Consider the following 135,558-nt stretch of genomic DNA (forward strand, 5'->3'; position numbering starts at 1 on the left):
GAAGGGAGAGCTGGTAACAACAGACACGGAGAAGGTTGAGGTACTCAACAACTTCTTTGCCTCAGTCTTCACTGATAGTCTGGCTTCCCAAGTTGCTGTGGTTTAACCCGGCTGGCAGCTAAGCAACACACAGACATTTGCTCACCCTCTCCCCTCCCTCTCTGGGATGGGGGAGAGAATTAGAAAGAAATTAAAGCCTGTGGGTTGAGATAAAGACAGTTTATTAGGACAGAAAAGAAAGGAAAATAATAATAATAATGATAATAGTACTACTACTAATAATGTGTAAAAACAAGTGATGCACAGTGCAACTGCTCACCACCTGCTGACCAATGCTCAGCCTATCCCCGAACAGCCGGTCCCCCCACCCTGGCAAGCCCCCTGTGCTGGGTCTGTCTGGGATGGAGTTAACTTTCCCTACAGCAGCTCACACAGTGCTGTGCTCTGCGCTCATAGCTAGAACAGCACTGGTATCACTCGTGTTGTGTCTATTGCTGCATTGGACTGGCACCACATCAGGACTCCCTCCAAGCCCCCAAGAGCCAGCAGGCTGGGGGTGGGCAAGTGATGGGGAGGGGACATAACCAGGGCAGCTGACCTAAACTGACCAAAGGGATATTCCATACCACATTGTTGCAGGAAGCACGGCCGAAAGCACGACAGACACCAGTAGAGTCAGATCATGCTCCATTTTATTGCCCAAATAGCCTAACTTTTATAGTGAACTTAACAGGGGCGGATCGTGTCTCACACAAGATTATTGGTCAAAAGCACTCAGAAAAACAACTACAAGAAAACAACCCCACCTGCAAGAAAACAACCCCCCTGTGATCAGCAGTCACGCAGACCTTATCCTTGAAGCCAGCTGCAGGTAACAATATTTTTCTAAATTCCTCAATTGGACAATGTGGGAACACTGTCATGGGAACTTCTCATAGTTGCCCTGGTAGCTTGGTTTGCTCAGATGCAGCAAGCCATGGGATTTTTGCTGTTTCAAAAAATCCCTCAACACCACATGATGTCACACTCAGCAAAAAAAAGGGAGGCTCTCGTGGGGGAAGGGGGGCTGTGCTCCCAAACAACGAACAACCATTACGCATTTTGAGGCCCTGCTTCCCAGGACGTGGCCGAACATCGCTCATTGATGGGAAGTAGAGAATAACTTTTTTTATTTTTTTTCCCTCTGTGCTTCTGCACAGCATTTTTTGTCTGTTTGCTTTGTTTGTTTTGTTTGTTTGTTTTCCCTCTCCCTTTTCCCTTTAATTAAATCATCCTTATCGTAAACTTCAAGCTCTTTGTGTCGTATTTTCTCCCCCTTCCTCTTTGAGGAGGGGGGAGTGAGAAGTGGCCGTGGTGAAACTCAGCTGCCCACTCAAGAAAAACCACCACACCCCCCCATATTAATTGTTCAGCATGACATCAGATGGTATGGAATACCCCTTTGGCCAGTTTGGGTCAGCTGTCCTGGGCCTGTTCCCTCCCAGCTCTTGCTGCACCCCCAGCCTGCCCACTGGCAGGACAGCATGAGAAGCTGAAAAGTCCTTGGCTTGGTATAAGCACTGCTCTGCAACAATCAAAACATCTGTGTGTTATCAACATTATTTTCATCCTAAATCCCAAACACAGCATCATACCAGCTACTAGGAGGAAAATTAACTAGCCGAAACCAGGACACAAGTCTTTCACTTCCCTGAACCTGTAGATGAGGGCTGGGGGAGTAAAGTCCCATCCACTGTAAGCGAAGAACAGTTTAGAAACCACCTGATGAAACTAAGTACAAGTCAATGGGGCCCTGATGACATGCATCTGAGGGTCCTGAAGTAGTTGGCTGACGTAGTTGCCAAGCTTCTCTCCATTATATTTGAGAAGTCCTGGCAGTCAGGCGAAGTCCCTGGCGACTGGAAAAAGAGAAACATCATTGACATTTTTAAAAAGGGTAGAAAGAAGGACCTGGGGAAGTACAGACCAGTGAGCCTCACCTCTGTGCCTGGCAAGATCATGGAAAAGATCCTCTTGGAAGTAATAACAAGGCACATGCAAGACAAGGAGGTGATCCAAGACAGCCGCCATGGCTTCACCAAGGGCAAATCATGCCTGACAAATTTGATAGCAGAGGAATGCAAAAAAATGCATCCCTTTAGGATCCCTTCCAACCCAAGCCATTCTATGATTCTATGTCTCTCCCCATTGTGTTGGGTCTGTCTGAGCTGGAGTCACCATTTCCCTGTGCAGCCCACACAGTGCTGTGCTCTGCACTTGTAGCTGGAACAGCACTGATATCACTCCAGTGTTGTGTTTATTGCTGCATAGTGCTGGCACAGCATCAGGACTCCTTCCAAGCCCCCAAGAGCCAGCAGGCTGGGGGTGGGCGAGTGATGGGGAGGGGACATTGCCAGGGCAGCTGACCTAAACCAATCAAAGGGATATTCCATAACACCTGATGTCACACTCAGCAATAAAAAGGGGGGCTCTCGTGGAGGAGGGGGCTGTTCCTCCTGAACAACCACTACGCGTTTTGAGGCCCTGCTTCCCAGGACGTGGCCGAATATCTCTCATTGATGGGAAGTAGAGAATATTTTTTTTTCCCTCTCTCTGTGCTTCCGCGTGGATTTATTGTTTCTTTTGTTTCTTTTTCTCCCCATTCCCTTTCCCTTTAATTAAACCTTTCTCATCTCAAACCTCGACTTCTCTGTGTTGTATTTTCTCCCCCTTCCTCTTTGAGGAGAGGGGGAGTGAGAGAGCGGTTGTGGTGGAGCTCGGCTGCCCACCTGAGTAAAACTACCACAGTCCTTTTTGGCACCCGATGTGGGGCTCAAGGGTTGAGATAACAATAGCATTGGTTGAAGTATTGACAACTAACATACTGGTAGTCATAATGTTCGGTTTTCTGGTAATATTTTTCTGTGTGGCTATGTTGTATGTAGTCCACTCTCTGTTTTCTTTTTTCCTTTACATCTGATCGGAGGAAGTGGTGAAGTCTGTGCTTGTTTTTTTTTTATCATGTTGTGCTGTAACATACTGGCCTTCAGTTTTGTTTGGTATTCAGTCCTGGCATTGTTATCTTCCTGGTCTCATGGAGATTATCTTTTTGAAAATATTAAGAATTACAGCGCCTTCTTTTTTGCCCCTAGCAGTCAATCAGTGAATAATATCGGGGGTGGTGCCTTCTACTTTTCTCCCTGTGGGCTAATTACAGCAGCCTTTCAGTATCTTGGATACCCTTGGTCAGATATTATCCTCCTATTACTAGGTCTAGTGTTTGTCTTCTTCCCCAAGGTAAAGCAATTTATTAAGAATATTATCCAAGGACCTGTCCCCAGACAAAGTAGTTGTGGGTGGCAAGGTGTGTGGGGGGATTTGGGCAGGTACCTATCACGGTTTTCTCCTCCGATGGTCCTTAATTTCACCCCTGAACAAGTGCAAAATCCAAGAAAACTGGTAGAATGTTTGAAAGACGTATGCCCTGACCCTGGCAATACCAGAGAACTCCACCAGCTTGCTGCACTCTGCTGGGGTCTGGCTTACGCCTATCAAATGTCAATTAACATTGCCCAGCACCCTCAAGGGGATAGGGAGTTTCCTGAATTTGATGATGAGACAGCACACACTGTGACCACCCCAGAGGACCGACCATCTATGGTATCAGTCGCCCCTATAGTAAAGACAAAACAGTGGAAACGGAGATCAGGTCATTTAGTAAGGGAAGAAGCTCCTCCTAAGGATGAGGGAGAAGAGGAAAAGGCAGGCAGCTCTAAAGCAGCGTCATCACGGCAACATCACGGAGAAGATACTGAAATCATAGATGAATCAGAAACTACTCGGTCTCTATTCTTGAGTGAGCTGCGAGAAATACGAATGGATTTCAGTCGTCATCCAGGTGAGCACATCCTCACCTGGCTGCTTCGATGCTGGGATACTGGGGCCAATACCCAACAGCTAGAAGGCAATGAAGCCAAGCAGCTGGGATCCCTCTCTAGAGAAAGGCTCATTGATAGAGTAATTGGGAGAGAGGCACAAGTTCTCAGCCTCTGGAGGCAAATCCTAACAGCTGTGAAAGAAAGGTATCCCCACAAAGAAGATATTGTATACCAAGTAAGCAAATGGACCACTATGGATAAGGGCCTCCAGCAGCTGCGGGAATTAGCTGTGCTGGAGATGCTTTATAGTGATTTAAACAATGTCCAGACACCTAAAGACCCTGATGAAGTCCAATGCACAACGTCCATGTGGTGGAAGTTTGTACAGGCTGCACCCTCATCACATAAGGAAACTCCTGCTCCCAAACTGATCTCTGATGCGGAACATACCGCTTTGAAATCAGAGAATGAGGTATTGAAGTCATCGTTGGCCTTTGAAAGGGACACAGGAAAAGCATTAGGAGTCAGAGTGGATAAACCTGTGAGTGAAAATAATTATCTTAAACAATTGCTGGAGAGGGTTAGTCATCTGATAAATAAAATACAGCCTTGTGCTCTGGTTAAGCAGATTCGTAGATTGTTGCATAATGCAGACCCTGAAAGCTGGGATGGTGATATCTGGTTTGACAGTTGTCGTGGTTCCGCTCGAGTGGGCAGCCGAGCTCCACCACAGCTGCTCTCTCACTCCCCCTCCTCAAAAAGGAATGGGGAGAAAATACGATGAAAAGGGCTCCAAGGTTGAGATAAGGACAAGAAGATCACACAGTAATTATTGTAACGGGCAAAACAGACTCGGCATAGGGAGATAATGAGATTTATTGCTTATTACTAACAAGCTAGAGAAGTGAGAAACAAAGGAAAGAAACCAAAAGCACCTTCCCCCCCCCCCGATCCACTCTCTTCCACCTCTTCCCCCCGAGCAGTGCAGGGGAACGGGGGAATGGGGGTTATGGTCAGTCTACAGCGCTTCTTCTCTGCCACTCCTTCTCGATCACTCTCGTCCCCTGTGCTGTGGGGTCCCACCCACGGGATGCAGTCCTTGATGAACTGATCTGGCGTGGGCATCCCACAGGCAGCAGCTCTTCCAGAACTGCTCCAGATATGGGTCCGTACCACGGGGTCTATCCCTCAGGAGAAAACTGCTCCAACCCGGATCCCCCACGGGCAGCAGCTCCTGCCAGGTCACCTGCTCCTGCGTGGTCTCCTCTCCATGGGCTACAGGTCTGGCCCGGAATATGCTCTGGCAGGGGTCTTCCACAGGCGGCAGCCTCCGTCGGTGCAGGGCCACCTGCTCCACCGTGGTCTCCTCCACGGGCTGCAGCGTGGAACCTTGCTCCACCGTGGTACTCCATGAGCTGCAGGGGGATATCCTGCTTCACCATGGTCCTCACCACAGGCCGCAGGGGACTTCTGCTTCGGCGCCTGGAGCACCTCTCCCCCTCCTTCTTCACTGACCTTGGCGTCTGCAAGGCTGTTCCTTACTCCTCTCACCCTCCCAGGTGCTGTGTGGAGCAGTGTTTTTTTTTCCTGTCTTAAATATGCTCTCACAGAGGCACAAAACAACATCACTTATTGGCTCGGCTCTGGTCAGCAGTGGGGCCCTTACCAAACATGGGGCAGCTTCTAGATCCTTCTCACAGAAACCACCCCTATGGCCCCCTGCTACCAAAACCTTGCCACGTAAACCCACTACACCCATGGACATGAATCTTGGTATATTTTTACTATATTTCACTCAGTGCTCATAACATGCTCCTGGGCCAATTTCAAGACCCATTCCAGCATCAAAATTGAAATTGAACAGCTATTTGTACCAACTCAGCCTCCCATTGAGCTAACTCCTCACATGTTCCACACAGGTCCTTACATAATTAAAAATATGGGATAACAAGCTCTAGTTGGTCTCTAAAAAGGGTAGAGATAGCTTTCCCAGGAGAGCCATCACATCAGTTGTTGGCAGCACAGACAGAGCCTCCATCTCATGGTCTGACACCAGTTGCTGGCACTCACTGCCAGCCATCACTGCCTAGGGGTGTAGGACACATTATGGGATGCAGAGGAAGAGCAGTTTGGGATCACAAAGGATGTATGGGATGTTTAGAGGAGGAAACAAAGGTGGGAAAAAGGTGTGTGTGTGTGTGCAACAGTCTTTATCAAGAACTGGAGTGGGTTTGCAGCCTCAGGGACTTGTATGTCCAGATGCCAGCAACTGGGCAGATTGGAATCCAGCAGTCAACTACTGGGCAGACTGAATATCTGAGCCCAGCTGCTGGAGGGATCCACCATGTAAATATGTATATATATACATATTCTCACTGGTGGACCTCCATCCTATCCAGCCAGAGAGGGGAGCAGGATGAGGCTGTTGGTGCTATGTTCATATGAGCGCTCTGAGTGTCTGTGATCTGTGTAGCTGGCTATGTATATATGTGGTGTATATGTGTGCTCTGTGTGCATGTGCCTGTGCCTGCTGGGAATAAATTTTTAGCCTTGTTATTGGTTGGATCTAGGGACATGGAGCAGCAGCAGCCTCACATATCTTTGGCTGTCAGATCTGGCAAAATATATTTTCCTCTAACAAAATCAGTGACACCTTAGGCACAAGAAATACTCTTACCCAGATCCTAGAAGCATGCTGAGATGCCATAAACCCATAATACACTTTCAGAAGGTAGAAGAAAAAGAGAGCTTATTCCCATAGGTGCAGCCTCTGGTATGGCAGAAGAGAGTATGGGATCACAGCAGCTCTGACTCCAGTTAAACTCTTGTGAAATCATACCTTTGAAGAAGATTCCCAAGACAGTTTGGTCTCAAGGAAGGCCAGGCTGGCAGTTTCTAAAATACTATAAAAGCATTCCTTAAACTGAAAAGGTCACTTGTGCAAGAGATCGTTGAGGTGAGCAGTGAAAGTGGTTTCATGAACTCTACTGCGAGTAGAAGGAGAGAAAGCTGAGAAACTCTACCAATAAATAATCTAGGTGAGGGAAACTGAAGAAACTAACAATATTAGTAAGTAGTAGAAAATAACATAAAATGTAGACTTCTCCCAAACTTTATAATTTGTTATTTAACTTCATGTCCTGCTGAAGCAGGACTTTATTCTGCTTTTTAGTGGACGCAGTCTAGCATTTTTGCTACAGAGAGAAAGCAGAGATATCTCACAGCTCTAAGTAAATCATGAAACTTTATAAACAAGCTATCCTCATTACAAAAGAGGTAGGTTTAATCATGTTAATTTACTTGTGGAAACTACTACTGTTGAAGTCCTGAGAAGAAAAAAAAAAAAAAAAAAAAGACAATTTATAGCAAACTATCCAGTAGTAAGAGATTATAGTGGTGATGTGTAATGCCTTCCTGACAAAGGGGTGTTTGTAGTAGGTGCAAGCACATGTATTATAACTTTATTACTCTAAAATAGCATAATGTGTTCCAGAGCCTTCTAGAAACCATACAACAGCTCTCCATAGATGTCTGATCAAATGATGTTATAATCTTGATAGTACTGCTGGTAAATTTCCCTAGTGCACACTCCAACTATTAATTTATGCTAATGCTGTCATATTTTCACAGCTATTGTTATTTTTGATAGCTAAAATAATCTTAATTATAAAGTTTAAAATTATATAAGCTTAATTAACAAATATACTTAATTTATGTACAGACATGCATTCTTACTGTATAGACAATCCTCTCTATATTATTATATACTCTATATCCTTCTTAATGAAGCAATTGCCCTAAAAACTCATGAGAGGAATACCAAGGAACTGAAAATATTTAAGATGTTTGCAGATTTGGGGCCTTATCTGACAGCTAAGCACCATGCAGCTGCTCACTCTCCACACCCCACCTCTCTGGCCCAGAAGGACAGGGGAGAGAATAGGAAAAGCAAAAGCAAGAAAACTCTAGATCAATATAAAGACAGTTTAATAAGCAAAGGAAAGAAAAAAATGAAAGAAAAAAATCACAAAACAAGCGATGCAAAGGCAATCACTCATCAACTCTCACAAGTAAACCAATGCCCAGCCAGTCTCTGAGCAATGGCTACCTCCCTGCAAAAAAAAAAACACAACTCCCTTCAGTTTTTATTGCTGAGCATGATGTCATATGGCATGGAATATCCCTTTGGTCAATTTGAGTCAGCTGTCCAGGTTGTGTCCCCTCCCAGCTTCATGTCCACCCCCAGCCTACTTGCTGCAGGGGCAAAAAGTGGGAAAAATAATAGGCCTTAATGCTGTGCAAGCACTGTTCAGCAATACCCAAAACACTGGTGTGTTATCAACAGTTTCAGTCACAAATCCAAAACACAGGACCATGTGGGCTGTTATAAAGAAAATTAGCTCCATCCCAGCCAGACCCACTACACCTTGGTAAAGTGTTTCAGTGTTAAATACCTTATTTTTTTTTCATTTCAATTTAAGGCAGTTACTTACATTCTGACATTCCTGAGTTTAAACTCCATTGATTTTGTGGCATCTTTCTCTAACACAATGAAGTATACTCCCTTAAGCTGACTTAGGCAAACTTAAGTGCTTCAGTAAGGAACATAGTCTAATACAGCTTTTTTTTTGCAGACTTTGAAGCTGTTTTCTTGTCTGAACACCTTATGCATTTTTTTTTTAACTCTAGGGGAGGAATAAAAGTTTATTCTGTCTTTAATCCCTGAGATTTTGAGGTATTTTCCTATAGTGTTTGAGAGAGGGACTAGTGGAAGTGCTTCATCTAGTCTCTGCTGCTTCAGTCTGGTTCCAAAATGGAAATGGAGTTTCAATGCGCAAGTCGATCCCAACACTTACTTGGTGGGTGTCCTGGTTTTGGCTGGGCTAGAGTTAATTTTCTTCCTAGTAGCTGGTATGATGCTGTGTTTTGGATTTAGAATGAAAATAATGTTGCTAACACACTGAAGTTTTAGTTGTTGCTGAGCAGTGCTTACGCTAAGTCAGGGACTTTCCAGCTTCTCATACTGCCCTGACAACAAGGAGGCTAGAGATACACCAGAAGCTCTGAGAATCAGGACAGCTGATCCATACTGACCAAAGGAATATTCCATACCATACGACATCATGCTGAACAATAAGAGCGGGGGAGAATTGGCCAGGGGAGCTGCTGTTGCTCAGGGATTGGCTAGGCATCAGTCGGCTAGTGGTGAACAATTGTGTTGCGCATCACTTGGCCTCTCCTCTCCTCCCCTCCTCTCCTTTATCTCAACCCACAAGCTCTCACACTTCTACCTTTTTCAATTTTCTCTCCCATCTCGCTGTGTGTGTGTGAGCAAACGGCTGTGTGATGCTTAGCTGCCTGCCAGGTTAAACCACAACAGTGGGCCAAAGGAGCAGTTCCAGGAAACCCGTGCAGATCTGCTGAGGGGATGCCTTGGCTGCCCAGTGTTGCTCACCCTGGGGGGGGGGTGGCAGCCATAAAATAATCCCTAGGCCCAAGGTCTCTAGCTGACCAACTGTGGCTCAGATGCTGGCTCCTGGCCAACACAGCTCTTCAAGCATGAACTGATTTGACAGCTACTGTAGCCACCTTGCTCTGATATATCCACACAAGGACTCTTCTTTCAAACTTTTCCTTCCTTCACGAGCAAACTGTTTTCATGCTAATCTCAATTTATTTTACTCTTGCAGGGTGCTGAAGAAATTTCCAAGTATGGTACTACATCCTCGTCAGACATGACCCCACAATCCTCCCTAGCATAACAGTGCATAATTGCATATGTGTGAATCTAAAGAGGAGAAAGCAGGTGAATTGCTTCCTCTTTCCAACACATTTGGCTGTGGAGCTGTAATGCTCAGAGTGTAGTTTTTTACCCAGCAGCCACTACTTTCTTTTGACACTCTGGAAACATGTAAACTGTAGCGATAACACATTATTATTATTTTTAATGAACATGACCCACCTAAACAAACAGCTTGGTCATTAATCATTTCAACTAAAGTACAATATCAAAAGGAGTGCACTGCCTTCAGCTGGGGGATGCCTTCCTCATGGAGGCATGTGTTCTCTGTGCAGCTGCATGCCAAGCCTTCCTAAATATACCCTAATGCCACTTTTAACTGTGTAGGAAGACTAAGAAATGCATGTGTTTGTTAGGGGTCTCTGATTTTACACAGGAAAAACCTTAAACAAATAACCCCACCCACACTACACTAAACGGTAACATGTTGACTTGTGGAAAATGGACTCCACAATCAGTAAGATTGTAAATTAGGTATGTTTATTCAGCGCTGGACAGCACAGGGGTAGTCCCGCCAAAGTCATGCGCACCTGATGCGGCAACTTGCCTTGGTTATATGCAGTAAAGAGTTATATATGCATGAAGTTTCCCAATACACCTATACATATGCATAACATGTCCCCGCTTCATATAAAAATTAGTTCCAAAGAGTCATTTCCATAAATTCCTCCCATCTGCGCTTGCACAGTGTATTCTGGTGGTGGTTATCAGGGGTCGTAAAGTTCTTTTACTATTTCTAGGTTCAATATAATGTTTCTCTATCTATCACTCTTTCAAAATATCTGTTAGACTCCAGTTTTCATCTGAGTTGGTTCTTTTTCCACTCGCTGTAGGAGTTTCCTGTACTCTTAAAATACCATAAGGTACATTGGATCACTACGCAAAGAACCATGAACAAAACCACGACCGCGATTATTGTGATAAACAACTGTTTCAGCCAGGTTAGGTCTGGCAACCAGGAAGTTAATTTTTCTACCAAGTCTGTAAATCCCCAGGATGTATCATCCTGAGCTACTGCGTGCAAAATTGTATTCTTTTCCCAAATCTTCTCCAGGTCAGTCTCAATCTGTTTTTGTTAACATATACACAGTAAGTTTGGTTTATGACTGTACACAATCCTCCCTCCTTGGCTAAAAGCATTTCTAATCCCATCCTATTCTGAAGCGCTACTTTATGTAGGGAGGAAATTTCTTCCTATAATGCCAACAAAGCATCGGCCTTTTTCACTCTGGTGTGATGGATCCAGGCATTCTGCTCCTTGATTCTGATTGCTGTGAAAGAAGTAAGGAGTACCTGGAATGGTCCTTCCCACTGTGGTTTCAAGATCTTCTCTGCAAGAGACTTTACGTAAACATAATCTGCAGGTTGTATATTGTGCACTGGTCCATCTAACCCTCTACCTGGAGTCCCACTCACATGCTTTCCAATTTCATTAAGCTGTTTACCTAAGACCACCATATAGGAGGTCATAATTTCATCCCCAGCTTGCATGGATATTCCTCTTTGTAAGATTTCAAAGGGGCTTAACCCTTCCTTTGCCCTTGGTCTAGCTCGTATACGCAAAAGGGCTAAAGGAAGAGACTGAGGCCAGGCCCAATTTGCTTCCTGTCCCAATTTCACAATTTGTTCTTTGATTAAGTGGTTCATTTTTACTACTTGGCCACTTGACTGAGGGCGATATGTGGTATGAAGTAATTTGTTGTACCACTTTTGCCCCTGTCAGAGGATATAGTTGCTGGAACTCCAAAACGAGGTATTATTTCTTGTATCTTAATTACCTCCCAAGCCTTGGCTGTTCTAGTTGGGAATGCTTCTGTCCATCCTGAAAAGGTGTCAGTTAATACCAATAAATACTGATACTCCCCTTTTCTTGGGAGTTCAAAAAAAAATTAATTTGCCACTGTTTGGAGCTTGATTACTTTTATACCTGCCTAACAATGGTATACAAATTAGGCCCTATCCATTTTCTATTTAAAAACTCTTATACTACTTCAGCTCCCCAGCATGCTTTATTATGTTGTCCAATCACCATTCAATTTAATATGGTATCACAATTCTCCCATCATTTATTTACATTAAACCTGTAGGTAACATTTTCCGTTTACATCTTAGAATATTCTACTTCATTTTCTAAAGCTTTTGTTAATGCCTGGTTTTCTGTTCCTGGTACTAGTGCCAAAATTTGACTCTCGGATGCCTGTTCTGCCACCCCTTTGTCTCCTGCATCAGCCAATCTATTTCTCTTTTCAATATCAGTATTTTCTGCTTGATGTAGGCAGGTATACCGCTCAGAGTAATTTCAGTATCTCTTCTGCATGTTTAATTGAGGAAGATAAAAGTCCTCTCTCCTTCCATGTGTATTGCCCCATGTGTATGCACCACACCAAAGGCATATTTCAAATCTGTCCAAATGTTTGCCAGCTCAAAAAAATTATCAAGGCGATGATTTCCACCTTTTGGTCTGATGTTTGTTACCGCATATCCTGTGAGGTGAAGTCCCTGGTGGACGAAGCTGCTGCCATCTATATACCAATCCTCCACATCTTCTAGGGGTGTATCCTTTAAGTCTGGTCAGCTGGAGTATACCGTGTCTGTGGTCTTGATGCAATCATGATTAGGTGATCTGGAAACTGTTACTAAGGAAAGAGGCTGGGTTCACAGTATTAGTGCCGAAAAATTTTAGTAAACTAATAGTCCATTCTACACATTCCTTTTCTTCAATAGTAGCTATCATTTCTGTATTGCAACAGTGTCCCCTTTTCCCGAAGGGGTCTTTCGAGCTTCAAGATCACAGTTCCTGAATATGGTGGGGCTATTCTTGAACCTCTGTGGTAACACAGTCCAAGTCAGCTGAGTTTTCCGTCCTCTATTAGGATTTTCCCATTCAAAGGCAAAGAGTTTCTGGCTTTCAGTTGCCACGGGCAGGCAGAAAAAGGCATCCTTTAAATCTAATACCATGAACCAAATTTGACTGTTTTTCTTATTTTGTAATTCCAATCATTTTTCCCAATTTAAATTTCAAGCACTGAAAAACAAAAACAAACAAACAAAAAAAAAACAACCAACCAACCAAAAAAAAAAGCCTTTTCCTGTTGGCCAGTTGCTCCTATTACATTTACAGACTAACACAGAGAAAGAAGTTCCTGTAACCAACAAAAAAAATCAAGCCTCACTTCTTCATTCCCTAGCTTTATTTCAACTAGTGGACCTGCTAGGGTAGATGTCCCAGGTCCCCGTCATTCCTGACTGTTGCATGTTTATCCTGCAGCCTAAGACAATTTCTTTCTGATATCAGGAACCGATTGCCCTAGAAAGAGGCTAGCCAATCACCTCTGTTTGTTTTCTGAAGCCAGGTCAAATTTGTTGTCTGTTTCTTTGTTTAGTTTTGGTTTTCTTCATTGTATTTCAAAGTTGGTCCAAAAATTCAACAATTACATAGGGATTTCTTTTGGACCTTGCTGGAACAGATTCTCAATTCCCAATTTAACCAGATTTTGGTATTTACATAATTTCCGGGGTGATTAGGGTCTCAGTGAGGGGGTGTCTGTCAGGGAAATGCAATCGTTGACAGTTCCCTGAGCGGTCCCATTGGCAATCTGAGCTCACACATGAACTCAGGTTGTTTTAAGAGCTGCTTTTTTGTTTCCATGACAACTCTCTCGGACCCATCATGGTCCCTCTGCCCCAAAGGCTCACACCCCTGATTTTGAGATCACAGCCTCCTGTTGAGGCAGAACTATTAACATTTCTACATCCTCTTTCCCTGCTCATTCAACTTCAAACAGTTCTGTTAAATACTACATGCCACACAACTTTTAACACCTTCAACAACCCTTTCAACCCTTCCTTTATCTTTCTCCAGCCTGTACTTTTCTCATGCCAACAGCAAATGCTCAGTCAGGGGCCAACTTAATTCCACTCCTTTTCCCTCTAAGATGCTGAAACAACATATCAGTATACAACATTTCATCCTATTTTCCTTCTCTCCTCAAAACCAACATTAATTGCAAGATAGTGTTATAGTCGATTGATCCATAAAGTGGCCATTTAGCTTATGTATTGGCCACCATTGATTGCAATACTTAGTGGAAGTCGTCTTGCTTTCTGTGCGCCCCAGTTCTAACAATATCCTTCCAGTGTGCCAATAGTGTGCCAGTGTGCCCAAGGAGGCTTTCTTTAAAACGTCTTTGTTTTGGATATTACCCATTTCCTTGATTTCCCATTCCCCTTTATTTATTTATATTAGTTACTGTCCCTTGTTTCAATTTCCATGCAAACCTTTTTACTACTTACTATCTTTTTCTAATCTTCTTCCCAAATGTCCCAATTCTCTGGGATTAAACTCTTCTTCCCACATACAAACTTTACTATTTCAAATCATTAACGAGCCCCGTTTCAATCATAAATCCACAGGACTTTGGGAAAACACCTGAAGCACTCAGCCTTCAGTCTTCTAGACAAACAATACCACCTTTTCCACAAAAATTTACATTTCAACAGGACCGAATTTCAAGCCAAATGCCAATTTTTCTCATGCACTTTGTTAGTAAGCCCACACAAAACAAGGAATCACTCCTGTGTATCTGTCAATATGGGGGTTTAAAAGGTATTGACGCCTAAATAAATTCACTCTCCCCCTTCTTACCAAATTCCCAGGGCTCAAGCCCGAACCACCAAAGAAATGACTCTCTCCATTCTGCCGCTTTGATAATCAGTCAGCCCCCTTCCCCGATACTTGGGAAACTGACCAAACACCACAGCAAATATACCAAAACTTCTAAACTGTTACTAAGATAATGCTCCCACCTTTTTTCTTGTCACACTCAAAACATTTAAGAACAAAATAGGATTACAAGATGCACTGCCAGGCCCGTATATTGGGCACCACCAATCAACACTTGGATAAAACAGCACTTCTTTTCGGACTGTCATGCGCTTCATTCATCTCCAGCCATTCCCCTCACGGAGAATATGGAACCACGGATCGGAACTCCGCACTCACTTTGCAGCAATGCTGCATCTCACTCACACAGCACAATCACGCAATCACACAGAGAGACCCCTTGCGCTTCTCGTTCATACCACAAGAATATATCACTTAAAACAATAACCAAACTTGTTTGTATCATTTCTGTCTGTGTTCCTCGTGGAGTAATTCACTTCACAACAATACTTTGTCTCAAACACATACACAAATGCTTTCAACATGAGATACCCAGACATCCACAAATAAGACATACAATTATTAACACTCCAGTTTGTATCCCTCCAGCAGCTGAAAATATTACCCAGGTAACCTTGTCACAATTGTGAGAGGCCTGCTTACCCTTCTCCTGCTTCTTATACAGTCATTAGCAGGCCCATCCTGGCTCCCAAAACTGGGATGCAGCGGTAACCTTGGATTTGCTTGATCTACTGCCAAGATCGCTAGCGGCCGCTCTGTTGGTCAGCAAATCCCCCTGATTCTATTGGTCAGCAAATACCCTTTGACCACTCGTATCGGTCACCAAATCTCTCCTTGACCACACTATCGGTCAGACTGTAGGTTACCCTCCTCCCATATGGGGACTACGCTGCACGCCAGATGTCTATGCACGATTTACCATCTGCCCCGTCACGCGTACGACTTCCTGTACTGTAAAACATACCGTTTGTCCGCAGCTTCAGGAGGTCCTTGTCTGCTCCCGCGGTGAGCGGCTGAGAGCGGAGGCTCCTCCGAGGAAAATACTCAGGGTGCCCCTAGGTGCATCCGCTCTGCAGTCAAACCCGCAGCTGAGCAGAGCGTCTCCTGGCTGGCTCACCAAACTGACTTGCGGAAAACAGACTCCACAATCAGTTAGATTGTAAAGTAGGTATGTTTATTCAGCGCTGGGCAGCACAGGGGTAGTCCCGCCAAAGTTGTGCGCACCTGACACAGCAACTTTCCATGGTTATATGCAGCAAAGAGTTACATATGCATGAAGTTTCACACTACGCCTATACATATTCATAACCCATCCCCGCTTCATATTAAAATTAGTTCCAAAGAGTCATTTCCATAAACTCCTTCCATCTGCGCTTGCGCAGTGTATTCTAGTGGTGGTCGTCGGGGGTCGTGGGGATGAAGACTGATGACTCTTCCTCGTCACCGCTAGTTGACCAGGAGCGGTACTGGTACCGACACTGGCCTCAGCGCTTGTTTGCTGCGGCAGGCAGATACCTGCTGCCCTCGGCTCAGCCAGTATCCGGTGCGGCAAGGAGGCCGCTTGCGCCCTTCCTGCCGCCATAACACGATGGTGCTATCCCCTCCCAGCCATTGCTCCTCCTCCTTGCTCTGTCCCAAGGCGCAGGACTGACATCACACCCAGGATTTCCATCTGACTGAGGGGAAGAGGAGGAGGTTGAGCGGAGCGGCAGCGTGATGGCGATGGTCGGGAGGACTTAAGAAGCGGCGGCACAGCACAGCCCCTACCGTGTTTTCCCAGGCTCCTCCCTGCTTGGAGGGGGGGGGAGCGAGGGGTGGCTCTATTGTTCGAACCGGTGGGGGCTGCGGGCGAGCCCACTGTGCAGGGCTGTGAGGAGCCGGCGGTCCAGGCCCTGCGGCGGTCACCGGAGCAGTCTTCGGCTAAAGGTTACAGCACAAACCTCTTCGTGGAGCGTAGCTCTGTCTTGCGCTAGGGAGGCTGGCACGAACACACACGCAGGTAGGTAGAGGTCTGTCATGGTTCCTTTCCCTCTCTCATCTGGAGTTGTGCGGTAGCTTTCGAAGATGGATGGGGAGGTGGCTGGTACTGAGGACAGGGGGCTGGATACCTACTGCGGATCTGGGCTCCTGGGCCTGCTCGCTGTTATCCGACGGGGGAGGGAGCTGTGAGAGCCGAGGCAGCTAATTGGGGTTGAGGCTTTTTCACTGGTTCCTGTGGGGGGAGCCTGTGACGAACCGGCTGGGAGTGCGGCCTTCGCTCTTCTCTGCCCATGGGGGGCGCTGGGGGAAGTGAGCATGGAGGACTGCGGCGGCCTTGGTGACTCTACTAGGAGCAGCGCTTGCGCGGGGTGCACCACCAGCGGAGTGCTGTCTCCGGGGGCTGGAAGCGAACCCACGAGGGGTAGGGATGCAGCTCTGGCCTCGGCTTCTCTCGGGAATGCTTTGGGAGCGGTCGGTAACGGGAGGCTGCGAGAGCGTGGTCGGGGAGGATCGCTGCGGAGAAGGGAGCTGGCGACAAGGAAAGACTTTCGTGACGCTAAAAGGGTATCGCCAGGGATTCCGAGAGTACCAGATACGGAGGCAGGCAGCAAGGTGTTTGCCCCCTGGGCGCGGGAGGACAAGCAGTGGGGAGCTAGGCCCCGTTGGACGCCAGCTGCTGGTTCTCGAGAAACCACTAAGCTGCTCGGCTCACTGCCGTTGGGGCCCTGGCCTCGCTTTGCGGCCGCTTTGGGGTTACAAGGCTTTTTCCTGTCACTTTTTCTTTCATCATTGCCTTTGTTTGATGGCTGGAGTGGCCTTTCTGTCCGAAATAGTGCCTGAGCACAGGTTTTTTTCCACCCCAGAACGAGATAGCCCTCGCCCCTATCGTAGGCTGTGGGTAGGGTCGTACTTAAAAGGGAGCAGTTCGAAGCAGGCAACTTGCAGATGAGCCACTAATTGCTTTCATGCCACTAAATCAGTGAGAGGCACAGCTCTTCAGCTGATTATCAGTGAGTTCATACTTGCACTACATTTAAAGTGAGTCTAAACTTTTTGTAGGTGTATCTGACGCTAGTGAACTGATTGAAGATGTTTGTGTATGTGAAATGACAGTCATTCCACCTGTGGGATCTTGTTTGCTTGGTGTAGTTGAGCTGTGTGTGTTTTTTTTTTGTTTTGTTTTGTTTTTGTTTCTTTTTTGTTTTTAATAGGGACGGTCCTTATTTTCCAGCCTCTGCCCTCAACTGGATGTAAGCATTATGTCTGTGTCTGGAAATTTTTTGTGCATGAAATAATTTCACTTTTCAGATCTTAGCAGAGCATTAATATCTGTAGTTTATATTTTTGCATTTGGGGAGGCTGTCTTCCTTTAAAACTTAGATCTGGTTGTTCTTAAGATAGTACTATAGCAAAAATCATGCCACCTGGTATAATGCGGATACATGGTAAGCCACTCTTCTCAACCCAAAATACTTAAAAGAATAGTATTTTCAAAGCTGGTCTGTGGGCAGACCAGCAACTATTCTGCAGCTAGTGGTTTTGCAGAACTTGTAGTACAATCAATTAAAAGTTGCATAAAAGAACATATAATGGCTGGGACCTGATAGTTTTTTGCCCAACTGCAAAAAAGGTCTTTCCTTCTGTGCATTTCATGTATTTCATTTAGTTATTTAATTTTTTCAGTGTAGTATAACAAAATATATTTTTTCAGTTAAAATGTGAGATATACCCTTCTAGCATTGGTGTGATGGGACAGGTAATTTTCAGTATCTTTCAGTTGTAGCCATCAAATATTTCAAATTGTGTTTAAAATTATGCATGTTGTTTTATTACTTTAGGTAATTTTGGGAAAAAAACTTGAATGCATGCAAAGAACGGTTGAATAAACACATCACCTGGAAAACACAGAGTACCAGGAAGTGGATTCTTGACATCCACCTTGTAACCTGAGTGACTTCTATTTATCTTTTAAACTTCTTAATATTTACAATGAATGGGCACAGTGATGAAGAACGTGTAAGAAACAGTAGTGGAGAGTCAAGGTAAGCACTTTGTCGTTTCAGTCCCTGGTTGTGTATTCTCTTATATTTTGTTTAATAGAACTGCTTTACCTTTTAATTTTGTGCCAAAACTTCCTAGTGAGCAAACAGGCCATGTTTAGGAGGACTGGCTATGCTTTTTTATGTCTGCTTAATCTGCTTGTTAGTTTCATATAGTTTTGTTTAATAACTAATAATCATGGATATACCTTACAGAATAGAACTTAACTAGTATTAGAACTGTATCAGTGTTACTCTTTTTTTTTCCTCAAAAGTTGCCGTAAGTGTTAAAAGCTGAAACAGATTGGATTGAAATGTTAAAATAAGACTCCATGTCTATGAAGTGCAGGGCATGCATGCATAGTATATGCTGTATAAGCCCTGAACTGGACTATCTCTAAAGCTGGAACAATGAGTTGTTAATTCTAGCTTTTGATATGTGCTACTTTATGAGGCTTCCTTCTTTGTTGAGCTGTGAAAGCAGTATAATGGAAAGTGTTAAATTCATGTTTGGTTTCCAAAATGGAAGTACAACTTTCCCAACTGTTTTCCTAATTTAAAAAAAAATAAATAAACAAAAATAAATCTATTCACTATGTAGCATAGTGAGTAATGGGGTGGGAAGATGGGGAAGAGAGAAATGTTTAGCTGATATTAGGTGCAAATCTCTAGGAAATTTATGAACAGTAAAATTAAAGAAACTTTTGACAACTCTTGTGTATTCTTTTGATGTCATTATTCTTGTTATACCTAGGAATATTCTAGAAAGATAATAAACTTTGGATCTTGTGAATAATTTGTAAACTCTAATTTATTTTAAATAAAGATCTCTGCTTCCAGTAAAGATGGTACTTGTCTAATTAGCAAACAAATTTATTTCTACTAAGTGGCAAAACATTCCCAGTTACATAAAACAAATAAACAAAACAAGCTTTGTCAGTTGAATAGAGGAATATGAACAAAATAGAAGTGTGAATAAAGCTAATCTTCTGAACTTTTTAGAGAATTATAAATAAGACCTTCAACAAACGTTAATTTTTTGGGGACAACTCTGACCTTGTATTTATGAAAGGCTTTACTACTTGAAAAAAGCCACCTAGCTAAAAAAATAATGTAGGAAAATTACTTCATATCAAGCTATGACCACTTTGATATAAAAATACCGGTATATCAAAGTTATTTAAAAGCTGTAGCAATTCTCATAAGACTAAACTAAATAAATATCATTAAAGCTTCCTGAACAATTTTATTAAAAGTAAATATCAGCAAATTACTTGGAACTTGATAGTTGCTGGTGAAGTGAGACTTTGTTCTGCGTTTTAAATGTGCTGTTGAGCTATTTTAAAACTTTTTTTTTAAAAAAAAAAAAATAAAACTTTTTTTCCCTAGTTTTTTATTAATCATTAACCCTGTAGCCTACTGAATTCACTGGCAGATGTCAGAAAGCATATTTGCATGTTTACCATTTGCAATCAGGAAACTCTGTACATGAAGAGTGAAATTTCCTGTTTTAAAGAATTGAGCCAATTTATGTTATTAAAATAACTATTATAAAAGGAGTTTACATTGTTTTAAAGAAACTCTTATAATGAATTGCAGAAATTGTGGAAAGCTTGTAGTATTCTCAGCAATAGGAGGGCTAGAGAAGGGGCTAATTGGAAACCTTAGATTATATATAAACGGCCAGCACTGTGGTAAGGAACTGTAGCTGTCTTCTATTCCCTGTGACTGGCAGTGAAAAGGCATTTCTGAAGCATGTGGGAAAGGAAAGGGCAATTTGCCATGCTCCTATGCTCCTTTCCACTCTTGAATCTCTTCATCTGTTTGGTAGATGACCAGAAATCTTTCCATTGCTGCAGATGCTGAGCCTGAAGTTTTGTTTTGCTACAAGTAGAAGTGAATCTCTTGTATTTTCACAGTTGAATAATTGTTGTACTGTTTGGACTTTCCTTGGCCATGTTAGCAACCTCTGAAGCTATAAGTATGTGCTAGTACCAGGCATGGCAAAGATTGTGAACTGACAAACACTAAACTAATCTTGCTGCTTGATGTTAGAATTTGTGTAATAATTACAGTGGAATCTACTCTTCGGCTTTTTCTTTATTATAAATCACTGTTTTGGATTGTTTTTAGTAGTTCTAGGTGAAATATCACAGATAATGTTCATCTGGATAGCAAGTAAATATAAGCAGAAAACTTAATAGCAATACTCCGAGAAACTTTTAAAGTTAAGCAAAGTGTTTTTGTGTATGTTCTTGAAAGCATTCTGTTGCAAACTTGAATAGGAGTAAATACATATTAGTTACCTAGTAATAAGAACAGGGAATGCAGAAGTGAAACGTTGAATAGCAATCTGACTTCCCATCTCTTTGATTCTCCTATGTTTCCTGTAGAACAAGACATGGAGCGCTTGAGCAGACCTACTCTGTAGGTAAAAAGGAGTATACTCAGTATACCCCATTTGGAAAGTAGCTGGCTGGGGTGCATTGTACTTCCTTTTTTTTAGTAAGCAGAAAGTGGTTTCTTGCACCAAATATCCTTATCATTGTTTACATTCTTGAAAGCTGATGTTACGACAGTGCAGTAATTTCTGTGGATTTAATTTGCTTTGTTGATTTAATAGTCTGTGGACCACAAAAGACAGTTAAGTAAAACCAGCTCTTTGTCAGCAGGCTTGAATTTGCTGTATAAACTCATACCTTCCACAGAAGATTAAAAGGATAAATTGAAAGCTACTACTCTAGGATCCTGCTTTCAAGAAAACATGAGCATACTTACAGAAGTATTCTTATCTATTGGTTTCTTTTTGGTAGATGTCTGATAGGAAATAATAATAAAAATTAAAAACTGTGCATGTATAGAGAATTGTATTGTGTTTATGTGGCAAGGTGTTGGTAGCAGGGTGCTGCTGGGGTGGTCTCTGAGAAGAGACTGGGGCTGTCCCTGTGTTGGACAAAGCCAGTCCCAGCTGGCTTGGCAATGGAACCATTTTTCTTGTTTTCTCACTATCCTACTTAAATTTTAATTGGCAGTAAACTACATTAATTTTCACTGAGTTGAGACTGTTTTGCTCATGACAGTGATTGGTAAGTGATCTCTGTGTCTGTATCTTGACCCACAAGCTCTTCCATCTTATTTTCTCACCCTGCCCTGTTGAGGAGGGGGGAGTAAGAGAGTGGCTGGGTGGAGGTCTGGCAGACAGCCAAGCTTAACACACCACCACAAGAGTATATACCTTAAAGTATGGATATATCTGTATATTTTAATGCAGAAGACTCCTGAGATCAGAAAAAATACCTGAAAGGTGAAGGAAACTGTACATAGAACTTAATGTGAAGGGCTAGTGGATGAAGCAAGCTCTTTGCTTTTGTTAGTAATAGTCTTCTCTTTGATTAGCAAGTTGTGATTTTTACCAAGAAAATTTGTCATGGAATTGAGCATTATCAGATATGTTGGTCTAAGTTTAAAAAAAAAAAAAAAAAAAAAAAAAAAAAAACACGCTTCTCTTCATCTTACAGTTCAGACAGAATATTCATCAAAAAAAAAACAAAGCACACAAGTATTTCTGTCTAGAACCTTTTTCTGTTAAAAGAATAAATTCTAAATTGATGATACAGCTTTCATTGTGTATGTAGACTCTAGTTTGGCTTTGGGATTCCTGCTGATTTTTTTCAGTTCCCAAATGTTGGGATGCATCACTGAGCTTAGAAGAGGTGATCCTTGAATATTAACCAGCTTTCTTGGGGCCCCTCTTCCCCCCCAGGGCATTATTACATGGGACTCTACTGTAATAAATGGCTCAGTCTTCAAAATAGGACTATAATCAAAGTTTACAATTTATTAAAGGAATAGAGGTAAGCAAACAGCGCTGGGTGCGCCGGGAGTCTCTGCTCCACCAAGACGCACACCAGTTATATCAAGCAGCTGTTTTTTATGCTCCTAGGCTAATACATATTCATTACTACTTCTAAAAAAAACAACAGGGTTATTATAATTAGTTTCTGGAATCCGAACCCTCCTACTGGAGCATGCGTATCAGTCTCCGGTGGTCCCTCTGGGGGTCTCTCATGCTGAAGGCTCATAGTCTTCCTCCCTCTTGTCCTTCTCCTTTGTCCAACTTGGCTCTATGTCAGAGACTTGTGCAGCGTCCCCTGCAAGCTTTGTCTTTTAGTTGTTCTTCAGCTCTCCCTGTCTCCTTAATCTCCTGGCCAGATATCAGAGACTTGCATAGTGTCCCGTGCAATAGTCATAATAGTTAGCAGTTATTCTGAAACCCCCCCAGATATCAGAGACTTAAAGGAAAAGCCTACAAATACATTTCCCTTCAAGCTCTCTATTGACACGACTTGCTAAAACATTCCTTTGCAAGATACAAGAACTATATACATTAGCCACTCTGTTTCTCTTGGACTTGTGCTTATACAAGGGTATGTAAGACAGAAGGTCACATTCATCATACCATGCGGCCCTAGCATTGTTCCATACTGACACGAATCAGATGAACATATTTCACACTACCAAGCGGATCCCTGAAGAGGCCAAAGTCTGCTCTCCCAAAGTCCAGGGTAGCGAGCTGTGCACCCTCCTCTCTGCCCTAAGGGTCTTGAACTCCACCATTTCATGGTCACTGCAGCCAAGGCTGCCCTTGAGTTTCACATTCTCCACCAGCATCTCCTTGTTGGTGAGAGTGAGGTCCAGCATAGCACCTCTCCTTGTTGGCTCCTCTATCCCTTGGAGAAGAAAGTTATCGGTGCATTCCAGGAACCTCCTGGATTGCCTATGCCCTGCTGTGCTGTCCCTCTCAACAGTTATCAGGGTGATTGAAGGGTTAGCATCAAAATCACTGAGGTTTAGTCTGAATTAAATCTGTGATGGTTTTACCCAAATGGGCATCTGAACTCCACCACAACTGCTCTCTTCTACTTCTCAAAGGGAAAGGGGGAGAAAATATGATGAAAAGGGCTCAAGGGTTGAGATAAAGGCAGGGAGATCACTCAATTATTGTCACAGGCAAAACAGACTCAGCATAGGGAGATTAAGGTAATTTATTACCTATTACTAACAAGCTAGAACAGTGAGGAAACTAAAAGCAACTTCCCCCAAACAGCCATCTTCTATGTCCTCCCCCCAAGCAATACAGGGGAATAGGAAATGGGGGTTGTGGTCAGTTTGTAACACTTTGTCTCCATTGCTCCTTCATGGTCAATCTCTTCCCCTGCTCCAGTGTGGGGTCCCTTACCTGCAGGTGGCAGCTTCCACCAGATCACCTGCTCCTGCATGGGCTCCTTTCCATGGTCTGGTCTGGAGTCTGCTCCGGAGGGTGTTCTCCATAGGCCACAGCCTCCTTCAGGTCAGATCTATCTGCTCCCCTGTGGGCTCCCTCCATGGGCTGCAGTGTGGAGATCTTCTCTGCCATGGTGCCCGTGGGCTGCAGGGAGACAACCTGCTCCACCATGGTCCTCTGCACAGGCCGCAGGGGAACTTCAGCTCTGGTGCCTGGAGCACCTCCTCCCCCTCCTTCACTGGCCTTGCTGTCTGTAAGGCTGTTTCTCACTCCTCATTTTCCCAGCTGCTGTGTTGCATCTTCCCCCCCCCCCCCCCCCCTTCTTAAATTTGCTTTCACAGAGACACAAACAGCATTGCTTACTGGATCGGCTCTGGCTAGCAGCAGGTCCCTTTTGGAGCCATCTGAAACTGGCCCTTATGTAACATTGGGCAGCTTCTGGACTCTTCTTACAGAGGCCACCCCTGCAGCCCCATGCTACGAAAATCTTGCTGTATAAACCCAATACATTATTCATGTGGTAGAGTCTTATAGGTAATTCCCTGACAGGGTTTAGAGACTTATATGCTTTTTTAATAACTAAAGCTTGCTAAATGTGTCTGTGTTAGGGAAAAAGTGTCTTTTTGTTTTTTACTTCTTAGTAGTGTGCCAGTTGTTTTGTGTTTGCAGTAAAATGGGGGGAGACTGGGTGGAGTATTCATGAAAGAAAACCAGAATCCATTAGCTAAAATATTGTAGCTAAAAGGTTGGTTATATTTGAGTCCTGAGGCAAGGTGAATCTGGGCCATTCTTAGGTTATACTGAGAAGTAATGACTCCTTGTTAAATTTCTACTAGGTCGGCACTAGTCAAGTGAACTAAAGGGAAAAAAAAAAAAAAAAGGCCAAGTAAAGATACATCCCAGTGAAGTTGCATCCACAAATGCCAAGTGCCAGAAAAGGATGGGTGGATAGTGAATTGACGTGGTATATCAAATTGCTAGTAGCTGTGTTGAAAAGAATTTGAAATTGAAAACTTACTACAGTAGTTCTTCAGTAAGATGTAATTTTCAAAACCCTAGTTTTTATTTTGGATACTGCTTAAGATACATGACTAGAATCCTGCAGACAAACTTCTTTTTCTGTTTTTTGGGGGGATTTTTTTTTTATTCTCCTCTTTAGATAACACTTCTTTTTTTGTTCCAAGCAAGTCTTGGCATATTTTTGAGACATCTTTTGGTTTTAGAAAATTAGATAGGTCTGTGTTTTTTATCATTGCTGCTTTCTTACAAGTATTATTTGAAAAACAAATAAAACATTACTTTATTTCAGAAGTTGATGATGCAAATTGGTATTCTGACTGATGCCAATCTGAAACCGTTCCTTATGAGAGGTTAATAAGAACAAAACAAAAAAAAAATCTTTTTCTTTCGTTTGTTCATTCTAATGCGTAAGTAGTTACCTTTTAAAGATAATTAAGAAATGAATCTTAGGCTGAAAATTTCCATTCAACTTCTGTTTGAATAGGTAAGTAGTTTTGATAGACAGTAATTGGTTGTTGTTTGTGGTGCTGTTACAAAGTTTTCTTTTAATGGCTGCAGAATTCAAATAGCTTGATAAGGGAATAAATTTTCAATTTTATAGGTGTGTGTGTGTATGGATGGAGGGGTGTGTGTATATATCTATGTGTTTTCCCCTAGGCTTAAGAAAAAATAATCTCTGCGAGACAGCAGAGAGTGTGACTAAACTGAGTACCTTGTTCTTAAGACTTTTCATGACACCTATGTTCCTGTAAAATCATTTGAAATTGCAATATACTAGTAATTAGTTCTTTTTTAAAAAAAAAATCTTATAAAGTTGAATGTCATAGCTTGAAATGCTGACAAATCAGCTTTACACTTTGTGAAAGAAGATTGTTATTAGGAATTAAGAAAAAGATAATTTCTTTGAAGGTAAAACAAGGACACAGTCTGCACTTGGAAATATGAGACAGCTAGTGGTTTGCCTTGGCATAAACTTCTATTCTAGTTCTTAGACTGCAGTGATCTCAGTGGTAGAAAGAAAAATGTATATGTTCTCTATGATGTTTGGAAAAGGGTGGGTTTGTTTGTTTTATGCTGAAAACTGAGTACCCTGTAGCATTTCCTGTAGAGTGTGTTTTGCCTTGCATTCCTAATCAATGTTATTGTTGGTCCATTAAATTTCTTAGAGGAAAGTCCTTTGATAAAGAGATTATTGCGGATATTGGGGTTTTAAGTACTGCATGTCATGCAGTGCTGCTTGTACAGTCTCAGCAATCCATAGTGTATCTTCAATGTAAAATGTGCTCATATATTGCTCTACTTCCTATGTCCTCTGTGAATACAAACTTTTGATTTTGGGATTATAATACTGTCTTTGTAGGGGTTATGCCTCCAAGCCTAAATTCTACTGAAGCTTAAGGTAGAAACAGACTCTGCAGTAAGAACACATGACATTAAATGTGTGCTGGTAGTCCTCAGAGCCATCCATAGCTGGTTATCCTTTAGCCAGTGAATAAGCAAGTTTTTCTAAGCTTCAGTAAAAATGAAGTCACAGCTATTATTAATCTTGTCTATTTTTTGTGTGCTGTAGTTACATAAAGACTTCTGGGAATGTGGTACACATGAGAGTGCACAGGCAGGAAGTTTAGTGTAGTTGGATGCATCTGCATTGCTTTGGGTGACTAGAGTTCAAGTAAGCTCTATGCAGTATGTACTAGTCTTCTGTGCTTGAACTCCAATAGGTACTTTTTATCAGTAAATTTGAAACTTTTTAAATCATGTATTGTTCTCCTTAGTACTGCTACAGAGGGGAAAGGTAGTAGTAGGCCACTGATAGTAAAAGTCAATAATTTGTAAAAGGGTAGAAAGGAGGACCCAGGGAACTACAAACTGGTGAACCTCACCTCTGTGCCTGGCAAGATCATGGAACAGGCCCTCCTGGAAGCAATGTCAAGGCACATGCAAGACAAAGGGGTGATCCAAGACAGCCAGCATGGCTTCACAAAGGATAAATTGTGCCTGACCAACCTGGTGGTCTTCTATGATGCATCAGTTGACAAGGGAAAACCGACTGATGTCATCTACTTGGACTTCTGCAAGCCCTTTGACATGGTCCCACATGACATCGTGATCTCCAAATTGGAGAGAGATGGACTTGATGGGTGGACCATTCAGCGGATAAGGACTTGGCTTGACTTGTCTTGGCTCTCTGTCCAGGTGGAGGCCAGTGATGAGTGGTGTACTTCAGAGGTCTGTCCTGGGATGGTATTGTTTAATCTTTATCAGTAACATAGACAATGGGATTGAGTGCACCCTCAGCAAGTTTGCAGATGACACCAAGCTGAGTGGTGCAGTTGATATCAAAGAAGGAAGGGATACCATTCAAAGGGACCTGGTCAAGCTTGAGAAGTGGCCCCACATTAACTAAATGAGGTTCAACAAGTCCAAGTGCAAGGTGCTGCACCTGGCTCAGGGCAATCCCAGACAGGAGTACAGACTGGCTGGAGAACTCATTGAGAGCAGCCCTGCAGAGAAGGACTTGGGAGTTCTATTGGATGAAAAGCTTGACATGAGCCAGCTGTGTACATTGGCAGCTCAGAAGGCCAACTGCATCCTGGGCTGCATCAACAGCGGTCGAGAGAGGTGATTGTCCCCCTCTACTCTGTCCTGGTAAGGCCCCACTTGGAGTACTGCATCCAGGTCTGGGGCCCCCAGCACAAGAAGGATGTGGACCTGTTAGAGCAGGTCCAGAAGAGGGTCACGAAGATGATCAAGGGGCTGAAGCACCTCTCCTATGAAGAAAGACTGGGAGTTGAGGCTGTTCAGCCTGGAGAAAAGAAGGCTCAGGGGTGACCTCATTACGACCTTTCAGTACTTAAAGGGGACTTACAAAAAAGAAACACAGATGGAGAGTGACTCTTTGCTCAATCAGATAATGACAGGACAAGGGGGAATGGTTTTAAACTAAAAGAGGGGAGATTTAGATTAGAGGTTAGGAGGAAATTCTTTACTCAGAGGGTGGTGAGGCACTGGAACAGGTTGCCCAGAGAGGTTGTGGATGCCTGTCCATGGAGTTGTTCAAGACCAGGTTAGATGAGCCCCTGAGCAACCTGATCTAGCAGGTGGCATCGCTGCCTATGGCAGGGGTGTTGGAACTAGATGATCTTTAAGGTCCCTTTCAACCCTAGCCATTCTATGATCCAATGTTTTTATGAATAATTGGCTTTTGAACTGGTGTCAGTGACAGGGGTTTGGTTCTTTGAACATGGAACCCCTTTTGAAGATCATCAGCTGCTTGGGATACATGGGATCTGCCTCGCTAAGAGGGGCAAAAACTGAGGCATCCTATTTCCCAGTAGGATGGCTGACCTCATGAGGACTTTAAACTAGTAATGATGGGGGAGGGAGAGGGTTTACCAGCAGCCCTGTGAGGGAGCAATGGACAGGGTTACTGAACAGAGGGCATGGGGTGATGTGACGGAGGGATCACAAAATGGGGCTTAAGCAGAGTCACCTCCAGCATTTGTAGGTTAGCACAAAAATGACTACAAGGTGCTGTTATATAAAAATCTCCCCAAACCTCCAAACCTTTCTAGGAACCAGATATGCTGCAGTTCCCCTCTTAAGTGCCTGTATACTAATGCATGTGGTAAGGGAAATAACCATGATGAGCTAGAAGTCTGTGTGCAGTTGCAGGGCTATGATCTTGTTGAGATCAGGGAGACATGGTAGGATGGTTCTCACGACTGAAGTGTTGCAAAGAAAGGATACACTCTCTTTAGGAAGGACAGGCTGGGGAGAATGAGGAGAGGGAGTTGCCCTCTATGTGAGAGAGTAGCTGGAGCGCATGGAGCTCTGTCTCAGGATGGATGAGTAGTAAATTGAGAGTTTATGGTTTAGGATTAAAGGGAGGAATGGGTTAGGTAACATTATAGTGGGGATCTACTATAGGACACCTGACCAGGAACACTAAGCAGATGAGGCCCTCTACAGACAGATAGGAGCAACCTCACCTTCACAAGTGCCGGTCCTTGTGGGGGGACTTCAAACATTCTGACATCTGTTGGAGGGACAACACAGCAGGGCATGAGCAATCAAAGAAGTTCATGGAATGGATTGATGATAACTTCCTTCTACAAATGATAGAGGGGCAGATGAGGAGAGTTGCTCTGCTGGACCTTGATCTCACCAACAGTTCTTTCCAGGGTTAAATGTCACCATATGACTTGCTTTTTGAGGCCCAAGATAGTGTTCTGGGCGGTGGTGTGGGGCATTGAATATGTTTCCAGCCATCCAGTGGTTGCTTTCACCGTTGTATGTGGTGCTTGCCATTGTGGGTTTGAGGGAGTGATGTAATCAGTCTGCCAGGCCTCTCCATATTTATATTTCAGCCATCATCCTCCATACCACAGAGGCTTTAACCGCTTGGCTTACTTGACTGCAGCATGTTTCACAGTCATGAATAACCTGTGCTATAGTGTCCATGGTCAGGTCCACCCCTCGATCATGAGCCCATTTGCATGTAGCATTTCTTCCTTGATGGCCTGAGGTGTCTTGGGCCCATCGAGCTATAAATAATTCACCCTTATGTCGCCAGTCCAGGTCCACCTGAGCCACTTCAATCTTAGCAGCTGTCCTGGTTTCAGTTAGAACAGAATTAATTTTCTTCCTAGTAGCTGGTGGAATGCTGTGTTTTGGCTTAGGATGAGAAGAGTGCTGATAACACCCCGATGTTTTAATTGTTGCAGAGCAGTGCTTATACCAAGCCAAGGACATCTCAGCCTTTTGCTCTGTCCTGCCAACAGGCAGGCTGGGGGTGCAGTAAGAGCTGGGAGGGGACAGACCCAGGACAGGTGACCCAAACTAGCCAAAGGGGTATTCCATACCATCTGACGTCATGCTAAACAATATATAGGGGTGGCTAGCCGGGGGGAGGGGGCCGGACTGCTCGGGGGGACCAGAGCCCATCTATATTTGTGGAGTGACAGGCGGATCTCAGCAGTTGACTGTATTGGAGGCTGAAGTGAGTCTGACTGGGAATGAGTGGGAAAAGCACCGCATTGTGACTGGCCCGGATGCTCCATGTATCCTTGGCATAGACTATCTTAGAAGAGGGTATTGCAAGGACCCAAAAGGGTTCCGGTGGGCTTTTGGTATAGCTGCCTTAGAGACAGAAGGCATTAAACAATTATCTACCTTGCCTGGTCTCTCAGAGGACCCCTCTGTTGTGGGGTTGCTGAGGGTCGAAGAACAGCAAGTGCCAATCGCTACCACAACTGTGCACCGGCGGCAATATCGCACCAACCGAGACTCCCTGATTCCCATCCATAAGCTAATTCGTCAATTGGAGAGCCAAGGAGTGATCAGCAAGACTCATTCACCTTTCAATAGTCCCATATGGCCAGTGCGAAAGTCTAATGGCGAGTGGAGACTAACAGTGGACTATCGTGGCCTGAATGAAGTGACGCCACCACTGAGTGCTGCAGTGCCGGACATGCTGGAACTTCAGTACGAACTTGAATCGAAGGCAGCCAAGTGGTACGCCACAATTGATATCGCTAATGCATTTTTCTCCATCCCTCTAGCAGCAGAGTGCAGGCCACAATTTGCCTTCACTTGGAGGGGAGTCCAATATACTTGGAATCGGCTGCCCCAGGGGTGGAAACACAGCCCTACCATTTGCCATGGGCTGATCCAGTCTGCACTAGAGCAGGGGGAAGCTCCTGAACACCTGCAGTACATCGATGACATTATTGTGTGGGGTGACACAGCAGAGGAAGTTTTTGAGAAAGGGAAGAAAATAGTCCAAATCCTTCTGAAAGCCGGTTTTGCCATAAAACAAAATAAAGTCAAAGGACCTGCACGAGAGATCCAGTTTTTAGGAATAAAATGGCAAGATGGACGTCATCAAATCCCAATGGATGTGATCAACAAAATAACAGCTATGTCTCCACCAACTAACAAAAAAGAAACACAGACTTTCCTAGGTGTTGTGGGGTTTTGGAGAATGCACATCCCAAATTACAGTCTGATTGTAAACCCGCTCTACAAGATTATAAACCCGCACATCCCAAATTACAGTCTGATTGTAAACCCAATCTACCAGATTGTAAACCCGCTCTACCGGACTGCTCGGGGTTAGGCTGGGCATCGGTCAGCGGGTGGTGAGCAATTGCATTGTGCATCACTTGTTTGTACATATTATTATTACTTTCCTATTATCACCATTGTAACATTATTATTATTATTGTTATTATTATTTTGTTATTATTATTTTCCCGTCTTATTAAACTGTCTTTATCTCAACTCACGGGCTTCACTTTCCATTTCTCTCCTCCGTCCCAGAGAGGGAGGGGGGAGGGTGAGCGAACAGCTGCGTGGTATTTAGCTGCCAGCCGGGTTAAACCACGACAGCAGCCTGATCCACCTGCTGGTTGTTTTGATGTTCTTCAGTGGCCTGACTCTTGGGCATGTGAGCATCTACATGGTGTACTTTTACAGGTAGTTTCTCTGCTCAGACAGCAATATCTTTTCACTGTGTGGCTACCCAGATGGGTTAGTCAATGTGCTGCCAGTTGTTTTACTTCCATTGCTGTAACCACCCCCACAGGGCATTTGCCGTCATCCATAAATCAGTATAGAGATAGAGAACTGGCTGCTTTTCTCGTTCAGCAATATCTAAAGCTAGCTGGATGGCCTTCACTTCTGCAAATTGGCTTGATTCACCTTCTTCTTTAGCAGTTTCTGCAACTTGTCGTGTAGGACGAGTTGCAGCCTTCCACCTCCGATGCTTTCCCACAATATGACAGGACCCATCAGTGAACAGGGCATATTGCTTCTTGTTTTCTGGTAGCTTTTTATACAGTGGGGCTTCTTCAGCACATCACCTCTTCCCCTGGTGACATTTTGAAAACTTTGCCTTCTGGCCAGTCCACAGTCACTTCCAAGATTCCTGGGAATCTGGGGTTTCCTATTTGAGCCTGTTGTGTAATCAGTGTGATGCACTTTCCACACATGAGGGAACTGATGTTATGTTGGGTGAGGACCCTCCCTTTGAACATCCAGCCCAGCACTGGCAGTTGGGGTTCCAAGAGGAGCTGTGCTTCAGTACCAACCACTTCTGAAGCAGCTGGAACTCTTTTATATGCTGCCAATATCTCTTCTTTGGTTGGAGTATAGCGGGTCTCGGATCCTCTATATCCCCGACTCTGTAACCCTAGGGGTTGACCTTGAGTCTCGTCATGCTCTTTCTGCCAGACAATCCAGGTGGAGTCATCCTCCCCAGCTGCAGTGTAGAGTACTTTTTTTTTTCTTTTTTTTTTTTTCTTTACACCTTGTTCTGCACAGACTGGCCCAAGGGCAGCTGCATGAACTGTCTCCCATTTAATTTGTTCAAAGGCTTCTCATTGCTCAGGGCCTCATTTGAAATTGTTCTTCTGGGTCATTTGATAGAGAGGGCTTATAATCAGACTGTAGTTTATTATATGCATTTTTTTCCTAAGAAAAATGGATCTCCTGTGCAGGTCTCTTGACTTTAATCTGTTTGAAGGCAAAACCAGATTCCAGAAGGATTTGGAGTATTCTCTTCCCTTTCTCGAAAACTTCCTCTGCTGTGTCACCCCAAACGATGTCATCGATGTACTGCAGGTGTTCAGGAGCTTCCCCCTGTTCCAACGCAGACTGGATCAGTCCATGACAAATGGTAGGGCTGTGTTTCCACCCCTGGGGCAGCCGATTCCAAGTATATTGGACTCCCCTCCAAGTGAAAGCAAATTGTGGCCTGCACTCTGCTGCTAAAGGGATGGAGAAAAATGCATTAGCGATATCAATTGTGGCGTACCACTTGGCTGCCTTCGATTCAAGTTCGTACTGAAGTTCCAGCATGTCCGGCACTGCAGCACTCAGTGGTGGCGTCACTTCATTCAGGCCACGATAATCCACTGTTAGTCTCCACTCGCCATTAGACTTTCGCACTGGCCATATGGGACTATTGAAAGGTGAATGAGTCTTGCTGATCACTCCTTGGCTCTCCAGTTGATGAACGAGCTTATGGATGGGAATCAGGGAGTCTTGGTTTGTATGATATTGCTGCTGCTGCACCGTTGTGGTAGCAATTGGCATCTGCTGTTCTTTGACCCTCAGCAATCCTACAACAGAAGGGTCCTCTGAGAGACTGGGTAAGGTAGATAGCTGTTTAATCTTCTTTGTCTCCAAGGCAGCTATACCAAAAGCCCACCGGAACCCTTTTGGGTCCTTGAAGTACCTTCTCCTGAGGTTGGTGTATGTTAAGAATGCACAGAGCCTCCAGACCAGTCACAGTGCTTTTGCCACTCATTCCCAGTTATTCTCACTTCATCCTGCAGTACAGTTAGCTGTTGGGATCTCCCTGTGACTCCAGAAATACAAATAGGTTCTGCCCCTTTATAGCTTGGCATTAGGATGCACAGTGAGTTGGTGTCCACTAGAACCTTCAACTCCTGTGTGTTTTATGTGCCAGACCACCAAATCCACACAGTCTGGTAAACCTGGTTGTCATTTTCCTCCACCTGGCTGGAGGCAGCCTCCTCTATTCTTGTAATAGTATTCATTACTCACTTCATGGAAATGTCAATCAGATGTCTTTTTCAATAAAATCAGAAATAAGATCAACCCCTCTGCTCCCACTAGAAACTGGAGCAGCCATTTTCCTGGAAGAACCCAATTTTTTGATTGATTGTTTTATTTTGTGCCTCTGGGGTTGAGGTAGATTTCCCATCCCACTGCATCAGTGCAGCTGATATCCCACCAGCTGCACTGGTGATATCCCCTTCCCACTTTTTTCCCACCCCCAGCCTGTTGGCTTTGGGGGCTTTGGAGAGAGTCTTGATGCTGTGACAGCAATGCTCAGCAGAAGACAGAACTTTGGTGTGATACCAGGGCTGTTCTAGCTACAAGTGCAGAGCACAACACTATATGGGCTGTTGCAGGGAAAGTTAACTCCATCACAGCCAGACCCAGTACCGTCTCCCTTCTTAGAGATCTTCAAAAGCCACCTGGACATGGTCCTGAGCAACCTGCTCTAGGTGTCCCTGCCTGAGCAGGAGGCTTGGACCAGATGATCTCCAGAGGTCCCTTTCAACCTCAGCCTTCTGTGATTCTTTGTGAATATTGATATTGTGTTTCATAATTTGTTTTAGCAATGCCTTGTTTTGAAGAAAAAAAAAAAAAGAAAACCCAGCAATATTAGCCATTAGTTTACGGTAGTCATCCTGCATTCTTCCTTTGTAGATGATATAATTAGGGTAGTCCTAAAAGAACTGTAATGAACCTTATTATTTGATTTTTTCATCTTGCTGAGGTGATCAGCTCCGGGGCAGACGCGTTCTGCAGCGGAGCGGGGGATCGAGACAGGCAGGACTTTTTTTTTTTTTTTTTTTTTTTTTTTTTTTCCAGCATCGAGGCCACTCGAAGCAGTTGAGAGAGCTGCCAGGACCCAACAGCTCTCGCGAGGGAGGCTGACGATGCGTAGGCGGAGTCAGTAGCGCCCCCTCCTTCAAAAGCAGCCCCTAGGGAGTGCGAGTGACCAGGAGCACGGCGACCAAGACTGGCAAGCAGGGTGTGGTGTGTCAGAAGGGCGTGGCGCAGCAGTTCCTGCAGGCAGGGCGAGCAGGGAGGGCCCCTCGCCACTCTCTTGCAGCGGTCTCTCCCTTCGGTACTGATACTGGTAGCCTGCTTGCAAGAAACCTGGCCATGGTATCAACCAGGCAGAAAACCATGGCCTCCGCATCTCTTGTGGCCTCTCCAGCTGCAGTCACCAATGTGGCTACTCTGAGGGAGGGCTCGGGGAAACACACTGCCATCCAGGTCTTGGGCTGCAGGGTGTGCCCGAGTCTTCTGTCTGTATCCGACAGCAGCAGTGAGGGTTATGCCTGTGGGAGGTGTGCCCAGGTTGAAGAGCTGCTCAAACAGGTAGCAGACCTTCGGGAGGAGGTGAACAGGTTCAGGAGCATCAGGGAGTCAGAGAGGGAAATTGACTGGTGGAGGTGTACTCTACCCTCTCTGAGACAGACTCAGGAGCCTGCCGCAGCACAGGTGCCTCCTGCTACGCAGAAGACAAAAGTCCCCTCATCCCACCAGGCAGTAAGAGGGGACCTAGGCCACGGGGGGGGAATGGAGGCAGGTTCCTGTTCGGGGTGGTAGGCGAATCCTGTCCCTGCCCACCTCACCTTCCCATCTACCCTTATGTAACAGGTACGAGGCTCTAGAACACCATAGTTAGAACAATGAAGTAAACGAAAGCCAGTTCCATTTGGAGAGGGTGCCTAAGGCAAGGCAACCTACCCCCTGCATTGCTACATCGTCTGTCAAGAAAGAGAAAAGGGTTATTGTCATGGGGGACTCCCTTTTGAAAGGGACAGAGGGCCCGATATGCCAACCGGACCCAACCGACAGGGAAGTCTGTTGTCTCTCACCCGAGCCCCGGGGAGACTTAGCTAAGAAAGTCAAGCAACTGGTACGGCCCACCGACTACTACCTGCTACTGGTCTTTCAGGCTGGTAATGACGAGGTAGCAAGGAGAAGTCCGAGAGCGATCAAAAGGGACTTTAGGGCTTTGGGGCGACTACTTAAAGGATCAGGGGCACAGGTTGTGTTTGCCTCTGTCCTTCTGATAGGGGGGATCAATGCTGACAAGCGGGCTCACCACATTAACACATGGCTTCGGGACTGGTGCAACCGACAGAACTTCAGGTTTTTCTATTATGGGAAAGTCTACGTGACACCAGGCCTGCTGTCACCAGATGGGATGCGCCTCTCTCAGAGGGGGGAAAGGATTTTGTCTCAGGAGTTGGCAGGGCTGATAGATAGGGCTTTAAACTAGAGTTGAAGGGGAAGGGGATAAAACCAGGCATGCTGGTGATGAGCTAAGGGATGGTGCACTAGAATCAGAGGGACTGTGTGCCAGAGAGGTCCTTTGGTCTGCTCCACAAGGTGCTGTGTGTAGGGAAGCGCATTTGAAGTGCTTCTACACAAACGCACGCAGTATGAGGAATAAAATGGACGAGCTAGAAGTCTTGGCCCAGTCCCACAGCTACAACATCATCGGCATAAGCGAAACCTGGTGGGATGAGTCCTGTGGCTGGTGTGCTGCAATAGATGGTTACAGGCTCTTCAGGAGGGACAGACAGGGTAGGTGAGGTGGTGGGGTGGCGATGTATGTGAAGCATGGGCTGGACTGCGTGGAACTTCAAGTTGGGGATGGCAAAGTTGAGAGCTTCTGGGTAAGGATTAAGGGACGAACAAATAAAGGGGATGTCGTAGTGGGAGTCTATTACAGACCACCTGGCCAGGACGACAACGCTGATGAATTATTCTTTGAGGAACTAAGAGATGCCTCAAGATCAACTCCCCTTGTCCTTATGTCCTTATGGGGGATTTCAACTTGCCAGATATCAACTAGGATCACCACATGGCTGACACGAGCAAGTCCAGGAGGTTCATAAAGCACCTAGATGATAACTTCTTAGTGCAGGTGCTAAGGGAGTCAACTAGGAAAGGTGCCCTCCTTGATCTGTTGCTGCAAAACAGAGAGGGTCTTGTGGGAGATGTGGCAATTGGTGGCCGTCTCGGTCACAGTGACCATGAAGTGGTTGAGTTTAGAATTTATGGTGACAGAAGGAAAGCTGCCACCAAAACTTCAACCCTGGATGTGGGGAGAGCAGACTTCAGGCTGCTCAGGGAACTAGTCAGCAAGGTCCCCTGGGAAGCTGCTTTTGAAGGCATTGGCGTCCATCAGTCTTTAAGCTGGTCAGTCTTTAAGCACTGCCTCCTAAAAGCACAAGATCAGGTGATTCCAAAGTATTGGAAGGCAGGCAGGTGGGGCAGAAGGCTGGCCTAGCTGACCAAGGATCTTCTAATGGAGCTTAGATGGAAAAAGGAAGTGTATGGCTGCTGGAAGGAGGGTCAGGCGATGAGGAAGGAATACAGGAATGCTGTTCGTGTTTGTAGGGAGAAAATTCGTGGGGCCAAAGCCCAACTAGCGTTGAAGCTGGCCATGTCTGTGAGAGACAATAAAAAATGTTTTTTTTTAGATATGTGAACAGAAAAAGGAGGACCGAAGAAAACGTAGGTCTGCTACTTGATGGGGAAGGTCTCCTCACAGACAATGAGACTGGCAAAGCAGAGACATTTAATGCCTTCTTCACCTCTGCCTTCAATGCTGATGATGGGCTTCGGGACCCTGGGTGCCCTGAGCGGGAGGACCATGATGGTGGGAATGACAAACTCCCAACCGACCCTGAACGTGTGCAGGATTTGCTGCTCCGCCTGGATCCATACAAGTCCATGGGTCCGGATGGGATCCATCCCAGGGTGCTCAAAGAGCTGGCTAATGTCATCGGGTGACCTCTCAATTATTTTTCAATGGTCTTGGGAATCTGGAGAGGTCCCAGTAGACTGGAAGCTGGCAAATGCTTTTTGCCAATTTTCAAGAAGGGTAAGAAAGAAGACCCTAGCAATTACAGGCCTGTCAGTCTCACGTCAGTGCCTGGTAAAATTATGGAGAAGATGATTCTTGAAGTTATTGAGGCGCACCTGGGGGACAATGCAGTCATTGGTCCCAGCCAACATGGGTTCATGAGGGGTAGGTCCTGCCTAACAAATTTGATTTCCTTTTATGATAAGGTTACCCATCTAGTCGATCAAGGGAAACCAGCCAATGTGATCTTTTTGGACTTGAGCAAGGCTTTTGACACGGTTTCCCATAGGATCCTACTGGACAAAATGTCCAGCATACAACTTAACAAAAACATCATACGATGGGTGAGCAATTGGCTGACGGGCAGGGCTCAAAGGGTTGTGGTAAATGGGGCCACATCTGGCTGGCGGATGGTCACTAGTGGGGTCCCTCAAGGCTCCATTTTGGGGCCAGTCCTCTTCAATGTTTTTATAAATGATTTGGATGTAGGACTAGAAGGTGTTTTGAGCAAATTTGTCGACGACACCAAACTTGGAGGAGTTGTGGACTCTGATGAGGGTAGAAAGGCCTTGCAGAGAGACCTGGACAGATTGGAGAGCTGGGCGATCACCAACTGCATGAAGTTTAACAAAAGCATGTGTTGGGTCCTGCACCTGAGATGGGGCAACCCTGGCTTTACGTACAGACTGGGCGACGAGATGCTGGAGAGCAGCCCTGCAGAGAGGGATCTAGGGGTTGTGGTTGACAGGAAGTTGAATGTGAGCTAGCAGTGTGCCCTGGCAGCCAGGAGGGCCAACCATATCCTGGGATGCATCAAGCACGGCATTGCTAGTCAGTCGAGGGAGGTGACTGTCCCGCTCTACTCTGCGCTGGTGTGGCCTCACCTCGAATACCATGTGCAGTTCTGGGCACCACAGTAAAAAAAAGGACATAAAACTGTTGGAGAGTGTCCAGAGGAGGACGATGAAGATGGTGAAAGGCGTAGAGGGGAAGACATATGAGGAGCGGCTGAGGACACTGGGCCTGTTCAGCCTGGAGAAGAGGAGGCTGAGGGGGGACCTCATCGCAGTCCACAACTAACTCGCTGTGGTGGTTTTACTCAGGTTGGCAGCCGAGCTCCACCACAACCGCTCTCTCACTCCCCCTCTCCTCAAAGAGGAAGGGGGAGAAAATACAACACAGAGAAGTCGAGGTTTGAGATGAGAAAGGTTTAATTAAAGGGAAAGGGAATGGGGAGGAAAAAAAAGAAACAAAAGAAACAGTAAGTCCGCGCGGAAGCACAGAGAGAGGGAAAAAATATTATTCTCTACTTCCCATCAACGAGCGATGTTCGGCCACGTCCTGGGAAGCAGAGCCTCAAAATGCGTAGTGGTTGTTCAGGAGGAACAACCCTCTCCCCCACGAGAGCCCCCCTTTTTATTGCTGAGTGTGACATCAGGTGTTATGGAATATCCCTTTGATTGGTTTAGGTCAGCTGCCCTGGCGATGTCCCCTCCCCATCACTTGCCTACCCCCAGCCTGCTGGCTCTTGGGGGCTTGGAAGGAGTCCTGATGCTGTGCCAGCACTATGCAGCAATAGACACAACACTGGAGTGATATCAGTGCTGTTCCAGCTACAAGTGGAGAGCACAGCACTGTGTGGGCTGCACAGGGAAATGGTGACTCCAGCTCAGACAGACCCAGCACAACCTCCACCCCTTATTCCATAATATTTGTGTCACAATCAGGTACAGTTTAATATATAGATGTTCTCATCACCATTGTTTTCTGTCCATTGAAGCATTTATATGTCTGTACTTCCTTTCATTCCATAGGTCTTTTCCCAAAATGTTCATAAAAACTGTTGATGGTTTCAGCTTCATCTGTCAAAGTGGTCACTCAGGGCAGGCGAAGTTGGTTTTCTTGATACCAGCACCAGCTTAGCTCACATCACTGTTGCACTTGCCCGGTTCCTTGCGAAGTTGACCTGTCGTTGGTTCTGCAGTGTCCTCCTACAACACATAACTTGGATGACAGATTAATTTTCTCCCAGTGTTAAATCTCCTCGAGGCACACACTTTCTGCATTACCCACCATCTTTCTGCATTACCCACCAGGTATACCCTGGTCCTTGGGCAAAGACAATCCCACGAGTGGGTTTGCCTTTTCCCATGGCAGGAGCAACCCACACTGCCTTCCCCATCCACTTTCCCACATGCACTACAGGGACTTTAGCTTCTCCCACAGTGTGTAGGGGTTTTGTTTCAGCAGGACCAGGATGGCTGTCAGACCCCCTGTTGTTAACTAGCCAAGTGGCCTCTGGTAGATTTATATCCCAATGTTTCCACGTCCCAGCACCCAATGCTCGCAGCATAGTTTTTAACAGTCCATTGTACCTCTCAACCTTCCCAGAGGCTTGTGGGTGATAAGGGATGTGATACACCCACTCAGTGGCATGTCTCTTGGCCCAGGAAGTGACCAAATTGTTTCGGAAGTGACTCCCATTGTCGGACTCAATTCTCTCTGGTGTACCATGTCGCCATAGCACTTGTCTTTCCAGGCCCAAGATAGTGTTTCGGGCCGTGGCATGATTCACTGGATATGTTTCCAGCCACCCAGTAGTTGCTTCTACCATGGTGAGTATGTAATGTTTACCTTGGCAGGTTTGTGGGAGTGGTCCGATGTAGTCAATCTGCCAGGCCTCACCATATCGAAATCCAAGCCATCTCCCCCTGTTCCAGGGAGTCTTTACCCTCATGGCTCGTTTGATTACAGCACAGGTCTCACACTCATGGGTGACCTGTGTGATGGCCTCAATGGTCAGGTCCACCCCTCGATCACGAGCCCATCTGTATGTGGCATCCCTCCCCAGATGTCCTGATGTTTCATTGGCCATCGAGCTACAAACAGCTCACCCTTACGTCCCCAGTCCAGGTCCACCTGAGCTACTTCAATTTTCAAAGCTCGATCTTCTTCTTTGTTGTTCTGATGTTCTTCGGTGGCATGATTCTTAGGCATATGGGCATCTACATGACATACCTTTACAGCTAGGTTTTCTACCCGGGCAGCAATATATTGCCACAGGGTAGCAGCCCAGATAGGTTTACCTCTGCGCTGCCAGTTGTTCTGTTTCCATTGTCGCAGCCACTCCCACAGAACATTTGCTACCATTCATGAGTCAGTGTAGTGATAGAGAACTGGCCACTTTTCTCTTTCAGCAATTTCTAGGGCCAGTTGTATGGCTTTCACTTCTGCATACTGACTCGACTTGCCTTCCCCTTCCATGGCCTCCACAACTTGTCGTGTGGGACTCCACACAGCAGCTTTCCACTTCCGATGGCTCCCTACCACACGGCAGGATCCGTCAGTGAACAACACATACTGCTTTCTGTCTTCTGGCAACTCATTGTATGGTGGTGCCTCTTCAGCATGAGTTACCTCTTCTGTCAGTGCTCTGAAATCCCTGCCCTCCGGCCAGTCCATAATCTCCTCCAGGATTCCTGGGCGATTAGGTTTCCCCATTCGAGCCCGCTGTGTAATTAACGCTACCCACTTACTCCACGTAGCATTGGTTGCATGGTGTGTAGTGGGGCTTTTCCCTTTGAACATCCAATGTAACACAGGTAGCCGTGGGGCCAAGAGGAGTTGTGCTTCTGTACCCACAACTTCTGAAGCGGCTCGAATCCCCTCATATGCTGTTAATATTTCCTTTTCAGTTGGGGTGTAATTGGCTTCTGATCCTCGATAGCCCCGGCTCCAGAACCCCAGAGGTTGGCCTGGAGTTTCTTCTGGGGTCTTCTGCCAGAGGCTCCAGGTGAGCCCATGCTCCCCAGCTGCAGTATAAAGTATGTTTTGCACAGCTGGTCTGGTACGAACAGGCCCAAGGGCTACTGCACGAGCTATTTCTTGTTTTAGTTGTTCAAAGGCCTGTTGTTGCTCGGGGCCCCACTCGAAAGAGTTCCGACAGACCCAACACACTCGCAAGGGGGAGTGGAGAGGCAGCTGGCCTATTCTCTGTAAACACCAGTGATAGGACCTGCGGGAATGGTGTTAAGCTGAAGCAGGGGAAGTTTAGGCTGGACATCAGGGAGAGGTTCTTCACCAAGAGGGTGGTTGCACACTGGAACAGGCTCCCCAGGGACGTAGTCACTGCACCAAGCCTGTCTGAATTTAAAAAGTGACTGGACTGTGCACTTAGTCACATGGTCTAAACTTTTGGGCAGACCTGTGTGGTGCCAGGAGTTGGACTTGATGATCCTTATGGGTCCCTTCCAACTTGGGATATTCTATGATTTTATGATCTTGTTTCTTGTAATTTCCTTTCTTTGTGTCCTCATCCTTCTTTCTTCTAGTTACCAATTTGTTTTTGTAGTTTTGTATTTATTAATAATTGAGTTAAATACTGAGTTTGAAAATTTTGCTCTTTTCAGATGTTACTATTAGTTGATATGCAGTCTGGTAATATTACCCTGCTCATGTTTGAATCAGGTCAATTTATTTTGAGAAGCAGGGATCATGAGATAGCAGGATCAACATAATAAGCACTAAGCCCAGTGGGGGATCCATTTCCAGGCAGCCATTGTTAAGAGGCAATGTTGGCAAGATATAGAGTCTATGTATTTTGTCTGAACACTGAATATTGTATGAACTACATTTGTTGGTGGATTGGTATTACTTACTGGAGAGCATAGACGATAGCTAGTTGATCTATTCAGAAAGGAAAAGATTTCAGTTTAGCTTTTTAGATTCAACTACTGAACAACTATTTACACTATCTATTTAGACTTTTTTCCTACTATTTCACAATCCTTTTTTTGTACTTGCCACTTAATTCCTGTCTTGAAAAACATTAAATCGTTAAAATTTCCCATCAACTGTGTATCGTATTGACATGAATTTTGCTTATTTATCTAGATACATTAGAAAGTTTTTTTTTTCTTTTTTTTTTTTTTTTTTCCCTTTGGTCTTTACCAGTTCTCTCCTGTATCTAGTTTGTTTTTCAGAATATTGGCAACTTGTTTGGCCCAATATGGTTTATTTCAGTTGCAGTTCCCTACCCCCACCCCTCTACCTTTGTTTTGTTTGTCTTTGGCCCTATATTTACTTGAACCTATGGGTAGTGTTATATTAGTGCATGTGAAATATTTTACCTTTCTGTGGAAAGCTAACCTAATCATCACCATACTTGTGGCTCAGTGTTTGTGCCTTTATTAGATTTGGTAATCCATGTTATTGCCATGAGCATGGCAACTTTGGACGAGCCTTGTCCTCCTGCATGAAGGTATTTGATTCCCTTCCTTTTCTGCAAGGGTATGTAGGTTTTAAGAGTTTTTGGTGGCATTTTCTCACAAGGACTTATTTGGCAGGTATTTACTTGTGTCTCGCTGTTTCTCCTTGCTGAATTTTCTTCATTTGTAGTTAGTGCTGTCTTCTGCAGTCTACGTGACATTTACCCATCTAAGTTACTAAGTTACCCATCATTAAAGGTAAGGTAACAGTTGTGTACAAGAATACTATTATATTAAAAAGTTTATGGTAAATCATGATGGATGCTGCCCTTAATTTCTGGTAAATAGTTTGAACGGTTATATTCTACAGTGAGTACCTTGCTTTATTTTGCAAAACCAAGTTAATCTGTTAGTGTTACAGCATCCTGCCTGAAGCAGGCCCTTGATGACAGGAATGGGAAGTTTGGAGGAAGCAATTTTGTTATTTCCCAGTTTTCTCCTCAGTAAGTATGAGTAAACCCAGCAGTTGTATTTCTCCATATCCCGTACTTCCAAATAAGGAAGCTTCACCATGGTTTGTTTCTTTCTCTTTTTTTCAAAGTCAGCAGATGCAGATTATTTATTGAGGTACTGTCTACAGGAATCAGTTTGTGAATTTATTTTTCCTCAATAAATTCAGTTTAATTTGTGTTAGCAACAACAGGGAGAGTAGTGGTTTTGTTTTGTGACTTTAAATGTCAGTCAAGTGTGTTCTAGTGCAGAAGATGATCAGTTCCCATTGTCTGCCAGCCAGATGAAATGTGCTAACAGTGATAGTCTTAGACTTTGATATCAGCTTTAGGGTTTTTATTGTTTGGGATTTTTTGTTATCTTTATTGTTTGTTTGTTTGTTTCCTTTTTAAATACTTGCATCTGAACTATACATAATTTGAAATTATTTTGCTGTGTGGTGGAGTGATTCCAATGTTTTCTCTCGTATATTTGATATAGGGTAGTATTTAACCTAATGAGGAATTTGATTAAAGTTTCAACTCAGTTCCTTTGTGAAATTATTTTAGAAAACCAAATGTTTCTGGTTTTGAATAGTCATGAAATAAATGTTTAACTTAACGTATTTTAAAAGAAAAATATTTAAAATCTAATATAAAATGAATGTACAGGTGGAATAATCCAGTGACTCAATATGCTAAGTGTCTTGGCACAAATCATTCAGAATTTGTCTGTGTGGGGAATTTTACTGCTGTTTTTTTAACAGAATAAGATGGTCTGTGTGGATTTATATTATGTGTGACAATACATTTCTTGTTTTCCAGTTACTTTTATAAATACATTGATGTTTAAAATGTTTAGTAGTATTTTGTATATAGTTGGTCCAAATCACATGAAATGTGGGTTTCTAGTACTTCCTCAAAGATTTTTTTTTCCCTACTTTTTCATGAAAAAAGTCAAACTAGGGAAACAAAACTGAGATTATATTTTCCTTAAAGGAATGTGTGCTCAAAAAAAAATATGGAAGGGATGACAGAGGTGACGATTGCTGATCTAAAAAGATTTTTAAAACAATCGTGTATGTGTGTGTATGTATATGTGTGCATGTGTGTATATATATGTATACAAATATATGCAAAAACATGTGAGGTTTGATAAAGCTAAGTAAGGGTTTGGGTGGGTGAGAAATACCCTTGCTTGACTCCTCTGAGTTCATTTTCTGTTTCCTGCTTTTTTTTGTTTGCTGAAAAGTATCTAATTAAACTTTGAATTTTCACTCCTGCCTTACTCCAGTACATTCATTTGTATGCTATCCACGTGCGGGGGCTAATTTAACAATTGATTTATAGGTGAAGCTAAAGTCTTTTTAATGTGACTTTTTAAATCCTGTTTTCTTAGCCATTGTATAATATCCTGCTATCTTCTGATTGCAGCCAGTCAGATGATGATTCTGGGTCAACATCGGCTTCTGGATCTGGTTCAAGCTCTGGAAGCAGTAGTGATGGAAGTAGCAGTCAGTCAGGTAGCAGTGATTCTGAGTCTGGTTCAGAGTCCAGCAGTCAGTCAGAATCAGAATCTGACACATCTGGAGAGAAGAAACAGGTTCAAGCTAAACCACCAAAAATTGATGGATCTGAGGTAAAATAAGACATGAACCCTTTCTGGGGAAAAAGCACTGTACAGAGTAGCTTCAAGAGCAGCCTTTATTTAAACGAATAAACAAAGCATTTTTAATTAGAATTTTAACAGAATTGGGTTAGTGAATATGCATGCTTAGCTCTCATAATCACTGAGCTCTTAAATTCTCATGTTTGTTCATATTTAGTTAGCTATTTTTGTCATGCAGAAGCACCTATTAACTTATTGTATATTTTTCAAGACAAAGTGACATTATTTCTAAAATTTTATTTAAGTTGTTTCTCTAGTGCTTAGTTTCTTCATATCAATAAGTCATTGTTCAACAATTTCAGGCTTACATACGTTTTGTTTTCTGTATGGGGAAAAGTTTGCTAAAATTAGAAATAAACTGTTATTTAGAAATCTCTTAAATCCAGTGGTTGAAAATTACCCAAACTCTCCTCTGTTTCTCTGTGACATATGAACTTAATTTGAATGATAGACCATATCTATGAAAACTAATAAAATATTCACTACTGTAAGACTCAAAGACTGTTAAGGATTCTCTTTTATTTTTTTGTTCATGTACTTCAGTATTCCCATATGAAGCTAACATATATCAACTAAGCAGCCTGAAAAGACTTATCTGGATCAGTTTAAAAGTTTACTTTACAAACATTTTATCTTAATTATAGAGGCCTGCACAGCTACTGTTATATTTACTGTTAAAAGTGTGCCAGCAATTTTCATGTAACATTATTTTCTGCAGAAGTCTCGCTACTTTAAAATGCTATCCAATATTATTAATACATGCAGTATTTTTATAGGGAGTATTTTTTTTTTAATTAATAACACTGAGATACTTCTTTAAGGGACTGGGGTATCTCTCCTGTGAGGAAGGGCTGAGAGAGCTGAGACTGTTTAGCCTGGAGAAAAGGCGGCTCAGGGAGAATATTATCAATACCCAAAGGGAGGATGCAAAGAGGACAGAGCCAGGCTGTTTTCAGTGGTGCTCAGTAACAGGACAAGAAGCAATGAGCACAAATGGAAACACAGGAGGATCTGTCTCAACATCACAAAACACTTTTTTTTTTCTTTTTTTACTGTGTGGGTGATGGAGCAGTGGAACAGGTTGCCCAGAGAGGCTGTGGAGTCTCCCTCCTTGGAGATCTTCAAAAGCTGCCTGGACATGGTCCTGGGCAACCTGCTCTAGGTGTCCCTGCTTGAGCAGGGGGCTTGGACCAGATGACCTCCAGAGGGTCCCTTTCAACCTCAACTATTCTGTGACTTTAACAGCGATGCTGCTCATGTTAAGAAAAGTAAATATGTGGTAAACTGTAAAGTTTCAACATGTTTAAGTGACTTTTGTATCTGAATTCCAATTCAGTTTTGGAAGTCCAGTCCAAAATATACTTGCTGTGCAGGGATCAATAATGATCAAGAAACAACAGCAAATGATAGCCTCATCAGGCAGTGGTTCAGAAGAGGTGAATAACATATAAATTCGTCTATTGAAGTCTAAACATCCATGTCTCATTGCCCCATGTGTTAGAATGAAATTACGTAGAGCCAAGTTCTCTTGTGTGTGTGTATAAAAAGTCTGTATTTAGTCTATAAAAGTAATGTTCAAATAAGTGACATGCAAAGATTTTTTTTCCTGTTTCCTTATATGCATGTTTTCGGGTAAATTGTGCCAAAATTAGAGCAGTCTAGATTAGTATTTTTAGCTAGATATACTGTGATGTATGGACAAAACTTTCAAGTCACGTAGTACTAAATTTCATTGTATTTCTGCATTCTAAGTTCAATAAAGACAGCTAAAATACTAAAAGACTTTCTCATCATTGTTTCTATATAAAGATAGTTCCTGCAGTTTTCAAAAAAAAAATTAAAATCCCACAAGTCTGTATAGAGTAGTAAACTAGATTTTTACAACTTCTGTAACAGTCATAAAATAATGATTGTATTTTAAGACCCATACCTTAATTTTAGCAATTTTTAAAACCTAAAGCATAGGCTAAACAGATACTGACTTTGTGTAGTATGAACATATTTCAAGGACATTAGTGACTGTGAGTTAGAATTACATATAAAGCAGATTTTCATATTTCCTTTATTATTTAAAAAAAAAAAAAAGTAAGCATTGAATCATAGATCCACAGAATGGATTGGGTTGGAAGGGACCTTAAAAATTGTCTAGTCCAACACCCATGCCACGAGCAAGGACACCTTCTTCCACTAGATCACGCTGCCCAGAGCTCCATCCAACCTGACCTCGAGGACTTCCAGGGATGGGGGCATCCACAATTTCTCTGGGCAACCTGTTCCAGTGCCTCACCACCCTCACAGTGAAGAATTTCTTCCTTATATCTAATATATCTTTCCATTATCTCTTATATCTCTTTCAGTTTAATACCATTACTACATGTGCCATCACTACATGCCCTTGTAAAGTATTTCTCCATCTTTCTTATAACCTCCCTTTAATTATTGAAAGGCTGCAATAAGGTCTCCCCAGAGCCTTTTCTTCATGCTGAATAACCACAACTCCCTCAGCCTGTCTTCATAGGAGAGGTGTTCTAGCTGTCTGATCATTTTTGTGGCCCTCCTCTGGACTTACTCTAACAGGTCCACCTCTTTCTTGTACTGCAGACCCCAGAACTGGATGCAGTACTCCAGGTGAGGTCTCACAAAAGCAGAGTAGAGGGGGAGAATTGCTTCCCTCAACCTGCTAACCACGCTTCTTTTGATGCGGCCCAGGATAGGATTGGCTTTCTGGGCTGCAAATACACGCTGCTGCCTTACATCCCATTTTTCAACCACCAACACCCCTAAGCCCTTCTCTGCAGGGCTGCTCTCAATCCATTTATAGCCCAAGCTTTGTTGATGTTTGGAATTACCCTGACCCAGGTGCAGCGCCTTGCATTTGGCCTTGTTGACCTTCATGAGGTTCATGTGGGCCTGCTTCTCAAGCCTGTCAAGGTCCCTCGGGATGGCATCCCTTCTTTCTATGATATGAATACCACCACTCAACTTGGTGTTATCTGCAAACTTGCTGAGGTTGCAGTCAGTTCCACTGTAGTTAGTGGGATCGATCATTTAAGATAAGAAGAGATTGGACTGTGCACTTAGTCACATGGTCTGAACTTTTGGGTAGACCTGTGCGATGTCAAGAGTTGGACTTGATGATCCTTAAGGGTCCCTTCCAACTCAGGATATTCTATGATTCTATGATTCTATGATTTGATTCCACTTTGGTCACAAGTCTTATTACTGTTTAATGTTGTGTGTTTTTTTTTGTTGTTGTTTGTTTTGGTCAAGTTTAGCTGCTCATCATTAAAACTAATCAAAGGAGTTAATCATATAGAGTTAAAATGTTAATTTATAGCTGTTGAGCTGTTGCTAAGTACTCTTCCTGAAAATTCTTTTTCATTGTAAAAACGATGTAAACTTATTCCCCATTAGATTGGTTTTAGGATTTTTTAAGATAATTTTAAAGACAATTTTAAGTTTTTTTTGGTTTAGGAGTAGAAAGAGAAGAAACGTACCTAGTATTCGGAAAAATTTCCTAGTCATGTTTAAAGGTGAGAGAACTCTAAAAGGGCAGGAAATTTTATTGAGGCTTTTGATAGAATTTAAAACTTGATTTATTAACTTCCAGCAGTTTAAACATTGACTATATGTACACACTGATTATTTGTTAAGACTTTTTTGTGGTATCTTCTTGAGTTCTAGTATATTCATAGATGGAGAAATACAGAATCAATAGTAATCCCAATCTTACTCAATATCAGTGAGTATACTGGGGGGTGTGTGTGAAGAAGATAAGACATGAATATGATTTCAGTTTGAAAGTAGGAGCTGAATTATCTTTTTAATAGTAAAAACACTTCATTCTTTTTGTGATAATGAATCATATATGTTTTTTTACTTCATCTGCAGGATTTATCAAGCAGTGAAGATTCTGCAGGTGACTCATCCAGTGAAACCAAAAAGAAAAGACATAGAGAGTAAGTTATTTTTCATAAATATCATCATTTTTTGTTATGGCAACATATGCTTGTAATTATCCAGACTTCACTTCTCTGCACTTGAAATAAATAATCTTGTGCTTCTTGATTTTGAGTGATGTTTTAGAATATTTTAAAATAAATACTCTCAAAGGAACATATATATATCATTATTCATTTCTGAGCAAAAGAGACTGCATTACCTAAAGTTTTGTTGAAGAATATTCACCAGCAATTTTTATTTTTAAAACAGTCATATTTGTGGCATATTTTTGAGCTGAAGCCTTTTAAAAGTTCCAAAAATTATTATAGGTTTGACAGTAATTAGCTTTATTGACTACCCAAGACACTTTAATTGAAATTGAGATGGTTTTAAGCTGTAAATCAAACAGTTTATGACAAAGATCATACCTTCTCATTGCCACAATGAGAGGAGAATAAACATAATGACCTTGGAAGGGTGGGTGTATCTGTTAATGAACAGTATATAGAAATTGAATCATTCTCTCTTCTTCTCCAGTTAATGAATCATCTCAATATTCAGGGTTGTCAATATGAATTCTTCAAGAAATGATAGTTAAAAAAATAAAAATAAAAAAAAGCTTGCTATGCAAGATGGTACTTCTATAGTGATGAATTAGTTTTTATAGTCCACTGTTATTTAAGAATGTGATTACACAAATTAATTCTGAAAATTAATTCTGTTCTAACTGAAACCAGGACAACACCTAAAAACATACTTTGTTATAGGAAATATATATTAAGTTTAGAAACTAGTAACCAAATAATCTCATATGTCCAGTGCTTCAATTTTCATTTCAGACTGTTTTGAACAAGTATGTTTGCAGCTGTTTTATGACATGCAGATCAGATTTATCTATTTAACTTAGTACAGGATCAAACCATAGAGTATGGTGTTTTATATATTGTCCATATCATAGAATCATTAAGGTTGGAAAAGACCTCCAAGATCATCTGGTCCCAACCATCCCCTTACCACCAATATCACCCGCTAAACCATGTCTCTAAGCACCACATCCAACCTTTCCTTAAACACCCCCAGGGATGGTGACTCCACCACCTCCCTGGGCAACCCATTCTAATACCTAACTATTCTTCCTGATAGGAAAGGGCAACCCATTCTAATACCTAACTATTCTTCCTGATAGGAAATGTCCACCTCCCCTGGCACAACTTGAGGCCATTCCCTCTAGTCCAATTGCTGGTTATCTGGGAGAAGAGGCTGACCCCCAGCTCCCCACAACTTCCTTTCAGGTAGTTGTAGAGAGCAATAAGGTCTCCCCTGAGCCTCCTCTTCTCCAGACTAAACAACCCCAGTTCCCTCAGCCACTCCTCTTAGGACTTGTGTTCCAGGACCTTTTGTTTTTGTTTTGAGGCCTCAGAAGGGCAGAATAGAGGGGGAAAATCACCTCCCTCAACCTTCTGGCCGCCCCTCTGCTGATGCAGCCCAGGATGTAGTTGGCCTTCAGGGCTGCAAGCGTGCGCTGCTGGCTCATGTCAAGATTTTGTCCACCAGAACCCCCAAGTCCTTCTCTGTAGGGCTGCTCTCAATGAGTTCTTCTCATTGTTTCATGTCAGCAGCCTTTCCCTCATCCACTAGGCTGGTCACCCACTCATAGAAGGAGATGAGGTTGGTCAAGCAGGACTTGCTTTTCACGATCCCATGCTGACTGGGCCTGATTCCCCCATTGTCCCGCAGATGCTGTGTGATTGCACTCAAGATGACCTGCTCCATCACCTTTCCTGGCACCGAGGTCAGGCTGACAGGCCTGTAGTTCCCTGGGTCCTCCTTATGGACCTTTCTTATAGATGGGTGTCACAATAGTAAGTCTCCAGTCATCTGGGACCTCTCCAGATGACCATGACTCCTGATAGATGATGGAGCGCGGCCCAGCAATCACATCCACCAGCTCCCTCAGCACCCTTAGGTGGATCCCATCTGGCCCCATGGACTTGTGACAGTCCAGGTGGAGCAGCAGGACTCTAACTGTTTCCACCTGGGTTGTGGGAGGTTTCTTCTGCTCCCTGTCCCAGACTTCCAGGTCAGGAGGCTGAGTACCCTGGGGATAAGTGTTCAGACTAGTAAAGACAGATGTAAAGAACCTCAGCCTTTTCCTTATCATTTGTAGTCATGTTTTCCCCTGCATCCAGTAAAATATGGAGATTCTCCAAAAAATACAGATTGTGGAGTTGCATGAGGTTGGGGGGGGGTTGTTTGTTTTGGTTCTTGTTTTTTTTTGTTTTGCTTTGGAGGGATGTTGTTTGCATGTTTCTTAATTTACTGCTTACGGAAAAAATATTTCATGGAGATGGATGTTTTCATAGCATTTCCAAGATACACATATGTATCGACCACAATAAAACTGTAATTTCTAGGACCAGTGCATATTCAAGTGAAAGAAGGGTTGAAGTACTGAATCTTAGGTTTTGTAATCGTAAATTTAATGAAGAAGCCTTTGAGTAATATTCTACTTCTTGAAGGACATGAGCATATGTGGTGGTTTTACCCCGCTGGGCAGCTGAACTCCCCCACAACCGTTCTCTCCCTCTTCTCAAAGGGAAAGTATGATGGAAATGGCTCAAGGGTTGAGATAAGGACAGGGAGGTTGCTTGCCAATTATTGTTACGGGCAAAACAGACTCATCATAGGGAGATTAATATAATTTATTGTCTATCACTAGCAGACTAGAACACTGAGAAACTAAAAGCAAAATGAAAACACCTTTCCACCTCCCCATCCACCTTGTTCTATGTCCTCCCCCTGAGCCGCACAGGGGAACAGGGAATGGGGGTTGCAGTCAGTCCATAATGCTTCATCTCTGCCTCACTTTCACAGTCGCTCTCTTCCTGTGTCTCCAACATGGGGTCCCTTCCATGGGATGCAGTACTTCCCGAACTAATCCTATTTGGGCTTCCCACAGGCAGCAGCTCTTCAAGAACTGCTACAGTATGGGTCCATACCATGGGGTCCATCTCTCAGGAGCAAACTGCTCCAACCTGGGTCCCCCATGGGCGGTAGCTCTGGCCTGGACTCTGCTCCTGCATAGGCTTTCCATGGGCTGCAGCCTCCTTCAGGCCAGATACACCTGCTCCAATGTGGGCTCCTCCACAGGCTGCAGAGTGGAAATCTGTTCCACCATGGTACACCATGGGCTGCAGAGGGACAGCCTGCTCCACCATGGTCGTCACCACAGGCTGCAGGGGAACCTCTGCTCTGGCGCCTGGAGCACCTCCTCCCCCTTCTTCTTCACTGACCTTGGTGTCTGCAGGGTTGTTTCTTACACCTCTCTCCCAGCTGCTGTTGCACAGCAGGGGTTTTGTTTGTTTGTTTTCCCTTTTAAAATTATGCTCTCACAGAAGCACAACCAATGTTGCTCATTGGCTCAGCTCTGGCCAGCAGCAGGTCCCTTTTTCAGGTGGCTGAAATTGTCTCTTACCTAACATGGGGCAGCTTCTGGATTCTTCTCACAGAGGCCACCCCTGCAGCCCCCCTGCTACCAAACCCTTGCCACGTAAACCCCATACAGCATCTTGGTCAAAGACCCCTTAACGTGATAATAGATGGTAGCATAAAGATTTAGCAACCTTTCAAGAATGCATGCCAGGCTCTCCCTTCCCCAAGCTATTAATATTACATTTGCCTTTGTAAACTTGGAGTCATAGAACAGCCCGAGTTGGAAGGGACCCGCAAGGATCATCGAGTCCAACTCCTGGCTCCACACAAGACTACCCAGAAATCAAACCACACGTCTGACAGTGTTGTCCAAATGCTTCTTGACCTCTAGCAGGCTTGGTGCCATGACTACTTCTTTGGGGCACCCATTCCAGTGCCCAGCCACCCTCTCAGTGAAGAACCATTTCCTAATATCCAACCTGAATGTCCCTGATGCAGCTTTATGCTCCCAGTGTTCACCAGAGAGAACAGATTAGTGCCTCCCTCTGCTCTGCCTTGTGAGGAGGCTGTAGACTGTGATGAGGTCACCCCTCAGTCTCCTCTTCCCTAGGCTGAACAAACCAAGTGACCTCAGCTGCTCCTCATACGTCCTGTCCTCTAGAGCCTTCACCATCTTTGTAGCCCCTCTTTGGACACTCTCTAATAGTTTCATATCTTTCTTTTATTGTGGTGCCCAAAACTGCACATGGTACTCAAGGTAAGGCCATATCAGTACAGAGTAGAACGGGACAAACACTTCCTCCAAATGGCTAGCTCTGCCATGCTTGATGCACCCCAGGATATGATTGGCCCTTTTGGTTGCCAGGGCACACTGCTGACTCATATTCAACTTGCTATCAACCAGAACCTCTGGATCTCTTTCTGTGGGGCTGCTCTCCTGCCTCTCATCCTGCAATTTGTGCATATATCAAGGGTTGCCCTGTCCCAGGTGCAAGTTGAATTGTCCCAGGTTGCTCTTGTTGAATTTCATACGAAATTTCTCAGCCCTCTAATTTGTCAAGATCTCTATACAAGGCCTCTCTACCCTCAAGGGAGTCAACAGCCTCTCCTGATTTAGTATTGATTCAATGATCGAAGCCGTAATTCCTTTAAGTGATATATTCTTTATTGCAGCGCTGGATGCACGGGGGATCTCTCCGCCTATCGTGCATACCTAAAGCGGAAAGCAGTCTTGAATTTATACAATCAACCTATCAATATTCTACAAGCACCTATACATATGCATTACCTATCCCCGCCTTCCCTCGCTTCTTATGCTAATTAGCCTTTTGGCACCTTGCGCCTGCGTAGAGCCTTCCAAGAATTGTGGGCAGGGGTCTTTGGGACGTGGGCAGGGGTCTTTGGGAGGAAGACCCCGAGTCCTCCTCACAGTGTACTTTTCACCTTTGGTCAGGAATCTGCTGAATTGGCAGGTTTCTTAATTGCGAGAGCTGGTTGTTGCCAATTCTTCCGTTTGTTGTATCTTTATAATGAATTCCAATGTCCAGTTTTGAGATTTATAGTCCTTACGTTTGTTTCTCTGTCCGTCTGCCGCTTCCTTATCATGAGTTTCAGTGTCTTGTTTCGAGATATACAGTCCATGTCTGGGGATTGTCCTTGCCTCCCCAATGCCTCCCCAATACCTCCTTAATCAATCCCCCCTTTTCTTTTCCCATGCAAATTCTTTTGCATCAGATACTTTCATTATTTACAGTAACACAACAAAGCAGGCATCTAAACAACATGCACACAAATATTCCTAATACTACTAATGCGATTAGAGCAATGAACACTTGTTTCAACCATTGAAAATTGGGCAACCAGGAGGTTAACTTATTCCATATTTCACTAAAACTCCACGAAAGATCATCTTTACTGATATCATGTAGGACCCTTGTCTGCTTCCATATTTCTTCCAGGTCGGTAGAGATCCTTCCACTCTGATCTACATACACACAACAACTTGTGTTTATTACTGTACAGACTCCCCCTTGAGCGGCCAGTGACAAGTCTAGGGCCATCCGATTTTGTAATACTACCTGTGATAAACTAGATATCTCTTCTTGTTGAGCCTTTATAGCATCCAGAGTTTTGTTTTCTAACTTCTCTATAATTGCAGAAATATTAACTATTGCCTTTTCCAATTCACTCACTCCTAACCATGGGATAAACCATCAAACAAAACTATGAAAAGCGGTGTGTCTCTCTACCAATGTATTGTTAATTTTTCATCTGATTCTCCGGATATGATTTCTCAAGTAACCTCGAGGCACTACATCATGTACTGTCATATTGGGGACTACCGCTCCAAGAGTGCAAGTTCCCTTCCAATTCTCAGGCAAGACCTTACGGGCTGTATCATTGCATAGCCAATACCACCCTTTTCCTTCTGGAACCGTCCAGCTGGTTGAATTTGCCCAGCCGCTAGTCGTACTAATATCAATTGTTCAATTACAAGATGTCTGATTTCCCACATAAGTAGTATCCGTATTTATACAATGCTGTTTTCCTATACCCTTAGGCGGGTTACACCTTTGTACACATACATAATAGGATTCTAACGGCATGAAGCTACTCACTTCTAGTTCCAAAACTTCTTAATATTTTCGACCCCAAGATGTGTTTTCCCACAAATTAGTCCAAGATAAATTTGCAGGCAAGGGAATCCCGATTAACGATACACCCTTATTCCCATGCTGTGGCAGATGGGTGCATACCCAACAGTTCGTCTTATTAGTTACTTGAGAAATTGTTTGTATTAAGGTCAGGTGTAAGTTCTCATCCCAAGTTGCCCACCCCGAATCCGAGAACCGCACCCCTGCAATCATTAGGATCTGGAAAACCGTAATTTTGTTGGTCCAATTGGAGTGGTGGTCTATATCCTCGCCGGGACCTTCTTCACCCTTGAATTGTGGATCCAAGCTGCTTGCTTCTTAATCTTAATGGCGGTATGTGTTGTCAGTAATATTTGGTATGGTTCCGTCCACTTTCCTTCCATTTTTCCTGTAGGGGTTGTCCTGAAAAAGTCTTTATATATATATAATCCCCGAGCTTAAAGGGGTGGATTGGTTGATCCAACCCTCTAGCCCTGGTCCCTAAAACAAATTTATGTACTTTATTTAATTGTTTCTGAAGTTCAGTTATATAAGCATATAAATATTCTGATCCTAACTGCATTAGGTCCTCTCCACTAAATAGAAATTGCTACGGCCTTCCATATAAGATTTTGAAGGGACTCAAATTCCCTTTTATTCTAGGTTTGACTCTAATTCCAAGTAATGCTAAAGGGAGGGATTGAGTCCATGACAAATTAGCTTCTTATCCAATTTTAGCTATTTATTGTTCAATTAAATGGTTCATTTTTCTACCTGTCCACTTGCCTGTGGTCTATAAGGAGTATGCAGTTGCCAATCTATCTTTAGAATCTTACTTATCTGTTCTACCACTTGTGCACAAAATGTGAAAACTCTATCAGAAGACATTGCTACTAGAATCCCAAAGCATCTGAAAACGTGTCAGTCAGAACCAGTAAATAATGATACCCCCCTTTTCTAGGGAGTTCTGAAAAATCAATTTGCCACTGTTGCCCCGAATAATTTCCTTTACCGATTATTCCAAATTTTATTCTATTCTTGGTATTGGGGTTATTGTGTAAGCAACTGCTACATTGTTGAGTTACTTGTTTTATCATATCGTCCCACTAATGTCTGACTCAGGCTCTTATGCAGTGTGCCAGCTCCCCAATGCGTTTTATTGTGTTCTGTAAGAACTATGGGCCATGTCAAACTAGAGGGTATTACTATGTGGTTATCTTTTAAATATACTCATCCATCTGGTTTCATTTTACCTTTCAAATCTTCAATTAATTTTAAGTCTTCTTTTGTATAATTTGGATATAGTTTGGATTTTACCGTCTGGTATCAAAGACAATGCCTTCACCTCAGTTATTTCAGCTGCCTGCTTAGCCTCTGCCAATCGATTTCCAATTTCAAAATCGGTGTTCCCCTTTTGGTGTCCCTGACAATGCATGATAGCTACCTTTTCTGGTTGTTTTACAGCCTCTAACAATTTTAAAATTTCTTCAGCATACTTTGTGTTTTCACTGAGCGGTCAGCAATCCATGTTCTTTCCAAATTGCTCCATGAGCATGTACCACGCCGAATGTATATTTAGAATCTGTCCAAATATTTACCCTTTTTCCTGCTGCCAGTTCCAATGCTCTCGTGAGAGCAACTATCTCCGCCTTTTGAGCTGATGTTCCAGGGGGTAAAGGCTTAGACTCGATTACCTGCTGAGTAGTTGTTATAGCATATCCAGCTTTACGTTGTCTTTGCATAACAAAACTGCTCCCATCCGTGAACCAAGTTTCTTCCGCATCTTCCATGGGCTCCTCCTTAAGGTCTGGTCGGCTGGAATACACAGTCTCTATAGTTTCTAAACAATCGTGAATCACAGGTTGTGCCGGAGCATCACTAAGAAAAGAGGCTAGATTCACAATATTAGTTATCACAATTTCCACGTTGTCCTGTTCTACCAATATTGCTTGATATTTCAAAATCATCAATTCTTGTTTAAGTTGTTTAAAGACTTTTTGTGCTTCTCCAGTCCAGACTAACTTTGACTGGTTAATCTTTATCAATTCACATAGAGGCTTTACCAATAGTCCATAATTATAAATCCAAAGGCGACACCAACCTGTCATTCCTAAAAAGGTTTGTAGCTCCTTTACCATTTGAGGTTCTGGAGTCTGGCAAATGACTTCCTTATGTTCAGTTCCTAGTTCTCGTTGTCCTTCCGAAATTTCAAATCCCAGATAGGTCACACTTTGTTGAGCCAGCTGGACTTTCTGTCAAGAGACTTGATATCCATTTAAACCCAGAAAATTAAGACGACTTATAGTCCATTGAATACAACTCCCTTTAGTCTCAGTAGCTATTAAGAGATCATGTACATATTGTAACAAAGCACCTTCAGTGTCCGGAGGCATCCATGTTTCGAGTTTCCTTGCTAATTGGTTTCCAAAAATAGTGGGGCTATTCTTGAATCCTTGAGGTAGTAATGTCTACGTAAGCTGCGTCTTTCTGCCTGAATCGGGATTTTCCCATTCAAAGGCGAATAGGTTTTGGCTTTCTGTGGCTAAGCCTAGGCAGAAGAAGGCGTCTTTTAAATCCAGTACGGTAAACCAGACTTGACTATTCTTTAATTTAGTCAGCAAAGTATAAGGGTTTGCCACTACTGGATGTATATCCTCAGTGATTTTATTTATGGCCCTCAAATCCTGAACTAGCCTATAGCTTTTTAAACTGCCTTTTTAATTGGCAATATGGGTGCATTGTATTCTGATTCGCATTCAATCAATAATCCATACTGTAAAAATTTATTAATTATCTCTTTAATTCCTTTCCTATCTTCTATCCTCAAAGGATATTACTTAACCTTAACGGGTTTCTGTCCTGGCTTTAATTTAATAATTATTAAGGTCACATTTTTAGCTCTTTCAGGGGTTTCAGTAGCCTAAACTCCTGGACATACTTGATCTGTGATCTCTAAAGGTATTTCACTTTTAGGGTCAGTTTGTATTAGTGCCAAGCTTAACACATTTGTTAGTTGTTCTTCTCCTATACTTAATTCCATTTTCCCTTTTTCAAAGACAATTCCTGCTCCTACTTGCTCTAATAAATCTCTACCTAAGAGTGCCCATGAGGAGCTAGGCATATATAAAAATCTGTGTATGCCCCATTGTTTCCCTAACTTGTACTTCAAAGGTTCACAAAAATAAGCCTTTTCGGTTACACCTTGTCCTGGTTTCAGTTAGAACAGAGTTAATTTTCTTCCTAGTAGCTGGTAGAATGCTATGTTTTGGCTTAGGATGAGAAGAGTGCTGATAACACCCCGATGTTTTAATAGTTGCAGAGCAGTGCTTATACCAAGCCAAGGACATCTCAGCCTTCTGCCCTGTCCTGCCAACAGGCAGGCTGGGGGTGCAGCAAGAGCTGGGAGGGGACAGACCCAGGACAGGTGACCCAAACTAGCCAAAGGGGTATTCCATACCATCTGACGTCAGGCTAAACAATATATAGGGGTGGCTAGCCGGGGGGAGGGGGCCGGACTGCTCGGGGTTAGGCTGGGCATCGGTCAGCGGGTGGTGAGCAATTGCATTGTGCATCACTTGTTTGTACACATTATTAGTAGTGGTACTATTATCATCATTGTATTATTATTATTGTTATTATTATTATTATTTTGTCTTATTAAACTGTCTTTATCTCAACTCACGGGCTTCACTTTCCATTTCTCTCCCCCGTCCCAGAGAGGGAGGGGGAGGGTGAGCGAACAGCTGCGTGGTGTTTAGCTGCCGGCCGGGTTAAACCACAACACACCTTTTACCCTAACAAAATAATTCTGTGAAGGCATTAATGCTTGATTTAGAACTGAATACGTTGCCCCATATCAATAAGAAATTTCACTTCCATTCCTCTTCTAGCTTCATTATAACCAGCGGAGGATCCACTAGGGTAGATTCCCCAGGTCCCCATTATTCCTGTTGAAATCAGGGGTCTATTACCCTAGGAAAAGGCTAGTCAATTTGTCCTCCGAAGCCAGGTCCAAACCGTTTTGTTTTATTTATTTATTTATTTATTTTCATTACATTTCAGAGTTGGTCTAAAAATTCCATAGGGGTTTCTTTTAGACCTTGTTGGAAGCATATTCTCAATTCCCAATTCATCCAGGTTTTAGTATTTACTTAACCGTTCATAATTTTCAGGATGATTAGGGTCTTAGCGGGGGTCGGTCAGGGGAATGCAATTGTCCACAGTTCCCTGAACGGTCCCATCGGCAATCTGAGCTCGCACATGAACTCAGGTTGTTTTAAGAGTTAACTGCTTTTCTGTTTCTGTGACAACTCTCTCGGACCCATCATGGTCCCTTTGCCCTAAAGGGCTAACACCCGTGATTTTAAGATCTCTGCCTCGGGCAGAGGCAGAACTATTAACATTCCTACATCCTCTTTCCCTGCTCATTCAACTTCAAACACCTTTAACACTTTCAACAACCCTTTTAACACTTCCTTTATCTTTCTCCAGCCTGTACTTCTCTAATGCCATCATCAAAGGCTCAGTCAGGGGCCAACTTAATTCCGTACCTTTTCCCACCAAGATGCTGAAACATCAGTATACAACATTTCATCCTGTTCTGCTTCTCAAAAAACAACATTAACTGTAGCAAAATATTATAGTTTAAAGTTCCATTTAGGGGCCACTTTTCTCCACATTCCAGCTTATAAAGTGGCCACCACTGATTACGATATTTTATCAATGTTTTCCTGTTCACACTTCCACCGGCAGATCCTCCAATATCCTTCCCAGTGACTTAAAACACATCCTAACACACTTTTCTTTAAAATTTCACTGCTTGTTTGCCCCCCCATTTTCCAGTTTACACTTTCAGAATACACATGTTACTTACAAAAGCGTATCACAAAACGTATCACTCACAAAAATACGGGCACGCAATATCTTTCAGTAGCGATGTCACAAAACTACTATTACCAGCAATATTGCCAAAATCACAATAACAATAGTCAGAGTCAAATTCCACATGCGATAAGTCAGAAAACCGAACTGTGTAACACCGTAACGATATCTTTCTTATAACAATGCCACGAACCTACTATTACCACCAGGAAAATAGCCAAAATCGCAGTAACAATAACCAGAGTTAAATACCATACTCCATGAGTCAGAAAACCGAAATAGACAACACAATTCCAGATGGACCTTAAAGCGAGCTCTTTCCTTAAGGTCCCCAAATATACTTATGGTGCTTACCACAAAGTATATACCAAACACTGCCTCGCAGAAGATCACCTTCTGACTTACAGACAGTTCCAGATACAGATGGACCCCAAGGTCCCCAGATATACTTGTGGTACTAACCACAAAGTATATACCAAATACTGTCCCGCAGAAGTCACCTTCCGACTTACTGGACAGTCCCAGATGACCTGTCTACCAGAAAACCAAACCAGAATAAAGAATATACTCACTTACAATGATGGGGTCCTTGTCTGCCTCCGCAGTGATCCGGTGAGTCGAGGAGTCCCTCCGGGAAATCCCGGGGGTACCCTAGGGAGTCCTGTCCCCAGCGGGTCCTGCGGTCCGGCAGAGAGGTCGTCCCATCTGGGGTGCCAGATTGATTCAAAGATCGAAGCCGTAATTCCTTTAAGTGGTATATTCTTTATTGCAGCGCTGGATGCACGGGGGATCTCTCCACCTATCGTGCATACCTAAAGCGGAAAGCAGTCTTGAATTTATACAATCAATCTATCAATATTCTACAAGCACCTATACATATGCATTACCTATCCCCGCCTTCCCTCGCTTCTTATGCTAATTAGCCTTTTGGCACCTTGCGCCTGCGTAGAGCCTTCCAAGAATTGTGGGCAGGGGTCTTTGGGACGTGGGCAGGGGTCTTTGGGAGGAAGACCCCGAGTCCTTCTCACAATGTACTTTTCACCTTTGGTCAGGAATCTGCTGAATTGGCAGGTTTCTTAATTGCGAGAGCTGGTTGTTGCCAATTCTTCCATTTGTTGTATCTTTATAATGAATTCCAATGTCCAGTTTTGAGATTTATAGTCCTTACGTTTGTTTCTCTGTCCGTCTGCCGCTTCCTTATCATGAGTTTCAGTGTCTTGTTTCGAGATATACAGTCCATGTCTGGGGATTGTCCTTGCCTCCCCAATGCCTCCCCAATACCTCCTTAATCAGTATCATCCGCAAATTTATTTAGTATACATTTGAGTCCTGCGTCCAGGTCATTTATGAAAACATTGAAGAGAACTGTCCCTAAAATGGAGTCCTGTGGAACCCCACTAGTGACTGGCCACCAGCCTGATATAATCCCATTTACTATAAACCTTTGAGCCTGACCCGTCAGCCAATTGTTCACCCATCGTAATATGTATTTATCTAGCTGTATGTTGGACATTTTGTCCAGAAGGATACTGTGAGAAACAGTATTGAAAGTTTTTCTGAAATCCAAAAAGATTACATCTAATGGCTTCCTTTGGTCAACTAGATGGGTAACCTGTCATAAAAGGAAATTAAGTTAGTTAAGCAGGACTTTTCCCTCATAAACCCGTGTTGGCTATGACGAATGACTGCATTGTCTTTTAGGCATTTCAGGAAACTGAGGTAAGATACTGTTGATCAGCGGGTGCTTCTTTCTTGTTGCAAATGGATCATCTCAGCTAAGCAGCGGCACAGAGATACTGCCACTGGAAGTCACAAGTGGCTTACTCATATCTTGTATGGGTGTGAAGTATTGATCTGGGAGCTCAGTGAAGGCTTTTGGGAGCCAGTGCCTTTCAGATTGCCTTGGTTCAAGTCTTTCTGTGTTTCTCACATCTGATTCTGCATTATTTTTGGTTCCTGTGTCAAAGTTGCTGATTTCTCACATGAGGCACAGTGAACATAGTTATCAGAGAATTTTGGACTCTACAAAATATAATTTTAAGGGAGTTTATGATTTGAGCATAGGTAAGTTCCAGTAAACATATATCTTTTCAGCTAAAGTCTTGTTAAGTACTTTTTTTTTATGTCAAGTTAATTCATTTCTTAAAGCTGTAATTTATACAGAAATCCAGATTTTATTTTATTTTTTTAATTTACATCTTGATAATAGAAAACAATTCCCTTTGAAACCATTATGCATTTTTACCCATCTGTTGTCCATTCATGATAATTTTCTGTTCTTTCTGCTGAAATAATGATTATAACATTTTTATTTCTATGGAGAATGTTGAAATTAAAGCAGCAAACCCGTGGTGAATACCTGATTATAAAAGAAAACAAAACTAATGCGAGTTACTGTTTTGTCTTTCAATATGTACAGTGAAGACTGGCAAATGTCTGGGTCAGGGTCAGTATCGGGAACTGGTTCTGATTCTGAATCAGAGGAAGATAGAGAGAAAAGCAGTTGTGAAGAGAGTGAATCTGACTATGAGCCAAAAAACAAGGTCAAAAGCCAGAAACCTCCAAGGAGGTAAGAAGTCTCACATTTTGGATACTCTAGTACTATTTCAAATTAGAAATTGAGTATTGTACTACTGTATAGGCAAATGAAAACATTAATACATATTACAGAAACTGAAGACTAAGCTACAAAAGATGTTATCATACCAGTGTTTTGTGTTGAATGCCTCTGTACTGTATCTGAAAGTGGTGTAACTGAGCAGTCATGAAATATATGTATTAAGAAACAAATACAGAAGGCTTGTGGTTGTACATGTTGAAACCCCACTGTTCTATTTTACTGTTTTCAAGAATTAAGCCAAAAAATGGTAAAAAGAATGCAGGACAGAAAAAGAGGCAGCTTGATTCATCAGATGATGATGATGACGATTATGACAAGAGAGGATCTCGTCGCCAGGCAACAGTCAATGTTAGTTACAAAGAAGCTGAAGAAGCTAAGACAGATTCTGATGACTTGCTGGAAGTTTGTGGAGAAGATGTCCTGCAGCCTGAAGAAGATGAATTTGAAACTATAGAGAAGTTTATGGATAGTCGAATTGGCCGAAAAGGAGGTATTTTTTTTAAATCAGTGTTCTTAAGATCACAGAATGTTAGGGATTGGAAGGGACCTTGAAAGATCATCTAGTCCAATCCCCCTGCCAGAGCAGGAACACCTAAATCATGTCACACAGGAACACGTCTAGGCAGGTTTTGAGTGTCTTCAGAGAAGGAGACTCCACAACCCCCCTGGGCAGCCTGTTCCAGTGTTCTGTCACCCTCACTGTAAAAAAGTTTTGTCTCATATTTAAGCGGAACCTCTTATGTTCCAGCTTGCACCCATTGCCCCTTGTCCTGTCATTAGATGTCACTGAGAAGAGCCTGGCTCCGTCCTCCTGACACTCACCCTTTACATATTTATAAACATTAATAAGGTCACCCCTCAGTCTCCTCCAAGCTAGAGAGACGCAGCTACCTCAGCCTTTCCTCATAAGGGAGATGCTCCACTCCATTAATCATCCTTGTGGCTCTGAGATGGACTCTCTCAAGCAGTTCCCTGTCCTTCTTGAACTGAGGGGCCCAGAACTGGATGCAATATTCCAGATGCGGTCTCACCAGGGCAGAGTAGAAGGGGGGGGAGAACCTCTCTCGAACTACTAACCACACCCCTTCTGATACACCCCAGGATGCCATTGGCCTTCTTGGCCACAAGGGCACAGTGCTGGCTCATGGTCATCCCGCTGTCCACCAGGACCCCCAGGTCCCTTTCCCCTTCACTGCTGTCCAGCAGGGCAGTCCCCAACTTATACTGGTGTCTGGAGTTGTTCTTGCCCAGATGCAGGACTCTACACCTGCCCTTGTTATATTTCATTAAATTTTTCCCCGCCCAATTCTCCAGCCTGTCGAGGTCCCACTGGGTGGCAGCACAGCCTTCCAGCATGTTATCCACTCCTCCCAGTTTAGTGTCGTCAGTGAACTCGCTGATGGTGCACTCCATTCCCTCATCCAAGTCATTGATGAATGTATTGAACACCGGTCCCAGTACTGACCCTTGAGGGACTCCACTAGATACAGGCCTCCAACTCGACTCCATCCCATTGACCACAACCCTCTGGCTTCTTCTCTTCAGCCAGTTTACAGTCCACCTCACTACCCGATCGTCCAGACCACACTTCCTCAGTTTAGCTGCAAGGATGCTGTGGGAGACGGTGTCAAAGGCTTTACTGAAATCAAGATAGACCATGTGCACTGCCTTTCCATCATCTATCCACCTGGTTATATCCTCATAAAAGGCTATCAGGTTGGTCAAGCACAACTTCCCTTTGGTGAAGCTATGTTGACTGCCCCTAATGATCCTTTTATCCTTGATATGAATAGAGACAATGCCAAGGATAAGTTGTTCCATCACCTTACTAGGGATGGAGGTGAGGCTGACCGGTCTATAGTTACTCAGGTCCTTCTTCTTGCCCTTTTTGAAGACCAGAGTGACATTTGCTTTCCTCCAATCCTCAGGCACCTCTCCCGTTCCCCACGACTTACCAAAGATGATGGAGAGTGGCCTAGCAATGACTTCCGCCAGCTCCCTCAGCACCTGCGGGCACATCCCATTAGGACCCATGGACTTATGGATGTCCAGATTTCTTAATCAGTACTTAACCCAGCCCTCATCAACCAAGGCAAACTCCTTTATTCTGACTTCCTCTGGGGACTCAGGGGTACGGGGCTCCTCAGGACAGCCTCTGGCATTAAAGACAGAGGCAAAGAAGGCATTCAGTAACTCTGCTTTCTCTTTATCTTTTGTCACCAGGGCACCCACCTAATTCATCAGTGGGCCTACATTGCCTCTACTGTTAGTTTTATCTACAGTGTATTTGAAGAAGCCTTTTCTGTTGTCCCTGACCCCTCTTGCAAGGTTTAATTCTAAAGAGGCCTTAGCTTTCCTAGTTGCTTCCCTATATCCTCTGACAACAGCCTTATATTCCTCCCAAGTGGCCAGCCCCTCCTTCCATGATCTGTAGACTCTCCTCTTCCACTTGAGTTTGCCCAGCAATTCCCTGTTTAACCATGCAGGTCTCCTGGCTCTTTTTCCTGACTTCCTACCTGTTGGGATGCTCTGTTCTTGAGCTCAGAAGAAGCAGTCATTGAAAGCTAACCAGCTATCTTGGGCTCCTTTTCCTTCAAGTACCTTGTCCCATGGGATTTCCCCTAGCAAATGCTTGAAAAGGCCAAAGTTGACCCTACTGAAGTTGTGATTCTGCTCGGTATTCTGTTCCTGCCACACGAGATCCTAAACTCCACCATCTCATGGTCACTGCAACCAAGGCTGCCTTCACCGTTTCAACCAGCCCCTCTTTGTTAGTGAGGACAAGATCCAGCAGCGCTCCTCTCCTAGTTGGCACATCCACCATTTGCATCAGGAAGTTATCATCAATACACTGAAGGAACCTCCTGGATTGCGGATGGCTGGCTGAGTAGGCCTTCCAGCAAATGTCAGGGTAGTTGAAATCCCCCACAATAACCAGGGCCTGTTATCGCAAGGCTGCTATCAGCTGCCTGTAGAAGGCCTCATCAACTTCCTCATCTTGATCTGGTGGCCTGTAATAGACACCCACAACAGTATCCCCCATGCCAGCCTGCCCCTTAATTCTCACCCACAGACTCTCAACTTGCTCCTCATCTGCCCCAAACAGTACTCAATACAATGTAGTTGCTCTCTCACGTAAAGAGCAACTCCGCCACCTTGCCTTGCTGGCCTGTCTTTTCTGAGAAGGACATACCCATCCGTGACCACATTCCAGTCACTTGAGCTGTCCCACCATGTCTCTGTAATTGCCATGAGATCATAGTCTCCTGACTGAACATGGATTTCTAATTCCTCCTACTTATTCCCCATGCCACGTGCATTGGTGTAGAGGCACTTCGGGGAGCGAGCTGAGCACGCCGATTTCACCCTAGGGGAGTGGGAGGCCTCCCGGTCTTCCTCACTGCTAGAGTGCTGCCCCACCATTGCAAGCCCAGGTACAACCCCATCCCCTTATGGATTTAGTTTAAAGCTTTCCAAATGAGCCCTGCTAATTCCTGTCCCAGAACCCTTTTGCCCCCTGTGAGATAAACCTTTCCCACGTATTACTGTCAGGCCTGGTGTCTTATAAAACCAGCCATTATCAAAGAACCCAAAGCCCTGCCTATAGCACCAGTCATACAGCAAATCATTTATGGACCAGATCCTTCTATTCCGTCTCATGTCATCACCCCAGATCAGAAGGAGGAAATGACTTGTTCCCCAGACTCTTTCACCAACTGTCCCAAGGCCTTGAAATCTTTCTTCATTCCCGTCAGACTACGGGATGCATCTTCCTCTCCACCTATCTGGAAGATCAGCAGTGGGTAGTAGTCTGTGGAGCGCAGCAGGTTGGGGAGTATCCTGGTGATATCCCTGATCCAGGCTCCAGGAAGATGGTGGAGTACATTGTGTAATATAAATGTCAGTTGTTCTCAGCTGTAGGTCACCTGTGATTGTAAACAATAAGTTTAAAAATACCAGGGAGTCATCTTGTTTTTCATACTCATATGTGTATGTTTCTTTTGTAAACTTTATAAAATAAAGCATAGAAGAACTTGCATAACTAATGAAAAAATAAAAAAAAATACGTGGAAGATAGCTCCATATTACGCAACTGCATACCATGCTGTTAAACTACTATTTGTACAGTTTATTGATTACATGATAGGTATAAACTGTTTATAGTGAGGCAGAGAAAGTGGACTGGATAGGGCATCTAACCAGTAGGCTGAACCCTAAAGGATGGTATTGGGAAGGCTGAAGCACTGAGATGGTGATTTCAGGTATTCCTGTATAATTAGTCTCAATACAATACAATGGATGGTGGAATGGCTACAAAGTGCATCTAAAATTTCAGTAATGTGCTTGGATATGAATTTCTAAAATTTTATGAATTATGATAGGGGTCTCATTTTCATTAGCTGATAGGATGCAGTATCCTACTTAAGTGTTTTTTTAGTCTGAAAATTAGGGTTCAAATCATAGAAAATTTGGCCCCCCCCTCACACTTCAAAACTGCCTTTCTTCATGGGTTATACCTAATTTCTAGAGTTTCTGATATGCTATAGAGCTTGCACTCTCTTCCCTCTCACCTTCCTTCTCCCATACTGTCCTAAATGCCATTGTATCTTTACTCCAGCCACTTACTCAAATGCAAAGTATCACTGCTGTGTTAAAAGCCTTTTGAATAAGGCTTCTTGTATTCTGTATGCTTAGATGTTACTGTTTGTGCTGTTCTTTGTTATTGTCACTCTCTTGCTAGATCTAGACCCTTAATCTGGTTGGGTCCAGATGAAGGGTCTAGATCTTCCTTTCTTGGCTCTTCTCACAGAAATGAGCTTGTTTACAGATGAAGCATACTAGCAGCAGTAATACAGACTTAATGTAATTAAAACTTACTCCACATAAAATTCCAAATGCAGGGGGAAAAATGTTGTAAAAAGAGGTTAGGAAGACATAACACAAGATCAGTACATTCCAATAAGCAAGAAATCAGGCAAAAATGCTGGGAGGCAAGAATGAAAGATCAAGGAGCTCCTGGCCAAACTAAAACACAAAAAGGAATCATACAGAGAGTGGAAGCAAGGATGGGTAACCTGGGAAGAATGCAGAAACATTGTCTGAGCATCCAGGGATGAGGTTACGAATGCCAAAGCCAAGATGGAATTGAATCTGTCCATAGATGTCAAGGACAATAAGAAGGGCTTCTATAAGTACATTAGTGACAAAAGGAAGGCTAGGGAAAATGTGGGCCCATTGCTGAACAAGATGGGGAACCTGGTTACACGGGACAGGGAAAAGGCTGAGGTACTGAATGCCTTCTTTGCCTTGGTCTTTACCATCAAGGCTGGCCCTCAGGAATCCCAGGTCCCAGAGACCTGGGGAAAAGGCTGGAGGAAGGAAGATGGATCCATGGTGGGAGATGATCAGGTCAAGGAATACTTAAGCAAACTGGACATTCATAAGTCCATGGGCCCTGATGGGGCCACAAGTACTGAGGGAGCTGGCAGATGTCCTTGCAAGGCCACTCTTGATAATCTTTGCTTGATCATGGTGACTGGGAGAAGTGCCTGAAGACTAAAGGAAAGCAAATGTCACTCATCTTCAAAAAGGGCAAGAAGGAGGACCCTGGGAACTACAGGCCAGTCAGCCCCACCTTGATGCCTGGGAAGGTAATGGAGCAGCTAATCCTGGAAACCATTTCCAGGTATATGAAGGACAAGAAAATCATCAGGAGGAGCCAGCATGGATTCACCAAGAGGAAGTCATGCTTGACCAACCTGATAAGTTTCTATAATGATATGACCAGCCTGATGGATGAGGGGAGAGCAGTGGATATAGTCCACCTGGACTTAGTAAGGCCTTTGACACTGTCTCCCATAAGATCCCCATAGACAAGCTGTTAAAGTGGCCATTGCTGGATGGACAAACAGCGAGGTGGTTTGAAAACTGTCTGAATGGCTGGGCCCAGAGGGTGGTGGTCGGCGGCACAAAGTCTAGTTGGAGGCCAGTAGTAACTAGGGGTGTACTGCAGGGGTCAATACTGGACTCAGTCCTGTTCAACATTTTCATTAATGATCTGGATGATGGAGCAGAGTGTACCCTCAGCAAGTTTGCAGATGACACAAAATAGAGGGGCACGGTGGATACACCAGAGGGTCTTGCTGCCATCCAGAGGGACCTGGACAGACTGGAGAAATGGGCAGAGAGGAACCTCATGCAGTTCAACAAGGGGAAGTACAAAGTCCTGCACATGGAAAGGAACAACCCCAGGCACCGGTACATGCTGGGGGCCACCCAGCTGTAAAGCAACCTTGCAGAAAAGTCTATGGGGGTCCTGGGGGTCACCAAGTCGAGCATGAGCCAGCAATGTGTCCTTGCAGCAAAGAAGGCTAATGATATCCTGGGATGCATTCATTAGGCAAAGTACTGCCAGCAGGTGGAGGGAGGTGATCCTTCCCCTCTACTCGGATTTGGTGAGGCCACACCTGGAGTTTTGTGTCCAGCTCTGGGCTCCCCAGTACAAGAGAGACCTGGATCTACTGGAGAGAGTCCAACAAAGGGGCCACAAAAATGATTAAGGGACTGAAACATCTCTCCTATGAGGAGAGGCTGAGAGAGCTGGGACTGTTTAGCCTGGAGAAGAGAAGGCCCAGGGGTATCTCATCAATGTCTATAAATGCCTGAAGGTAGGATGCGAAGAGGATGGAGCCAGGCTCTTTTCAGTGGTGCCCAGTGACAGGACGAGAGGCAATGGGCACAAATGGAAACACAAGAGGATCCATCTCAACATCAGGAAGCACTTTTTTCTTTTTCTTTTTTACTGTGTGGGTGATGGAGCAGTGGAACAGGTTGCCCAGAGCCTGTGGTCCTGGGCCTGTGGTCCTAGGCCTGTGGTCCTGGGCAACCTGCTCTAGGTGTCCCTGCTTGAGCAGGGGGCTTGGATCAGATGACCTCCAGAGGGCCCCTTCCAACCTCAACCATTCTGTGATTCTGTTAATTGTTTTCATAGCTTCCATAGTAATAATTGAATAGTAGGTTTTTCAAGTTGCAAGTCTGATCAAGCCTAATGTTAAATATCTATTATATGCTCAGAGAGGAGAAGAATCTAGTAAAGATGGCATCAAGCAGTCCTTGTGGAGCGTTCCCTGGGGTTCACAAAAAAAACTAGGGGCGACAAGAAAATTCTAATAAGAAAAGATGAGGTACTATAGGTTCGATGCAAAGTGTTTTGGTTTCTGTTTTGACTCTTTGGAGTATTTTTACATGTATTAACTTAGTTTCATCATAATATTAAAATAAGAGGAGTGACATAAGTATTGTAGCTGAAATTAGTCAAGGTACATGCTTAGGTAGAAACATCAGGTTGTTTTCTGCAGTACATTTTTTACTGTTTAATTTATGGCAGTGCATTCTTAATCAAGCCTAATGGTGTGGTGTCTTATTCAGCCACTGGTGCTGCAACCACTATCTATGCAGTCGAGGCAGATGGTGACCCAAATGCTGGTTTTGAAAAGTCAAAGGAGCCAGGAGAAGTTCAGTATCTTATTAAATGGAAAGGTTGGTCACACATACATAATACTTGGGAAACTGAGGAAACCCTGAAGCAACAAAATGTTAAAGGAATGAAGAAACTGGACAACTATAAGAAAAAGTATCAGGAAACAAAACGATGGTGAGTGTTTTTATAACTACTTCCATGTAACATATTTTGTAACAGTATAGATGTTTTATTGTGTTTATGTATGTTCCATTGCCTCTTTATGAAGGCATATCAAGTGCCTTTACAACAGGAAGACAAAATCTAAGTTGAAGCTTCCTTAATACTTATGATCCTGTAACATTCTGAGCATTCCAAATTTGGTTGAGAAAGTGAGTATACTCACACCTTCTGTAAAATCAGGCCTTTTAAGGAAGCAGCTTTTGCACCTAGACTTTAATGCACGTTATAAACGAAGTTTTAACAAGGTGAGTGGTGAGTTTTCTGGTTTTGTTTTAAATCTTACCTTTTACTAGTTTTGTCATTGATTGTACTTTGATCAGAGTTCTTTGGGAATTCCTGCAGAGATTATTAAAAATAAAAAGAAAAAAACCTGAAATTCCTAAAGCACTCAAAACATTACAGCATTTACTTTTTTGGCTCAAACTTCCTTTAAAGCCTCAGAACCAAGAACTGAAGAAATCCTTATGTTTTAGTGCTACCTTTTTGTGTTCAATTTTATTAGTGTGTTTAATATAATCTGTGAATGCTGGTGGGATTTTTAGCATCTCATACTCATAAAATGGATTCTTATTAGCGTGATTATTAGTGCTGTTTTACGAAAATATCATGTGAAGTATACTACTTGCTGTTGAGAATAGACATTGTAAATTATCTGCATAACTAGTACAAGCTGTAGCTGATAGAAATGTCTCTTAATTTAGCTTTCTCAGGCCAGATGCAACACTTTTATAGCAGGAATTTCATTCAGAGTTGTAGTTCCTTCAAAGAAGCTTTCTAAGCAGCATTCCCATGATGTTTACATTCAGAGCTTTAGAATTGCTACATTTTCTTAGTTTTATAACTACATAATGTAATAAGTGCTTTAAATAAATTTCCATTTCAGGCTGAAAAATGCTTCTCCAGAAGATGTGGAATATTATAACTGCCAGCAGGAACTTACAGATGATCTACATAAACAATATCAAGTAGTGGAAAGGATAATTGGTACGTGACAAACTTGCAAACAGAAAATGTTGTTGAGAATATTCTGTGTTCGTTACTTTCACATTGCCTTTATAGTTAAGAAATTTAGGTTATAAATATCCCTAACAACTTAAGGCAAAACAAAATCTGATAAAGAGAAAACTCATTGTACTGTCTTTGCTGTGAAACTAGTTCATGTTGTCTTATCACTTAAAATGAGTGCTTTCTTAAAAAACAAAAGGAAAATATTGATCTGGTATCTCTGATACGTTTCTGCAGCTCATTCAAATCAGAAATCAGCAGCTGGTTATCCAGATTACTATTGCAAATGGCAGGGTCTGCCTTACTCAGAATGTAGCTGGGAAGATGGTGCTCTCATTGCCAAAAAATTTCAGGCATGTATTGATGAGTATTTTAGCAGAAATCAGTCCAAGACCACTCCATTTAAGGACTGCAAGGTGAGTGTGTAATTGCAATGGATTTATACAGTTGTGATAATTTTAAAAAAGAAAAAAAAGTTGAAGTATTTTATGCATCCTGAGATCAGATGCTAATTATAAAATATTTTTGAAGGTTGTTCAGAATAGTAATGATAGTTATATTTATATATGAAGTAAGTATCATTACTGAGAATAGTTTTTTGTAGATATTTGTTCCCTGCTTCTTTTATTACCGTTCAAAGATGGAATTTGGTATTCTTAGTTTTTTAAAAGTATCCTTTGTGAAAGAGTTAATGTCACTTCTGTTGTGGAATGTAGTTCAGCCATTCAACTTGCTCCTCCAACTTGCAAGTGAGTTGATGTTGTATGGCCTAGTTGTCTGTGATGAATAAACAGTAGAATTGGCAACTCAACAACATTTCTACCACTAATTTGTTTCTATAGGAAAGCATTTTGATAACTTCAGTCAGTAGCAGGACTGATGCTCAATTTGCTTTTGACAGATTCTTAAACAGAGGCCAAGGTTTGTTGCACTAAAGAAGCAGCCATCTTATATTGGAGGACATGAGAGTTTAGAGTTAAGAGATTATCAGTTAAATGGACTGAATTGGCTTGCTCACTCATGGTGCAAGTAAGTATAGTCTTAAATGAGTTTTGCTGTTTTTAAATTGTAAGCATTTATAAAACTTTTTTTTTTTTTTTTTTAGAGGGAATAGTTGTATTCTTGCAGATGAAATGGGTCTGGGAAAAACAATACAAACAATTTCTTTTCTGAACTACCTGTTCCATGAACATCAACTGTATGGGCCTTTTTTGCTGGTCGTGCCACTTTCTACCTTGACGTCTTGGCAAAGAGAGATTCAAACTTGGGCTCCTCAGATGAATGCTGTGGTTTACTTAGGAGATATAACTAGCAGAAATATGGTGAGTATTTCTTTGTATCATTGAAAAAACTTAGTGGTAAAAAGCAAGACTCATTTCATGTTCCTGTCTTATGCTAATCTCCGATATAAATATCTGGGCCTGATATATAAATATCAATAAATAATATATTTATTTAATAAATATTTCAAATACTTATTTGAAATATTTTGTGTTTAAAATGCAAATTAAAAGCTTAAATTTTGTTCTGATATAAATGTATGTGAAAGATTCCCTTCCTGCTTAATAATAAAAATGATTAAAAATGCAACCTTGCATTTGAAAATAAATTGTCTTTTGTCATGCAATTATTTAGGTCCATAAAATAAATATAAATATTTAAGTATAACAGCCACAATTTTAATTCCTTTTCTGAAATGAGGAACGTAAGTAACTGTTAAATTAAAAAAAAAAAAAGTTTTGTGGAAATTTTGTCATTTTTTCAGAAGTTTAAATTAATAGCTTGAGTATTGTGTTCCTGTTTTGTGATCAGATTATTGTATGTCACTTAACATTTATATTGCTGTAGTTCTTAAAGTCATACTGACCAATAAGACTGTTTTTCTTCTAGTTTACAATTTACTTGATTCTTTTTATAGATTAGAACTCATGAATGGATGCATCCACAGACCAAACGATTAAAATTTAATATACTTCTAACAACTTATGAAATTTTGCTGAAGGATAAGGTAATCACACTTATTTCTTCAGGGTGATTAAATGAGTTTTACATTTGACAAATGTTTTTGAGTTGCACATATTTTGGTTCTGGATGTGGAGTATGACAACGTTGCTTTTAGAAATATGGCAGTGAAGTGTTCTTTTTTTTAAAAAACACATTTATATTTTCTGTATGTGTGGTATGGCTTTCTCCCCCCCCCTCCCCTTTTTTTTTCTCCATATCAGTTTGCTTGGGCTTCTCATTACTGTAGTAATTTCTTCACTTCTCAAAATGCTCTACTTTTTTGTAGACTATCATCCAGGAACTGAAAAAAAACAACAAACCAACTCATAGCCCCAAACACCTGTGATTCACAACTCTGAAATCCATGTTTTCTTTGTATTTGTGTGTGCAGTAGTATGTATATTCTTACTATTTCTATGACGGTAGCCCATAGAGTTATTGTTAATCTTAATGGCATATGAAAATTTTAACTGAAAGCCAAATGAGTGGAACTTCTTTACTTCATTTGTTTGTACATACTGGAAAGAAGAGAGTCTATTCTGTTTTTTTTTTTTTATTTTTTTTTTTTTATTTTAAAATTTATAGATCAACTTTATTTAGCCTTTTTCTTTTCTTTTCAACTTGGGATGCTTCCATAAACTTTTGTTGAATCCTGCAAACATAAAAACTATAATTGATGCTAAAAATGCATAGGTGTCCATATGGTATTAAAATTAAAAAGTGATGGGATTTATAACCTCATGTAAAATGTCAGAAATTACATAATATATTAACTTGTTTAATGTCTTCTTCCCCCATCCCAATTTCTTTAAGTCATTCCTTGGTGGTCTGAATTGGGTGTTTATAGGGGTTGACGAAGCTCATCGTTTAAAAAATGATGATTCCCTTCTGTACAAGACTTTAATAGACTTCAAGTCTAATCATCGTCTTCTTATTACTGGAACCCCTCTGCAAAACTCCCTCAAAGAGCTTTGGTCTTTGCTGCACTTCATCATGCCAGAAAAGTAAGGAAGAGTTTTACATGGTTCTTTTTATTTATTTATCAAGTTTCTTATGGTGGAATATTTTAGTGATTGGAGAATCAATAGAGATAGAGAATTACATCGTGAAACAGTTTAAATATCTTATATAAAATAGATGTACATACTTTTTCATACTATTTTTCATTCTATTTTTGATAAGTCATTCTGGTAGCAGTTGCTGCTTTTTCTGTTTTAGCAGTCCACAAAAAGGGTGGATTGATGTATGTGGTTGATTGATATTGATGTATGGTTGATTGATATACGTCTTTTTCCCTGAAAGCACATATCTTAATCTAAAAGGAAAACCACATGGACTTACTGTATGGAAACAGAATGGGGCTGAGGATGTCTTCTTTTCTGTGTTAGTACCATTAATGAGAACAAGTTTGTACCATGATGCCTGATATACAGTAGTTCAGTCAGGCAGCCTTATGGTTTGCATACAATACGTTTATTGTATTGACATTATTCTGTAGTGACTTCTGTTTATATCTGGAATAAAGGAGAACACATGTTCCTTTCAGATATCTTGTGAATACAAATCACTGTAGCTCCAATTTCGGAGCTATGCATTACATCGACTTCTTCAGAACCTTACAGTCCATTTTCTTAGTCTGTTAGCACATATCAGAGGATAATCAAATTTCAGCTAGACCATCCAATCTGCAAGAAGTATGTAAAGTGGTCTGTTCTCTTGCACTCCCTCCAGCCATGCAACTTTTTTTTTCTCATGCTGCTCTTGAGAAATATAATAATGGAATTTCTGTAACCTTCTACCTGGGTTTCCATGCAGAAAAGTAAAATGCAGAGCTTTCATTGGAGAAATTAAAATTCAGTAGTTTGTTTTGAACTTTCATTTTGCAAAAGTGTTTGGAAACTTCCATTCTACTATTTGCAGACAAAATGTTTAGAATTGCTTGTGAGATGAAAATTCAGAAATTTATTGAATGAAACAGAGGGGAGTGGGGAATGAGTCCATATGCTTTTGTGTGCATGTGGTATATTTATGTTTTTTTTTTGTGTTCTGTTTCTTCGCTGTTGCTTCTTCAGGTCATTCATACTGTGTCATTATTCTCCCTTTATTCTTTCTTATGTTGAAGGTTTTCTTCCTGGGAAGATTTTGAAGAGGAGCATGGCAAAGGGAGAGAGTTTGGTTATGCAAGTCTTCACAAAGAACTTGAACCGTTTCTACTCAGAAGAGTTAAAAAAGATGTAGAAAAGTCTTTACCTGCTAAGGTTGAGCAAATTTTGAGGATGGAAATGAGTGCATTACAGAAGCAATATTACAAGTAAGTAATGACGCTTTTAAAATCGCACTATTTTAATTAGATGTCTGTATGAAAAGTAATGAAGTGTAATAGTTCTCATGACGCAATTTGAAATGATATTTTGAGAGCTTACCATTTGTGGAAATATGACATGTTAGAAATTACTTCCACTACACATTTTATATCATAGGTGGATTTTAACCAGGAATTATAAAGCCCTGAGTAAAGGTTCAAAAGGCAGTACCTCAGGCTTTTTGAACATCATGATGGAACTCAAGAAGTGTTGTAACCATTGCTACCTCATTAAACCACCAGATGATAATGAATTCTATAATAAACAGGAGGCCTTACAGGTAATACCACCTTGTTTTTTAATTTATTTTTATAAAGTTGTTTTCCATCTCTAATATACATGCAGAAATTTTGTAGTGTTCTAGCAATTTATTAATTCTTATTAAAGTATATTAATAGAATTATATAATGTTAACATTTAATATTAATAAACAAGTTCTCAATTAAATGTACATCATGGGTTTTACAGGTAAGTGAATTGTTTCTTTATTTCTTAGCTAGAACTGAATAATAGAGAGATCAATACTAAATAAAGCATCTCTGTGCAAATGCATGACTGGCAAAGCACCAACAGTCCATGTGATAGCAGAAAGTGATCTGCATAGTCTCTTCAAGCTTTTTTGTAAACAAACACTGTTCGCTGCATGCCTGTAAACAACCAAACTGAAAGGAAATAAAAGTAATAAACATCCAAAGCTTAGTCTGATTTTTATTGTTATAAATGAAAATACCTGTAAGCATCATTACTAAAGATGATTCGTGATTGTTTTGTGTTTTGTTTTGTTGTTGTTTTTTTTTTCTTCAGGGTTTTGTTGCATTTTTTGTTTGTTTTGTAAATGTTAACCAATCTTTGTACTTGTATTGAGTTCATGTCACAAGGTTTTGGTAGCAGGGGGGTTGCAGGGGCATCCTCTGAGAAGAGACCAGAAGCTGCCCCAGGTCAGATAAGAGCTTACTCCAAAAGGGACCCACCACTGGCCAAAGCTGAGCCAATGAGCAATGCTAGTTGCACCTCTGTGATAACATATTTAAGAAAGTTTAAAAAATTCTGCACATCAGCTGTGAGAGAGGCAAATGAGAAAATGGGAAAAACAATCCTGCAGACACCAAGGTCAGTAAAGAAGGGGGAGGTGCTCCAGGTAGCCTGCAGAGAAGACCATGGTGAAACAGGTTGTCCCACTGCAGTCCATGGAGGACCCCATGCCACAGCAGGTGGATATACCCTGAAGGAAGCTGCAGCCCATGGGGGACCCACACTGGAGCAGTGTGTTCCTGAAGGACTGCACGCTGTGGAGAAAACATGTTCTTGAAGAACTGCAGCCTGTGGGAAGCCCGCGTTGGAGCAGCTTGTGAAGGACTGCATCCCATAGGTGGGACCCCACACTGGAGCAGGGGAAGAGTGACCGTGAAGGAGTGGCGGAGATGAAGCGTTATAGACTGAACACAGTCCTCATTCCCTGCTCCCCTGCTCCGCTCAGGGGGAGGATGTAGAAGAGGATGGATGGGGGGAAGGTGGTTTTTAGTTTGCTTTTAGTTCTCGCTGCTCTACACTGTTATTAATTGGCAATAAATTAAATTAATCTTCCCCAAGCTGAGTCTGTTTTGATCGTGATTGTAATTGGTGAGTGATCTTCCTGTCCTAATATCAACCCATGAGTTTTGTTGTTCTTTTTTTTTTTTTTTTTTTAATCATAATTTCTGCCCTTTTACTGCCAAGGAGGGGGAGTGAGAGAACAGCTTGGTGGGCACCTGGCAGCATTTTATACCAACATAAATGCTTCTAATGATCTTTTTTTTTTTTTTTCTGTAAGCTTTGAAGTTCATAATTTCAAGACTTTCCCAAAACTACTAGATTATGCAGTGACAGCTTGTGATTTCAAGGTGTTTTATATTATAAAGTGTTTCTCAAAGCTAAAGGGTATTTAATTTACAACGTGTCACACTCTAACTACCTAAATTATAATTAAACTCTTTAGAACTGTTCAGCCATTATTTGTAATAATTGCATATTTTTAATAATGATTTCCTTGGCTCATCTGAATAAGCTTTGCTAACTCTTATTATGAATGATACATCCTTCTCATTTCAGGCAAAAGGAATGAAAGCACCTAAATCCAATTTTTTTATTCTACATAATTCTATCCTGAGCCTCTTCACCTAAAGAGGCCTAATGTTTTCAACATTAAATTCAATGTGCATCTGAATTCCTCTTCTAGTTGTTCCCACTGGAGCTGAGAAGGTACATGGTCTGTTTTGAAAGTAGTAGGACTGGCTTTTTCCTGGGCGAACGGGCGGACAAGAGGCGGTCTGCGCACACAGGATCGGTGGAGGGGGATATTGGGAACGCTGAGAAAAATCAGCAGTCGGCTGTCGGCCGTTGAAGAGAGCAGGTCGTTTGTACTGTGAACACCTGTCGAAACACCTCGTCACGGAGAATCATGGAGCGTTTACTGGAGCAGCGATACACGATCAAATTTTGCGTGAAGCTTGGTAAAACTGGCAAAGAGACTCACAATGTGATTAAGGAGGCCTACGGTGATGCTGCCATGGGTAGATCGGGTGTTTTTGAGTGGCACAAGCTGTTCCGAGAAGGTAGGGAAAGAGTGGAAGATGACGACCGCTCCGGACGCCCTTTGACCAGCAAGACCAACGAAAATGTGTCGCGAGTGAAAAATTTACTGAACCGTGATTGCAGGATGAGTATCAGAATGATTGCTGATGACTCGAGCATTCCTCAAACCCAAGTTTTTGAGATGGTGAAAGAAAACTTAGCCATGAAGAAAGTGTGCGCGAAGTTTGTGCCGCGAGTGTTGTCAGAGGAGCAAAAGGCCAACCGGAAAGCGATCTGCCAGGGTCTTCTTCATCATGTGAATGAGGAGCCCGACTTTTTGGACAATGTAGTGACTGGTGACGAGACGTGGGTGTTTGAATATAACCCGGAGAGTAAGCGGCAGAGCACAGAATGGCACACCCCTGCTTCCCCACGCCCCAAGAAAGCACGAATGAGCAAATCCAAGCAAAAGTCCATGCTCATTTGCTTTTTTGATCGACATGGAGTCATCCACAAAGAGTTTGTACCACCCGGACAAACAGTTAATGCAGTTTTTTACATGGAAGTCCTCACAAGACTGCGAAAATGCATTGCTCGTGTCCGCCCAGCCATCGTCAACAATTGGTGGCTGCACCATGACAACGCACCGAGCCACACAGCGTTCCGCGTAGTGGAGTATCTTGCCCAGCACAAGGTGGCAATGCTGCCTCAGCCCCCCTACAGCCCTGACTTGGCCCCGCCAGACTTTTTTCTATTCCCGAGAGTAAAATCAGCGCTCAAGGGGAAGCATCATGCATCGGTAGAGGCGCTTCAAGAGGCCGTGACGAGGGAGCTAAACAGCATTCCGGTCCAGGCGTTCATGGAGGCGTACAAAAACTGGAAAACTCGTTGGCAGCAGTGTGTAGATGCAGAAGGGTGCTACTTTGAAAAATTCTAATCGTTTGTTCTATTCTCATGAATAATTTTTTTTTAGAAAAATGAGTCCTACTACTTTCAAAACAGACCATGTATAATGCTATAAGCCATCTAAAGCCTCTTGGGCTCTACAAACAAGATTCCTCTCACTTTTAACTTGCCTGAGAAACTTGACAGATTAGTTACTGTTTAAAAATAATTAGAGGGTCAAATAGCAGTGCTTATTTCTGTTCAAAAGATGGAAAGCAAGGAGTAAGTAGTACTAAATTAGTAACGTAATCTTACTTCCTACCAAATGATTATTTGGTAGGAAAACATTGAGTCTATATCTCAACTGCTCTAACTTGTAGCACAGTTTATTTGCTTACTTTTTTTAATGAAACGTTAAGATGATGTTTTATTAGCCAAAGCTGAGAAATGCATTTCCTTTAAAACATGCTAGTTAGTATTCCTGTTGCTTCCAATTAGAGTACTCCATGCTTTTATAATGAGTTTTTACGAGATCAGGACTGACTAAGTCCTTATTAAACTTTCATATTCAATTAATGCTGCATACTAGTAAATGTATATAGTGGTATAGTATGGACATCTGAATGCGTTATTTAGTTCTAGGAGACTATTGTGTGCACATTTTAAAACATATTTTTAAGGGAATGTCAAAATTTCTGTCATTCTTCCCATTCCAGTAGACAAGAAAGCAAACCTTAAACCTTAAAAAACCTTAAACCTTAAAAACCTTAAAAAAAAGTGTAACCAACTGCAGTGTATATTAGTGTTAAGGTGAACTAATTTTGCAATACACCTTTTCTTATCTTTGTAGCATTTAATACGAAGCAGTGGGAAACTAATCCTTCTTGACAAGCTACTGATTCGTCTACGAGAACGTGGCAACAGAGTACTGATTTTCTCTCAGATGGTGAGGATGCTAGACATCCTAGCAGAATATTTGAAGTATCGTCAATTTCCTTTTCAGGTAGGAATTTTGCTGGTAGTAGCCAAGAAGCCTTGATCTTTGCCACTTTAGCTTAAGAAAAGGAAAAGTGTCCTTTTTAGTAGAAGGATTTATAAAAGTTTAATTTTATGTACAGAAAAAGACTATATGATAAATGGTGTTTTGAAATTAAAATGATAAATTAGAAAGGTGGTGTAAAATGTTACATTGCTCTTCTCCTTGCCCCTAATTGTTTTGGCAATTGAGATTTCAAGTTGCTCTGATTAGAATATAGTATGAGAGTTCCTCTTTAACTGTAATATTTGATCTCTTTAGAGACTTGATGGATCAATAAAAGGGGAATTGAGGAAACAAGCACTGGATCATTTTAATGCAGAAGGATCAGAGGTATGATATTAGTGGGTGGTGGTTTTTAAATCTATACAGCTTTATTTTTTTTCCCAAGAAATATAACAAATATTACCAAAAAAATGAAGACAGAAAAAAGTAAGGGATGTATCATGTTGAAATTTTGTTATTGGTAACCTATATATTACAAGATTTACAACTCTTTTTTTTCTGAGAAGAGGTTAAATAGGAAACAGAATTTATGAAAATGATGTTTAACTAATATAACTGCATAAGTTACCTTTTTAGATTTTTGACAGTGCTTTTTATCAAAGTAATTTTCAGTACTGTATAAACACTGAAGAATTTAACCTGTGTTTTTTTTTTTGTTTGTTTGTTTGTTTTGTAGGACTTAGTCCTTCAGTTTTTACAGGAGCACTGAACTTTTGCATAAGCCTTTGACATTGAACAAGTACTTAGGGAATGGGCAGAACTGAGTTGTGTATATCCTTGTATAAAGAAAAATTGTTTTAAATATTTTTTAAACCTGGCTTCTGTTATCTTCATTTACTATTTTTTATTTCCTTGCCCTGGAAGAAAATGAAGAACTGATTTATAGCCATCGTGTACTTCTATAAGATTCCTAGTTTATTTAGCATTCCTACAGTGGAAGCCATTCCATACCTTTGATAATCTTAGGTCTTCTGTTCAACACTGACAGGGTTTTTTTCAGCAATAGAAGCATAACATTTGTCAGTTGCTATTGGGCTTATATTTATGTTATGGTTGAGGAGGAAGGACTTAATTTCATAACATAATCTTCAGATATTTGTTAAAACAGAACTAACTTCTGTATGTAAATTTCTAATATAGACATCATTGCCTTTTTCTGGAATTCTTGTAGTTGTACTGTATGTTTTTTTAAGATGAAGGGGGATCCAAACTTCACATGGTATTCAAAAAAGGAGGTAAATTATAGACTTGTGCAGCAACAGAATTGTTTCCTGTTTTATTCTCTATTTCTTTCCTAATAATCCATAAAACTACATTTTACCTAATCAACTTTCTTCACTATTACTGAGTGAAGGTCTCAATATCTATGACAACTCCAAGGACTCATTCCTGTGCATTAATGGTTTGCTATTACTTGTCACTGTATTTAATATTCAAAATTGTTTCCTATTTCTCTTTATCTTGAATTTCATATGCTTTTTTTTTTATTGCCTGTCTCATAAGATCCTCCTGCAGTCCTTCATAGTTGTCCTTTGTCCTTGAATAATTCCATATCATCTGAAAACTTTGATCATACTATTTTCATATTGTTTCTGAGTGTGTTGAAGAGCATTGACCCTGACAGAACTCGTTTCCTATCTCTTAACCAGTTACTTATATGCTCAAGAATCTTCCCTCTTATGCCATAGCTGCTTAGTTTTCTTTAAATATATATATATATTTAAGCTTCATACTCAAAGAAGCTTCACCTATGGAAGAACTATTTGATAGTGTATGAGTTGATAGTCCGCTCCACAAAGCATTATTATGACTAATACATATATAAAGCTATTTCTTATTTTATAATTTCAGGATTTCTGCTTTTTGCTGTCTACCAGAGCTGGAGGATTAGGTATAAACTTGGCATCTGCTGACACTGTAGTTATATTTGATTCTGACTGGAATCCACAAAATGATCTGCAAGCGCAGGCTAGAGCTCATAGGATTGGACAGAAAAAACAGGTATGCATATTTGTCTTCTAAGCTTCAAACCTGAAGGAGGGTTTCACACAGTAGCCATAAGCTGTTTGTCTGGCCATCGCAGTCTTTGTGTATTTTGAGAATAACTAGAACTTGCCAGGTATGTCTAAAAATGTTAATAATGCTCATTTGACATTTTTTAATAAATAAATAAATAAATAAATAAATAAATCTCTCCCTATATGGAGAAATGGCATAGTAGCTGTAGTATATGGATGAGTAGAGAGAAGAGTTCTGGGCTTGTCTCATGTTCATTGGCTTCATGTCATCCTAGAAAATAACTGTTATATTTAAGGCACATCTCCTTTACCTAATGATAAATAATTAGTAGTTCTCTTTGGGTTTCTTTCTTGCAGAAGACTTCAAGTAATAATCAGATATGACACTGTTCCTTATGGCCATGCTTGTGCCTAATCATTGAAGTTTAAAGAGGAGAGGTCTAAGAATTTCTTTATTTTTAAAAAACTTTACGTAGAGACAATGGTAATGTGATTGACTGGTTTCATATGAGAAATACTAGTTCAATGAGATAGAAGATTAGAAGTAAGGACTAACATTGTTGTTGTTCAAGGTGTGTTTTTTTTTGTTGTTGTTGTTAATCTTATCTGAATATTGTTTTCCTGTGTAATTTGTGAGCATGTAAGTAAAGCCTATTTATAATATACATAGGTTAATATTTATCGGCTAGTCACAAAAGGATCAGTAGAAGAAGATATTCTTGAAAGAGCCAAGAAAAAGATGGTGTTAGATCACTTAGTGATTCAGAGAATGGACACTACAGGGAAAACTGTACTACATACAGGCTCTACTCCTTCAAGGTATATTTATATAACTTACATATCAATTTAGAGTTAAGTATACTTGACTATTTTATTAAAAGTGCAAGTCACTTCACTTGGTTAACAAAAGGCAAAAAATATATGGTAAGGTGTTATATCATAAAATCATAGAATGGCTTAGACCTTAAAGATCACCTCATTCCAACTCCTCTGCCATGGGCACGGATGCCACCCACTAGATGAAGTTGCTCAAAGCTCCATCCAACCTGGCCTTGACCACTTCCAGACATGGGGCATCCACTACTTCTCTGGGCAACCTGTTCCAGTGCCTCACCATCCACCAAGTGAAGAATTTTCTCCTAACACATGATCTAAATCTCCTCTTTTAGATTAAAACCCTTCCACCTTGTCCTATCATTATCTGAGTAAAAAGTCAGTCTCCATCTTTTTATATAAGCCCTCTTTAAGTACTGAAAGGCCACAATGAGGTCTCCTCAGAGCCTTCTCTTCTCCAGGCTGAAAATATAATCATAGATTCATTAAAGTTGGAAAAGACCTCCAAGATCATCTGGTCCAACCATCACCCTACCACCAATATCACCCACTAGACCATGTCCCTAAGCACCACGTCCAACCTTTCCTTAAACACCTCCAGGGATGGTGACTCCACCACCTCCCTGGGCAACCTGTTCCAAAGTCTGACTACTCTTTCTGAGAAGAAATGTCTCCTAATTTCCAACCTGAAACTTCCCTGGTGCAACTTGAGGCCATTCCCTCTAATCCTATTGCTAGTTATCTGGGAGAAGAGGCTTACCCCCAGCTCCCCACAACTGCCTTTCAGGTAGTTGTAGAGAGCAATAACGTCTCCCCTGAGCCTCCCTCTTCTCCAGACCAAACAACCCCAGTTCCCTCAGCCGCTCCTCAGAAGACTTGTGTTCCAGACCCTTCACCAGCTTTGTAGACCTTCTCTGGACATGCTCCAGGGCCTCGATGTCTTTCTTGAAGTGAGGGGCCCAAAAGTGAACACAGTACTCGAGGTGCGGACTCACCAGAGCTGAGTCCAGAGAGATGAACACCTCCCTGGTCCTGCTGGCTACACTATTCCTGATAGTAGCCAGGATGCCATTGGCCTTCTTGGCCACCTGGGCACACTGCTGGCTCATGTTCAGGCGAGCATCTACCAACACCCCTAGATCCTTTTCCTCTGCACAGCTTTCCAGCCACTCTGTCCCAAGCCCATAGCATTGCATGGGGTTGAGGTGGCCAAAGTGCAGGACCTGGCACTTAGCCATGTTGAACCTCATCCCACTGGCCTCTGCCCTTCGATCCAACCTGTCCAGGTCCCTCTGCAGGCCCTTCCTACCCTCTGGCAGATTGACACTCCCCCCCAAATTGGTGTCATCTGCAAACTTCCTGAGCGTGCACTCAATTCCCTCATCCAAATCATCAATAAAGACATTAAAGAGGGTGGTCCCCAACACTGACCCCAGGGGAACACCACTCATCGTCGACATCACTGGTCAACAGATGGATTTCACTCCATTCACCACTACCCTCTGGGCCTGGCCGTCCAGCCAGCAAAGAGTGTACCTGTCCAAGCCATGGGCCGCCAGCTTCTCCAGGAAAATACTGTGAGAGACTGTGTCAAAGGCTTTGCTGAAGTCTAGGTAGACTACGTCAACAGCCTTTCCCTCATCCACCAGGCTGGTCACCCACTCATAGAAGGAGATGAGGTTGGTCGGGCAGGACTTGCCTTTCATGAACCCATGCTGACTGGGCCTGATTCCCCCATTGTCCCGCAGATGCTGTGTGATTGCACTCAAGATGACCTGCTCCATCACCTTTCCTGGCACCGAGGTCAGGCTGACAGGCCTGTAGTTCCCTGGTTCCTCCTTACAACCATTCTTATAGATGGACCTCACATCCCCAGCTCTCAGCCTTTCTTCATAAGAGAGGTGCTCCAGCCCTCTGATAATCTTCATGGCCCTCCTCTGGTCCCCTGCTAATAGGTCCACATTTTTTTTTGTGCTTTTTTTTTGCCCCAGACCTGGATGCATTACTCCAAATGGGGCCTCACGAGGGCAGAGTAGAGGGGGACAATCACCTCCCTTGACCTGCTGGCCACTCCTCTGTTGATGCAGCCCGGGATGCAGTTGGCTTTCTGGGCTGCAAGTGTGCACTGCTGGCTCGTGTCAAGATTTTCATCCACCAGAACCCCCGAGTCCTTCTCTGCAGGGCTGCTCTCAATGAGTTCTTCTCCCAGTCTGTGCTCCTGTCTGGGATTACCCTGGCCCAGGTGCAGCACCTTGCACTTGGATTTGTTGAACCTCACTGGATTCACAGGGGCCCACTTCTCAAGCTTGACCAGGTCCTTTTGGATGGCATCCCTTCCTTCTGTTTTATCAACTGTGCCACTCAGCTTGATGTCACATCTGCAAACTTGCTGAGGGTGCACTCAATCCCACTGTTTATGTCTTTAATAAAGATATTAGACAGTACCAGTCCCAAAAAAGACCCCTGAGGGACATCATCATCCTCCACTTGAACATAATACCATTGAGTGCAACTCTCCATTTCTTAACATAGAGAGCAACACCCCCACCCTTTCTTCCTTGTTTATATCTTCTCTAAAGCTTTTAGCCCTCGATTTCAGTGTTCCAGTTGTGTGATTCATCCCACTGTGTTTCCGTGATAGCAATTATGTCAGAGTTTTCTAATTGGACCACGGTTTCCAACTCCTCCTGTTTGTTTCCCTTGCTGCATGCATTGGTGTAGAGGCACTTCAGCTGGGCTATTGGCTGTATCACCTTTTTAGAGGAGCCCTTCCTAATTCCTTTGGGACAATTCACAGGTATTCCCCTGTTGCTTCCTAAAGTGTCAGTGTTCCCAAGTTCTTTTCTGTCACTAAGAGGTACATCCCCTTCCCCCACTTCATCTAGTCTGAAGCCCTGCTAATAAGTCCCACCTGCTTACTGCCCTGAACACTCTTGCCCCACTTGGTCAAGTATGCCCCATCCAGTGTCAGCATGCCTGGTCTCTCAAAAGTACATCTGAGATCATAAAACCCAAAACCTTGAGCATGGCACCAGCCATGCAGACAGTCATTCACTTGGTCTGTTTGTCTCCTTGGGTCCCATTCACCAACTGGGAGGATACAGGAGAACACTATTTGCACTCCTAATCCCTTCAACATCTTTCTGAGGGGACACGAAGTCCTTTTTGATATTTCGGCATCTGGTTGCAGCCTTATTTGACCCTACATGAAAGAGTAGGAATGGGTGGTAGTCCTCTGACCCCAACAGTATATAATATAATAATAAAATAACAGCAACCTTATAAGTAAAGATTGCAAAGTATAATGTCTTTCTATATTTTTGTTTACATATTAAATATAGCTTTTATTTAACAGTCAGAAGGAAGCTTGATTAATTCATGGTTATAGTAATTTGAAAAAATTCTCAAAGATAAAATGCTTTTCTGAAATTTCCCGTATTTCAGCTCAACACCTTTTAATAAGGAAGAGTTATCAGCAATTTTGAAGTTTGGTGCTGAGGAACTCTTTAAAGAACCTGAAGGGGAGGAAGAGGAGCCTCAGGTAAATGGAGCAGTGCATCTACACTTTATGGATATAACAACTGAAAAATATGTATGAATTATTTTGTTATAAAAAGAAACAACTTCTGTTTCAGGAAATGGATATAGATGAAATCCTGAAGAGGGCTGAAACTCGAGAAAATGAGCCAGGCCCATTAACTGTAGGAGATGAGTTACTTTCTCAGTTCAAGGTATTGCTCTGTTCCCTCCCTCCTCCCATAATCATGATTTTCTTTATAAATGCTACTTTTTATTTCCTTTTGTGTAACCTTTTTCTTTCTTATGAAATTGTCAATTTGTTGACAATAGGTCAACTCTCGCATAGAATGTCTTTTCACCTATACAGGATAGTTACCACCAGTGCAAACATTTAAAAATGCATAATGTATTCTGCTAACAAAATAAGAAAGACATTTACAAATACATTAGTCTTTGATTTAATGATTGTAATACTGGGGAGGGCTGTTCTTCATTTAATGCTTTACACTGTTAAGCAACTATGGCACTTCTGAAAACAGAATGAAGTTTGGATTTCTTAGTTGATGACCTTTAGGAATTCCTTTCAACACATACGTAAACTTGAATTCCAGATGTATTTAACTGGATAATACTTAAAATATTATGGTGGGTCTAAATTGTGGGTGTGTCTTGTATCTCTTTGTGTGTGTGATTTTGTTTGTTTTTTGTTTAAAGTGGGGAAGGACTTTTCTTTAGATAGAGTACTAAATCACCTTCCTGCTGCTCATTCATTTGCAATATATTGTGGTTTCTACAGTTTATTAATGTTTGGTTAGTTCTGCGTAATAATGCAGAATTTTACATCAGCTTGAGCATTCAAATACTGTTAGCTTTGCTTTGAAGGAAATTAAACAACAATCACACAGCTATCAAGGAGGTATTTCATAGTGTTTCTATATTAGTCAACTTGTAAAAGAAGAAAAATATTCTCATATGTATATTCAGATGTGTTGCATGGAGCGTGTGCATTTCACGTATGAAATTACTTTCAAGACAATGATTCATGAACTATTTTATATGTATATATTTTGTATACATAAATAAATAAAATATGCCATTCCAAACTAAGTTTTCTTAAAAAGTTAGTTGCTGACTCCTTGTTTAAATAAAACCATGTACTCATTTTGTGAAAATACTTATGTTCCAATACATAAGGTAGCTAACTTTTCCAATATGGATGAAGATGACATTGAATTGGAACCAGAACAAAATTTAAGAAGTTGGGAAGAAATCATTCCAGAAGTCCAGCGGCGACGATTAGAAGAGGAAGAAAGACAAAAAGAACTTGAAGAAATATATATGCTCCCAAGGATGAGGAACTGTGCAAAACAGGTATCTCTGGGTTTTGACCAATTTTCTTTGATATTTGCATTGATGGTTTTTTGGCTTGTACTTTTGTGTTGGATGGTTTTTGCGTGTGCCCCCCCAATACATATTTTTGATGGGCTAGATAACAAATGAATAAAATGTTTTAGTCACATAGCTTTGAACTACTTTGAAATTCCAGATTAGCTTTAATGGAAATGAAGGGAGATGCAGTAGGAGCAGAAGATATTCTGGATCTGATAGTGACTCTGTCTCAGAAAGAAAACGACCAAAAAAACGTGGACGACCACGAACTATTCCTCGAGAAAATATTAAAGGATTTAGTGATGCAGAGATTAGACGGTAAGATGTGGGGGGACATGTGCTTAATGGGACTTTTTTTTTAATCATTATGAGTTTGAAAATATGGAAAACAATCTATCTAGGTATTTAAAGCTTTACTTTTTGTAGTTTGTGGTGCTGAGATAAAGAACTATCACATCCAGATTTTGAACAGATTTAGGTGAGGGATAAAATTGGGTTGGAAAAATATTCTTTATTGTTTACAGTCTTTTAATATGTGTTATTCTTCCTGCATCCCCTGAAGGCAGTGATTTCAAAAACAGTTGTTACAGTGGGTGAGCTTTTTTTTTTAAAAAAAAACATGTAAACTTTCCATCATTTTACCTAAAAACTGTAGTTGAAGAAAGGATGTGTATATCTTTGTGGAAATACCTACAACATGTTGAGAGAATTTTGTTTTAAACTTTAAACTTTTAAACTTTTGTTTTAAACACCTTGTGTTGCTGAATGCTTTGACTTGTGAAACTAGTAAAGTAACCTTTGAAATGAATTATATTTTCTATTTTATTTGTATCAGTTAATAAACCAAACAGAACTCTGGCTTTAAATGTGGGTTAATTGAAATGCTAACCTGCCCTGGTCTCTCTAGTTCTTTTCTTTGCATTGTCCATATAGCATTGTACTAAGACTTTACAAATAAATTTTGAAACCGGTGTAGTTAAGCATATGTTTTTAACTGCAGAATTATTTTCTGTTACTAGATTTATCAAGAGTTACAAGAAATTTGGTGGCCCACTTGAAAGGTAAACTCATTTGATTATATTTGTGTAGCAATTTGGAATCTGGTTTACATTAAAATTAGATCAGTACACCAAAAATCCTTAGGCTGAAGAGATAATAGTATACCCAACTTTTTGCCTTGATTATAACATAAAATTAAATTATTTCCTTTCTTCATACGTGGTATTTATGTAGAAAGACAGAAAGACAAACCTTTCAATTTTGGAAGACTACTTCGTCTTTTTTTACACTTTACCTATTAGCTTCTTTAATCCACATTAGTGACGATCATTCAGTTTTCTTGTTTGATAGTATGGTAAAAGCTTATGGTTTTATGCACTGTAACTACCAGTTTTACATTTTTATTGTCAGTTATTATTTTAAGCTTTCTGTATTACTCCATATTCTCCAAAAAATTATCACCTTCATTTTCTTTAACAATACTTATATTCTATATGATCATACAATATATAATAGTTCCTTTTATTTTCAAAAGAATATACAGAAATATATTGAAACTGTATAGTTAGGGTCCTTTATAGTTCCTATTGTATTGTCCTCTAATATCTGAAACACCTTTTTTTTGATTTTTTTTATTTCCTTTTTTTAAATAATATTTTCTGTATTCTTTTCTATAGATACTTTTAAGTGCATGGATTAAAAATGCACACGGCATAGCAAGTGTGGGTGAATTCTAGCTTATTTCATAACTACTCTAGTTTCAAAGTCTGAAGGAGTCATTCATGAATATATTAGTGACAAAAGGAAGGCTAGGGAAAATGTGGGCTCATTGCTGAACAAGATGGGGAACCTGGTTACACGGGACAGGGAAAAGGCTGAGGTACTGAATGCCTTCTTTGCCTTGGTCTTTACCATCAAGGCTGGCCCTCAGGAATCCCAGGTCCCAGAGACTCAGGTATTACTTGGTTCTCTGATTGTGTAGTTACTAATGTTTTAGAGTTATAAAACCATACTTCTTTTTTTATAGGTTAGATGCTATAGCTAGAGATGCTGAGCTAGTTGATAAATCGGAAACAGACCTTAGACGTCTGGGAGAACTTGTACATAATGGATGCATTAAGGCTTTAAGGGACAATGCCTTTGGACAAGAAAGATCAGGTAAATTGTATTTGGGAGTTGGCAAGCAGAATAAAAAGTGTCAAGTGTTATGAGCTATTCTTAAGGTCTGATTATAACATTTATTTTCTTGGGGGAAAACAGAAACAAAAATGTTAGTGTGCTTGGTGAATTTAAAAAATAATCCCCATTCCCTGTGTATTTTGTCACAGTGGAATGTGACATGATTTTGTTTTATCATGAAATTTGTAATTAATCTACTAGTATTTGGAAGACCTTGAGATTCTGGAGCTTAGAGTGTTTGTTTAGAAAAAGTTTTTCTAATTGAATGTCATCTGCTATATTATCAATTTTGTTTTTTCTTTACGTTTGTGTATAACATTCACCTAAAGGCTGAATATTTTAACAGTTTTGTCCTTTATTTTAAGGAGGTGGACTTGGGAAGGTTAAAGGCCCAACATTCCGAATATCAGGAGTGCAGGTGAATGCAAAGCTAGTCATCTCCCATGAAGAAGAGTTGGCACCATTGCACAAATCCATTCCTTTAGATCCAGAAGAAAGGAAAAGGTATTTTTTTTATTCTCCTCCTAAAGGAAACAATAATCTAGAAAATTATTCGAGGCTTGTAAGCATATATTTAACCAGTCCAGACTGTAAGCACGCTGGGACACCAGTGTTGCTTCATTTCCTGTAAGAACTGGTAGCATAATCTGATCCACATTCTTTGTTTATTCTTTCTTCCCTCTCCTTTGTAGCCAGTATTTGCTTTGGCTTCTGAACTGTATTCACTGGGGCCTGGGTTCAGTTACTCTTAATTATTTCAGAGTAGAAATTAGGCTTGTTGAGGAGTTGCTTTGTGTCACCTCTGCCTGAGGGAAAGCAATATCTGTCAAAGGGGAACAGATACCAATTGTTGGTGATAGTTTCAGCCCTCTGAACTTCTTAGCTTGCTACCTTCTGTATCACAGTCCCTAGACTATGCTTATTCAGTTAGCAGTTACACAAGAGTGATATTTTAAGCTTGTCTTCATTGTTAACCAATTCTGTCTTAATCCATGACCACAGATAGATATCTGTTGTTCTTTATATCTTGATCTAGATCTGCTTTAAAACTTGTTTCAGTACTGATTTCAATAAATATTTTATAGAAATTGTAAGAAAATCTTATGATAGTTATCTGGATTACTTACCTAAATATACCAGCATTTTAGTGGTGTAACATTTTTGTTTCTGCTCTTAGCATGTTCCTTTCTCCCTTGCTAAGTTTGAGAAGGTGGCTTATTTATGTTTCTATTTTTTTTTCTACTAGATATGTCATCCCATGCCACACCAAGGCAGCTCATTTTGATATAGATTGGGGTAAGGAAGATGATTCCAATCTGTTAATAGGTATCTATGAGTATGGTTATGGCAGCTGGGAAATGATAAAAATGGATCCTGATCTCAGTTTGACGCAGAAGGTATGTCATCTATGAAATTTCATGAAGGACTTTTTTTTTTTTGATGTTTAAGTAATAATGCTAAAAAGATCAGTTACTGAAAGAGCTTATTTTCTGATCGCTGAAATTGCACAGAAGTTAGGACAGTTGTACTCCTTTGTATTCTTGTTGTACATTTATTAGAATTCAAGATCTTGTATATTCATTTGAATTATACCTTCTTATAGTCTATTACATTATTTTTGTGTATTTGGATCTCTGTCACTTGAATTTTCTCTCTTCCATCTGTTGTTTCCCTACTTTAGATGCTCTAGTTATGTTAATTTTATTCTTGATCTTTTGGAGGGAAGGATATTTTGGGGTTTTGGTTTGGTTTTCTCACCCCTCCTTTCTTTCCCATCCACAGTTTCTTTGCTTGAAACTGCCTCTTATTCACAATATGAGAATAGCTGTGTTCATTAGACAAGTAGTAGTGCAGCGTCTGCCTAGTAGTGAGAAACAGATATTTAGGGAAAGACTGAAGTGAAGCAAACTCAGTGACATTGTCAACAACCTGTAGCTTTGGGATTTGAGAGGTCAGGATTGTATCCAAATCTGTTTAATGATATCGTACCCCTGCCTTCCATAATTTTGCCTGTTTTGAAATCACTCATTTATATTTTTGGCTTCAGAAATATTCTGTGGTAATGAGTTCTGCATTTAGAAGAAGCACAAGTCAGAACTAGATCTGTGGATGACAGTGGTACAGGAGCTCTGAATTTCTTAGATAAACTATGAAATTGGAAACAGAAATTTGAGGCTATTTTTTTGAGTTTACTGTAAATTTTGTGAGGCCATTTCCAAGACTCTACATTATTTGTGTGTTTGCGGAAAATATATAACGTTCAAGAAATTATACATTCCTTCAAGTATGCTGTTATGTTTGCCAGGTGTAGTTGGAGTGAATTGGTTTTCTACGTTTTTTTTTTTTTTTTTAAATGCAGCTTCCAAATTTGATAATGTGTACTTATAGTTGATACCACCATTGCTCTCTTCAGATTTTACCTGATGATCCGGACAAGAAACCCCAGGCCAAGCAGTTACAGACCCGTGCAGACTACCTCATTAAATTACTGAATAAAGACCTTGCAAGAAAGGAAGCACAGAGACTTGCTAGTGCAGTAAGTAAATCTTGACATTCAGTAGCAAGATAACATTATGCTTATGGGCATATCAATAGATCCTTCTTTTTCCTTAGTTCTACTCTTTGTGCAATTTTCTCCATATTGCTAATCACATTATATGAGACTAACTCGAGGAATGAATTGCAAGTTTAATATTATTTTATTGCCTCTTATTTGTATATATACTCTACTGTTGCGCTAGGTTCAGTCTCCAGTCCTGAGAACAGTATTAGTCGTTAGTGTTAACAAATAAAATTAATGTTTTATTTAACATAAAAACAATTTTTTCTGTAACTATGGTGCAGATACTTGTCAGTTCACATAATAAAGGTACCTATTTGCATTCAGGGCAATTCAAAGAGGAGGAAAACAAGAAGTAAGAAGAGTAAAGCAACAAAGGCTGCAAAAATAAAAGAAGAAATAAAAAGTGACTCCTCGTCACCACCCTCAGAAAAATCTGGTGAAGATAACGAGGTAAACATCTTTCATATGGTATGGGTTATTCAGTTCTTTATTAGTAACACTTTCAATTTGATCTTCTGTTTGATTTAATAAAATTGAAACACTTGAATGGCATTCTCCTTCTGTGGCAAATAAAATTGCATCAATATAATCACATGGAAGACTGTATCTATTTTAATTTAATGATAAGTCTGTAGCTGAGGCATTTATGATTAGTTGTCCAAATTATTATGTCCTAAAAGAATGTTGTAGTCCAATTACAAGTGACATCATGCAATTTCAATGCTCTTTAAACACTTGAGCATTGTATCTGCTAGAAATGTAATTTTAATGTAACGTGAAAACTCAATCATCATAAATACTCCAATGTTTCTGACTAATCCGTTATTACTACTGATAATGATTCTTCAGGTAGCAACTTTTTCCAGGCTCAGGAAAAAAAATCAAGCTTGATTAGAAAGCACAGCATGAATAAATGATGTTTTGATACATACAAGTGAATGTTCCTGTATATGTCAAGGGTTTCATTATTCTAATAGACTACTTAACTTTCTTATATTTTTATTACTTCCAATTAATTCCTTTAGGCCTCTGCTTTTGTTGGGTCACTTATTTAAATCTATCACACAGCAGAAATCACGGGGGGGGGGGACAGGGGACAAAACAGATCACAGAATCACAGAATTGTAGGGGTTGGAAGGGACCTCAAGAGATCATCATGTCCAACCCCCCTGCCAAAGCAGGTTCCCTAGAGATGATGAAGTCTAGGGGCTGGCCATGTTGCTCACCTAATTCTGTGACTTTGAAGGTAGATAAAAGAACACCAGATTCTTCAGAACACCTCTGGAAAAGAGCAAGTTGGAACTCTGTTCCCTTTTCCTTTGACTGTGAATGTTTAATTTGTGGTCAGTAAAAAAGTTACTAGAAGAAAGCTAAACAGAACAGAGGTCTTTTATCCTCACCATCACTTGAGTGCCCTCAAAAATCAGCTGTTTTCTGATGCCTACTTCCTTATTGCTTTTAGCTCTTTAAAGCTTAACTACCTTTTACAGGGGCAGATTTCTTTGGGGATATGAAAGTTAAATGGGCTTAATCTCTCATTACTACTGCCCAATCAGTACTTTTTTTGTGTCACATCAAGGAAATTAGTAAGTAGTCCTTATTTTTCTTTGCAACTGTATCCAGATCTAGTTGATAGGTAATAAACCTAAGAAATCACACACACACACAAAAAAAAGTAAATTTTTATTTTATGGTTACAAAACTTGTATAGCTAAGAAATCAGTTTGATGTGATATATATGCTTGTGTATCACAGGATGAGATTGTTTCAGTGAAACATCCGCATAAAAAAGTAAAAGCAGAAAAAGAAAATGAAGAAAAGCATGAGCCAGATATTGGTATAAAAAAGGAAGCTGAAGAAAAAAGAGAGACAAAAGAAAAGGAAATTAAGAGGGATTTGAAAAGGGAGAAAAAAGAAAAGGAGGATAAGAAAGAATTTAAATATATTAAAGAAAAGAGAGAAAACAAAGTAAAGGAATCCACACAGAAAGAAAAAGAAGTAAAGGAAGAGAAGGTAACTAGGTTTACTTTTCTTATAGCACTAGAAAAGGCCACCAGCTTTTGTGAATGATTTTGAGTTGAAAATGTATTTTGGATCACTTCACAGTTGTCATTACATTGAAATCTTTTGCGTCATTTGAAATTTTATTTTTACCACTTGCAACTACAAAGACAGACAAATGAAATGGGAAATTGCCCCTTTAAAGATGCATAGCTTAATGACCGTGAATGCAAGTAATATAAGAAACTCATAACTTTTCCATTCTCATTCTCCATCCCTCAGAGAGAGAAAATAAAATGTACCATAATTGCATGTCAGAATATATTTTTCTTGCTATAACTGAAGAGAATGCAGTAATTATGGTGATTGCCTAATTACAGTATAATTCCAGTCGAAAAATAAGGTTTGCTGATCAGATACATTTTCATATTTATTCTTAGGTAAATGAAATCAAATCTGAAAATAAAGAAAAAAATAAAAAAGTTCCATCGTTGGATATTCCAGTTCATATTACTGCAACTAGTGAACCAGTTCCTATATCTGAAGAATCTGAAGAACTGGATCAGAAGACATTCAGTGTGGTAAGTCTCTTGTTGATAACTTAGAGTTTACACTTGATATTCTAAATGAACACAATTTTGGATGTTCTTGATTCTGCTAATTAGACATTATAACAAAGATATCTATTGTCAGTAAAATCTCAGAACAATGAAGGATTATCTATACTATACTAAAATCAGTTTTGTTTTTGGGCCAGCAGTTTTGTTTTATTCTATTTTTGCAGTATAGTGAAGAATATTTGTCCATTGGCCTGTGCACTGAATAGTTTTAAAATACAGACTATGAAGATCCATAATCAAGAATAACTCGTGTCCTTAAAGGACAGAAACAAATGAGTTTTAACACAGTTGTTGTAGCCACTGGCCTGACCTTATCAAATACCCTTTTGTTCTTTGTAAGCGAATGAGAAAAATTAAGTTTCAAAGTTGATCTTGAAGTATTACAGACTTCCTGTGTTAGACACAGGAAGTAACAAATCCAAAAGTCCTTAGAAATATCTTGTCAGAGTGATTGATCTCTCTGAAATAAAGTAAAATAAAATAAAATAAAATAAAATAAAATAAAATAAAATAAAATAAAATAAAATAAAATAAAAACAAAACTATTAAATCACTACTTTTGACTACAACAGTATCAATATTGGAAGAAAAAATGTTAGGTAAACTCAACCTATACAATTTTATAGGTTGATTAGGACCTTTGGAAAGATGTCAAGGAGTTATTCTGAGCAGCTAATTTTCTGCTGTGGAACTTCTATCATTCAGTTTTCAACAGTTGTCTGCTACTGCCAGATGGGTCTACTGGATCTACTGTAATGTTAACTGTGAGAGGCAAATTATCTTGTTTTCACATCAATATGTATGTGGGTTTGGGGGATTTATTTTTGTTTGTTTTGTTGTTGTTTTTTTAATCTAAACATTATAAGCAAATTGTCCATGACTTCCAGGATATCTTATATGTGGCTAGGTGACTGAAAATCACTTGATTCCCATGTATAGTTATGCTTCTCTGATCACCTCTACATTAACTTAAGCAATGCACTCTGTAAACTGTCTTTAAAAGGCTGCTTTAATCTGTGGTTAGTGCAATATATAATGTAACTGTTTAATAAATCAATGGCATGAACTGGCAATGGAACAGCAGCTTCACTGATTTCTGAATTATCCCTTGATGTTGATAGGGGAGCGGAGATGTTCTTCAAATGCCCTCAGTTTTGATTCGGGATCCAGGAGGTTCCTGGAATGCATTGATGATAACTTTCTTCTCCAAGGGATAGAGGAGCCAACAAGGAGAGGTGCTATGCTGGATATCATTCTCACCAACAAGGAGGGGCTGGTGGGGAATGTGAAATTCAAGGACAGCCTTGGCTGCAGTGACCATGAAATGGTGCAATTTAGGATCCTGAGGGCAGTGAGGAAGGAGTACTGTGTTCAGCTCTGGGGCCCTCAGTACAAGAAGGACAGAGAAGTATTAGAATGAGTCCAGAAGAGGGCCACGAAGATGATCAAGGGGCTGGAGCACCTCTCCTATGAAGGCAGGCTGAGAGAGCTGGGGTTGTTCAGCCTGGAGAAGAGAAGGCTCCAGGGAAACCTTATAACAACATTACAGTACCTAAAGGGGACCTACAGGAAAGCTGGGGAGGGATTCTTTATCAGGGAGTGTAGAGATAGGGCAAGGAGTAATGGATTTAAACTAAAAGAGGGTAGATTTAGATTAGATATTAGGAAGAAATTCTTTACTGTGAGCATGGTGAAGCACTGGAACGGGTTTCCCAGAGAAGTTATGGATGCCCCATCCCTGGAAGTGTTTAAGGCCAGGTTGGATGGGGCTTTGATTAAACTGGTCTAGTGGAAGGTGTCCCTGCCCATGGCAGGGGGGTTGGAACTAGATGATCTTTAAGGTTCCTTCCAACCCAAACCGTTCTTTGAATGTATGTTTCTATGATATACAGACTTGCCTCTTTTCCATAGTGGGAACAATTCTAATTTGTTTGTGTATAGAACGTTTTTGGACAGGCCCTCTCTTCTGGAATGTATAATCATCATTAAGCCATAGTCAGATGCAGTCTAATTAGTATGTTTATCTTATCAAATGGAAATATACTGATGAGGGTTGTAGAGGCCAACTCATTTGACTTCTCTGCCATGTGACAGGTAGAATATGCATTTCATCTGTCTGCCTTGCTGTTGTGATTGGATGGTATTTCCAAGCAAGCGTATTTAATTTAAAACATGTTTACTGGTTTATCTCCATCTATTATTAATACATTTGAATTAGTGTGAAAATTCAGGAACACACATATTAAATGTATATATGGGTACATCTGTATTGTACGCTGTTGCTAATTTAGGCATACCTAAAGTAGCTTTATCACAGAATCACAGAATTTCTAGGTTGGAAGAGACCTCAAGATCATCGAGTCCAACCTCTGACCTAACACTAACAAGTCCTCCAATAAACCATATCACTAAGCTCTACATCTAAACGTCTTCTAAAGACCTCCAGGGATGGTGACTCAACCACTTCCCTGGGCAGCCTGTTCCAATGCCTAACAACCCTTTCGGTAAAGAAGTTCTTCCTAATATCCAACCTAAAACAGCCCTGGCAACTTTAGCCCATTCCCCCTCATCCTGTCACCAGGCACATGGGAGAACAGACCAACCCCCACCTCGCTACAGCCTCCTTTAAGGTATCTGTAGAGAGCGATAAGGTCGCCCCTGAGCCTGCTCTTCTCCAGGCTGAACAATCTCAGCTCCCTCAGCCGCTCCTCGTAGGACTTGTTCTCCAGACTCCTCACCAGCTTCATCGCCCTTCTCTGGACCCGCTCAAGCACCTCGATGTCCTTCTTGTAGCGAGGGGCCCAAAACTGAACACAGTACTTGAGGTGCGGCCTCGCCAGAGCCGAGTACAGGGGGACAATCACTTCCCTTGCACTGCTGGCCACACTGCTTCTGATACAAGCCAGGATGCTGTTGGCCTTCTTGACCACCTGAGCACACTGCTGGCTCATATTCAACCGACTATCAACCATCACTCCCAGGTCCTTCTCTGCTAGGCAGCTTTCCAACCACACATCTCCCAGCCTGTAGCTCTGCTTGGGGTTGTTGTGCCCCAAGTGCAGGACCCGGAACTTGGCCTTGTTAAACTTCATACAGTTGACCTCAGCCCATCGGTGCAGCCTATCCAGATCCTCCTGCAGAGCCTTCCTGCCCTCGAGCAGATCGACACACGCACCTAACTTGGTGTCATCTGCGAACTTACTGAGGGTGCACTCGATGCCCTCATCCAGATCATTGATAAAGATTTTAAAGAGGACTGGCCCCAGCACCGAGCCCTGGGGGACGCCACTAGTGACTGGCCTCCAACTGGATTTGACTTCATTCACCACAACTCTTTGGGCCTGGCTATCCAGCCAGTTTCTAACCCAATGAAGCGTACACCAGTCCAAGCCACAAGCAGCCAGTTTCTTGAGGAGAATGTTGTGGGAAACAGTGTCAAAAGCCTTACTGAAGTCAAGGTAGACCACATCCACAGCCTTTCCCTCATCCACCAAGCATGTCACTTTGTCATAGAAGGAGATCAGGTTCGTTAAGCAGGACCTGCCTTTCATAAACCCATGCTGACTGGGCCTGATCGCCTGCTTGCCCTGTAAGTGCAACGTGATGACACTCAAGATAATCTGCTCCATGAGCTTCCCTGGCACTGAGGTCAAACTGACAGGCCTGTAGTTCCCCGGGTCTGCCCTCCGGACCTTCTTGTAGATGGGCGTCACGTTTGCTAGCTGCCAGTCAACTGGGACCTCCCCCGATAGCCAGGACTGTTGATAAATGATGGTAAGCGGCTTGGCCAGCTCCTCCGCCAGTTCTCTCAGTACCCTCTGGTGGATCCCATCCGGCCCCATCAACTTGTGCACATCCAAGTGCCGTAGCAGGACGCCAACCATTTCCTCATGGATAGTGAGGGCCACATTCTGCTCCCCATCCCCTTCCACCAGCTACCTACTTTCAGGGTACTGGGTATCCAGAGAGCAATCGGTATTGCCGCTAAAGACTGAGGCAAAGAAGGCATTAAGCACCTCCTTTTTTTCCTCATCTTTTGTAACTAGGTTTCCCCCCGCATCCAGTAAAGGATGGAGATTCTCCTTAGTCCTCCGTTTTGCATTGATGTATTTGTAAAAACATTTTTTGTTGTCTTTAACGGCAGTAGCCAGATTGAGCTCCAGATGAGCTTTGGCCTTTCTAATTTTGTCCCTGCACAGCCTCGCAACATCCTTATAGGCCTCCTCAGTGGCCCGCCCTTTTTTCCAAAGATTATAAACCCTCTTTTTTTTCCTAAGCGCAAGCTGCAACTCTCTGTTGACCCAGGCCGGTCTTCTTCCATGCCGGCTTGTCTTTGGGCACGTGGGGACGGACCACTCCTGTGCCATTAAGATTTCCTTCTTGAAGAGCGCCCAGCCTTCCAGGACTCCTCTGCCCTTCAGAACTGCCTCCCAAGGGACTCGGCCAACCAGTGTCCTCAGCAGCTCAAAGTCAGCCCTCCGGAAGTCCAATATAGCAGTTTTACTGGTCCCCTTCCTAGCCTCGCCAAGAATAGAGAACTCCACCATTTTGTGGTCACTCTGCCCAAGATAGCTTCCGACCACATCTCCCACCAGTCCTTCTCGGTTTGTGAAGAGAAGGTCTAGCGGGGCACCACCCCTGGAAGGTTCACTAACCAGCTGCGTCAGGAAGCTATCTTCCACGCTCTCCAGAAACCTCCTAGATTGCTTTTTCTCGGCTGTGTTGTGTTTCCAGGATATGTCAGGGAAGTTGAATTCCCCCTCGAGAACAAGCACTGATGATTTCGCAACTTCTGTCAGCTGCCTGTAGAACTCCTCATCCGTCTCCTCATCCTGGTTCGGCGGTCTATAACAGACCCCCACCAGGATGCTATCCTTGTTGGCCTTCCCGCCGATCCTAACCCACAGGTTCTCAACCTTATCATTCCCAGCCTCGAGTTCCACAACATCAAAAGATTCTCTAATATAGAGAGCCACACCACCACCCCTTCTGTTCTGCCTGTCCCTTCTGAAGAGCCTATAGCCAGTCATTGCAGCACTCCAGTCGTGAGAGTGGTCCCACCATGTCTCCGTGATGGCAACCAAGTCGTAGCCTGCCTGCTGCACGATGGCTTCCAGCTCCTCCTGTTTGTTACCCATGCTGCGTGCATTAGTGTAGATGCACTTCAGCTGGGCCATTGCCTTCTCCCCTGGCCCTGCCATCGTTCCCCCTGGCACAGCTCCAACAAGCCTTATTTCAGCCCCGTCCCCCTTCTTACCTAGTTTAAAGCCCTCTCAATGAACCCCACCAGCTCCTGGGCTAGGATCCGTTTTCCCCTTAGAGATAGGGACCCATCTGCGGCCATCAGGCCGGGTGCCGAGTAAAGCGCCCCATGGTCAAAAAAAAACAAAATTTCTGTGCTGGCACCAGCCTCTGAGCCACGTGTTTATCAGGTGGGCTTTCCGTGTCCTCTCTGTACCCCTCCCTGCTACCGTAGGGATGGACGAAAACACCACCTGTACTCCCGCTCCCTCCACTAATCGTCCCAGCCCCCTAAAGTCCCGCTTGATAGCCTTGAGGCTTCTCTCTTCAACGTCGTCACTGCCAGCCTAGACTATCAAAAGAGGATAATAGTCAGAGGGGCGAACCAGGTTGGGAAGCTTCCTGGCAACGTCCCTGACCCTGGCCCCAGGGAGGCAGCAGACTTCCCTATGGGTAGGGTCAGGCCGACAAATAGGGCCCTCTGTTCCCCTGAGAAGGGATTCAGTCGCCTACAACAATCACCCTTCTTTCTTTCCTGGTGGAGGCAGTCCTGAGGCGTGGAGTCGACTTCCTCGCCCTAGGCGTCCTCCTGGGTAGGCTTCCTACCTCATCCTCACCCACGGGTCTCTCAAGCTCCAGGGCCTCAAATCTGTTGTATAAGGGCACCTGGGAAGGCGGGGCCGGAAGGGGAGGGCATCGCCTGTGAGATCGAGCATGGACCTGTGTCCATTCCTCCTCAACTCCCAGGTCCCCTTCCTCTGCCCGACGGCGACAGGGCAGGGGGTCCACCCCCATTTGGGGTGTCTCACCCCGGTACCTCTCCTTCAGGCCCTGCAGGGAGTTGCTCCACCAGTCTATCTCCCGCTCGCACTCCCCGATAGCCCTCAACCTCTCCACCTCCTCCTTGAGTTCTGCCACCATGCGGACCAGGTCGTCCACTTGCTCGCACCTCATGCACACAGTCTCTCTGCCTCCCGCCGATGGCAGCAACAGGCTCAGACACTCCCCGCATCCAGTGACCTGAACTGCTGCATTTTTGGATGGGCAGTCGGTCTGGGTGTGTACTGACTTCCTGGAGAGAGCACCGTGCCTGGTGGAGACCACTGCAGCCTAGCTAACGGGAGACTGCCGTCAGAGGAGTTGTTCGTATGTCGTTCATATCTTTATCCTAGATATGTTAGTTTCTCTTAATATCTGCATAGAACAAGGGCTTATAAACTGCTCAGAGAAGGAATGCTTATCTTCTGCTGAATGCCAAGTTTAATTGTTTCAGAAAGTATCTACTTGAAATATACTGAATCTTGACACTGAGTTTGTATAGCTTTCAAGGTCCTAAAAAGTAATATAAGTCTTGTCTGATATACTCGTGCTGTTAAACCCATGATTTTAAAAATGCATTATAATAATTCTTTTCCCTTTTATTTTTTTATATTAAATTAGCGTTTTATTTAATATCTGTGTTGCATATAATCTAATGTATATAATCTAATATAAGAATAAATTTTCTACTTGGTTTCAAATACTTTTTTTTTCCAAATTAAACCTCTTGTAAAACTAAATGTAATGGGCTGTGAGTGAAGTCTTTTTCATTTGGCTTAGATCAGTACTGTTTTTGCCTGTATAAATAGCACAGTAAGGGTGGGTCATGTTTTAGATTTTTTTTCCCCTTTGAATTAATGTATTTCTTTTTTTCCATTTTACAGTGCAAAGAAAGAATGAGGCCTGTCAAAGCAGCATTGAAACAACTGGATCGACCAGAGAAAGGCCTTTCTGAAAGGGAACAGCTAGAACATACTAGACAGTGCCTAATCAAAATTGGGGACCATATTACTGAATGTCTAAAGGAGTACCCAAATCCTGAACAAATTAAACAATGGAGAAAGTAAGTTATTCTACAAAATTTTTATTGGAAAAAGGAAAATCCATAATATGATTTCAGTTTACTGAAGTAAAGTTGAAATAATATGTCTGCGTTCTCTTGTATTGTACATGAAAAACTAATATATGGAAGAATTATAACCTCTCTTTCTTTCTCCTCAGAAACTTGTGGATTTTTGTCTCCAAGTTTACAGAATTTGATGCCAGAAAGCTGCACAAACTGTATAAACATGCAATCAAAAAACGCCAAGAATCTCAGGTAATACTTTAAAACTCTCTCTATACAAATATGTATTCTAATTATTATAACTTTTTTTAGATTATCAATTTAATAGATAGGATAGAGTTAATTTTCATCTTAGTAGCTGGTAGGGTGCTCTGTTTGGGATTTAGGATTAGAATAATGTTGATAACACACCGATATTGTAATTGCTGCAGAGCAGTGCTTACACTAAGCCAAGGACTTTTCAGCTTCTCATGCTGTCCTGCCAGCGAGGAAGCTGGGGGTGCAGCAGGAGCTGAGAGGGGACCGACCCAGGACAGCTGACCCAAACTGGCCAAAGGGATATTCCATACCATCTGATGTCATGCTGAACAATTAATATGGGGTGGCTGACCAGGGTGGGGGGAACTGCTGCTCGGGGATAGGCTGGGCATTGGTCAGCGGGTGGTGAGCAACTGCATTGTACATCTCTTATTTTGTACACATTGGTAGTAGTAATACTATTATCATTATCATTATTATTATTATTTTCTTTTCTTTTCTGTTCTAATAAACTGTCTTTATTTCAACCCACAAGCTTTTACTTTTCTCCAATTCTCTCCCCCATCCCACTGCGGGGGGAGGCTGTGTGGTGATTAACTGCTGGCTGGGTTAAACCACAACAAAGGAACAATAACAAAATGATTACTTGAAGTGTATTTTTCTGTTCATTGTAAACTAGTCTATTTTGTTAGGATATTTTCTGAAGAATTCAGATGCAACTTTGGGATTTATCAATTACAGTTTCTGTACTTGTCTCTTTCAGCAACATAATGATCAGAACATTAGCAGCAATGTGAATACACAAGTAATTAGAAATCCAGGTAAGAAATCTTAAGTGTATTCTTGTGCTATGTACCTTAAATGTGGGATGTAAAATGAAATAAGTTTTAAAAATGTTTCCTAGAACTCCCATATTCCTCGATATAATAGGGATAGACAGTCTTGGCATAACTTCACTAATTTGCTGATGAAATTCAACTGAGCAGAGACTGAACCTGGTACTTACTGATTTTAGTAGCAAGTTATTTGGCCGTTCTTTTAAAATAAATAAAAATTTAAAAAAAAAAATTTAATTTTGGCAAGGGAGAGAGGCCTACTCAAAACTTGTAAACTTCTTGGAGGCTCTGTGCATATTTGTAGCAGTTGTAATGTCACCATGGCTTCAGGAAATATGGGATGTCTTTTATTGTTGACAAAATCAGTTTTTCTATGCTCCCACACTTACCTTCTTTTAATACTTATTTTTATATCATGTCATGTAAAACTTGAGTATGTTATCATTGGTTTAAAATGAACATAATATGTTTCATTAATAAGTTGTACCTTTAGAACTGACGTTCATGCTACGGCTCTCTCTCCTTAGAGAGGAACTTCCAACCATTCTGTCTAAAAGTGCACTGTTGAAGGCCTCTACTCACCTCTCATTTGGACCACACTCATACTCTCCATTCAGTTTATAAGGCTGAAAAGCTTAGCTTCTCAGCCCTACATATTCCTAGCTTGCATGCCTTCTATTTACTTCTGAGGTCTCTCTGAGTTCACTCACATTAGTGCATTTGTCTTTAAACTGTTTAGATCTTGTTTCTGTCAAATGATACTGTCATTTTCATATTGCTTTAAATCTGACAGGTAGAAATGCTGTTTGAATTAGGTGAAGAAAAATGTATAGTGTATAAGACTTCCTTATAGAATCATAGAATCATTAAGGTTGGAAAAGACCTCCAAGATCATCTGGTCCAACCATCACCCTACCACCAATATCACCCACTAGACCATGTCCCTAAGCACCACGTCCAACCTTTCCTTAAACACCTCCAGGGATGGTGACTCCACCACCTCCCTGGGCAACCTGTTCCTAAGTCTGACTACTCTTTCTGAGAAGAAATGTCTCCTAATTTCCAACCTGAAACTTCCCTGGTGCAACTTGAGGCCATTCCCTCTAATCCTATTGCTAGTTATCTGGGAGAAGAGGCTTACCCCCAGCTCCCCACAACTGCCTTTCAGGTAGTTGTAGAGAGCAATAACGTCTCCCCTGAGCCTCCCTCTTCTCCAGACCAAACAACCCCAGTTCCCTCAGCCGCTCCTCAGAAGACTTGTGTTCCAGACCCTTCACCAGCTTTGTAGACCTTCTCTGGACATGCTCCAGGGCCTCGATGTCTTTCTTGAAGTGAGGGGCCCAAAAGTGAACACAGTACTCGAGGTGCGGACTCACCAGAGCTGAGTCCAGAGAGATGAACACCTCCCTGGTCCTGCTGGCTACACTATTCCTGATAGTAGCCAGGATGCCATTGGCCTTCTTGGCCACCTGGGCACACTGCTGGCTCATGTTCAGGCGAGCATCTACCAACACCCCTAGATCCTTTTCCTCTGCACAGCTTTCCAGCCACTCTGTCCCAAGCCCATAGCATTGCATGGGGTTGAGGTGGCCAAAGTGCAGGACCTGGCACTTAGCCATGTTGAACCTCATCCCACTGGCCTCTGCCCTTCGATCCAACCTGTCCAGGTCCCTCTGCAGGCCCTTCCTACCCTCTGGCAGATTGACACTCCCCCCCAAATTGGTGTCATCTGCAAACTTCCTGAGGGTTCCTTTAAGGCTTATAACCTTTGTCTACTTTATTAAACAGATGTTGAAAGAATTAAAGAGAATACAAACCATGATGACAGTAGCAGGGACAGTTATTCTTCTGATAGACATTTGTCACAATACCGTGATCATCATAAGGACAGGCATCAGGGAGCTGCTTATAAGAAAACTGACTCTAGGAAAAGGCCGTATTCAGCCTTCAGCAATGGAAAAGATCATAGAGAGTGGGATCACTACAAACAAGACAGCAGGTAAGTTGCTTCAGCTATTGTAAAGTCTCTTAAGAATTCCCTTCCTGTAGCCTGCTTGTAGTAAGCAACAAAGTGTTTTGTTTTGTTTTGTTTTGATTAATACAGAACTGCAAAGAAAGCTCTCTAATGCAGTTCTGTTGAATTGACATAATTGTAGTTCTTACCGTGTATTCAGTAATACTAATATACTGGTGTTTTGTTTGTTTGTTTCAGATACTATAGTGATAGTAAACATAGGAAGTTGGATGACCACATGAGCAGAGATCACAGGTCAAACCTAGAAGGAAGTTTAAAAGATAGTAGGCCTTATTCAGATCACCATTCCCATTCAGACCACAGGATGCATTCAGATCCCTGTTCAATTTCAGAGTACAGCCATCATAAATCTTCCAGAGATTATAGGTACCACTCAGACTGGCAAATGGACCACAGAGCTTCTGGTAGTGGCTCAAGGTCACCATTAGATCAGAAGTCTCCTTATGGTTCAAGATCTCCATTTGAACACTCATCAGATCACAAAAATACACCTGAACATACATGGAGTAGCCGAAAAACATAACAAAGACTGACATTTTCTGGACCTTCTTTTAGCCATATACAGTAAGCTAACACAGTAATTGCCTTATGTGACTTGAAAGACTGGATATTCTATCAGTAACAGTATTGTTACTTCTTCCCAGGATGCAAGGTCTGTTATCCCAACAAAAGAAAAATATTTTTGTATTTAAAGTTTATGCTGCACAGTGCTGCAAATGTTGTGGCACTTTTTCTCTTTTTTTATTTTTTATTTTTTTTATTTTTTTTACAGGGACCTCAACACTATCCCATCAAGACTGGATCTTATAAAACTGTTTTTAGGCTGAACACAGTTTAAATTGTTTATAAATGAATTTTTAAACACTGACATATGGTCATGTTTCAAGAAGGAATGAGGAGTTTGCTTTGTTTTCTTAGTAAAGAATTCTCACTTTCCAAAACTGTATGTTTACATTTTACACTGCAACCACCTTGCCACTTTTCATAACAAGCTCGAATATTTAAATTCTTTATCTATAACTGTAACATAGCCAGGATTTCTTCTGTGATCAGTTGTAATAATGCCTTTTTACAATAAATAAATGAAAATAAATCACTGCAAATTAATTAAATTAACTTTTTTTTTCTCTTGTTCCTTTCCCCACCAGCTCAGGCCTTCTTGTCACAAGTATGAAAAAAAAAGTCAGTGTGCTAATTCTTTTTAATAAAATATCTTGATGAAACCACTGCTCAGAATGTAGAAATGGGGAAAGGGAACATTTTTATTCCTTTTGTGCCCCTTTTTTATTTGATAATTCAGATACATTTTTGTTTGTTTGTTTGTTTCTATTAAACTGTCAATATCGTGATTTGTTGTAATGAAATGATGAGAAATATTGAATTAAATTGTGTTCTGGAAAGTTTTTTTCCGGTCCATTAGTTTTAAAGGAGGAGTGTTCAATATCTGAACACTTAAGAATCAAATTAGCCAAAATTTATTGTACATCCATTTGTTTTCCCTCTTAAAATGGGCAATAACATCAAATGTGCTATGCAGCCAGATAATATTTTAGAAGATTTGAATTACTTTATTAATAGAATTGTTACAATGCACACTGATTGTACATAGATAACATCTATCTGACAAATTAAATTTAAACTAAAAGTGTGTGTGGGCTCTTGTTTTTAGCTGGTATTTTTCTACAGTGTACGTTTCTCATATTTAACCATAAAAATATTAAACTCTATGTACTAAATTTTAATACACAACATAATTAGGGAAGATAAATGTCTACACTGGCATGTGGTTGGAGCTACTCTGTTGCTTCAGTTTTTCTTGTTTTACAACTTGTTGAGCATTTTTTCTGATTAACTGTGTTTACAGGAACAAATTGACAAATCTGGTGGCCTTCTACGATGGGATTACAGAATTGGTAGATAAGGGAAAAGCAACTGCTGTCATCTACCTGGACTTGTGTAAAGCATGCAGTGCTTTCTCACACAATATCCTTGTCTCTAAATTGATGGACGCATCACTCAGTGGCTAAGGAATTGGCTGGATGGTCGCACTCAAAGTTGCAGTCAGTGGCTCAATGTCCAGGTAGAGAACAGTGATGAGTGGTGTCCCTCAGGGGTGAGTATTGGGACCAGTGCTGTTTAACGTATTTGTCAGTGACATGGATGGTGGGATTGAGTGCAACCTCAGCAAGTTTGCCGATGACATCAAGCTGTGTGGTGCAGTCGATGCGCTGGAGGGAAGGGATGCCATCCAGAGGGACCTCGACAGGCTTGACAAGTGGGCCTGTGCAAACCTCATGAAGGTCATGTGTAAGGTCCTGCACCTGGCTCAGGGCAATCCAAGTACAAATACAGACTAGGTGGAGAATGGATTGAGAGCAGCTCTGAGGAGAAGGATTTGGGAGTGCTGGTTGATGAGAAGCTCGACAAGAGCAGGCAATGGGCACTCGCAGCCAAGAAAGCCAGCTGTATCCTCAGTTGCATCAAAAGAAGCATGACCAGCTGGTCAAGGGAGGAGATTCTCCCTCTCTACTCTGCTCTCGTGAGTACTGTGTTCAGCTTTGGGGCCCCCAATATAAGAAGGATATGTACCTATTAGAATGAGTCCAGAGGAGGGCCACGAGGATGATCAAAGGGCTGGAACACCTCTCCTATGAAGACAGGCTGAGGGAGCTGGAGCTGTTCAGCCTGCAGAAGAAAAGGCTCTTGGGAGACGTTATAGTGTCCTTCCAGTACTTTCAGGGGGCTTACAGGAAAGAGGGGGATGGCCTCTTTGTCAGGGCATGTAGTGATAGTGTGAGAAACAAAGTTGTATTTTTGCAATAGCAGGTGTTTTTGCAGTGTAAAATTCCACTAACCTTGCGTATTCAAAAGTGATTCTGCAGGCATAACAGAGGCATAGCAGTGGGGAGTATGTAAAGCAGGTAAGGGGAAGGTCCCACTATCCCACGATAAGGAGGATAGCTAAGAAAAACAAGATGAGCAGTGCCAAATCAGTTAAAAAAAAAAACACAGGCCTTCTAACCATGAGATAAGAAGGAAAAAAAAAAAAGGAAAAGGAGAAATTAACGGCTGGTCAAATAAAATTGTACATATATGGTATAATAATAAAGGTCAAGTAGTTTGTGAACCTGTAGTACTCAGCTTATGAGGAAACAGGGGAGGAATCAAGCATCAGGTAATAGGGAATATAAGGTTATGATATACTTTTGCTGTGCACTCCTGCTTGCAGAACATCCACCATTGCAATTGCGAATAAAAATGCTACTTCACTGAGATCCTTGCCTGAACCTGTGTTATTGGCTACAGATTGTTTCTCACAAATTGGGGGCTCATCTGGGATCCAGTAACCTTCTGGGGAGCCCCATTACCACCGCAGCAGGATGGCACGCCCCACTGATTTCAGCGGTCCTGTGCCTTGGTGATGGTGGTACTGCAGAGAACTGACAAAGGAACCGAGACTGGTTAAGAAGGCAGGATCGGTGAAGAATTAGGGAAGAAAGGAAGGTAGGCACTCCGGTTTTGAGAACTGACCCGGTAACTCTGTGCACAGACTGAGGTAAGAAATATTAAATATTGCCTTGGTGGTCAGGTAAGACTCTTGTGTGAAGTGTGATGGGGATGTACTTTTGTATGAAGTGAGTGTGGAGTCCCAGTCCCTGATTCTGTAGCTCTGTGATGGGTGTGGCCGGAGACGTACAAAGCGAAAGTTAAAAGTGAGAAAGGAAGAGTCTTGGGGAAGTCTGGAGTACGGTACCCCCTTGCACAGTAAAGTGCTTGGCAGTACACCCCCATTTTCTAGAACTGGAATGTTAAATCTGACAGGTAGAAATGCTGTTTGAATTAGGTGAAGAAAAATGTATAGTGTATAAGACTTCCTTATAGAATCATAGAATCATTAAGGTTGGAAAAGACCTTCAAGATCATCTGGTCCAACCATCACCCTACCACCAATATCACCCACTAGACCATGTCCCTAAGCACCACGTCCAACCTTTCCTTAAACACCCCCAGGGATGGTGACTCCACCACCTCCCTGGGCAACCTGTTCCAAAGTCTGACTACTCTTTCTGAGAAGAAATGTCTCCTAATTTCCAACCTGAAACTTCCCTGGTGCAACTTGAGGCCATTCCCTCTAATCCTATTGCTAGTTATCTGGGAGAAGAGGCTTACCCCCAGCTCCCCACAACTGCCTTTCAGGTAGTTGTAGAGAGCAATAACGTCTCCCCTGAGCCTCCCTCTTCTCCAGACCAAACAACCCCAGTTCCCTCAGCCGCTCCTCAGAAGACTTGTGTTCCAGACCCTTCACCAGCTTTGTAGACCTTCTCTGGACATGCTCCAGGGCCTCGATGTCTTTCTTGAAGTGAGGGGCCCAAAAGTGAACACAGTACTCGAGGTGCGGACTCACCAGAGCTGAGTCCAGAGAGATGAACACCTCCCTGGTCCTGCTGGCTACACTATTCCTGATAGTAGCCAGGATGCCATTGGCCTTCTTGGCCACCTGGGCACACTGCTGGCTCATGTTCAGGCGAGCATCTACCAACACCCCTAGATCCTTTTCCTCTGCACAGCTTTCCAGCCACTCTGTCCCAAGCCCATAGCATTGCATGGGGTTGAGGTGGCCAAAGTGCAGGACCTGGCACTTAGCCATGTTGAACCTCATCCCACTGGCCTCTGCCCTTCATTTTTGGATGGGCAGTCGGTCTGGGTGTGTACTGACTTCCTGGAGAGAGCACCGTGCCTGGTGGAGACCATTGCAGCCTAGCTAACAGGAGGCTGTCATTACAAGAGGTGTTTTTATGGGCGGTGGGGAAAGCTCTGCCCTTCCTGCTCGCCCTGCCTGCGTGAACTGCCACGCCACTCCCTTCTGACGTGCCACGCCCTTTTTGCCCACCTTGGTGATGTCATCTTGTTGGATGTGCACCCATGTAACTGTCTTGGTAAATGAGGGCACTCCCATCTATGCTATACCACTCACTGTGAATAAGACAAATGTGTGGCAATTAGCAAACTCAAGCAATGCTAGTATCTCTTATCCATCAGATTCCCTCCATCCCTGCATATCCTACTGAAAAGGAAAATCTGTCATGTATATACTCAGTTAATAGGAACAATAAGGAGAATGCCACCCAGGGATTAGATGTACCCCAGCTCAAGAAGTATATAGACGTATTAGAACAAGTCCAGAGAAGAGCCACGAAGATGATCAAAGGGCTGGAACACCTCTCCCTCCAAGGCAGGCTGAGGGAGTTGGGGTTGTTCAGCCTGGAGAAGAGAAGGCTCCAGGGAGACCTTAGAGAGGCCTTCCAATATCTAAAGGGGGCCTACAGGAAAGCTGGGGAGGACGTCTTTGTCAGGGCGTGGAGTGATAGGACAAGGAGTAATGGCTTTAAACCAAAAAATGGTCGATTTAGATTAGATGTTAGGAATAAATTCTTTACTATGATGGTGGTGAGGCACTGGAACAGCTTGCCCGGAGAAGCTGTGGATGCCCTATCCCTGGAGGTGTTTAAGGCCAGGTTGGATGGACCTTTGAGCAACCTGGTCTAGTGGGAAGTGTCCCCGCCCATGGCAGGGGAGATGGAATTAGAAGATCTTTAAGGTCCCTTCCAAATCAAACCATTCTATGATTCTATGTACATTCCTGGAATCTGACCAGGCAATGTAGAACTGTTAATGCATTTGAAACTACCAATTATGCTGTCTTTAAAGATTATGGAAATAGCAGTGGGCCCCCATTGGTGAATAGCTCCAGAAGGAGTATATCAGCTATGTGGTCCACAAGCACGTAAAGCATTTCCTCCTGGATAGTATGAGACCTCTGCCCTGGGAGCCTTAGTTTCAGATGTTAATCTTAGTTTCAAACACCAGCCTCCAGGAAAATCAAGCAATATAATGGATTGTTAAAGACTACAATTGAAGGCAGTGGGCACTGGGACATTCAAACATTGGGACACACATTTAGCAAAAGCCACCTGATTAGTCAACACTAGGGGATCTGCCAACCAAGCTGGACCTGCCTGTTATAAATGGCTAATTCCCAAAATAGGATTATAATCAAAGTTTACAATTTATTATAAGAATAGAGGTAAGCAAACAGCGCTGGGTGCGCCGGGAGTCTTCGCTCCACCTAGTCGCACACCTGTTACATCAAGATGCTGATTTTTATGCTCCTAGACTAATATATATTCATTACTACTTCTAAAAAAACCCAGGGTTATTATAATTAGTTTCCGGAATCTAAACCCTCCTACTGGAGCATGCGTATCAGTCTCTGGTGGTGTCTCTGGGGGTCTCTGGGGGTCTCTCATGCTGAAGGCTCATAGTCTTCCTCTCAGGCTTTTTTTCTTGTCCTTCTCCTTTGTCCTTTTTGGCTGCATGTCAAAAGCTTGCACAGCGTTCCCTGCAAGCTTTGCCTTTTAGCCGTCCTTCAGCTTTCCCCTTCTCCTTAATCTCCTGGCCAGATATCAGGGGCTTGCATAGTGTCCCATGCAATAGTCATAATAGTTAGCAGTTGTTCTGAAACCCCCAGATATCAGAGACTTCAAGGAAAAAAACTACGAATACATTTCCCTTCAAGCTCTCTATTGACACAAACTGTTAAAACATTCCTCACAATCCCTTATCTTCTTTTTAATATCCTCAATTTGTGTCTCTTTTTCAACTTTTGTCAGTAATAACTGGATTTCATCAGTCCGTTCTTGGAGGGTCCAATTCTTAAGCATCATAATTGACATATCCCCTTCCTTTTTGAATGAAGTCATTACAAATGTACTATTTATTATCCGGCATATCAATAATGCAAAGCAAAGTATCATACAAGGTATGAAGGTATGAATAATAACATCATTACACCACATAAAAATAAAAATAACATCCTTTTAACCCATGGTCCACCAGGCAGTCATGAAAACAAATCCCAATCCATACCCTTCTGAGTTTCTGCTGGGACGTGGGCTAATTTTCTAATTTATTTTGTTATCTGTTTAACCACTTTCCCGTTATCATCAATTTGTAAGCAACAATTAGAATCATTTAGTTTCCCCCACACACACCCCTCTTCTGCTAGTAAATAGTCTAAAACCATTCTATGTTGAAAGATAGCATTCCTCATCTGGGTGGACTGATCAGCTAAAAGATCCAAAGCTGTTGCTGTTTGATTGGTTATTATTTCGAGGACAGCTTGCAACCTAATTATTCGATTCAAATTATAAATAGGTTCTTGAGCTCCAGATATTACCTCATTCGGGTTCCAGGTAGCTGGTCCATAATACTGTATGATTCTTTCAGGGGGCCATTCATTTTCTCTCCATTTTTGAGCACTACCCCTGGCTAAGGAAGCATCAATAGATCATTTTTCTCTATTCAGATCATCATATAATTTTATTCCTAAATGATTTCCTTGTATTTGTGACAATAAAAAGAACAAGGGTCTTATGTACCCCACATAGCATATTCCTGACCAGTCCTTTGGTAGCCTTTTGTAGGCCTGTTTGCCACACACCCAATAATGTCCCTTTAGAGCCCACATCCCATTTGGAAAAGGACCGTCCCATTCCCTTTTATTCCTTGGGGCGTGAAAATACAAAGTGTTTTCATTACCAAGTGGTCCTGTTACAATGTTTGCCCCATTAGTACTCGTATATATACACCTCCAAGCTCCCGCACTAGATTCCAACTCACAATTACAACCAAGTTCTCCTTGGCGGCTTGTCATATTACGAGCTGACCAGAAATGTTTAAAGAACACTTGTGTCCCATTCTCATCTTGCCACCTCCAGCGGTAGACCCTTACCACATGCTGCTCCCTAGTGGTGTTATCACGCTGACAACTCAGGATTTGAACGTCGAATTGTCCCTTTGATTGTGCTCTTGCCATGGCTTTACATCCAGGTCCAAAAAATTCTTTATATGAGCATTTCAGCCAAGTCCCATTTTTCAGCTGGACGTGTGTAGCGTTCTATTTTCCTTTACTTGCTGTACAGTTTATAGGTCCACATTCAGGATCAGTACAATCATATCCGGGAGATAGAGTCCAATTACAAATACTTTTTCCCACCTCTACTGTTCCTGTTCTGTTTAAACAGTATATACCCTGCTCTGATGAGTGCAATTGTGACGGGCTTTCTTCCTCTTTCCAAAATTGTGTTCCATTATGAACTTCACTCAAATTACTAACCCACCACTTAGGTTCAACCGGGCTAGCTACCCAGGGCCAACTTTCAGTTCCCCTTGGTCCCTCACAAACCCAGCAATTGCTAAGGTTAAAAGCCTTGGCCACTTCCTCCCCCAGAATGAAAAAGTTATTCCTCCATTCTTGCCCATGGCTTAATTGCCCCTGTAAAAATAATACCAGGAAGTATAACATCCTTCTGTGTCGTCCAGGGGGTAGTGTGGGGGCATGAGAAATGCCTTCAATCAAGGGGTTGGGTCCACTTCCAGGATCGATTTGAGCTTGTGTTACTGTTCAGCCTTTGAGGGTGATCCAGCTCCTGGAAAACTAATTACAACAGGGTTTTTTGTTTGTTTGTTTGTTTGTTTTTTTAAAAAAACAATCTTATTTATTATATACATATATTTTTGTTTGTTTGTTTGTTTCTTTTCCCTGGGACAACCTGGCTTTAGTACGGGAGAAGTCCGGTCGAGGCCCTCTCACTCGGCAGTCAGTACCCATAGGGGTTGCCTCCCTCGGTAGACTATACACACCGCAGTGGAGGGTCCTGCCCTGGTCTTGCCATCTCCCTTTCCTCCCTTCAGGCTTGTCCCCTTTATTTGGCATCTTTAATTCATGCAGAGCCTTGTTGCCAGAATATTAGTTCTTCCTTAGCTTGAGTTTCAGTTTCCCAGGAGCGGACTCAACCCTCCAAGTTTCAGTAGTTACTGGTCCTTTTACTCTGGATGTGTGGGTCCAACCCCTTTCTGCTGTTCTCACAGCTGTTTCAGTGGTAAGTAAAACAAGGTACATTCCCGGGGGTGTAATGATTCTTCCCTCGAGCTTTTTATTAAGACCTTGTCTCCTGGTTGTATTCGATGAATAGCAAATCCTAAAGGAGGTGTTTGAGCCATCATTCCAATTTCTCTTAGCTCTTGCAATCTTCTTCCAATAGTAATTATATATTTCTGGATGCTATGATCCTCAACTACATTGTTTCCCAGAGGCATCCCCTGTGAATAAGGCATACCATATAACATTTCATATGGTGATAATCCAGTCTCACTGTGTGGTTTAGTTCTTATGTTTAGAAGTGCCAATGGTAAGCATTTTGTCCAGGGCGTTTGTGTCTCGATCATTAATTTAGTCAATTGTTGCTTTATTGTTTGATTCATTCTCTCTACTTTCCCTGAGCTTTGTGGGTGCCACGGAGTATGATAGTCCCACTGAATACCTAATGACTGACATAATAATCTTATTATTTTAGAAGTAAAGTGTGTGCCCTGATCAGAATCAGTGTACTGGATTATCCCATATCTAGGTATCAGGTGTTCTGATAAAATTTTTGCCACCATTTGTGCCATAGCTCATGCTACAGGATAAGCTTCTACCCATTGTGTTAAATGATCTATTATTACCAATAAATACTTTATCCTCCCTACCTTGGGCAATTCAGTGAAATCAACTTGTACTTTCTCAAAAGGCCTATAAGCTGTTTTCCTTCCTCCCGTGGCTGCTTGTCAAAACACTTTCTTATTTATCTTCTGACAAGTTAAACAACCTTGTGTAATTTGCTTTGCTATTTCAAAAACCCCTATGCAACCAAATTGTTTAAGTAAATGATTACTTAATGCTTTTGTACCCCAATGTGTTTGTGTATGCAAACGTTCCAATATTTGCCTTGCATAAGCTTTTGGTAATATCTCTCGCCCGTCTGGCAATGTCCATTTTCCTTGTTCTAATTTAGCACCTATTTTCTCCAGTTTTGTCTGTTCTTCAGGAGTAAACTTTTTTTCTTCTCCCTCTTGCCTTTCTTCCTCCTGTACTATAATAATTTTAGCAGCCTGAGTTCTCAAGGCTGCTTCTTGAGCTTCTTTATCTGCTAGATTATTCCCTCTGGTGTGGTAATCTAATCCCTTTTGGTGTCCTTTTACATGTACCACTGCTATTTCTTTTGGTTCTCTTAATGCCCTTAAAATTTTTATTATTAATTCTTGATGTATAAGATTCCTCCCTTGAGTATTAATTAAACCTCTTTCTTCCCAAATTTTCCCAAAGGTATGAACCACCCCATATGCATATTTAGAATCTGTATATATAGTTCCACTTTTCCCCTTTAATAGTTCCAGGGCCCTATATAGGGCATACAGCTTACAAGCCTGAGCTGACCATGATGGACTCAAGGGTCCTGATTCCACAGGTTCTAGGTGTTTATTAATTATTGCATATCCTGATTTTCTTTTTCCCTCCACTACTCAGGAGGAGCCATCTATGAATAGTGCTTCTCCTTTCTTTAATTCAGTATCCCTTAAATCGAGTCTTACTTTAGTCTGGGTCTCAATTACCTCTAAACAGTTATGTTGTAATTCCTCTGATGGTTTTCCAAATAAAAATTGTGCTGGACTCTGAGCAGAAGTTACCCTTAGTTCTAAATCAAGGGAGTCAATTAGTATTGCTTCATACTTTAGGATCCGGCTGTCTGTTAACCATTTCTCCGCTTTCTGTTGTAAGACACTTCTGATATTGTGTGGAGTATACACTTTTAAGGGAGCATTAAAGGTGATCTTTCTAACTTCCTCTATTAATAATGCTGTAGCGACCAAAGCTTGGAGACAAGCAGGCCACCCTCTACTTACTGGATCAAGTAATTTAGAACAATACTCCACGGGTTTCTTAATTCCTGCCCAGTCTTGAGTAAGAACTCCATATGCCGTCTGGTTTGATGTGTTCACAAAGAGATAAAAAGTTTTTTCCAGATCTGGGAGGCTCAATACAGGTGCTTGTATTAATGCCCTTTTTATTTCCTCAAATTTTTGATCATCTTCTGCAGACCACTTAAGTTGGTTATTAATTAATTTCTCATATAAGAATTTAACTTTTTCACTGTAGCTTTCAAGCCATGGTCTACAATATCCTAATAATCCCAATATTTTCCGGATTTCCTTTTTAGTTTGTGGGGTTCTTAAGGATAGGATCCCAGATACCCTGTCAGGATCTAACTTCTTTTTTCCCTTACTTAACCAATGTCCTAAGTATTTTACTTCCTGTTCCACAAATTGTAATTTTGATCGAGACACCTTTAATCCCTTTTCTCCCAGGAAATTTAACAATTTAATAGTAGCTTCTCGGGTTCCCTCTTCAGTTTCTTCTGCTACTAATAGATCATCCACATATTGCAATAATTTTACTTCCTTGGGTAATGTAAAATCTTGTAAAACTTTTTTCTAAAGTTTGTCCAAATAGATTTGGCGACTCTGTAAACCCCTGTGGTAGCACGGTACACCTTAATTGTTGTTTCTGTCCCGTTTCAGGGTCCTCCCACTCAAAAGCAAAATAATCTCTGGGTTTTTCATCCAGAGAGCAGGCCCAAAAAGCATCTTTCAGATCTATTACGCTATACCAAGTATGTTTGGGAGAGATATGACTTAGTAAAGTATAGGGATTTGCCACCACAGGAAATTTAGTGATTGTTCACTGATTTACAGCTCTCAGATCCTGTACCATTCTGTATGACCCATCTGATTTCTTTACAGGGAGGATGGGTGTATTATGAGGTGACATACATGGTTCTAGAGTTCCTTTTTCCAGAAGTCTGTCAACTATAGGTTTTAATCCTTTTCGACCCTCCATTGGTATAGGGTATTGTTTAATTCTAATTGGACGGTGTGGATCCATTATTTGAACATTTATGGGGTCCATTTCCATTTTTTCAATTTCCCCTTCCTTATACCACACTGAAGGGTTAATGAATTCTTCATCTTTTTGTGTTAAAGTGTATAATTTAATCTGCAATTTATCCCCTTGGCTTTGAATGCTTAAGTTTAATTTTAAAATCAAATCCCTTCCTAGTAAATTGTACTCCGCTTCAGGGAGCAAAAGTAAATCATTAAGACAAATTTTTTTATCTGTTTCTACTTCTACATCTTTCAAAACAGGTACCTTAAAGGGCTCTCCTTTTGCCCCTATTACAGACATATAACTCTTCCCTTCTTCTATTCCTTTTGGAAGTTTTTGAATAGTGGATTTTTCAGCCCCTGTGTCTACTAAAAATAAAACTTCCTCTTTATGGGGACCAATTAATAGTTTTATCAAGGGCTCTGTTGATGTTGAAGTCCCCAGAAGATATAGCCCCTGACACCCCTATTCTTCTTTGAACATTTTCTCATCTTGTTCCTGCTTACGACAGTTCCTCTGAACATGTCCCTTCTTGTTGCAATAGTAACAGATGGGAATTGTCGATTTCCCTCGACAAGGCTGACCCCTAGGGTTTTGTTCTATTGTTTTTTTTTCTCCTCTCCCCGGACAAGGTCTTTTTCTGACTTTCTCTTACTGCCGCTACAAAGATCTTGGCTTTTGCTTTTTGTTTTTATTCATCTCTCCTAACATATACTTTCTGTGCTTCCCTAAGTAATTCTTCTAACCCTCTCTCTTGCCAATCTTCTAGCTTTCCTAATTTTCTTCTTATGTCCCCCCAGGATTTAGCTACGAATTGTGTTCTAAGGAGTGTGGTTCCAACTACTGTATTCAGATCAATTCCCGAATACATTTGTAGGCTTTTCTTTAATCTCTCCAACCATTCTGTTGGAGATTCATCTTTTCCTTGTTGTTCATTAAATGCTTTATTAATGTTTTGTCCTCGGGGAACCGCTTCCCTTACTCCCTGTATGATTAATGTTCTCAAATCCCTCATATTCTGTCTTCCCTGGGGTTGTTGATGATCCCAGTGGGGATCCACATTTGACCATTTTTGGTCTCCTGGGGGTCCTGCTTGATTTTGTCTTTCCCAAATCCTCATTCCGGATTGCCTGATCATTCCCCTTTCCGCAGCAGTAAATAAGATTATTAAAATGGACTGTATTTCTCCCCAGGTATAAGTATTAGGGCCTAGGAATTGGTCCAGTTTTTCAGCTACTCCAAGGGGGTCATTTAATAGGATCCCCATTTCTTTCTTAAAATTCCTTACATCTGTGGTATTTAAGGGGACTGCCATGAACCTGATGCCTCCCTGATTGCCTCCGAGGTGTACCTCTCTTAAGGGATATAGAGAAGCTCTCTCAGATACAGCAGTCCTACTTCTTGTACATGCAGCCGGAGGCAGGTCTAATTCCGGTGCAGTGGTGGAGGCAGGGACAACGGTGGTACTGCTGGAGATATTACAGCCACTGGAGGGGGAGCTGCCGGGGGTGTATTGTTAGGATATAGAGGTGGTAAATTATCCAATGGCTCCCATTCATCATCTTTTTCTTTTTCCTGTTTTTCTTCTTCTTCAAAATTCTCATTTGTTTTTAGTGTAAATATTGAGGCTGGGCGTGAAGACCTAATTTACTTTAATTTACTTTTTCCCTTTCTGTGGCCCCTATCATTCCAATTTCCAATCATTATTCCTAATGGACTGTCGTGGTTTAACCCGGCTGGCAGCTAAACACCACGCAGCCGTTCGCTCACCCTCCCCCCTCCCTCTCTGGGACGGGGGAGAGAAATGGAAAGTGAAGCCCGTGAGTTGAGATAAAGACAGTTTAATAAGACAGGAAAATAATAATAATAATAATAATAATACAATGATGATAATAATACTACTAATAATAATATGTACAAACAAGTGATGCACAATGCAATTGCTCACCACCCGCTGACCGATGCCCAGCTTAACCCCGAGCAGTCCGGCCCCCTCCCCCGGCTAGCCACCCCTATATATTGTTTAGCATGACGTCAGATGGTATGGAATACCCCTTTGGCTAGTTCGGGTCACCTGTCCTGGGTCTGTCCCCTCCCAGCTCTTACTGCACCCCCAGCCTGCCTGTTGGCAGGACAGAGCGAAAGGCTGAGATGTCCTTGGCTTGGTATAAGCACTGCTCTGCAACAATTAAAACATCGGGGTGTTATCAGCACTCTTCTCATCCTAAGCCAAAACACAGCATTCCACCAGCTACTAGGAAGAAAATTAATTCTGTTCTAACTGAAACCAGGACATCTATCCACCCCTTATTCCATACCATTTATGTCATGCTAACATGGTACAATTCAGTTCATGGGCTATTCTCACCCAGTATTATATCTCCTTGCGGTACACACCGGACCTCTCCGTTCTTTTGCATCACCCACCAAGTGTATCCAGGTCCCTGAGCGAAAACAATTCCACGAATGGGTTTGCCTTTTCCTGAGGCAGGAGTAGCCCAGACTGTTTTACCCAGCATATTTTTTACATGAACTACAGGAACTTTATCCCCATCTACAGTACGTAACAGGTTTGATTGGGCAGGTCCAGCTCGGTTGGCAGATCCCCTAGTATTGACTAGCCAGGTGGCCTTTGCCAAATGCGTATCCCAATTTTTGAATGTCCCAGCGCCCATTGCTTTCAATGTAGTCTTTAACAGTCCATTGTATCGTTCAACTTTCCCGGAGGCTGGTGCATGATAGGGGATGTGATACACCCACTCAATACCATGTTCTTTGGCCCAAGTGTCTATAAGGTTGTTTCGGAAATGAGTTCCATTGTCTGACTCTATTCTTTCTGGGGTACCATGTCGCCATAGGACTTGCTTTTCAAGGCCCAGGATAGTGTTCCGGGCGGTGGCATGAGGCACAGGATATGTTTCCAGCCATCCGGTGGTTGCTTCCACCATTGTAAGTACGTGGCGCTTGCCATTGCGAGTTTGAGGGAGTGTGATGTAATCAATCTGCCAGGCCTCTCCATATTTATATTTCAGCCATCGTCCTCCATACCAAAGAGGCTTTGACCGTTTGGCTTGCTTGATTGCAGCACATGTTTCACAGTCATGAATAACCTGTGCTATAGCGTCCATGGTCAGGTCCACCCCTCGATCACGAGCCCATCTGTATGTTGCATCTCTACCTTGATGGCCTGAGGTGTCATGGGCCCATCGGGCTATAAATAATTCACCTTTATGCTGCCAATCCAGGTCCACCTGAGCTACTTCAATCTTAGCAGCCTGATCCACCTGCTGGTTGTTCTGATGTTCTTCAGTAGCCCGATTCTTGGGCACATGAGCATCTACGTGACGTACTTTCACAGCCAGGTTCTCTACCCGAGCAGCAATATCTTGCCACAATGCAGCAGCCCAGATGGGTTTGCCCCTGTGCTGCCAGTTGTTTTGCTTCCATTGCTGTAACCATCCCCACAGGGCATTTGCTACCATCCATGAATCGGTGTAGAGATAGAGAACTGGCCATTTTTCTCGTTCAGCAATGTCTAAAGCCAGCTGAATGGCCTTCACTTCTGCAAACTGACTCGATTCACCTTCTCCCTCAGCAGCTTCTGCAACTCGTCGTGTAGGACTCCATACAGCAGCCTTCCATCTCCGATGCTTCCCCACAATACGACAGGACCCATCAGTGAACAGGGCATATTTCTTTTCATTTTCTGGTAACTGGTTGTACAGTGGGGCTTCTTCAGCACGACCCACCTCCTCCTCTGATGATATCCCAAAGTATTTGCCTTCTGGCCAGTCCATAATCACTTCCAATATTCCTGGGCGACTGGGGTTTCCTATTCGAGCCCGCTGAGTAATCAGTGCAACCCACTTGCTCCATGTAGCATCAGTTGCATGATGCGTAGAAGAGACCCTTCCCTTGAACATCCAGCCTAGTACCGGCAATCGGGGTGCTAGGAGGAGCTGCGCTTCAGTACCGACCACCTCTGAAGCAGATCGAACTCCTTCATATGCTGCCAGTATCTCCTTTTCAGTTGGAGTATAGCGGGCCTCAGACCCTCTGTATCCCCGGCTCCAAAACCCCAGGGGCCGATCTCGAGTTTCCCCAGGTTCTTTCTGCCAGAGGCTCCAGGTGGGGCCGTTCTCCCCGGCTGCAGTGTAGAGCACATTCTTTACATCTGGTCCTGTTCGAACTGGCCCAAGGGCTACTGCATGGACTATTTCCTGCTTAATTTGTTCAAAGGCTTGTCGTTGTTCAGGGCCCCATTCAAACTCATTCTTCTTACAGGTTACTTGGTAGAGCGGGTTTACAATCAGACTGTAATTTGGGATGTGCATTCTCCAAAACCCCACAACACCTAGGAAAGTCTGTGTTTCTTTTTTGTTAGTTGGTGGAGACATAGCTGTTATTTTGTTGATCACATCCATTGGGATTTGACGACGTCCATCTTGCCATTTTATTCCTAAAAACTGGATCTCTCGTGCAGGTCCTTTGACTTTATTTTGTTTTATGGCAAAACCGGCTTTCAGAAGGATTTGGACTATTTTCTTCCCTTTCTCAAAAACTTCCTCTGCTGTGTCACCCCACACAATAATGTCATCGATGTACTGCAGGTGTTCAGGAGCTTCCCCCTGCTCCAGTGCAGACTGGATCAGTCCATGGCAAATGGTAGGGCTGTGTTTCCACCCCTGGGGCAGTCGATTCCAAGTATATTGGACTCCCCTCCAAGTGAAAGCAAACTGTGGCCTGCACTCTGCTGCTAGAGGGATGGAGAAAAATGCATTAGCGATATCAATTGTGGCGTACCACTTGGCTGCCTTTGATTCAAGTTCCTACTGAAGTTCCAGCATGTCCGGCACTGCAGCACTCAGTGGTGGCGTCACTTCGTTCAGGCCACGATAGTCCACTGTTAGTCTCCACTCGCCATTAGACTTTCGCACTGGCCATATGGGACTATTAAGCAGGTCTAATACTTATACCAATTTTAGTTTAACACACTCTGGTCAGATCTGCCGTTATCTCAACCTTTCGAGCCCCACGTTGGGCGCCAAAAAGACTGCCGTGGTTTAACCCGGCTGGCAGCTAAACACCACGCAGCCGTTCGCTCACCCTCCCCCCTCCCTCTCTGGGACGGGGGAGAGAAATGGAAAGTGAAGCCCGTGAGTTGAGATAAAGACAGTTTAATAAGACAGGAAAATAATAATAATAATAATAATAATACAATGATGATAATAATACTACTACTAATAATATGTACAAACAAGTGATGCACAATGCAATTGCTCACCACCCGCTGACCGATGCCCAGCTTAACCCCGAGCAGTCCGGCCCCCTCCCCCGGCTAGCCACCCCTATATATTGTTTAGCATGACGTCAGATGGTATGGAATACCCCTTTGGCTAGTTTGCGTCACCTGTCCTGGGTCTGTCCCCTCCCAGCTCTTACTGCACCCCCAGCCTGCCTGTTGGCAGGACAGAGCGAAAGGCTGAGATGTCCTTGGCTTGGTATAAGCACTGCTCTGCAACAATTAAAACATCGGGGTGTTATCAGCACTCTTCTCATCCTAAGCCAAAACACAGCATTCCACCAGCTACTAGGAAGAAAATTAATTCTGTTCTAACTGAAACCAGGACATGGACTTTCTGGTGGTATATCTGGTATTTCACTCCCTTTCTTCTGGTCCTTGGTCTTTGACTTTGTCTGACCCATCTAGGAATTTTACTATGGCAATTCCCACAGCCCTTGGTTACCTTAGTAAGAGTGTCTTGCAGGGGGTTTAGGAGGTCTCACCCACCCACAAATCCTATAGGAATCGCTTCGGTCCTTCACTGGCCAAGTCCTTCGCGGGAGATTGGGACCACGGTTAAAAGACCTCCACACTCGCTTCGGAACTACGTTCTGTCTCAGTCACACTCTTACACACACAGGCAACCGAATCCCACCCAACCGAATGGTATACGCCTTAAATACTTACGGCTCTGTCGTCTTCGTCCGGATCTTCGTGCACAGAATTACGGGCAAAAAACAATGCTGAAGCCAGCAAGGGAGCTCATAAAAATCAAAATCTTTGCTTACCTTTATTCAGGTTCAAGATGGCATTGGTTCCGGACAGGAGCCACCAAACGGTGGGGCGCCTCTCCTAGATTAAAATCCAGGAACCAAAACCCTCCCGGACGAGCCCCCAAGTTGTTATAAATAGCTCAGTCCCAAAATAGGATTATAATCAAAGTTTACAATTTATTAAAAGAATAGAGGTAAGCAAACAGTGCTGGGTGTGCCGGGAGTCTCCGCTCCACCTAGTCGCACACCCGTTACATCAAGATGCTGATTTTTATGCTCCTAGACTAATATATATTCATTACTACTTCTAAAAAAACCCAGGGTTATTATAATTAGTTTCCGGAATCTAAACCCTCCTACTGGAGCATGCGTATCAGTCTCTGGTGGTGTCTCTGGGGGTCTCTGGGGGTCTCTCATGCTGAAGGCTCATAGTCTTCCTCTCAGGCTTTTTTTCTTGTCCTTCTCCTTTGTCCTTTTTGGCTGCATGTCAAAAGCTTGCACAGCGTTCCCTGCAAGCTTTGTCTTTTAGCCGTCCTTCAGCTTTCCCCTTCTCCTTAATCTCCTGGCCAGATATCAGGGGCTTGCATAGTGTCCCATGCAATAGTCATAATAGTTAGCAGTTGTTCTGAAACCCCCAGATATCAGAGACTTCAAGGAAAAAAACTACGAATACATTTCCCTTCAAGCTCTCTATTGACATGAATTGTTAAAACATTCCTCACATGCCCAATGAAACCTGTTATGTACTCTAGAGAGGGACAAAGTCCCTGTAGTGCACGTAAAAAACATGCTGGGGAAGACAGTCTGGGCTATTCCTGCCTTAGGCAAAGGCAAACCCATCCATGGGATTGCTTTTGCTCAGCAACCTGGGTGCACTTGGTGAGTAATGCAAAAAGAATGAGGAGGTCCGTACCTCAAGGGGATTTGATGTTGGCTGAGAATAGTCAATGATTTGAATTGTATGATGTTAATTACTATTTAATGCTGTATGTTATCACTACTATGGTTGATATATGCCATATCAGTGTTGTTTGCGCCTCTGTGAGAGCAGATTTAAGAAAGGGAAAAAAAAAAATGCTGTGCAAAAGCAGCTGGGAGAGTGAGGAGTGAGAAACAGCCTCGCAGACACCAAGGTCAGTGAAGGAGGGGGAGGAAGTGCTCCAGGCACCTCAATTTGCTTTTACTTGGAAAGGGATACAGTATAGCTTTAATAGACTGCCTCAAGGATATAAACGCTCCCCTTCTACTGCTCACAATGCCTTGGCAAAGGTTTTAACAGAAATCCCCAGCTTGCCAGGCATTATGATATATCAATACATCGATGACATATTGATAGGAGGGAAAAATGCAGAGGGAGTCCAACATGCCATGGAAGCTGTACAAGAAAAATTGATAGCTTTGGGATTAGACATTCCTCTGTCAAAACATCAGGGGCCTGCACAAGAGGTTAAGTTTCTGGGAGTCTGGTGGATTAAAGGAGCCACTTGTATTCCTCCCGACACCCTGGAGAAAATAGAGCAGAGGCAGAGTCCCTCTAGCACAAAGGCATTACAGCAAATTCTGGGAGCTTTAGGTTACTGGCATAAACATATCCCCGTTTTTTCTATCTTGGCTGGTCCCTTATACAATTTGCTTAGAAAAGGGAAATCATGGGAATGGACTAAACAGCATGAGGATGTGTTAGAATTATTAATAAAAGAACTGAGGTTATTTCCACAGCTAGGCCCCTTACACCCAACCGACCCTATCCATGTAGAATGGGGATTCATTGAACATGGTTCCTATTTGAATCTCTGGCAAAAGGGACAAGAAGGACCAAAGAGACCATAAGAGTTTAGCTCCCACTCTTTCAATGACACCAAAATGAGACATTCTGATCTTGAAAAAGGCTTGCTGTTTCTAGTGCAGGCAGAACAGAAGAGAACAGTGTGTTTGTTCAGGGTCCTGTCCGTCTCCTAGGTATAGTTCACAAGGGTATTGTACCACCTGCAGGTATTGCCCTGAAACCCACAGTCTGTAAGTGGTATGCCTATTTAGAAGGTATCAATGAAAATATGCCTATTACAGAAGGCAATGTTAAGGTATCTAAATTGCAGAAAGATATATACAGTACTTTACTGCTCCAAATCCTGCCAAGCAAAATAATGAGTGGAAATATAAGGCTGTGGCTTTAGAAGTAGCCACAGGACAAAGATGAAACAGGCAAAGGCAGTGCTCAAGTGGTCAACTTAGATCAGTCTTACTAGCTGCACAACATGGTGCCAGTCATATCTATACCAATTCATATGCAGTTTATAAAGGAGCCACAGAGTGGATAGGCCACTGGGCAGCAAATGGCTGGAAGGTAATTAGAGTTATAGAGTTCCTGTCTGACAAATTGACAGCTGTCCCTATCCCTGGAGCTGTTTAAGGCCATGTTGGATGGACCTTTGAGCAACCTGGTCTACCGGGTAGTGTCCCTGCCCGTGGCAGGGGGTTGGATTTAGATGATCTTTAAGGTCCCTTCCAATCCATACCATTCTATGATTCTATGATTTTAATGCATATTCCTAGTGTGTGGGGAGCATGACAGCATGGTGACTGGTATTACATGCAGACTACTGACTGGTGTATTAATTGGGATGGACCATTGGATTACCAGATGATCCCATAAAGGTTGATAACCAATATGCAAACTTCAGTATTTCTCATTAAGCTAGTCCAAAACACTATAATTGGAATTGTACTAAAGTCTATAATGTCCGTGGCCATGTCTGTGGGAGACAATAAAAAAGGGTTTTTTTAGATATGTGAACAGAAAAAGGAGGACCAAAGAAAATGTAGGTCCGCTACTTGATGGGGAAGGTCTCCTCACAAACAATGACATAGGCAAAGCAGAGACGTTTAATGCCTTCTTCGCCTCTGTCTTCAACACTGATGATGGGCTTCGGGACCGAGGGTGCCCTGAGTGGGAGGACCATGATGGTGGGAATGACAAACTCCCAACCGACCCTGAACGTATGCAGGATTTGCTGCTCTGCCTGGATCCATACAAGTCCAGGGGTCCGGATGGGATCCATCCGAGGGTGCTTAAAGAGCTGGCTGACATCATTGCTGGACCTCTCTCAATTATTTTTCAATGGTCTTGGGAATCTGGAGAGGTCCCAGTAGACAGTAAGCTGGCAAACGTGCCAATTTGTTGAGGGATTTTTGAAACAGCAAGGAGGCCATGACATGCTGCAGCAGAGCAAACCAAGCTACCAGGACAACTATGAGAAGTTCCCATGACAATGTTCCCACATCGCCCGAGTGAAAAATTAAAAAATATTGTTGCCAGCAGCTGGCTTCAAGGACAAGATCTACGTGACTGCTAGTCACAAGGGGGTTGTTTTCTTGCAGTTGTTTGTCTGAGTGCTTTTGACCGATAATCTTGTGTGAGACACTATCCGCCCCTGTTAAGTTTGCTATAAAAGTCAGGCTATTCTGGTAATAAAGGGGAAGCATGATCTGACCATACTGGTGTCTGTCATGTTTTCAGCTGTCCTTCCTGCAACAAATGGTGCCCGAACAGGCTGAGACCTGGTGAGACGTGAAGAGACGCAGAGAGACGCTGAGAGACTTGAGACATGGAGACACCCACAGAGATGTCGGACGCAGAGAGGTGCAGAGAGACGCAGAGAGACGCGGAACATGGAGAGACACGGAGAGACACAGAGAGACTAGGAACAGAGACATGGTAACACGCGGGACGCGGAGAGACTCGGAGCACAGACACGGACAGACGCGGATAGACGAGGTGAGACATGGTGCAGTGTCACGGTGAGACACAGAGAAGTGTCACGGTGAGACGTGGAATAGTGATGTGGTGAGATACGGGACATCCGGGGCCGAGTTTCTATGGGAGATCGGAGGCGTCAGTGACGACGACAGACGAGCGCCGCTATGAGGCGAGTTGGCACACAGCAGAGGGGTGGAGATCACGACCCTGCAGCTCGTCCAATGTAACCATGGAGGAGGAAGCAGCTATCCAGCTTCTCTCTAGTATTCTCTCTAAGACAGGTGTATCTTGCAATGTAAAAAAGATCAAATCCTTGGTGCACTGGGCTCAGAAGGAGGGTTTTCTGAAGGAAAGATGAGTGGTGACACGTAGGAGATTGCTTATGGGATAAAGCCATCTCAAGTGGAAAGCTAGATAAAGATGTAAGTGGGACGTGGCACACAGTGATTAATGCGCTGTGCAGTATGAAAGCCGAACAGCAGCTGGCTATGGTGGCAGTGCAAGCTTTGTCAGTACTGTCTGGGACTGACAGAACACCAAGTGCAAAACCTGACACCTCAGGAACACGGCTGGCACAATTCTTTTCGTCAGTTCCTGCACCCACCCCGGTTCGGGGTATGACCTCTTCAATAAAGGAATAATCAGCAGAACTAACTAAGGGACTATCGGAGCAGAGTGCTGATGGGGAGTGGGGGTTGCCCTCCCCACCCCCCGCGCCAGAAAATCTTGATGAAGCTGCGCTGCCAGCATCCGTGCCGCTGCCAGGCAGCAATAAATCCACTCATGATGCTTCGCCAATGAGAGGTGCAACAGCAGCTTCTGAAAATCGACCTTCAGTGGAGGAGCTGTTCCAAGAACTGCTAGAGAAATTGGAGAACTTAAAAATTAAGGATTTGGAGGAGCTTCCTCTCTTGTCTGCCCCACCGGAGCCAACTCCCTCATTATCCATCGCTACACCACCATCGGCACCAAGGAGGGACAGGTGCTCCGACGTCATAAGTCATGCCATCATAGAAGGCCATTGGCATGCTACATCCTTGGCCTGCCCTATTATTATCGACCCTGTGCAAAGCACCAGGTTGTGGCAGCCGCATGATTGGATGATAGGCCAGAATGCTTCCAGGATTCAGATTTAAAGTTTATTCGGGATACATTGGAAGCAAAAGGGTTGAAGATAGCCCCAGAGAAGGTTCAACGGAAACAGCCATGGCTATACTTGGGATGGAAAATATCAGACTCTACTATTCGTCCACAGAAAGGTGATATAACTACAGTGTTACATAATTTGACAGATGTACAAATGTTCCTGGATAATATTCAGTGCGGTCACCACATTGTAGGGATTACTAATGACGACATAGCTATATTACTACCTTTATTGCGGGGCAGGAGTGCAGAGCAGCAGATTGCACTAACAAATGACCAACGGCAGACTCTTTCACAAATAGCTTCTAAGGTTGCAGCTGGCACTGCTTGTAGACGTATAGCAGAAGTTGCACTCTCCTTACTGGTAAACAATCATGTGTCTCATCCGTTTGCAGTGCTTGGTCAGTGGCAAAAAGAAAAGGGGGAGAGTAAGGGACGCCAAAGACAGAAACAGTATCAGGAGGATGCCACTGACATTAACAGCACTGGGAATAGGAATAGCATAAGTGAAACAGGTGATAGCAAGGGTGGAATGATAAGGCAGCATTTTCAAGTTCTGGAATGGATTTTCCTACCGATTCAGCCAAAAACAAGTGTTCAGACACGGGCGGAAGCTATCTCAGAGTTAGTATGTGAGGGTTGCTCTCGGAGAATTGAGATCAGTGGGCAGGAACCAGGAGATATTAGTCTGCCGATGACTCAGGATCATTTGGAATGGTGTTTACAGCAATCCATACCACTACAAGAAGCTGTGTTAGATTACCCGGGACTGGTACATTCCCAAACTCCAAAGGGGCCTCTCTGGCAAGTTATAAGATCATATAAATGGCAGGTAGTACCACGGCTTTCGTCCCGACCAGTGGTGGGTCACACTGTATACACTGATGCAGGTGCAGCAAGTAGGAAGGCTGTGTGTGTGTGGTACGAGAATGGATGTTGGGAGAAATACATAATTCTGGGGGAGACAGGGGATTCATTACAAACATTGGCATTGTCTGCAGTTGTTTGGGCTTGTCGGTGCTGGATGCATGAGCCAATTAATATCGTCTCAGACTGTCTGTATGTTGTCAACGTGGTAAACCGGACAGAGGATGCCTTGATATGGCAAACTAAGAGGGACAGATTGTTGTCATTATTTCTGCAGCTGTGAGATGCCATTCAGTGGAGAACTGCACATAGCCATCAGTTCTTGACTGGGTTAGCAGAAGTTAATTCACAAGCAGAGAAGTTGGTGAGTATAGTCACAGCGGATCCATACAAGTCCAGGGGTCCAGATGGGATCCATCCCAGGGTGCTCAAAGAGCTGGCTGACATCATTGCGGGACCTCTCTCAATTATTTTTCAATGGTCTTGGGAATCTGGAGGGGTCCCAGTAGACTGGAAGCTGGCAAATGCTTTTTGCCAATTTTCAAGAAGGGTAAGAAAGAAGACCCTAGCAATTACAGGCCTGTCAGTCTCACGTCAGTGCCTGGTAAAATTATGGAGAAGATGATTCTTGAAGTTATTGAGGCACACCTGGGGGACAATGCAGTCATTGGTCCCAGCCAACATGGGTTCATGAGGGGTAGGTCCTGCCTAACAAATTTGATTTCCTTTTATGATAAGATCACCTGTCTAGTCGATCAAGGGAAACCAGCCAATGTGATCTTTTTGGACTTGAGCAAGGCTTTTGACACGGTTTCCCATAGGATCCTACTGGACAAAATGTCCAGCATACAACTTAACAAAAACATCATACAATGGGTGAGCAATTGGCTGACGGGCAGGGCTCAAAGGGTTGTGGTAAATGGGGCCACATCTTGCTGGCGGACGGTCACTAGTGGGGTCCCTCAAGGCTCCATTTTGGGGCCAGTCCTCTTCAATGTTTTTATAAATGATTTGGATGTAGGACTAGAAGGTGTTTTGAGCGAATTTGCCGACGACACCAAACTTGGAGGAGTTGTGGACTCTGATGAGGGTAGAAAGGCCTTGCAGAGAGACCTGGACAGATTGGAGAGCTGGGCGATCACCAACTGCATGAAGTTTAACAAAGGCAAGTGCGGGGTCCTGCACCTGGAAAGGGGCAACCCTGGCTTTACGTACAGACTGGGCGATGAGACACTGGAGAGCAGCCCTGCAAAGAGGGATCTAGGGGTTGGGGTTGACAGCAAGTTGAATATGAGCTAGCAGTGTGCCCTGGCAGCCAGGAGGGCCAACCATATCCTGGGATGCATCAAGCACGGCATTGCTAGTCAGTCGAGGGAGGTGATTGTCCCGCTCTACTCTGCGCTGGTGCGGCCTCACCTCGAGTACTGTGTGCACTTCTGGGCACCACAGTACAAAAAGGACATAAAACTGTTGGAGAGTGTCCAGAGAAGGACGATGAAGATGGTGAAGGGCGTAGAGGGGAAGACGTACGAAGAACGGCTGAGGTCACTGGGCCTGTTCAGCCTGGAGAAGAGGAGGCTGAGGAGGGACCTCATCGCGGTCTACAACTTCCTCACGAGGGGGAGTGGAGAGGCAGCTGACCTATTCTCTGTAAACACCAGTGATAGGACCTGTGGGAATGGTGTTAAGCTGAGGCAGGGAAAGTTTAGGCTTGACATCAGGAAGAGGTTCTTCACCAAGAGGGTGGTTGCACACTGGAACAGGCTCCCCAGTGAAGCAGTCACTTCACCAAGCCTGTCTGAATTTAAAAAGCAATTGGACTGTGCACTTAGTCACATGGTCTAAACTTTTGGGCAGATCTGTGTGGTGCCAGGAGTTGGACTTGATGATCCTTATGGGTCCCTTCCAACTCGGGATATTCCATGATTCTACGATTCTAATTGCAGTAGTCAAGAGGCTAAAATTCAGAGATTGGGCCTGGTAGCTCAAGCCCTCCAAATAGGTTGCATTTGTCATAGCTACACCACTTCAACTAATGACACTTGGTCTCATTTGACTAATAATGAGACATGGTCTGATATAATTTGTTCAGAACTCGGTATACTCTCTATGGGACACACTGAGTGGTTTAGTAGTGAAGGAACATGGACTACAGACTTACCTGTGGAAGGTCAATGACCTTCCACAGGTAAGGTCAACGACCCCAAATGTGTTGGGGCCATTAACACTTTGCCCCCTCTGGAGAGAACAACACCTTGAACCAGCTTCTTGGGGGACAAACCAAAAGGGAATCAAAAGACCCTTGGCAATACCCCAAGACAGGGACTGTTGTTGGATGGGCCCTGGAATCAATTTTCACACCTCAAGTCACAGCATTCCAGAATCAAAGGATGTTGTGTAACCTCACTGGACAGATTGAAGCACTGGCTAGTGCCACTCGTGTCAGGTTGGAAGAACTGAACATGCAACTACAGGCCACATCAAACATGGCATTACAGTATAGACTGACATTAGATTTGTTACTGTTGCATGAAAATGGAGTGTGTGGGTACTTGAGCTTGGCCAACAACACTTGCTGTATCCATATAACAAATGTATTAAAGAATTAAGGTCTTGTGTTACTTAATAAACAACTAGGCAGCATGAGGCATGTGGCAAAAGTGAGTAGAGACCTTAGGGAAAGTATGGAAGGCAGATGGTTGAACAAACTTTTGCATGGATTAGGATTCTCACTATCAGGATAGCTTGCTTCTTTATTGCAATCTACATTAACAGTAATCACTGTAATTATTGTTTTGTACATTATTAGCTTGCATCAAATCCATGCTAACCCAGTTGTTGCTTCGTCAAGTGTGCATGGTGTCTGGGTGGACTAAATTAGAGCTGCGTCCAGGTGGAGAGGAAGAAAATGCGAACACAAGAGATACCCCCAAGACTGATTCTATACAAGCATGATTTAGATCTTGAATCAAGAAGTGACTATAGTCACAGGGTGGATAATGTGGAGAACAGTCATACTTGTTAATGTCACTGATAAAGCACCAGCCTTGAGCAAAGGGGAGTTGAGCAGCTTTCTCCTGCTTATCTCATACAAACTTTGTGGATGCAGTTCTGCAGGCTTGGTATAAGAGGTTGACGAAGGTGGGAGTCTTGTGTTGGTGAGACGGCCCTGTTTTGGTGGCAGAACAGAATCTTGAAGGCTACGGTGCCTGCAGTGAAACCTTTTGCTTCATTATTTTAAAAATGAATATTAAAATTAACACTCCTGAATATGATAATGAGCTTAATGAAGTACATGCTAAACATATATGACTATGGTACTCAGCTCTTCACTCAAATCATGCTAAACATCACCCCAGAGAGGGAAGAGATAAGGTTAGGATATAAAAGAGTACTAGGATTTAGTGTAAAGTTAGTATTAGGGAAAAAAAAAAAAGAAAAAAAAAAAGAAGTTAGAGTGCAGAAAAAAGAAGAGCTGGTGGGGAGAAAAAAGAATTTGGAAACTTAGAAGAGGCAGTTGATGGGTTGTGCCTCCTCCACCAAGACAGGGATGCCTTCTCGGTAAGCTCTGCTCCTTTGGTGAGGAATACCCAGGATAGCATTTTGCTAGCGCTATCATCATATATTAGCGCTATTGCAGTAAATGTATTTATTAACGGCAATTCCGAGTCTATTATATCTGTCACCATATTAAATACGTTCAACTTTGCAAAACTGTCTCAGTGAAAGTCCTTGGCAGGGCTCTAAAACAGGCAAACGTTGGACTAGAAATACTTTCAACTTTGTGAAACTGTTTCAGTGAAAGCTCTTAGCAGGGCTCTGAAACAGGCAAACGTTTGACTCTGATAAGTCCCCTTTAACATGACAGACCCTCAGCAACCCCACAACAGAAGGGGGTTGAGAGACCAGACAAGGTAGACACCCCTCTAATTTCCTCCTTCTCCAAGACAGCTATGCCAAAAAGCCCACCGGAACCCTTTTGGGTCCTTGAAATATCCTCTCTGGAGGCAGTTTATGCCAACAATGCACAGAGCTTCTGAGCTCGTCACAATGGGGTGCTTTTGCCACTCATTCCCAGTTAGGCTCAGCTTTGGCCTCCAATACAATTAACTGTTGGGATCCCCCTGTCATTCCAGAAATACAGATGGGTTCTGCCCCTTGGTAGCCTGATGGCTTTAGGGTACACTGTGCGCTGGTATCCACTAGAACCTTATACTTCCATGAGTCTGACGTGCCAGGCCATCGAATCCACACAGTCCAATAAACCCGATTGTCCCTTTCCTCCCCACAGATGGAGACAAGGCCCCTCTAGTGCTGGTCATAGTATTCATTACTCTGGGGAACTGGAGCAGCAATTTTCCTAGAAGAACTCTCTTTTGTGATTGTTTTTCCTTGCAACTCACGTACCCGTGCCTCTAGGGTCAAGGTAGATTTCCTGTCCCATTTCCTCATGTCCTCCCCATGGTCATGCAGGTAAAACCACAGGGTGGCTCGTGGTCTGTACCCACTACATCCTCTCTCTTGAGCAGAGGGACTCTTATTTCTTATAGTTGAGATACTGGTTCGTACATGTGAGGAGGAAGATGTATTCTTTTTGAGTTGGTAGACCTCCTGGGAAAGTTTCTCCATGATGTCATATGGTATGGAATATCCCTTTGGCCAGTTTGGGTCAGCTGTCCTGGTTCTGCCCCCTCCCAGCTTCTTGTGCATCCCCAGCCTTCTCGCTAGCAGTATGAGAAGCTGAAAAGTGTCTTGGGGAAAAAAAAAAAAAAAGTGACTTAGTGTAAGCACTTAAGCACTGCTCGGCAGCATTTAAAACATCACTGTTTTATCAACATTATTCCCATCTTAATTCAGCACCATACCAGCTACTAGGAAGAAAATTAACTCTAGCCCAGACAAAACCAGGACAACACATCACTCCCATTTTCTATGAATGAGGTAGCATTTCATGTCAGAGGAGGAATTCTCTCTCTCTAACTGTTGCTCTCTCTGTAGAGCTAGCCCAGTAGCGACCAACCCTTCTGATGGCTATGGCAAGTTAAAAAGTAATATAACGTACATTTATTAATTCTAAATCCTATAAAAAGACCCTAGATAATTATTCTAGGAGTTGCACAAATCATGGTTGCGAGTCCTTGAAAGGCCACCAGTTTGGAAGATTATTTTTTTTTATTTGCTTATTAAATGAGGTTGTAAGTCTCACTTCTTACAAATGATATTGCCTTTATGTATCGATAAATATTCTGACTGAAATCAGTTGTAGAGATGCATCAGGTGGAAAATAATTTCAAGTGTGCCTACTTATGTGGCAATCTCATTCTTCCCCCTCCCCCATGACTTTTTTAAGCTCTTCAATAAATACATATTGAATTTTTCAGTGATGTGCTATCCATGTTTTGAATCTTTGAAAGCTTTTTATGAGTAAACATACGCGTTCACTGACAAATAAGACAACATTCTCTATCAGCAGATACATCTTTGCTCTCAGGGTCTGAGAGCACCCTGTTAATAACACTATTATTTCAGTCTAACAGCTTATCTTTCAAATGCCCAATTTCATCATCAGATCCTTTCCCAACAAGTTAGTCCCTGCCTCGGGTACATATAATAATTGCCTAGTGATCATCCTATCCCCTAGTCTCAGCTTGGTGTTTCCCAAAAGTAGCACTGTTATCCTAGTCCTTTCTATCCCCATCGCTTTTAGGGTTTCATTAGTTTATTTAAGCCCTGATACTTTATGGGCCAGTAATGACCTATCTGTCACAGTGTATTGGGTTTACGTGACAAGGTTCTGGTAGCAGGGGGCCTGCGGTGGTAGTCCCTGTGAGAAAAATCCAGAAGCTGCCCCATGTTAGATAAGGCCAGTTTCAGCTGTCTCCAAAGGGTCCCACTGCTGCCCAGAGCTGAGCCATGAGCGACGCTATTTGTGCCTCTGTGACAGTACACCCAAGCAAAATAGAAAAAAATAAGGAGAAAAAACAACAGCAACAAACCACCACCACCAACAACAAAAAACTGTTGTACAACAGCATCTGGGAGAGCGAGGAGTGAAAAACCTCCCTGCAGACACCAAGGTCTGTGAAGAAGGAGGGGGAAGAGATGCTCCAGGTGCCAGAGCTGAAGTTCCCCCGTGGCCCACAGAGAGGCCCATGGTGGAGCAGGCTGACCCCCTCACAGCCCATGGTGTACCACGGTGGAGCAGATCTCCATGCTGCAGCCCATGGAGAGGAGCCCATGCAGGAGCAGGTGATGGGGGGGTGTCCCCAGGGGGTTCCAAGCTGGACCAACCCGCTCCTTATGAATAGACCCTGCATCACAGATCCACACCTGGAGCAACATCCAAAGAGCTGCTGCCTGTGGAGAAACCCACACAGGACCAGCCCAGGAAGGTTGGCACCCTGAGGGAGGGGGGACCCCACACCAGAGCAGGGGAGAGAGCAACTGTGAAGGAGCAGTGGAAATGAAGCACCTGGATCGACCACAGACTCCACTCCCAGCCCCCCCGCGCCACTCAGGGTAGGGAAGTAGTGGAAGAGGGTGGATGGGGGAAGGTGCTCCCAGCTTGTTTCTTTGTTTCTCACTGCTCCAGCCCGTCAGCAATAGGTAATACATTTTATTAATCTCCCTATGCTCTGTTTTGCCCATGACGATAATTGTAGAGTGATCTCCCTGTCCATATCTCAACCCTTGAGCCCTTTTTCATTTATCGGGGGCTCTCAATGGGACTAGCTTTCCAAGAAGCCCCGACTCCCCTATTCTGAATTTATAACAGCAAACTATCTCTTCTTCTTCCACTACGGATTCTCCTATTTGAAGTGGATGGCCAAGCCATACTTAAATCATCTTCTCAAAGCCTGTCCCTTCTAGGATTTAGGCTGCAACACAGGTAGCTTTCCTTGCCTGCCTCTCCTTCATCTCTCTTGCTCTCCTTTCCATCCTGGGCCCGACTCCCGCTGAGAGTTTTCTTCCTCTATCTTCAACCCTCTGCCTCATTACCTGGTATGCTG

At 42.5% G+C, this 135,558-nt stretch overlaps 1 protein-coding gene across 6 annotated transcripts; it reads left to right on the plus strand.

Annotated features, from left to right (window-relative positions):
* Positions 1-15,487: 15,487 nt before the first annotated feature.
* On the plus strand, positions 15,488-108,075 carry LOC311220762 (chromodomain-helicase-DNA-binding protein 1-like). 6 transcript variants are annotated; one of them, XM_084304322.1, is made up of 36 exons: positions 15,488-16,340; positions 18,160-18,363; positions 44,227-44,431; positions 48,353-48,420; positions 61,769-61,918; positions 62,200-62,459; positions 69,398-69,623; positions 70,555-70,655; positions 70,914-71,092; positions 71,578-71,705; positions 71,782-71,998; positions 72,595-72,684; positions 73,494-73,684; positions 74,803-74,991; positions 75,161-75,323; positions 79,329-79,481; positions 79,776-79,847; positions 81,372-81,521; positions 82,209-82,357; positions 85,817-85,913; positions 86,008-86,103; positions 87,086-87,262; positions 87,438-87,598; positions 88,300-88,341; positions 89,307-89,437; positions 89,824-89,962; positions 90,705-90,855; positions 91,872-91,994; positions 92,346-92,471; positions 93,777-94,034; positions 94,463-94,603; positions 101,587-101,765; positions 101,924-102,020; positions 102,790-102,847; positions 104,651-104,861; positions 106,762-108,075. In XM_084304322.1, exons 2-36 carry the CDS (start codon positions 18,311-18,313, stop codon positions 106,922-106,924), a joined length of 5,094 nt encoding a protein of 1,697 aa, XP_084160448.1. In that variant the 5' UTR covers positions 15,488-16,340; positions 18,160-18,310; the 3' UTR covers positions 106,925-108,075. The 6 variants fall into 6 exon arrangements, with proteins under 6 accessions (XP_084160448.1, XP_084160445.1, XP_084160449.1 ...); XM_084304319.1 differs by lacking the exon at positions 106,762-108,075 and adding an exon at positions 105,075-105,831; XM_084304320.1 differs by lacking the exons at positions 15,488-16,340; positions 106,762-108,075 and adding exons at positions 16,624-16,742; positions 105,075-105,831.
* Positions 108,076-135,558: the final 27,483 nt, after the last annotated feature.

Source organism: Netta rufina, assembly GCF_964035555.1.
Source record: "Netta rufina genome assembly, chromosome: W".
Classification (NCBI taxonomy): domain Eukaryota; kingdom Metazoa; phylum Chordata; class Aves; order Anseriformes; family Anatidae; genus Netta; species Netta rufina.

Excerpts from the sequence above, each read along its gene's own strand:
- LOC311220762 (XM_084304319.1), top strand. The coding sequence starts at position 18,311 with ATGAATGGGCACAGTGATGAAGAACGTGTAAGAAACAGTAGTGGAGAG. Across the intron at positions 71,999-72,594 it reads ATATAACTAGCAGAAATATG|ATTAGAACTCATGAATGGAT; the intron begins GTGAGTATTTCT and ends TTCTTTTTATAG. Across the intron at positions 91,995-92,345 it reads CACAGAGACTTGCTAGTGCA|GGCAATTCAAAGAGGAGGAA; the intron begins GTAAGTAAATCT and ends ATTTGCATTCAG.